General features: G+C 51.6%; 17 protein-coding genes across 17 annotated transcripts; 9 read left to right on the forward strand and 8 right to left on the reverse strand.

Annotated features, from left to right (window-relative positions):
- Positions 1 to 14,112: 14,112 nt before the first annotated feature.
- MIND_00193700 (uncharacterized protein) lies at positions 14,113 to 16,055 on the forward strand (the record flags this gene model as incomplete). Its single annotated transcript, XM_037358844.1, has 7 exons — positions 14,113 to 14,404; positions 14,463 to 14,577; positions 14,633 to 14,808; positions 14,866 to 14,928; positions 14,978 to 15,076; positions 15,124 to 15,340; positions 15,395 to 16,055. 7 exons carry the CDS (start codon positions 14,113 to 14,115, stop codon positions 16,053 to 16,055), a joined length of 1,623 nt encoding a protein of 540 aa, XP_037223939.1.
- Positions 16,056 to 21,358: 5,303 nt separating this feature from the next.
- Positions 21,359 to 23,290, forward strand: MIND_00193800 (HTH APSES-type domain-containing protein; the record flags this gene model as incomplete). The annotated part of the gene is made up of 5 exons (XM_037358845.1): positions 21,359 to 21,394; positions 21,445 to 21,584; positions 21,632 to 21,717; positions 21,767 to 21,953; positions 22,000 to 23,290. 5 exons carry the CDS (start codon positions 21,359 to 21,361, stop codon positions 23,288 to 23,290), a joined length of 1,740 nt encoding a protein of 579 aa, XP_037223940.1.
- Positions 23,291 to 24,693: 1,403 nt separating this feature from the next.
- MIND_00193900 (SPX domain-containing protein) lies at positions 24,694 to 28,012 on the reverse strand (the record flags this gene model as incomplete). The annotated part of the gene is made up of 13 exons (XM_037358846.1): positions 27,882 to 28,012; positions 27,362 to 27,831; positions 26,991 to 27,300; positions 26,920 to 26,944; positions 26,378 to 26,872; positions 26,221 to 26,327; positions 25,884 to 26,166; positions 25,434 to 25,835; positions 25,211 to 25,384; positions 24,987 to 25,159; positions 24,846 to 24,936; positions 24,751 to 24,791; positions 24,694 to 24,700 (listed from the first exon to the last, which is right to left on the reverse strand). The coding sequence occupies exons 1-13, from the start codon at positions 27,890 to 27,892 to the stop codon at positions 24,694 to 24,696; spliced, it is 2,589 nt and encodes an 862-aa protein (XP_037223941.1). The 5' UTR covers positions 27,893 to 28,012.
- A 534-nt stretch (positions 28,013 to 28,546) lies between these two features.
- Positions 28,547 to 29,462, forward strand: MIND_00194000 (Nitroreductase; the record flags this gene model as incomplete). Its single annotated transcript, XM_037358847.1, has 5 exons — positions 28,547 to 28,704; positions 28,761 to 28,991; positions 29,039 to 29,116; positions 29,171 to 29,231; positions 29,286 to 29,462. 5 exons carry the CDS (start codon positions 28,547 to 28,549, stop codon positions 29,460 to 29,462), a joined length of 705 nt encoding a protein of 234 aa, XP_037223942.1.
- A 308-nt stretch (positions 29,463 to 29,770) lies between these two features.
- Positions 29,771 to 30,446, forward strand: MIND_00194100 (Guanyl-specific ribonuclease C2; the record flags this gene model as incomplete). The annotated part of the gene is made up of 5 exons (XM_037358848.1): positions 29,771 to 29,795; positions 29,837 to 30,037; positions 30,097 to 30,167; positions 30,240 to 30,325; positions 30,386 to 30,446. The coding sequence occupies 5 exons, from the start codon at positions 29,771 to 29,773 to the stop codon at positions 30,444 to 30,446; spliced, it is 444 nt and encodes a 147-aa protein (XP_037223943.1).
- A 319-nt stretch (positions 30,447 to 30,765) lies between these two features.
- On the forward strand, positions 30,766 to 32,177 carry MIND_00194200 (Protein phosphatase methylesterase 1; the record flags this gene model as incomplete). Its single annotated transcript, XM_037358849.1, has 6 exons — positions 30,766 to 30,920; positions 30,968 to 31,248; positions 31,294 to 31,615; positions 31,663 to 31,808; positions 31,856 to 32,022; positions 32,073 to 32,177. The coding sequence occupies 6 exons, from the start codon at positions 30,766 to 30,768 to the stop codon at positions 32,175 to 32,177; spliced, it is 1,176 nt and encodes a 391-aa protein (XP_037223944.1).
- A 626-nt stretch (positions 32,178 to 32,803) lies between these two features.
- Positions 32,804 to 34,378, reverse strand: MIND_00194300 (F-box domain-containing protein; the record flags this gene model as incomplete). Its single annotated transcript, XM_037358850.1, has 2 exons — positions 32,804 to 33,499; positions 33,545 to 34,378. The coding sequence occupies 2 exons, from the start codon at positions 34,376 to 34,378 to the stop codon at positions 32,804 to 32,806; spliced, it is 1,530 nt and encodes a 509-aa protein (XP_037223945.1).
- Positions 34,379 to 34,461: 83 nt separating this feature from the next.
- On the forward strand, positions 34,462 to 35,620 carry MIND_00194400 (uncharacterized protein; the record flags this gene model as incomplete). Its single annotated transcript, XM_037358851.1, has 3 exons — positions 34,462 to 34,580; positions 34,645 to 34,797; positions 34,849 to 35,620. The coding sequence occupies 3 exons, from the start codon at positions 34,462 to 34,464 to the stop codon at positions 35,618 to 35,620; spliced, it is 1,044 nt and encodes a 347-aa protein (XP_037223946.1).
- A 1,550-nt stretch (positions 35,621 to 37,170) lies between these two features.
- MIND_00194600 (uncharacterized protein) lies at positions 37,171 to 38,132 on the forward strand (the record flags this gene model as incomplete). The annotated part of the gene is made up of 2 exons (XM_037358852.1): positions 37,171 to 37,283; positions 37,328 to 38,132. The coding sequence occupies 2 exons, from the start codon at positions 37,171 to 37,173 to the stop codon at positions 38,130 to 38,132; spliced, it is 918 nt and encodes a 305-aa protein (XP_037223947.1).
- Positions 38,133 to 38,605: 473 nt separating this feature from the next.
- On the reverse strand, positions 38,606 to 40,460 carry MIND_00194700 (uncharacterized protein; the record flags this gene model as incomplete). The annotated part of the gene is made up of 9 exons (XM_037358853.1): positions 38,606 to 38,875; positions 38,933 to 39,189; positions 39,244 to 39,301; positions 39,536 to 39,563; positions 39,615 to 39,674; positions 39,722 to 39,890; positions 39,938 to 40,089; positions 40,138 to 40,287; positions 40,378 to 40,460. The coding sequence occupies 9 exons, from the start codon at positions 40,458 to 40,460 to the stop codon at positions 38,606 to 38,608; spliced, it is 1,227 nt and encodes a 408-aa protein (XP_037223948.1).
- A 1,249-nt stretch (positions 40,461 to 41,709) lies between these two features.
- Positions 41,710 to 42,663, reverse strand: MIND_00194800 (O-methyltransferase family 3 protein; the record flags this gene model as incomplete). Its single annotated transcript, XM_037358854.1, has 4 exons — positions 41,710 to 41,889; positions 41,938 to 42,214; positions 42,348 to 42,579; positions 42,633 to 42,663. 4 exons carry the CDS (start codon positions 42,661 to 42,663, stop codon positions 41,710 to 41,712), a joined length of 720 nt encoding a protein of 239 aa, XP_037223949.1.
- A 70-nt stretch (positions 42,664 to 42,733) lies between these two features.
- MIND_00194900 (uncharacterized protein) lies at positions 42,734 to 43,066 on the reverse strand (the record flags this gene model as incomplete). Its single annotated transcript, XM_037358855.1, has 2 exons — positions 42,734 to 42,866; positions 42,957 to 43,066. 2 exons carry the CDS (start codon positions 43,064 to 43,066, stop codon positions 42,734 to 42,736), a joined length of 243 nt encoding a protein of 80 aa, XP_037223950.1.
- Positions 43,067 to 43,152: 86 nt separating this feature from the next.
- MIND_00195000 (uncharacterized protein) lies at positions 43,153 to 44,027 on the reverse strand (the record flags this gene model as incomplete). The annotated part of the gene is made up of 2 exons (XM_037358856.1): positions 43,153 to 43,951; positions 43,996 to 44,027. The coding sequence occupies 2 exons, from the start codon at positions 44,025 to 44,027 to the stop codon at positions 43,153 to 43,155; spliced, it is 831 nt and encodes a 276-aa protein (XP_037223951.1).
- Positions 44,028 to 61,054: 17,027 nt separating this feature from the next.
- MIND_00195100 (uncharacterized protein) lies at positions 61,055 to 62,125 on the reverse strand (the record flags this gene model as incomplete). Its single annotated transcript, XM_037358857.1, has 4 exons — positions 61,055 to 61,058; positions 61,111 to 61,217; positions 61,280 to 61,964; positions 62,010 to 62,125. 4 exons carry the CDS (start codon positions 62,123 to 62,125, stop codon positions 61,055 to 61,057), a joined length of 912 nt encoding a protein of 303 aa, XP_037223952.1.
- A 49,403-nt stretch (positions 62,126 to 111,528) lies between these two features.
- MIND_00195200 (Carboxypeptidase) lies at positions 111,529 to 112,136 on the forward strand (the record flags this gene model as incomplete). The annotated part of the gene is made up of 2 exons (XM_037358858.1): positions 111,529 to 111,915; positions 111,963 to 112,136. 2 exons carry the CDS (start codon positions 111,529 to 111,531, stop codon positions 112,134 to 112,136), a joined length of 561 nt encoding a protein of 186 aa, XP_037223953.1.
- Positions 112,137 to 112,549: 413 nt separating this feature from the next.
- On the forward strand, positions 112,550 to 112,837 carry MIND_00195300 (Carboxypeptidase; the record flags this gene model as incomplete). The annotated part of the gene is made up of 1 exon (XM_037358859.1): positions 112,550 to 112,837. One exon carries the CDS (start codon positions 112,550 to 112,552, stop codon positions 112,835 to 112,837), a length of 288 nt encoding a protein of 95 aa, XP_037223954.1.
- A 20,157-nt stretch (positions 112,838 to 132,994) lies between these two features.
- MIND_00195400 (uncharacterized protein) lies at positions 132,995 to 133,607 on the reverse strand (the record flags this gene model as incomplete). Its single annotated transcript, XM_037358860.1, has 4 exons — positions 132,995 to 133,030; positions 133,080 to 133,302; positions 133,353 to 133,495; positions 133,539 to 133,607. The coding sequence occupies 4 exons, from the start codon at positions 133,605 to 133,607 to the stop codon at positions 132,995 to 132,997; spliced, it is 471 nt and encodes a 156-aa protein (XP_037223955.1).
- Between the last annotated feature and the right edge of the window lie 8,226 nt (positions 133,608 to 141,833).

The raw sequence follows: 141,833 nt of genomic DNA on the forward strand, positions 1-141,833 counted from the left end.
TCCGATGCAGGGAGTGCCATATAGGCTGTATACCGACGCGTCAGACGTCGCAATTGGAGCAAGTCTGCAGCAGATACAGCCAATTCAGGTCCGGGATCTGAAGGGGACTTCAGCCTACGAGCGCCTGGAGCGGGCGTGGAGAGAGGGGGAGGAGGTCCCGAAATTGTATACTACGTTAGTAAAGGAGACGGAGGAAGCGAAGGCAGATAAGTGGGGGGAGTCTCTAGAGGAGTCAACAGTACACGTGGAGCGTGTTATTAGCTATTGGAGCAGGACTCTGAAACCGCCGGAGCGTAACTACAGCGCTACTGAGCGAGAAGCACTGGGGGCAAAGGAAGCGCTGGTGCGTTTCCAACCGTTCATCGAGGGCGAGAATGTGGTTCTGGTTACAGACCATGCCGCTCTGCAATGGGCCCGTGTCTACGAGAACGCCAATCGACGGCTTGCTGCCTGGGGGGCAGTTTTCGCAGCTTATCCGGGGTTAAGGATAGTCCATCGTCCAGGTAGAATCCATTCTAACGTGGATCCCCTTTCAAGGCTCCCGAGAGTGCCTCCGCATGACTCTCCAAAGGCCGATTCGGAACCAACTATTGTCCCTAGCGAGGCAACACAAGCTCAGGCGCAGAAATGGGAGGATAAGAGCTCATTCGCCAAAGCTCAGAAAGCAGCCTTCTCTGCCGTCTGGTGGGAAGAAGTACTGGAGAGGAGTGCCCAAGTTGTCACTCGGAGCCAAGCAAAAGCGGCTAGCCAGGAACGGACGGGTGATGTGGTTCCGCCTACCATGCCGAGACAAGAGTCCAAGGCGGAACATTCTCCTCCCGTGGAAGAGGAGTCCCTTCCCTTCCCAGAGGATGACCACTGGACCTACCCAGTAGGGATAAAGCAGCGCGCAATAGAGCATGCCGAGGACTGGAACAATCGAGCTCATCTCCTAATATCCATTGATCCAAAATTTAGTGAGGAGTTTGTCGCGGGGTACCGCGCTGATCCTTACTTCAAGCTTCGATATGTGGAGGAAGTTACAAACCCGGAATTGGAACTAACCCCTTCCCACTTTCGTATGGGAAGAGATGGGCTGCTCTACTTCATAGATGCGGACTGGAAAACTCGGTTGTGTGTACCTCGGAATAAGGTCCCCTTTGTTCTGAAATGGATACATGAGTCTCCTCATGAGACGGCGCATGCCGGCCCGGCTAAATTAATCAAAAGGCTCAGGGAACTTTTCTTCTGGCCCGCCATGCGATCGGAGGCTGAAGCGTTCGCCAAGACTTGCGATATCTGTCAGAAAATCAAAACAGATCATCGGCGTAAAATGGGGGGACTTCGACCAGCCCATATTCCTGCACGGCCATTCTCGACAGTTTCATTGGACTTGATAACGGGGTTACCCTCCTCAGGTCCGGAGAAATTTAACGCGATTCTTGTCATGGTGGACAAACTGACCAAATACGCCATTTTTGTGCCGACACACACCAATCTATCACAGGAAGGGTTTGCCAAGCTCTTCATAGACCATGTTGTTACCCGATTCGGTATGCCTGAGCGTATCATTGCCGACCGAGACAAGCGCTGGGCAACCGCGTTTTGGAAATCGGTCTGCCTCCAATACGGGGCGGTTATGGCCTTGTCTTCGGCCCACCATCCGCAGACAGATGGTCAAACGGAGGTTCTCAACTCCCATCTTGAACAGATGCTCCGGGCCTACGTAGCCAAGGATCGCTCATCGTGGTCGCGTTGGTTGGGCAAGCTAAACTTCGCATACAATACCAATGTGCATGGCTCAACAGGGTTCTCCCCTAGCTTCCTCTTGATGGGTTACCATCCTCGATCCTATGCTGGCCTTCTAGTCCCGGGCGAAGACCCCGTGGTGCGCCCTTTCATGCCAAGTCAGAAGGGTGAGGACTTCATTGAAACGCTGGAGGAGTATAGACAAGCCGCCAGAGACGCCTTGGTTCTAGCCCAAGAGAGACAAGCCAAGTCCTATAACAAAGACCGTCGCCCAGTTGATCCTATTGAAGAGGGTGATTTAGTGCTGGTGAATCCGCACTCGCTCGAGCTGGTCGACGTCGAAGGCACCGGTCGCAAACTTATACAACGGACCATAGGGCCCTTCGAAGTCTTGGAGAAAATTAACCCCGTTGTCTAGCGGTTACGGCTGCCTGATACCTATAATATGCATCCAGTCTTCAACATTGAACATCTTCGAAAGTACCATGCACCCCCTGATGATGGGTCGGAAGAACGAACATGGCTGCCGGACACTCGGGAGTACCTGCAAGCTTCTCCCGAGTATGTGGTTGAAGCTATCCTAGGACACCGCACCAAGGCTCGGAAGAGCGGCAGCCAAAGGATGTTCTTGATTCGATGGGAAGGACTTGGGCCCGCGGATGACTCATGGGTTTCGGAGTATGATCTCCGTAACGCTCCCGCCTTGAAATGGGAGTACCTGCGAGCCCACGACTTGAGGTGACGGATCAACGGCGTCGATCCCGTTCAGAATCAAGTTGCCACGTCAAGACTGCGGACACGGATCAAATTGCCACGTCAAGACTGCGGACATCATTTCTGATGAAAAAACTTCGTCGTTCTTCCCTCGACATGACTTCCACCAACATCCACATTTCCGCCAAATACCCGGTGCCTCGTCTTGCGCTGGCGTCAGGATTCCACCCCACGTCGGCTCTCAACGTCAACTTAAGCCATCCCGTGAATAAGTGCGTGGTTTCACGCCGCTATGTCCGGGAAGGCGAGGGTCTTCTGGAATTATGGTCGCCAAACTCGTCGATTAAAGTCTTCCTCCCTGGTCTACCCAATCCCGCGCGCAAGCTGGAGATTCCTCGACTCCTCATCCATCGACGTTACGACGGCTCTCTGGGCCGCTTCGATCCAACTGTCTGCCCGCAGTTTGTCGGCACCACCCCCGCTTACGCGCCTTTCATTCGCCGAGCCTCCTCTGTCCACCAGTCGGACGATTACTACGTGGCGTATATGCCGCTGACGTCCTGCTGGATCGGGGTCAATGAAGAGACGGGGAAAGTCCATTCAACCGTCATTGCAAAGTTCCGGGCAATGTATGGCACGATGGACAAGATTAGGGAGGGGCTGTTGAGCTTGGCGGCCGAAATTCCTGGGGTGCGGGACTGTGTCCCGCTGGACCATGTCGAGCAGCTTATTCACAGCCTTTCGAGGGCGAAGACGTGGCCCGAATCAATCGACAACTATACGGAGCTGCAACGCCGCCTGCGTCACCGGGAAGCCTGGATCGCCTGGGTTCGCGCTATACTGGCGTACAACCCGAAGGAGCACGAGTGGAAAGGAGAAGATTACGGAATGGCGAATGAATCGTTCATGGGGTGCTGGATAAACGAAGCAGCCCCAGAGACCATCAAGACTCTTATGAGGTTGAAAGTCCCCTGCTACGTCGTGGGGCGGGTTCCCGCCGCTGACGCTGCAGACATCAAGAAGGGCAATTTCATCGCGGAAGATGCTTTTGAGCATACGCAAACAAGAGACGATTTATTCAACAACGCGTATGTACGGCTGGCCAAGTACGACTTCTCCTCCCCCTCTTACCCCGTGCTGGTTCTGGATGCGAAAATGTTCGGCGAAGCTCCCAGGACAGACTACTTCGACGGAGCTAGAGCTTTATCAAACTTCCAGTCCTCAATACCCTCATTTGTGGCGCGATACCCCGACCCAATACCTCGTCGTAAACCCGAGCAGCCCGCGGGTACCCGCTCAGGCCCGAAGGAACGATACGTGGAGTCGCAGGTTTACAATGACGATTCCGGGGATGACTATGGCGACCAGGACATGCACCCAATTTTGCAAGCAAAACCTGGGCCACTGCCCACCGTGCGTTGCGCGCAAAAACTGGGGGAGACTATAGCAGGATTGTGACATCCTCTGTGACAATTGATATATCTTGTATATCTTTTTGAAGTTGAAAGATATGACTAATCTAACTACATAAATAAATCAACAAATCACTATTTTTTCAGGCCGAAGACCCGGATAAACATCAGGGTGGCTATGTGACCCATAAAAGGGATATTGATTGAAATAGAGGTCAAATTGATAGTTCATCATATAATAGATATAATTATTGATCTCCATCAAAAATCGTTCCACATTGATCAATTTATCTTGATGCCATCAGCAGACATTAGATAACCTACCAAAACAATGAAATACTAATAAAATAATCTTTTTGTTTAATGTAACACGAGTGACAAAATGACCTCCATGCTTTGTCATGGGGGACTGCCCAATTTTGCGCGCAATGCCCGTAAGCAACTGCCCAGGTTTTGCGAGCAAATTTGAGTGAATGGGCTGTGGCGACGACTCGGACTTGTCTGAAGCTGAGAAATATGGGAACGGGACGCCGGCGGCGCCAACTGACCCCAAGCTTCAACCAGTCCAGCCAGAGATGAAGGTGGTGTACAAGGACCGAGTGCCCTGGGTTGTCCCGCCATATATCCATCAAATGCGCATTAGGGCGCGTGCGGGGAAACCAGATAAGTTCGTAGCAAGGCGTTACAATGGCGGACAAGCCATGTTTCGGGTGGGGCGCGGGGTCAAGGACCAGTCCCACCCCCGATATACCTTCTACGACAGGGATCTCGGGCGCACTCTAGTCATCCCCAAGTTTAAAGCACCGGAGGGCGTGGTTCGCGCGGGAGGTATACGGGTTCCCGGTACCGCCGATGTTCTTCTTCGACTTGGACAAGCATGGAGATTGGTTTGCGGTGGTGCCTTCGGATTGGATGTACTTAGCAGCTCAGCCGGCACCGAATCATGGTATTGGGCGCTACGCCGTTACTCCTTCGCGGGACGAATTGCCGATGCGGGAAATGACGCCAGAACCGCCGACTTTGCCAACAGTGGCCAGTCAAAGCTTCAAGGGAAAAGGAAAGGCGAGGGATTCCTCGGCCGCCCCCGAAGATCGCGCTCGCCATGAGTCCATACCTGGCTGTGACAGTGTGGAAGTTGACTTTGTGGAGGAATTCTCGTCGGCTCGCGCGGCTTGGAACTCCTAGACTCGAAGGACCTGAGGCGCAAACACCTGTCGCCGCGTGAAATCTTGATGCTCGAGAGCTGCTTGTATTTCCAATTCTACAGCGACGCAGATGCTGCAGGTGCTTTGCCTGAACTCGTGGCGGAGTGGCCGGACTCCATAGTCTCGTTGGTACACAAGGCCACTTATGCGCTAGCCAGCGTCGGGGGCGCGGCAGTCCTGGGATAGTCTTCGGGAATCCGAAGCGGCCAAACATGACGCTAAGCTAGCTGAACGCAGCTCGGGAGCTAACGCGGCGAGGGCTGCATCTGCTGAGGCCTCCAAATCGGAAGCTGCTGCGCCCAAGGAGCCGAGTACTCAAGTCGCTGGAGCATCATCTGCACCCCCCGATGGCAACCCTGAATCGGGCGAGGCGAGTACCGCGCCGGAACACAAAAAAAGCTGTCGCTGGCAGAAAGGCTTGGTCAAACGATCGAAGATGACGAGCCGGTGCTATTGAAGAGAATGAGGACGAGCGAGGCTGAACTTCCGTTGCTTCTACAGCGCATGCAGGGGCCCTCGGGATTGAAACCGTCTCTGTTGAAAAGAATGCGTGGTCAGGACGAGGACTCGGACGCTGAGGAACCTACCAGCCGGGACAGGGGCCGTAAGAAACAGAAGAGGCGCCGAGTCAAGACGAATGCCCGGTGGCAGCGAGACTTGCGTCGCAAGCTGGCAAAGGACGCGATTATGGATGAGCGGCACAGGAAGCAGGACCAGCTGGAGGAGGACACCAACAAAGTATTCGCGTTGGATTCAATGCGTCTGGACGACGACGATTCGGTCTCCCTAGGCGATCCCTTCTCAGACAATGAGTAGCCTACGCTGGTACGTTGGGGGGCTCTGTGACGGACCATTATAGTAGTAAAGTACAAGCGCAGGCGTAGATATATATTTTTGTAGATAATCGCAACGCGCGTGACTGTGACAGCACGCTAATATTACTTGAATCTTGCCTCTATCTCGTTCCGCTCGCGAACCGCCTGTGTCAATATCTGTACGACAAACCTTGTATCCACGCGCTCTCTCGCGCAACAACCTCGACCCTCAACTCCTCTCCTCCCATCGTGTCGAGTAGCTGCGGGTATCCGCGGCTCTCGGCTCTCTCACCTGTTCCCGTTCCCCGCGAGCAGCGAGAACCCTCAAAGTTCTCGTGTTGCATCACATCAGGCCTCCGGGGTTGCCCTTACAGCAGAAGAAACTCTCTACGGGATCAACCGGACAAGATTGCCAGGTTCGGCGCTGACTCAGGCTCGGAGTACGAGTCCGTTCCGCCCTCGTCACCGCCCCTGCCACTTGTCCCCTCCTCCTCTACTCCTGTGGTCCCCGCACCCGTCATGCCGTCCGGAGTCACTCCTACCGCAGACGCCCGGCTGGACTCACTCGAGGCGAAAATCGATAGCCTAACTGAGGCCCTTGCTTTACTCACCAACCAGGCTTCCGCTGCCGCTGCCGCCGCTAATAATGCTGGCGGACCCCAAACACCATCGCCGGAGACGTCGATTCCGACTCCGACTCCGGTCCAGGGCGACTCCGAAGCCCTTTTTGGCGACATCAACCTCGCCTCAAAATTGGTCTTGCGACCAAACCCCCCGTTCACCTTCAACGGCGACCGGAAACGCGGCCGCGTTCCTCTACGCGGTCCGCACCTACGCCCGCCTTGCCCCTGAGGCCTTCGTGGTCAACGGAGAGGCGAGTGAGGAAAAGGCTGTCCGCTATGCCATGTCGTTTATGGCAGAAGGACCCGCTCAGCAATGGGCGGAGCGCCATGGAAGCAAAGCCCCGTTTCCGTTTCCGTCCTGGGGCTCGTTCGTTTCGAGTTTCGACTCCGGTTCGTCGAGGAGAATGAGCAAGATCACGCTCTCTCCAAGCTGGAGACTTCCGCCTATCACATGGGTACAAAGGATGTCTACCAGTACACCGACGACTTCGAGGACCTGATGGACCTCGCCGGATTCGAAGACGCGCTGGTCAAGGTGACCAAGTTCCGCCACGGAGTTGACCCCTTGATCAACAACGGAATCACGTCCTCGAACGACCCCCCGGACCTCCGGGATTACCTTAGCTGGCGCACCCGGGCCTTCTGTCAATACGAGGCCCTGGTCCGGGCCAAGCTGATCAAGTCAGCCGCCCCCAAGACGCCTGGCGGTTTGATTCGGACTCCGTTTCCGGTCAACCGCATCCCGGCTCCGGCCCCTTTCCGCCCGGTGGCTCCGGTCGTGCCACCCGCGGCCCGCGCCCCCGCTCCGGCGCCTCCAGCTCCCGTCCCTATGGAGTTGGATCGCACCAGGGCTCGGGGTGCCCCTCGTCGCGCCTGCTTCAGGTGCGGCGACCCAAACCATCTCGCCCGGGATTGCCCCCTCCCTGCCGATGTCCGCTCGATGGACATCCTCGACGAGGTGATCCAACAACTCGGTGACGAGATGTTAGCGGAGTTGATCGCCCGCTACACGGACACAGCTGCCCTGCTGGAGACGGCAGCGGAGTCGATGGCCGGAGAGGATTTTGTCCCCCGCGACGAGTGACTGGTATGCCCTCGTTCGCGTCTATAAATCGTTTTGCCTCTTTGTATGATGAATGCAGTTCCTTGCCCTACAACGAGCCCGAAACGAAAGACACCCTCTCCTGCCCCCCGCCTCGACTCCGTCTCCGACTCCGCCCGCGACTCCGGTCATCGTCCTCCGCCGCCTCACTGCCTGGGAAAAGAAACTGCCCAAGCAGTACACCGTTGCCGCTGCCCCTGGGGCGAACTCCCTCCACCTCCCGTTAGAGCTCGAGTCCACCACCAGGCGCTGAAGCTCTCACTCTCTGGGCTTGTCGACTGTGGTGCCACCTCCGACTTCATTGACACGAACTATGTTGCTCGGAATGGCATTCCGGTCCGCACCCTCGATCAGCCGATTCCGGTTTTCAATGTCGATGGCACCCCCAACGACGCTGGCTCCATCAAACAGATCGCGGACTTGGTCCTGCGCTACAAAGGGCCATGCCGAACGAGTTCAGCTGGCCGTCACCCATCTTGGCAAGCAAGACCTCATCCTGGGGTATTCCTGGTTGCGGAAACATAACCCAGAGATCAATTGGGAGACCAAGGAGGTCAAGATGACACGGTGCCCCCGCAATTGCTCGACCTGCCGTGAGGAAGAGCGGGTCGAACGGACCGAGTTGCGGCGACTCCGGTCGCATCAGAAGCGTCTCCGCTCCGGCCCGTTCCCCTCGGCCTGCGCCATGGACCTTTCTGGGTCTGATGACGACTCCGGCCTGCCTGATCTGACGCCGGACTCCGACGACGACGACGACGATGGTCAGCTTGAAGATGGTGACCGCATCTTCTACACCTCGTTCCGCCCCTCGGAGGAGATACGCGCTGGCAGTACTGTCTCGCAACGCCTGGCCGAAGCCTTCGCCAGGAACTCCGCCCCTCCGCCCTCCGAGATCCCGGACTGGGCTAAGGAGTTCCAGGACGTCTTCAACAAGGAGTCCTTCGACACGCTACCGGAGCGGAGAGCCTGGGACCACGCCATTGAACTCGTCCCCGACGCTAAGCCCACCAACTGCAAGGTGTACCCCATCTCGCCCCTCGAGCAACGCGAGCTCGACGCGTTCATCGAGGAAGGGCTTTCGACGGGCCGGATTTGCCCCTCCAAGTCTCCGATGGCGTCTCCGGTCTTCTTCGTCAAGAAGAAGGACGGCGGACTCCGCTTCGTCCAGGACTACCGTGCTCTCAACGCGATGACTGTCAAAAACCGGTACCCCCTTCCGCTGATCAACGACCTCATCAACCGGCTCAAAGGCGCTCGTTACTTCACCAAACTCGACGTCCGTTGGGGCTTCAACAACGTCCGGATCAAGGAAGGTGACGAGTGGAAAGCGGCTTTCCGGACTAACCGAGGCCTGTTCGAGCCCTTGGTGATGTATTTCGGCCTGACAAACTCTCCCGCGACGTTCCAAACGATGATGAATGACATTTTCCAGGATCTCATCCTCTCCGGAGACGTCATGATCTACCTTGACGACATCCTGATCGCCCATTCCGACCTCCGGAAACACCGGCAGATTGTCCAGGAGGTCTTACGGCGACTCCGGGAGCACAAGTTGTACCTTCGAGCGGAGAAGTGCGACTTTGAAAAATCGTCAATCGAGTACCTCGGAGTCATCATCTCCCACAACCATGTCGAAATGGACCCCGTCAAGGTCGCAGGCGTCTCCGCTTGGCCGACTCCGGAAAACAAGAAGGACATTCAGCAGTTCCTTAGGTTCGCTAATTTCTACCGCAGGTTCATTCGGGACTTCTCGACCCTTGCGCGCCCTCTTTTCGTGCTCACCAAGAAGGACCAGCAATGGACTTGGGGCGACGCGGAGGCCTCTGCGTTCCAAGCGATCAAGGACGCGGTCACCTCGGAACCGGTCCTGGCGATTCCGGACGACACACGGCCTTTCCGACTCGAGGCGGACAGCTCTGATTATGCGACGGGGCGGTCCTTTCACAATCCGCCCCGGACGGGAAGTGGCACCCTGTAGCATTCTATTCCAAAAGCTTAAATGATGTCCAGCGCAACTCACGAAATCCACGACAAGGAGATGCTCGCGATCATCCGCGCACTCGAGGAGTATAGACACTTCCTCGAGGGCGCCACGCACCCTGTCGAGATTTGGACTGACCATAAGAATTTGGAGTACTTCAGGAAGACGCAGCACCTCAACCGGAGACAGGCCCGGTGGTCTCTGTACCTCTCCCGGTTCGACTTCACGCTGCACCACAAGCCTGGCCGCGATATGGGTCGGCCTGACGCCCTCTCCCGGAGACCCGACCACGGAGTCGATTCCGACAACTCCGATGTCGTCCTTCTGCGGCCTGAACTCTTCCACGTCCGCGCACTCGAGGGCGTTTCCGTTCCGGTCCCGGCTCTGAACTCCTCCGTGACATCCGTGATGCCCTCTCCGGTGAGCCTGACCTGGAGGAGCCCGTCGCACTAGCGGCCCGGCAACTTCTTAAGGTTCAAGGTCAAGCTCGAGGCCCCCGCCTCCTCACGTTCTGACGAATGGGCCGTCTCCGGCGGTCTTCTCCATTTCCGAGGAAAGATCGTCGTACCAAAGGACAAGGACCTCCGGAGACGCATCATCGAGCTCTGCCATGACACCCGAGTCGCCGGACACGCAGGTCGTTTCAAGACCCTGGAGTTGGTCTCCCGGAACTACTGGTGGCCTCAGATGTCCCGCCATATCGGCCGGTATGTTGCGACCTGTGACTTGTGCTGTCACACCAAGGCACTCCGGAGACTGCCCCACGGAGAACTGCACCCCACGGAAACGCCCCCGGAATGCTGGCATACCGTCTCCGTCGACTTCATCGTAGAGCTTCCCGAAGCCCATGGGTACGACGCGATCATGGTCGTCGTTGACACCCTCGGAAAGCGCGCCCACTTCTCAGAGTGTCATACGACGGTCGATGCAGTAGGGGCAGCCCGCCTCTACTACCGGAATGTCTGGCGGCACCATGGGACTCCGGAGAAGTACGTCTCCGACCGCGGCTCGCAGTTCATCGCGGACTTCACCCGAGAACTTTGGCGTCTAATCGGCATCAAGCCCGCCACGTCCACCGCGTACCACCCGCAGACAGACGGTCAGACAGAGCGCGTCAACCAGGAGCTGGAGCAGTACTTGCGGATCTTCACCAACTACCAGCAGGACGACTGGGATGAGCTGATTCCGGCCGCGGAGTTCGCCTACAACAACCACGTTCACTCCTCCACGCAGCAGGTCCCCTTCATGACGGACACGGGACGGCTCCCGCGCATGGGCTTCAAACCCGGAGTCCGTTCCGCCATGGAGTCAGTGAACGAGTTCCGCGACCGGATTGCCACTGGTGTTGCTGAAGCCAAAGCTGCGCTCACAAAGGCCAAAGAGGAGTACAAACGCTACTACGACCGGAGACGCACTCTGCTCCGGAGTTTAAGGTTGGCGACCGTGTTTGGCTGGATGCCTCTGACATCAGGACGACTCGCCCCTCGGAAAAGTTCTCCCATCGCCGCCTCGGACCGTTCAAGATAGTCGCGGAGATCAGCAAAGGTGCCTACAAGCTCGACCTCCCTCCGCGCTACTCGAAGCTCCACCCGGTCTTCCCCGTCGTCAAGCTCGAGCTCGCCCAGGACGACCCCTTCGACGGACGCCCCGGCTACGACCAGCCCCCTCCGGACCTCGAGGACTGAGTCCCGGAGTGGGAAGTAGAGGAAATCCTGGACGCAAGGGTGAGGTATAAACGGCTGAACTACTTCGTCAGATGGAAAGGCTACGACGCATCGCACGACCAGTGGGTCCGCTTCGACCGCGTCTTCGCCCCGGAGAAAATTGCGGAGTTCTATCGTAAGTACCCTGGCAAGCCACGACACATCGCCTCCGCGACCTTCGACTCGATTCCGTTCCGGTCTATGCGTCGAGACGCCGCATTCAAAGGGGGGGGGGTGATGTCAGGGGAACCTCCCTTTCGGCCCGGAGACGCGCCCGACTCCGGTCCGATTCCGGTTCCGACTCCGGTCCGGCCCTCCATCTCACCCGCACAATCACCGATCCGTCAACGCCCTCCCGACGGTCGCCCTGGGACCTCGCCTGCGACGCTGCCCAAGCCTTCTGTGCCCGACAGCGGCAGCTACGGACAAGCAGTATATAGTCAGCTACCTAGCAGGCGGACCCTTAGAGTTTCTTCTCTTTGGATCCTCCCCTGCTAGGTCAGCTTCATTTGTATTCGCTTACCAATGTTCACGCCTTTGGATCCTCCCCTGCTAGGACCTTGATCTCAGGCCTCCGGGGTTGCCCTTACAGTGACACCCCAGCAGCACACTGCCGCTGCAGTACCGCTGCTGCACAACCGCTGCTGTGCCGCTGCACTGCTGCTTGACTGCCGCTGCACTGCCGCTGCAAGTCTTATGTCAGCAGCGGCAGCGGCAGTCACCATCTACCGCTGCAAAGTGCCGCTGGGGCCGCGTCGCGGCTGTTTACCATTGTTTGTACCAATTTTGATGCGGCATTTTTGTAAGGCTTTAACACAACTGTACTCTATTCTAACTGTTAATACAAGTGTAAATTGAATCATTCTCTTCAAAATGTAGCCCAGTACAAGGATGTAATGGATAGGAAAAGCAGACTTGAGTTGCCGCTCACCGTGGCTGTGCAAAGTGCCGCTGCAGCGGCCGCTGCGGCAGTGCTGCGGCCGATTCGCGTACCCCATTCCGAAACCCCTTGTTTACTTAAATCATTGATCAACGTCCTTGCTAGGGAGAGACAATGTCCTTGCTTATACTCGTGGCTGTCTCAAACCACCATAATTTCGTTTACCTATAAGAGTCCATGAAAACCTCGAGCTAGTAAAAAAGAAAGGACACACGGTGTGCCTGTCGAGCCCGTCGCCATACAGCGGCATATTCTGGAAGTCCACCTCGAGGCCATTCTGGCGCATCTCCGCGAGCCTGCCCAAAGCCTGCCCGCGGTCAAAATACGTCCTGTGCGAGTTACCATCGAGGCGGAAGGTGGCGAGCTGGCCGACGCGGCCGGGCTGGTGGCGGCGCGCGTGGAGCATGCGCGTCAGGGCGGGGAGGGCGATGGGTACCTGTTCTTCGTCTCTGAAACGGGCAGGGGCGGTGAGAAAAAGGCGGGACAAGTGAGGAAGGATGTCGCCGGAAGGAAGGGTGAGCCATTGAAACAGTTCATCAAGTCCTGCACGGGGTTCGGCGGTGGCTTCCCAGCGGGAGCAGTCGAGGTGGAGGGTGGTGAGGAAGGGCAGTATGAGAAGAAGGCTCGTGGTATGCTCGAGGCAGGTGGTTTTGCAGTGGAAGGTCGTGATGGAGCGATGTAAAAGCGAGCGCTCCATAAAAGTGTCAAGGTGGGGCATGGAGGAAGGGGTATAGTTATGAAGGATGTTGAGGGTTTCCAGAAGTGGAGGATCGAAGAGTGCAAGACACGTTGGAGAAGCGACCGCAAGTGTGCGAAGGACCGGAAAGGTGATCGCAACGCCAACATGATCTGGCAGGAGACTCTCGAATTGCAGGGACACCAGGGTTGCGGCTCCCTGAGCAATGCTCTCCAAAGACCTCATAGTTATTGGATAGATGTATAGTTGGAGAATTGCCAACTGATGGAATGGGAGCTGGATAAAGTCTGTTAGGTCTCGTGAATTGACATGAGACATCATATGTCTATTGGTGAGTGTCACTTCGCGCAAGCTCGGTGCATTTTGGAACCCGGTCAATGGACGACCAGGGAATGAACCGTCGTATACGATTTCTAGACACTTTAGCGCAGAGAATCCTTGGCCGTTATTGAAGGGCTCAAACTCCTGTTCCCGCCGGGCCCAAAACTTGAGACTCTTGATTCGGTGGGCATGGAGAACAATGATATCCTGTGCCGAGAAGTCCCAGAGATTGACGCTTATTGCGAGAGGGGCAGAGCGCTCGAGAAATAAGAGAAGCTTCTGCCGCATCGACTGCCGACTATGCGTATTCTTGGGTAACACGAGCGTGGTCCACAAACGGCGACTGGCAAGGGCTACTTCCCGCCATCTGCGGCCTACGCTGGCTAGAAGTAGTGGGCCATCGGTGGACTCGTCCTCGACGTAGTGCAAGAATATTTCTGCGAGTAGCTCGGCTGGGATGGTGGAATTTCCGAGCGACAGTCGCTCACGACTGAGAATTCCCGCGCGTTCCGCCTCGAGGGCGGTGATGCATGCAGTGATTTCAATGAGGCGCTGTGCGGAATGTTGCGAGAACTGTTGAGTGGCCATGTTTTATGTGGTTGGAAGAAGAGAAAAGATTATTTCAAGTTAGGCGATTGATCGGAAAATTTGCCGACACTACATATAAATCCTAATACTTGAAGTACTTTGACTGAGCCACAACCCTTCGCGTCTACGTCAGACCCCGGACGTCCTTCCACGCAGACCTGTTCTCCGACGCTTCCCCGACGAACCCCCCAGGAGGGGCTTACCGTTTCACGTGACGTGACACGTATCCAAGCCACCTCTACTTTTCACCTCCTCCCATTCGGCCACCTCACCATCCCCGACGATGTCGCTCGACGGGGAGACCACTACGACGCTCCTCTCCTCGCTCGACTCCGTCGTTCCCCCGGCCATGTCGCAGTTTGACGCCTTCCCCAAGGTAGCGGGCTCGTACAAGCAGCGGTCGGATTCGCGCGGTTTCCTCACCATCTTCGTCGCATTCGTCACATTCGTGCTCATGCTCAACGACGTCGGCGAGTTCCTCTTTGGCTGGCCCGACCACGAGTTCAGCGTCGATCCCGAGACCAGCAGCTTCATGAATGTCAATGTCGATTTGGTCGTCGCCATGCCCTGCTCATGTGAGCTCTACTTCCCTCTTTGACTCCCTTTTGTTCGAAGGCTTATTTTCCCGGGCAGTTATCAGTGTCGACTTGCGCGACGCCGTTGGCGACCGCCTCTTCCTCAGCAACGCCCGCAGCGGAATCCGCCGAGACGGCGTTAAGTTCGATGTCGGACAAGCCACCAAGCTCAAGTTCGTCTTCCCACACCTCTTTTCATTCCCCCTCCTCTAATTGGTGCGGTGATAGGGAACACTCGGACGCCCTTTCTGTCCGCCAAGCTGTCGCCCAGTCCCGCAAGTCGCGCGGTCTACTTGCAGGCTTGTGGCAATGGGACTCGTCGCCCTACATGCCCAGCTACAAACACGAACCGGACGGTCAAGCATGTCGCGTTTCTGGACAGTTGGAAATCAAGAAGGTTACCGGTGGGTTTTACTTTACGCCAATCCTCTTCAGTTGTCGTCTGACTTTTTTTCTTGAAGCCAATCTGCATATTACGACCCTCGGCCATGGATACGCATCGAACCAGCATGTAGACCACAACCGTATGTCTTTTTTACTATGACTGCTTGTCTGCTCATAGGTTCGTGTTAGTGATGAATCTCTCCCATGTGATCACCGAGTTTTCGTTTGGACCATTCTTCCCTGCTATAGTCCAGCCGCTGGACAACTCGTTTGAGATTACCCATGAACGTGCGTTTACATGTCATCTTAGAGGGTACTAACTGATTGTAATGCAGACTTCGTCGCATACCAATACTTCCTCCATGTCGTGCCCACAACCTATATTGCCCCGCGGTCCAGCCCATTGCGTACAAACCAGTACAGTGTTACACATTATACGCGTATCTTGGACCACCACAGCGGCACACCCGGAATCTTCTTCAAATTCGACCTAGACCCCATGAGCATAACCATCCACCAACGGACAACGTCGTTCATCCAGCTTATCATCCGGTGCGTGTGCTTCTCCGTCTTGTTCTTCACTTTTAGTTGATATAACATCCTTAGTTGTGTGGGTGTCATTGGTGGTGTCTTCACCTGCATGGGTTATGCAATCAAAGTCGGAACTGCTGCAGTCGAAGCAGTCACCGGGGGTGATTCATCCAACGACATCACCCCCGCCGCTGTCACTTCCTCGAGCTCCCTTCGCAACAAGTTCCCTGGCTCGACCTTGCGTTCCCGCCCCAAATCCGGTCGACTCATACCGCAAGGAAACGGTTGGGTCATGGAAGGCACGCCGGGCTCTCCTGGGAGTGGATATGGGAGTCCATCTGGAACGCCTGTGTCCGCCACATTTTCCACGCCAGCGTCGCCGTATATGGCGCAATCACCATACTCGCCTGTTCCACATTCTCCGTACTCCCCAGCCCCGCATTCTCCAGCGATGATGCCCGGCTCGCAGCCCGGCACACCCAATCTCGGGTTCGGACCCAACCCGCTCAGTGCAGGCCCACCAAGACGGGGTCACGCAGGCGTCGGCAGCCCCCGCCCGCTCAGCGTGTCCAGCTCAAGCTTCCCTGGCGCGGGCAGCATGCCAGGTACCCCGTCATATGGTGTCTTCCCTCCGACGCCAGGTCCAGCAACGGGTGGCTTCAATGTACCGCCCCCGCCGAGAGCAAACGGGAATGGGAGCACCAGTCCGGCAGGCAGGAAGGAAAAAGATGACTGAGGGTGTCACAGGTAGATTATTAAAATGTCAGCTGTGTTGTGGTGTTATGCGTATGGGTAGGTAGAGGACACATCGTGTTTTAGTACTTAGCATGGTCTACGTTTTCGCAATCGAAAGAAATCGCACGTGACCACGGTAGCTCCTGTATTCGCCGACTGTGATCTGTCCCTTGTTTGTCCCTCTGCCAACCCTCTGCTGTCCTACAATGGCGGTTGTCGGTTGTAACAAACACTAGAGGTATAAGGAGGAGGATGGTTTCTTTTCGGAATGGATGGCAGCCGGTGCGCCGTCAAGTTATTGCTTTTGTGGTTTTCTGGTTTTTTGACTCTTCTCTCGGTTCCAGTAACTGGCCGAAGCAGATTTCTACTTTAGGGAACGTCTGCTGTATATCGTGCTCTTTGAAGGAAAATGCATCGCACATTGGCAAGTCAACAGGTGAAACGAGTGACTCCGCAGAATGTCGATGACGTCGACTGGATGCGAGCAAGGGAGACTACACGCACCAACACCGACTTTCCGAGCCTGTCCCCGCTATTTTCCCGGCTGCCGCTGCAGTATACGCTTCCTGGTCATATCCTACGGACCAGCTGACGACGACCTGGTTATATTGCGCGTCTCTATAACAAGTCTACGTCGTACGACAGCCCGACCCAGAGTATTGCTTCGAGCCAATTGCAGCTTCCCTACGCATAATGGACATCGTACTCGAGGCAACATCGTAGAACTGATGCAAAGCAGTACGATGAGGGTTGCAACACGATTCCCCTTTTAGTGGCTTTTCCTTTGCGTCGTGGATTCGGCGCAGCTCTGCCCTTAGCAGGCAGAAAGGCCTCGAGAGTCGGGTCAAGATTGCAGGCCACATTATACTGCTAGCTCAGCCTTGCTCGAGTCTGAGGCTTGGTGTAATCGTGTCAGAGCGACAGGCCCTGGGGTCTGTGTTCGTCCGAGTCAGATGTGAGTTTGGTCCCATTAGCTGGGCCAGATGGGATCTGCATCGCTGACAACATCTTCCATGGTGCCTGAAGCGCTGCATTATTCGCTCAAACTGGCTCTCGAAGGCTCCCAGTTCAGCTGTCGCTTCAAGTTATCTGGCCTCGTTCTTCAAGTTCTCCGAGTACATTCACTAGGAGTCAGAGAGGTTTCAAATCGAATACTTCTCAACAAGCCGCTTTACGGGACTCGCCACTATTTGAAGCCCTTAGCCGGTGAATTGCACGAGAAACAACTTGAAGCTGCCATGGCCATAATGAATCATGAATCGGTCAATTTGACCGATTCAATCCGCTTGGGTCAAGCTCTGGTCATCATAAGTTTCTTCAAGTTATCCTCTACTAGTGCGTGGTCTCCATCTGCTGCAGAATTTTAGACAACTAATAGCGGGTGTCTCGTGGACTCAGCTGCGAAAACTTCCTTATTTCCTGAGGCCTATTAATAGCCTAATTCCAGGGCCGCCCCAAACTATTTGTCTCCTCCATTCATTGGTCGATTTTTTCAACTGGGCGTTTTTGAAACGGGCAATCGTGTCGGGATTTTGGTAACCAATGCAGTGAGATGAAGAACATGTTTCCCTTCGGGGAGGCTAAGAACACAATTAACATAGGTCGTTGCCCAATCTGGACCTAGTCTGCCTCGTGCGGGAGGTGCGTTGCGCTGGCCTGGTACAACATCCGCATTCTGAATGTCCTCTATTCTCGACTAGTCATGAACTGGCACGGGAAACCGGAAAGCCGTCCAATATCTCTGTCAAACTCAATGGTCTGAGCTCCTGACAGGCTCCCCCCGACTTGATACCGCAGGACGGGGATCACGCTCGACACTCGAGGTCGGTGCCGAAGCTCAGTCAACGCATATGCTCACTGTCCGAGAAGCAGCTGGAAGTAGCCACGCTGCCCCACGTCCACTTGCCAGGTGTACCATCATGAGCCTGAGCGTGTTCGGGGGCTTTAGGGTCAGCTCACCCTCGATCGTAAAAGCTGTACGCCGTCTTCGCGCCACCACCAGTGAGATAAGGCGGGTTTCTGGCGTAAATGGCGGACTCGAGATCTGATACGGTAACTTGGGTACGACTCAAGCCAGCCGCCGCCTGGCCGCGGCGAAAGTCATTCACTCCTAGTACTAGTATATGATCAGTGAGTGCCGGGATGTTGTCCGAGTCCTGCGATCGGATACTAACACTGCACTACCAGCTCGGGACTCGGGAGTGCGAACAGCGCTATTTAAACATGCACCTGGCTCGCATACCCAAGCTCGGACTTTCCGGCCATCCGGATTGGTACTCTGATGCAGTTCCTGACAATTCCTTTTCTTGTATGGGTGGCGGCGGGTATTGGAACCACACCAACCAATGAATTTCTCATCAACTCTGGTAGGACATCGAGATTCTCATCCGACCATTTCAAAGCCTGAGTGCTTGGGCCATGAAGGAAAGTGGGGACCGTGATATTCCCGCTCGACATTCCGGCGCGCTGTCTCGCTTTGGAAGTCGTGGTAAGTAATTGTAAGTAATCCGAAATCAAGTTTTGCAGCACTTACGTCTGATTGTCGAGGAGTCGGAGCACTCACGAGCAGCGGTGACGTCGAGCCCGAGGACATCATCCTTTCCGCATTTGAATGCTTTTCTGCAATTTGCAACTAAAGCGTTGCTCGAAACGATCAAACAATGCTTATCGTTTTGTTTAGATATCTATTTTTTGTGCCATGCTTCTGCGCGGTATAAATACGACATGGGCAAACATCGGGTCCGAAGAACTCCAAGGTGGATTCAATTATCGACGTCCGTGCGTACCGCAGTATGTCGAAGAACCAAGGGCTCGGTCCCGAGCTGTCTTAACTAACGCCGTAGGATGCGAAGCAGCTTCGAGCTTGGAACCAAACTCAGATATTAGAATGCAGTCACTCCCGGTATGGCCCGAGTCCGGCTTCCGGCGATGGCTCGGACGGCCAGCCGCGGCTTGCCGTCTACGTTCCCAATTCGGAAGGTGATGGCTGACATGACGATCATTGACGTGCCGATCGCCAGATCGTGTTTTTTAAGCGCTGCCAGGCGCTGCCCTGTCACTGGAAGTGGCGGGTGAGCAAGTAGGTTTCTTTTGCAATAAGCAAGAAATGAGAAATACCGCAACAGGGTGTCCTCCACCTTGGCAATTCACCGTCCTCCGATGTAAATTTGCGTCGCTTTCAAGATTTTTTTTACTTCCCTTCCCGGCTAACCAGCAGAGCCAACAAATCACCAGGGGCGACCACACATTTTCGAATGATGATTCGATAGGCGCATTTCACCTTAGCACGGACCCAATAAGGACCCACATGCAAGCTGTCCGTCGTATTTTGGGGCAAGCGGGAGCCTTCTTCGCGCTAGACGCAACACGACGTCGACGCATCCATCTTACCAATTGCTGTATTCTTCCAACGCTGGACCGAAGTGGTCGGGACAAGACAAGGGCCGATGGCTGGAGATGGCAGCCTCCGGAAAACGGGGCTTCGCGGCCATCCCTGCCAGCGGGTATCACGCCATCACTTGGCAGACGACTGCGCACACGCGACGTCATCATGGTAGGGTAATCTCGGCCCGATCGTCTGCTCGAATACATATGCTGTAGTCCTCCTGTGCTGCATATGAAGGCAATTCTAGGCCAAAGGCTCAATAGGCATCTCCATCGAATAATTTTAGGGATGATTTACCTAGGAGTGGCCGCGTTCTGGGCCCCGCGGCTAAAGCGCGTTCAATTTACGAGTTGTACCTGAGCCCGATCAGGAATGGTATGACGAGCGTCATGGTGTCATTGATTCCGCTGATTATAGTTTTTCCTAGTCTGCCGCCAAGGATGGGAGGAGAGAGGCTCAGCGGAGTGGTTTGCGCAGAGGCTGTCTGGTATTGGTTGTTGCGGGCCATCGCTCAAAATACTAAGTGTACTCACAGCCTCTCCAACACATCTCTCTTATTCAAGCCAGGATAAAGTTAGGTCGAATCTCTGAGTCGAAGCGCACTAAATTCGACACCGGGCCGGATCGAGGGTGGCATCCTGTGGCTATATTCGGCGGGAGCTACGGTCTTCTTTCTTTTGGTCTTCCTGTCTTATTTTGGACACTGCTCCACTCCAACTCCACCTCACACGTCCACTTGACTTCCACTCACTTGCTCTTCGAGTGAGATGGCCGTTGCTACGTGGGAGGACTGAGCAGAAACAGATTATCCGAGAAGTTGGGATTGGCAGCGACTGTATCCCACGCCGCCGGGACGGTTGCTCGAGCTCAATCATTCATTGTTGTGGGCTTGCTACCCTTTGCGTCTAAGCTTAGGGGGAAAGGGTTGGTAAAACTGCGATCCGACCAAGTCCGACCATAGTGCCAGCTAAATTACGCGTCGGTACTTATATTATTTTAGAAAATTAGCGACCAGCTTCGACTGGGTTTGTACGAAATCAACGGCGCTGACGAGATATATTGGCACCGGCAACGACACAAGTTCCAACTTGCTCCACCAATCCACTGACACCACGGCTGACATAGCTCTGTGGCGTCCGTATGTATACTTGATTCCAGTTCGTCACGGCCACGACTTCTATTCCCCGCAGCTGGGCGTCTGCGAATAGAAACACCCCCGAGGCTGAATTCCTTCGGTACCGAGGAACGGGCCGGAAAAGATGGATGATGCGCCGGCATGCGTTAGGTCGGACCTCGGTGCCTTCGATCACAAGATGATCGAGGATCTCTCAAGGAACACCGTGATCGAGGAGAAACACAGATGCTACCAAATATGGAAATATATGGGCAACGTGGCGTCCCCGGGGAAATCGTTGTCCCCCCACACCTGGCTGGGCCGTTCTCGCACACGTGAGGAGGCATTCCAGGCATATAGGACGAAGAAGAAGAACAGGAGAAGGGCGAATCTCGAGCACCGCAGGAGGGCAGTTCAGGGCGGGCTGAACCGGTCTTTGTAACCTAACCGGGGCCGCTGCAGTGCACACGCCACGCCATCTGCCAAATTCGGTCCACATCACGTACGGCAAAGATGGGATCTACATTGTCTCCGAGTCGCACATGCCAAATTTAGTAAAGAAACACATTTCCGCAAGAGATTCTAGGCCCTTTCGAATTGAGTACGGAGGCCGAGAGACGTATTTGACGAAGGCGCTCCGGGGAGTGTCCTTTCTTTCCTCCTTCTTTTTTGTCCCGCCCCCGCCACTTCATTGTGAGCCACCCACAGTCCGTTCCGGTGCTGTACTTCGTAGCTTTGAGCACCGCCGCTTCCGCCCCAACAAAACACCACCACTCGAGGCGGGGATCCGCGTCTGCAACGGCCAATGGCGTCTACAGCAACGACAACCACAATCTTCCAGGTGCGTCTCGCTCAATGGCTTTGCATTAGTAGTGGCTTACTTTGGAGCAGGAAACTGGCACTACCCCGGTGCCCATGCCTGCATCCCCGACTTCAGAGCAGGCTAACGGGCGCTTTCGACCATTTGCAAGCTCAACACACCAGGTCACGAAGGGCCGGTATATCACCAGCAATGACCCGCGAGGATATATGTGTGTCTTCGAAGCAACTCGCGTCTTCCATCGCTCATCATCTGCAGTCCTGTCTATGAGTACCCGCTCAACAACCAATGGATTATGATGGACATCGACGACGGATATGTTCTGTGGACGGGCATTTGGAAAGGTCCGTCATACGGAACCCTGGCGTGGGTTTAGTCTAATCGCCTTTGCAGCTCTCGGCAACTCCAAAGCTGACATTGTCAAGATGGTGGACTCTCAGCCAGAGCTTGCGCGCGTCATTCGACGTGTCCGTGGTGGTTACCTCAAGATACAAGGCACTTGGATGCCGTTCGAGGTCGCGTTGCGACTTGCAAGACGGGTTGCTTGGAATATTCGTGAGGATTTGGTGCCACTTTTTGGGTATGTGGGTGCCCTCCTGAGATAGTCTTCACTCATTCCCCTCCAGTCCAACTTTCCCCAGCACCTGTCTCTCCCCTGACCAGCCTGGCTATGGCCAGGTCGTCGCCTCTTCTGGCGCCCGACGACGAGCTCGGCGACAACAAGCCCAATCAACAGCGGGGTCATCTTCGACGAGAGCTGACTCCTCTTCCGAGCATCACGGCCATGGCCAGCCACTTGCCCTTTCGATGCCTCAGTTGCCGCCCGTCCAGCTCCACCACCCACTCCAACAACTTCCTCTCCCGCCCCATCCACAGCCAAACCCACACGGGTATGGGCAAGGCTCCCGTCTCCATCAAAACCATACTCTGCATTCACGAGCGGTCTCGCAGTCGCATTCGCAGCATTCGTGGCCCAGCCCAAGGCCCAGCGCGGCTTCAGATTGGTATCAAGATCGGGAGAAGGAGCGCGAGCGCTTGCCAGGGCCCAACTCTCCATCCCCTTTCGTCAGTCCGGGAGCAAGGTATTCGCCGTACCCGCTGTCCACCTCCTCGAGAAAGCTGTCGAGCCCAAGCTTGTGGCCGTCAGGCTCACATTCCAGTTCCGCTCGTTCGCCGCCACTGACACCAGCGCCTCCATCCCCCGCCTCAAATGCAAGCATCGCGTCGATTCATATTCCTCTGCAGCGATTGCCTCCTAGAACCAATCCCAGTGGCGCTGGATATACGCTGCCTCCAATATCTGCCTTTGAAAATATTCGAGGAGGGTTGCCTCCGCCAATCGATGATCCACGAACGGTCTTGAAACGACTCCGTGGGGAGGTAGACGACGTTGCGGACGACCATCGGACAGCGAAGCGCAGTCGAAGTCCAGAAGAAGGGCACCACGGCGTCAAACGGGTGTACTCAGTGCCCTCCCTCCAAATACCCCCCTCGTCATTGTCTTCTTCAGGAAATATTGCGGTATCGCCAGTTCATCGACGCTCTCTCGGCCAGCTCCCTCTACCACCGCATCCTGCGCCTGCAGGGTTGGCTGGTCGTGAGCGTGAGCATCAGTTTTTGCGACTGGCGGTACCTCTCAATCCGCGCTCTTCGTTGTCGGATTCAAGCGCGAGCGTGAGCTCAAGAGCACCCTCCCCGATAACTCCTCGTTCTCCCGATAGCGACGGAGAGCACCAGCAACGGCGCCCTTCCCTTGTTCCGCTAGAGGTCTTGAAAGCCCATCACCAGACAAAGTCCAATGCGGGCACCTGGCCCGGACCCGATTCGGACAAGTCAGGTGCCCGACTATCTGCCTTGCGATACTCGTGCGATGATGAAGAGGTGGATGGCCCCGCGACCACCAAGTCCGCCTGGTGAAATTTCGTTCCGCCCTTGCTCGTCCACATCCCACCGCCAACCATGCCGCTTTCGTCTTCTCTCTGCACACAAAACCATGGATCTCGATACCCCTCAATGTTTGTTCTGTCATATGACCGCATGGAGCTGCTTGTCGCCTCCTCACCCTGCATCTGTATCTTGTACCCACAATTAGCCTAGCTTATCTCCTGGACATGTAATGTGATTACCGTAGCATCGCGCGGAGGGCCGGAAAATGTAATTTGTATGCATTAGCGCCTGTCCTATTTTCCCGGACCTTGAAAAGTGTGCTAGCGAACGATCCACTGGAATTAAAAACGGACAGACCTGCTTGAGTAGTCAGATGTGAGACCTTCCAAGGAATACAACTGAATCTGCCTGATCCTCGGAAGTAAAAGGTTGCTCAGGCAATGTCAATATCGATGAGCCTGAGCACGTTTTGTTGACTTGTGTGTAGACTACCCATCGGCGTTCAGAAGCAGACAGCTTCGGTGGCCAACGGTCGCCACCCCATTTATTGACTTGAAGAGAGTTCGCAACAAATGCACGATCGAAGCAGAAGCCATTACGGGTCCGCGAACCATCGTGCGAAACAGCGAGCAATCAACGTCAGAGCATCCTGAAAGCCAGTTTGGTGTTTTGCAGTCCGATGTCAATAGGAGAAGATGTCCAAAAAAGAAGTTGGCTGGATTTGGCCAAGTATCTGTTGTGTGTGTTCCTGCGCAGGAGCGGCAATCTTTCTTGTCCACATCGATGGTTGTGCCAACGAGCCGTTTTGCCGTTGCACTTGTGCTCTGAATTCTTACGGCACAGTACGCATTGCCCATCGTTGGCCTCCTCGACAAATAGACAGTAATGGCAGCTGGTGGAGACAAAAGGATCCGAACCTGGCTAAGCTTTCCCCTTCTTGCAATAATGGGCCCATCCCGCCAAGCTTGACACCGAGTAGCTTGAGAGATGTGGGCGCGCGGTTTTCGCGGGTTCGCTTCGTCATCACCGAACGCGGGAGCCAGCAGCGCATGACATGAGGGCCGCAACTGTTATCGGCAAGCTACGCGCCCGAAAGGTGGCTCGTAAGTTGCGACACATGGACACAACATGGAGTTCATGGACACAACACGGTCATTGGACACACAAAAGTGGATGGGGCATCGGCTGATTGTGTTGGGGGCAAGTCGAAGCGGTTTCTCGTACAGTGGCTTACAACACAGCGAGTTTGGGCAGGAGGCTTGCTCAGAGCATTTCTAAGATTCCCCAGTCAACCGAAAATAGGCCATGATGATAAGGAAAGTTCAAGGTAGATCCGTCCGCGACCAAACGTTTTACCAACGTTTTCCACCTGCTTGCCCGAGGTCGATTCTATTAGTCTGTTGTAGTATCGAATGTCGTGTCAGGTACAGGTATTACAGCCTCCGAAAAATGTCAGCCAAGGTTTAACGAAAACGGAGAAAGAGACGGACCCGATGGCTTTCATAAGTAAGAAGCCGATAGTTGCGACGACCTAGACCCAGAACATAAGCGGATATGCGAGGAAAGGTCAGCAGGGCACACATACCAGAGTCGCAATCATACTCGCTGGGACTCCGTTCTTCAGAAAGTCGACATTGGTTAAGTAGAGCTGGCCCAATTCATCCTCCTGCTGGGCCCTGCAAGAAGATATGAATTCATATTCAATAGATGCGGCCACGGGACATACGCCGTCTGATTTGGGAATCCGGAAACAGGCATACCCATCCCGGCCGAGCATATGAGGCCGGTGATGAAGATGAGGAGATTGGCATGATTACCAGGCAGGTTGGTCCCGACCTCCTTGGCAATAGGCACCAACAGCACGCTTGCGATGGTATGACTGATGAATGTGGAGATGACCTAGATAGGTACAAATGAGCTCGCTGAGTAAGCCAGAAGAAGCGAACACACCAAGACGACTGGTGACAGAATCAAGACAACGTTATACAGCGACACGTCCTCGAGAAGGTCACGAATAAGCACGTCTAGAACCTCTAATAGTCCGCTCGATGTAACCCCCTTCCCAAGGGCAATACCGCCCATGGCGAGGAAAACAATGGTCCATGCGAACTGCTCGAAGTCGTCCTAAGATTTCGTCAGCTTGACTGAAAACGCAGATGAGTCGTTCGCCGACCTTTTTGAGAACACCAGTCGCAAAGAATGCTACAATGGGAATCAATGCAATGACCCCCATATCCCCCAAATAGTCCTGCACGTTCCGCGCAATGCACCATAATACTATGGTCACAATACACACAAGAACCACCCAATATTGTTTCCAGGAAAAGGACTCCTTCGTTGGCCGGATAAGTTTAATCTCGATATCAGGTCCTCCATCGGGGGCACGAGCAGGCCGGTATGAGGCGAGGAGCAAGCCCCAAATTAGGAGAATAGATACGATGGAGACCGGGAGTGCGACGATAAACCAGCCACCCCAGGAGATTGGAGGGTCCATGGCATCAAGGGCGATAAGGTTTTGTGGAGAGGAAATAGGCGAAGACTGGCCACCGATATTCGCAGCCAGGGCAATAGCGAGCTGGAAATGAAGTCAGCAAGTGTTACGAAGTATGTTAGAGACACTCACAATTAGGCAAGGCCCAAACGACGATTTCGGGGGCAAGGTCCGCAGAATCGGTCGTATTAGGGTGAAGCATAAAGTCGGTGCTGCCACATTGCTGATCCACATACTCGCGAAACACGAAACACCCATAAAAGCGAGTAAGACTGTGCTTGGACGCGTTCCTGCAAGGGAAAGAACACGCGTAATCAGAACCCGGTCTATGGCTGTCTTGGAGAGTGCAGAAGAGATGGTGAAGCCGCCAATAAGCAGCATTATGGTGGGCGAAAACATGATGGAGAAGATATATCTGCAAGAATGAAGGGTAAACGAGAGAGTAATACGAAAGGTATTGAACACGAACTTGGTCGCGTCGGGTTTCTTGAGGGGAATACCTTCGTCGTTCCGAATGACACCGAAAACGACGAGTAGGAATGGTACCATGAGGGAAGTCACGAACAGCGGTATAGCCTATGATTTTCTTTAGCTGTCGTCAAACATTTAAAAAAAGACAGGCGCACCTCGGTTGCCCACAGGACGGTACAAAACATCAGAATGGCATAGCACCTATTCGCCTCTGTACCTTCCACCGTATCGTGGTTAAGGAGGGCAATAAAAAGGGCAATCGCCCCCACCAATGCGATCTTCTTCTTCGTCACGCGTATCCTTGTCCTTGGTCCGAGCGTTACGACCCAACCAGGCTTCCCTTTTCCTACCCCCATATCCACATCTTCCATCGGTTCCTCGACAATAACAGCGCCAGCGAGACCGCCACTGCTACCCTCGCCTCTCCGTTCTCTTCCAATCATCTGTCTCCAGACCGTATCTCGCTCCCAGGCAATGTTCTCCCGCTGGTGGAGTCGAAGCTGTTGCTTCGCAAGTCCTCGGTCGCTTCGTGTAACGCATTTGGCATACAGATCGACCAGACGATTTATGAGACTGTTAAGTGTCGAACGGGCTCCAGTCGTGAAGGGCTGCGAAGGTTCGACCGAGTTGTGCATGTAGTCTTCCTTGAGCTGTAGATGTACAAATTAGAAAAGTTTTGTGAAAGATAAAAATGTACCTCATGGACGGTAACCTTGTCGTACCTAAACTGTAATGTTAGCAGGGCAAAAAGCGTCAGCTAAAGCTTACTTCTTGAGGATCTTTCGAAAGCCTGAACGATTGACCTCGACATACGACCTGAGGGAAGTGACGGAGATATAGAGGGTAGTAATGCGGCGTTTGAAGAGTAACCGTGTATCATAAGCGTAGTCGGATTTGGATGTCCAGACGTTCTCTCCTGCTGAGGATGTGATGCTGCTTCGCATGAAGTCGGGCGTAAGTTTGTTTGCGAGCCGTCCAAGAGTGGTGGTGGGTACAGTTGGACTGATAGGTGAATGAGAATGCTCATTTTGGCCCTCGGAGGATGAGGAGGAAATACTCCTGCGGTGTAAACGTGGAGCTAGGTCCGGGCGAGAAATCGTCAAATTGGGGATCAAGAGACAGAAGCGAGGGCAACACACTTGAGTCGGATAAAGCAGCTTTTCTCCCCATAGACGTTGACCCGACCCGTTTCCTTCGATTCGGTAACGGACTGTGCGACAAGCTATCGTCATCCCCTTCGTCGTCGTCATCGTCGTCATATAGCGCAGATGCCTCATCGTAATGGTCGCCCGTCATCCCGACCAAATCTTGCTGCCCAACCAACTCCTCCAGCTCCGCGACCTCCTCCACCAGATGCTTCTCCTGCATCTCATAGAAGTCACATATCTTCTTGAGCTCCTTCTCCAGCAGTGGCACGAACACGGAGTTGGTGTCGGGGCCAGTACGGTCGACAAGCAACGTCCGCTCGGTGCTCTCTTCAGCATCACGGTAGGCGCCGTGTCCCTGCTCGTGCTGCGTCTTCTCAAGCTGGTATATGTACTTCTTGAGTGCATCGTAGGCTATGTACTCGTCCCACCATTCGGCGACAGCGTTGAACTTTAGCGATGAACTGAGGTTGAATGAATCAGGGTAACCGGTTTTTCCAAGCGCTAAGCATACCTGAACTTCATGGCAACTATAGCACCCCGACACAAACAGCACTGAAGGTGGTGGGAAAGGAAGGTGTCTTCGAGACGTGGGGGTAGTTTGGCAAAGGGTACGCGAGGCAAGTGGTGGAAGGCAGGTCCAAATTTGGATGTCACACTTTCACTTTCATGAACCTTTCTTTGACCACATTTTCTTGTGTTTGTTCTCCAGTGTTCTGCGCATGCGTGAGATGCCAGGATATACTCAGTAATCAACATGCACTTTCAAGGTCCAGTGTGGATGACGGCTCCTTGTTGGATGGGTATTGTTAATCCCTTTTACCGCCCTCGCAATAATTCCAAGTTCTGTGGTGAGTATGGATTTCGAGTCGAGTATCGTTTCGGAGGCTGACCTTTGAACCATGCCCATGTGGTATTCGTAGATATTTTTGAACCATTGAGGATTACTCAGTGCTTCCACGTCTGTGGTCAAAATCATCGCCTACGTCATTGCTCATTCGACTCGAAACCGGCTTGCAAAGCACACACACACATCTTGCTCATGCATTACGATGACTTATCCTCTCAGCGCGGCTGGTAGTACGATATACCGCCCCGAACAAGGTATAAAGTCGAAGCCTCGCCAAAGCCCATGCTCAGAAAACAACTTCGGAAACAACACTAAGTACTACCTCACAAATGGATTCATCCTCCGAAAGCAACGCAGCAGCAACGGTGGATAGACTCCTTACTCAACGTTTTGCGGCACGCTACTACCTCCCGACCCCCATACCGCGCGAAGTCATCGAAGACATCGTCAACGCGGCCAACAGTGTCCCATCTGGGTTCAACCTACAGTCAGTCCCCAGTTTCGGTGCCTTTGATCTGAACCGCAACTAATCCGTTTCATCAGGCCTTGGAATGTCTATGCAATGTCTGGAACAGCTAAGGATAACCTAATCGCCGAAATGCTAGCAGCACATGCGAGCCATACTCCTTCGACAGCCCAGTTTGACAGCGCCTCACTGAACATACCACAATCTTTCGAAGACCGACGAAGGGACTTCCGAAATATCTTCTATGAAGCGCAAGGTGTGCGAAGAGGGGACACAGAAGCTAAGAATGCCGCCGAGGCCCGTAATTTGTGGGTATTCTCTTTGGATCATGAGATAGGCTTGAACTGTGACGCAGTACCTTCTTCGATGCCCCAGTAGCGCTCATATTCACGATAAACCGGCAACTTAACGCAGCTGCGTGGCTTGACCTGGGGTGTGTGTCCGCAATATCGTGGCTACAAGAATCCATTCACATTGGAGTTTATAGCGCATTCGTGCAAGGGATTACAATGGGAGTCCGAGCTCGTGGGCTTGAATGCGTCCCTATGGTATGTTACCAAGTTGCTGTCTGAAATCGATCTGACATTCAGGTTCTCCTGCAGCTCAGCATACCGCGCTACGATGCGATTATCCGAAAGCACTTTGATATCCCAGCGGACGATATCGTCGCTATTGGAATGGCTGTAGGATTTGCCGACCATGAAAAGATACAGAAGTACTATGTACGACCCGCCAAGAGGCCGCTTGACGACGTTCTACACCTAAGCGGATTTCCCTAACCAACTCCCGGCAGTCAACTTCTCTATCGATATTAATATTCTACTAGACTCGCATCAAACTCGCATTAATGGATATTTTAGTTCTTCGTGGCTATTTTTAGTCTGTGCGACGAATCAAACGTCGCTATCTCAGTCATGCGTAGCCACAACGTGCGTTATCTGGACTCCCAGTACTTGCCCGCGGCAATGGCCTGCCACACGTGGTTTTGCCCCCGCCGGCCCCGCCGAATGATCGCCAGACAAGTGCCGAGATACGGTCTGCTTCCAATCTTCTTCCCCAACGAGCACGCGGTCCTGTAGGACGCACCATGCACATGCTTGGACCGTCGTCCGGTGAGTATAAAGTGCAGTCAAGCACTACCAACTCCCTGAAGCATCCGACACAATGTACGCTTTGGGAGTCGCCGCGCTCTTGGCCACTTGCGCATTTGCGGCACCCGCCCTCAGCGGCCTTACAATCCCCCGTGCCCTTCCCTCTGGCGACGTGACTTGCGGGCGCAACGTCTACACCGTTTCCCAGGTCAGCAGCGCGACTAGCGCCGGCTTTGCCCATCGCAACAGTCCGATTGGATCTGGTATCCTTGCATTCTCGACTCCTGCCCAAAGCATTATCTTATCACCGTCGTCTTGACAGATTCTTACCCTCATCAATTTTTCAACGACGAAGGGCTGCGGCTGTTCTGTTCGGGTAGTTCCTGGCTCGAGGTGAGTCGTACTACCCACAGCCATTCTGATCGGGCGACAGCCTGAGCTCACCATGTTCTTCCCATTCATTAGTGGCCAATCATCGAAGGCGGAACCTACAGCGGGGGTTCTCCCGGTGCCGATCGAGTAGTGTTCAACACAGCTGGAACGTATTGCGCGTAGGTGGTCAGATCGGCCAGTTGATTTTGATATTGACGTTTTTGTGTTCGGGGCCACAGGGTAATTACACACACCGGTGCTTCGTCCACGAATGGGTTTGTGTCCTGTGAGAATGACTGAGATGCTTGCTCGTGTACGATACTTGACTGTTTGAATGAGAGTTATTTTGTCTTTGTCGGAGAGATTGGCAGATCGGGCTCTACTAGTAAGCAAGCTCTAATAAGTGTGTTTGTGTCACTTGAGTCAACTTGAAGAGTCTTAGTGTCATGTTTGAAGGGAAGGTAACCTTCATTCCTCACTTGCAGCAACGGAATCCGGATTCAAAGTCATGGGCGCCGTAACGACATCTTGGATTGGGATGTAAGAAGAAGCGGGAAAGTGGGCCCGTGACCGTGACTCGCTCTCTCTCTTTCCCGTTGCATCTTCAATACGCGATCCCATGTCGGATCTCCTCCGCTCGGCAATGGCTGCGCGCCTCGCCAAGCTACCCGCTGATCTGCCTCCGATGGGCGACGAAGATGAGGACAACGAGGAAACGGAAGCCCACGACTCTCTCGGCTCGCTACCAGGCAGCGGCATGGGTCCACCCGCAGCGTGTGCCTTTCAAGTTGTCAGCGCTTCCCAAACTAACACATTTCAAGACCGCGAACACGACCAAAGCCCTCCAAACGCCCGCCAAACCCGGACTTTGCGCCACTCTCGGCATCATCTTACTTCTCCGAAGCTCTACAGGTCGCGATTCCGGAACGCGGACTCGATGTGAGGGCCTACTACACGCCGCCGAAGTTTGCCGGGGGGACTGTCTTTGTTTGCCACCATGGCGCAGGCTACTCTGGGCTCAGTTTCGCATGCTTTGCGAAAGAGGTGGTGGAAATGGCCCGAGGGGAAGTGGGTGTTCTGGCATTAGATGCAAGGCGACATGGTGCGCGCCTGCAAACTTCTCGCTGGCTTAGACTGACTGGGGCAGGTAAAACGCGCTCGACAACGGACCCAGAACCGGTGGAACTTGATATCGCAACGTTGGTCGATGATTTTGTGGCAATAGTCCAGACCGTCTTTCCTCATTCCCCCAATCCGCCCCCGCCGCTCCTCCTCATTGGCCACAGCATGGGCGGCGCGGTTGTCGCACATTCTTCTCCCCGCCTACAAGCCGCTGGCTTCCATCTTCTGGGAATCGCAGTACTGGACGTGGTCGAGGGTTCTGCGGTCGAGGCGTTACCACACATGCACAATCTACTCAATGCCCGTCCGGATGGATTTGACTCTGTCGAAGATGCTATCGAGTGGCAGTATGTCATCATCTTGCTATCTTCAAGATGCTTGACGAGCCACGTAGTGTGAAAACGAAGACAATCCGGAACGATAACTCGGCCCGCGTTTCTGTCCCAGCTATCGTCGAAGCTGCTCCGTCGTCAAATCTACCCGCGCCACACGCTTGGATATGGAGGACACCCTTGCGCTCAACGGCGCCATATTGGATGTGTCCGTCATTTCCGTACAATCTCGTCCACCAGCTGATTTTGCACCAGCCTGGTTCCAAGACCTATCGATGACGTTCCTCGCAGCGCGCACAGCGCGTCTTCTCCTTCTCGCCGGGACCGACCGCCTCGATAAGCCGCTCATGATCGCGCAGATGCAGGGCAAGTTCCAGCTGCACGTTCTCGGCGGCGGCAACGTTGGGCACATGCTCCATGAGGTAGGCTGTGCTGTTTGTCTAAGATGGCCTCTCGTGACTACGTTTCATAGGACGACCCGACGCGTGTTGCCGAGGTCCTTCTGGAGTTTTGGCGGCGAAACGATACTTCGAAGCTCAAGCTGCCGGTCAAGATCAAGGGGGTTGGGGAGGCGTAGAACCGGCGTTGTTATGTGCATGATTCTAACAATAACATTCACGATGCGTAACTTTTCGAATGCCGTTCGGCCTGAATTACCTACGTGGGCGTGCATAAGTTGCTGGACATCCAAGCTTCCAGTTCTGGACCACATCATGATCAACGCTTTCGTCGATGACCCTGCTCGCGCCGCACACTCAAGTTCCCGACTATTTCTATCACAAGTAATAGTGTAGATTCACTAAAGCTTATTAATAATTAAGCTCAAGAGAGTACATAGTGGATAAATGCTTGCGGTACTGGTAAGCAATCTGCACTACTACTTATTCATCGTAATGAGGCTCGTATTCCTATAGGATCCTGACGGATCGCAAGTCGACGCTCATCTAATTATAAAAGTCGACCCGCTTGCGACGAGCACCGACAGGCCTATGCCTGTCACTAGTTGGTGCCTCTTTCAAACAAGGGTTGGATGAACAGTCAGAATCTGCTGACTAAGATCAGGCTACTACATAGTACTTAGCACGATACTTAGGTGCAACATGCAACTATGTAGTACGAATAGTACATGACTGCTCAAACGGTGGAGACGGACCAGATACGTATACCAGTAGTCCAAGTAAATAAGTTCAATCTAAGCATGAATCAATCGTCGTCGTCGTCGCTCCAATGAGGCCACATCGGGGCCCTCTCCGTCCGCTCCAACGGCGTATACACCTTCAGCTGCGCATCTCTCAGCACCTCCACCTTCAGCTGCAGCCCGCGGGCAATCTCCTTTCGCAGTTCCTCCCGCAAGTCAACTCCCAGCGGCCGCTGCAGCTGACATCGAAACTCGCGGAGGCGGCCGCGACAGCGAGCGCGGACGACGGCGAGGAGCTGCGCATCTGAGGCACGGCGGATGTCGCGCAGCACCAATTTGCGGAGGGCTGCACAAAGCGCGGGAGACGCAAGGGCATCGAAGAATCCTAGGTCACGTGTCCAGGCGCCCTGTGGCGTCGTCGGTGGATATAGCGGCTCGCCCGAGAGCGTCAGCTCTTCCAGCTGGGGAAGCGCATGCAGCGCCGCCTCTAGGGCCCCCCGCTGCATGCCCTCCGCCGTAAGCTCAAGACTTTTCAGCCCGGGACTTGCCGCGCTGAGCTGTGGCAGCCCGAGATCGCCGATGATAAGCTGCGGCCACCGCGACTGCACACTCAGGCGGTGCAAGCTGGGGAACTCGCATTTTTCCAGCGTCCGCCCGACAATGAGGCTGTCGCTGAACAAGATCCGGAACTCGGACAGCAGCGGCAAGCGAATGGGTTCAAAGTCCATGTCGGAAGGAGCATCCCTTGGCCAAGTCCAGCCCTGGATCGTCAGCTTCAAGAATTCTAGCTGGTGGCACTTGCGCACCGCGTAGAGCGAGAAGTGGATGAGGTTGCTGATGCTGGCATGGAACTCAAGATGAACGAGCCGCCCCCAGAGCACATCGTCTGGCTGAGGCAATTGAGAAATAGTCAATCGGCGTAGGGACGGGGTCCGGAGAAATGCGAATGGGATTTCTATGGAGGGAATCGATATCCCGTGTTGTATTGTAATGTCGAAGTCTTGGAGGATGGGGAGATCCGTTGCAGTGAGCTGGGTGAGGGCATCAACATCCGCTTTCTCGTACACGACTACCCGCATCTTCTGCCATCTTGGTGCATGGCCGACCAAGATGGCGAGTAGGGATGTAACTAGAGGGGAACGTGTCCTGACTGCTTTTGGAAAGCAGACAGAGACTGAAAGTGGGTCTATGGTGGACCTGCTGAGCCATAGACGAAGAGTGTCTATCATTGGCAAGAAAGCCTCTGCGCGGGGAATCACGACATGCATCGATGCCCACAAACACGGAGTATCCATGGCGAGGGCCCTCCAGCGCCTCGATACGCGGCAAAGCAGATATGGTCCCTCGTCAGATGCAAATGACGCGTTCCGGTGAGTGGGGAGGGTGGAGATAAATATGGCACGGAGAACGACGTCGGGCAACCGGCGGGCGGCGGACGTCAGTGCTTGGTGCTCGCGAATGGGGGCTTCGAGCTCGTCACGGTGCTTGCACGCGTGAGCAAGCTGGGCCGTCAGGTTGGCAAGCTCATCTTGCAGCGATTGGATATGTTGTTTGGCGGAAAATAGCGTTTGTCGGATGGCTATGGCCTGTTCTTCTGTTGGAACGGCATTTGTGCCAGCGAGTTCGTGAGGTGCCGCCATGGGTCGTTGGGTCGGGAGAAGATGTTCGGGCCGCCGACCCCATCTTGAAAATCAATTGAAGTCACCAGGCGCGGAAGCAGAACATGCCTGGCGCTTCCTTGCCTCCCTCTATACCGCCCAACCTCTACTCCCTGGTTGAGCGACTCGTCTCGTGCTTTGTGGCGGAAGAAACCAGGATGCTGAAGATGAGCGGAGAAAAAAGGTTGATGTCACAACGTTTTGGCACATTTGACTTAAGTAACCTCGTTTGCTAATGCAATCTACAGACACAATCGCCAGACCTTGCTCCTCGCCGCCAGCTCAATTCTTGACCCTCGACTGCCACCCGAGCTTGAGAGAGAAATCTTCGAAACTGCAGCCCTCCTCCACCACAAGTCCATCCCGCTCATGCTGCGTGTGGCTCGTCGTGTCCTGACATGGTGACTACTTGAATGATCATCTGCAAAGGTCTGAGAGCTGAAAGTCTTCAGGATAGAGCCGTTCCTCTACCGGAATCTCGAGCTGGGCATGTCTTCCTCCAACGATGAACCCGAAGCCCAGCGACTACAGACGGTGTTGGCGAAGACAGATGAATTCCTCTACCATGCCGTCCGCTATCTTATTCTCGGCCCATCCTTTGTGTATCATCTACTCACGATAGGTGAAAACCACAGAGAAAAGCTGGCCAGTATGCGCAACGTAGTCTACGTCGCGATTGCAGGGAAAACCGACGCGTCGGAGGCGACGACAGCTGCAGCGAGGGGATACCTATTTTCAGTTTTGGAAAATATGCCGCTTCTCCGCCTCGCCTGCTATGCGGAGGACATCATGAGCGGCGCGGCGCTCAACAAATACGATTCTAGGACGCTTTCTGCCCTGCCCATCTTCCGCCGCCTCACTCATTTCGACGTCTTCGACGAAGGCCAATCGGTGAACTATTCGGCTATCCGCACCGTTCTCATGCAGCTCCCCGCACTCACCCATCTCGCGCTATCCCACGACAACGCCCAATTCGCGCAGCAATGGCGCGTCCGGGACCTACTCGCTGGCTGCCCCAAACTGCAGGTTCTCGTGTGTCTTAGAAACCCCGACCGTCGTTTCCTCGAGCGAGATCTGGCCCGTTTTGTCGCCATCGATATTCGCCTTGTGCCATTGATTTACAATCGATGGTTTGAGGGCGCTACTCAAAGCTTGGATGGTCAGAACTACTGGGACAGGGCGGAAGAACTCGTTGCCCAGAGGCGGGCGCAAGCTCACTGGTAGAAGGACGATGTAAGTGGTACTCAGGTACTTACTTCTCCGGTCGGCTTTTCGAAAACTTGAAGCAGCGCTACTGGCCAACAAAGGACACTCAGTAACTGGATCCAAGCAGAAATTCCTTTCAGGCTCCTCGACTATTTATTCCGAGTCGTGTTTTATCTGTCTACTGGACACCACCATCGCGAAATAAGGATTTGCGCTACTTGCTGCACAATTCTTCATATATCAAGTGTTCCATTATTTAATGCCCAGTCGTCCTGTACATCATTATTTGTTTTCTGAAATTGCTCATGACGAGAATTCGCAAATGCCCAATTCAACTCACTTAATCTATTGGCAACCAACTCCTCTGCCTCCGTCCACATATTTCGCCCGCCTCGCGCATTCCGCTCCCAATCAGCCCAAAACTCGTCGTATGCATGGTCCACCAAAGAGAGTACGATCCTGGGGTCCAGTTCCTCCGGGATCTCTGGCATAATCTCGCCCCCAGGCTCGTGATATTCCACCAGGAGGACGAGTTGAATGCGGGAGTGTACCTCGTCGTCTATCCCCAGAAGGCGATCCTGGACAGTTTTGCAGGCGGAGAGTTTGGACACAGGCAGTCGGATATGCGTGAGCGCAGGCAGAAGCCGCAGCCCGTCACATACTCTGAGACAATCGAGAAGAGCGTCGTCTGCGCCGTCGCCATCGTCAATGCCATCGTGCAGGCTGATATGAGTGACGCGGGCAAACGCCGGATGGAGGCCGTCTATGGGGTTTCCCGGCCCGAAGAGCGCACCCAGGTCGACTGTGAGGTGGCGGACCCGCAGCGGTGACAGCAGCTCGAGTATCTCAGGCGTATTGAAGTTGAAGGTGGTCCCGAAAGAGTCGATGTTGGTGCAGACTTTGAGTACTGCGCTGACGTCCGCCAGTGTCCACTGCGCGCTGTTTGACTCCACGAGAAGATGCTTCACATGCTGCCTGAAGTAGGACGAGGGTTTTGACCGGAGGTTTTCCATGAACGCTGAAGCAGCGCGCTTGTTGTTGAGACGCACGACCCAGAAACGGAGAGGCGCGACCCTATTGAGAAGTTAGAACGTCAGCGTAGTCCTCTTGCGCCTTTGCTGGGAGGATCTGACCACACGTCCACGTAGCGGGAAACAAGTCGGAGAGCAGGGATAGTTGTGCTGTCTGAGCGTGCGGCTAGCTCAAAGATCTCTCGTTCCAGTTCAAGAGGCAGTGATCCAAGGGAAGAAGTGATATGAGAATCCATGTCTTGTAGTGGGTACTAGATGGAGGTCAGGTGTCGGTAAGCCTTCAGACTTCAAGTCTTCACAGGAAAACATAAGCATCCACAACCACTGGATTTGGGGTACTCAAGTACTCGCGGAAACCTATGAGTGGAAGCAGAGTGAAAAGGGCTGGATGTGACATCATCCTGTGACACTGTGACTCGGACTGATCTCTCGATCAAACTTTCAACAAACTTTCACCAGCATCTCTAAGTCAATACTGACAGCAACTGTGTCGTGGCTACCTACTATCCACAGGCAACCTTCCCAGCCTCCGGACTTATGGACGCGCGACTCCCACCCGAACTCGAAAGGGAAATTTTCGAGACGACTGCGCTCGTTCATCGCGCGTCGATCCCTGCCATGCTGCTCGTCGCTCGTCGTGTTCTCGTCTGGTAAGCTTCCCTGAACCTCATGAAGAGCGCTGAAGACCCGGCAGGATCGAGCCTTTCCTCTACTACAGTCTGAAGATAGGAATTCCCAAGCCTGCCCGGGCTGGTGTTGAAGATAGCGCCGCCGAGTCCGGCTCTCTGCATGCAGCGTTAGCAAAAACCGACGTGTTCCTCCGCGACAGCGTCCGCCATCTCGTTCTGGGCTCGCAGTTCGCACAACAGCTAGCGCAGATGCCGGATGCCGAGAAAACCAAGCTGAGCAGCATGACCAACGTGGAGTTTCTGGCCATTGCCGGCGTCAGCGAGGACCACGCCGCCGAATTCCTGCAGCTAATCTCTGCCATGCCAGTTCGGCGCCTCGCCTGCTATGTGGAGGATATCATCGGCCGGTCCGGCCTGGTCCGCGGTGACCCTCAAACCATAGCCGCCATCCCCATCTTCCGCCGAGTCACCCATTTCGATGTCTTTGACGATGACTCGAGATTCGCCGAGGCCGTCTTCGCCGTCCTCGCGCATCTCCCCGCGCTGACCCACCTTGCGATTTCGTCTGAGCACGTCGACGAGGACGACCCGCAGAGCACGGACAATATCAAGGCATTCCTTGCAGAGTGCCCGGCGCTGCAGATACTGGTGTGCCTGTCGCCGACAGGGATCCTGGGTGCCAACATAGAGCCGGTAGCCATGGACGAGGAGATTGACATCCGTTTCGTATCGCGTGGCTATACGGAGTGGTACGAAGGTGTCTCATATGACACGATAACTTTCTGGGACAAAGCGGAGGCAGTTGTTGCCCGTAGACGAGCCCTAGCTGCTAGTAAGACGCCGGATAATAATGTCATCTCTGGTGTTTGAACTGCGGTGACTGCTGCTCATGAGACCGATTGAAACAATAACATTACTAGTATTATAATGGAACGGTCAGTCAGTCAGTACAGATAAACCAACATTCAATTGGTAACGAAGTGGTATGTATAACGATAAGTAGTCGTTAACAGTTGTGGCAATGCGACGAACAAGTAGTACAAATGAGAGTATATATAATGAGGATTATCCTCGGACGAGTGAGTATGGGACGCCGCAGTATACGGCGTCACAGAAGACAATCCGCAGAAAGTATTCCAAATGCCAACGATGGGAGAGATAGGAATGAAGGCTGTCGCCGACTGTAAGAGCAGCCAAGACCGCGGGTCCGGTCCCCTCGGAAGACTGGTAAAGTCTATCCAGCATGGGGCTGGCGTGAATATCCACAAAGGCAGACCGGAAGATAGCCCATCCGTGGCCAGATTCCGGCATATAAGCAAGAACCACCTCGCCCCCAGAAAGCGCTACGGCAAGGCACTGGTCAACTGATGGTGCTCGCGCTCCCGACTGCGCCGCGCATGGACCGCGGCTCCGAACTGATTTCTCCGCCCGGCAACGCCGACATGCGCCGCGTCGGGGTACTCGTCTCGCGAGATATCGCTGACGCTGAGATCGTCCGAGGCGCGCCGGACGGTCCGCGTGACCCGCACTCCGATCTCGTTGGACGAGCCGTGGGCCCGCGCGGGCGGCGAGACGGGCACTTTGAATGCGGGCCGGTAGGCGGAGGCTGGGGTCTGGACAGGACATGAGCAACCAGATAATGGGAGCTTGATGACCAGAAAGAAACTTACCGTCATATTGACATCCCCATATCCTGTCGAGACAACTCCGTAGGCGTAAGAAGTGGTACCGGTGCTGTATGCTCCGTATCCACCGACCGGCGAAGTTACACCGACGCTACCGCTAGCCGCGCTTCCGCTGTTCCCGCCCACGATAGGCCACATGCTCGCGTGGAGAGTATTATTGCTCTCCTTGTCCCCAGCGAAGAAGTGCATGTTGCGCAGCTCTTGCCGCGTGTTGAGCGATACGAGAAGGGAGTTGGCATACACTAGTTGGCAAGGTAAGTTCGATAATTCGATAATCAAAGTTTGACCACACGTACGTTTCCCGATGACAAAGTGCAAGCCCATGAAAATCAAGTTGGTCGGCATCGTAAGCCACTGCGAACAAAATCATGCGTCAGCTCCCGGTACAGACATCCACTCGGGTGAGTCCATCATAGCGCCCATGTCGACTGTCACATTTGCCAGCTGTCTGGCGAGGACACAGGAAGCAATTTGCTATGCATACAGCATTGCTGCCGCGTCTCCGAAATAGGAACGGACGGTGGCAGACACGAGATGGATCGCGGCCCGAGGAGACAACAAGGAGACAGTGGAAAAACAAACACGCACGCATATCAGGGAGGCCGTCGCGGCGAGACTAAGGTAGACAGATGAGATGTTATCAACTAGAAGCAGACAACCGACATACCAGGTGATCAGTCCATTCTCCAGCGTGTAAAACATCATCGTTCGAACAACACGGTTTATTCTAGGCCGATAAATGAGCCGAGTTAGGCAACGCAAGGAATGACGCACAACGTGCTGCTCGTTCTTCTGCCCATGCTCCGCAGATAATAGCACAGCAGCGCCGTGATAAGGACGTCGACAGACGCGGAGAGCGTTAGCCCGGTGGTGAAGACCCAGCCGGGAAAGTGTTTGTTGAAGTTGGAGTAGTTGGGGCGCCTGATCATCTCAGACGTCGAGACTATTTGCGTTGGTCAGAGTCTGGACGCGCCGCAGCAAGACACGCACCTGATGCAGCCAACAGCCTCCCAAATGCCAGCACCACAATCGGGGCGGTTATCCACCAGTTCCGTCCGCTCGAGGTCCATATCTTGTGCGCATAATACCAGTGCACGATAAGTGTCTGCGCGGCAGTAACCACTACGCTGAGTGCTACCGACCTAGAAAACAGTCAATTCCTCTCGCAGAACGGCATACGCGCGGCGCACCAGGGAATGTGGTCGATTCTCCCTCGGTCGCCGAAGAAGGTGATGAGGTAGTTAAAGAGCGCGGCGACGATGAATACAGAGTGGAGGAGGTCGAGAATCCACACGACGAGCACCATGACCTTGCGGGAGGCGGATGTCGGAGGGGTAGAGCTTGTAGAAGATGATGGATTGGACGGCGAGGACACCGCTCAGCCTATGGCTACGTCAGCACAGAAACAATAATAGAGGAAAGCGACGCACATAAGGCCCACGCAGCCGCCGACGAGCAGCGCACCCAGTGTGGTCGCGATATGGGCATCCGGGTCCGAGCTCGGGTCCGCCATCCACAGCGGGACGGCCGCTGCTGAAGGTACCGCGCCTGGCAACGCGGAGGGCAGAGAAAGCGAGTGGGGAGAAGAAAAGAGAAAGGAGAGGTCCGTTCTCCCACCGCTGGCATCTTGAAGTACAGTCCTGGGTATGTGACGAGGCGCGGTGCTAATCCAGGGCAGGCATCAGCGTCTGAGAAGTGAAAAAAGGATAAAAATCGGCAGCCAATCAGGACGCCAAAAAGACCACGAGCGGGGCGGAGCTGTCATCCGGTATGCCGTACCGCCGCAATGCCGAGGCAGCCGAGCGCTGATCCCGAGGACCATATTGTACAGATCTTCTGTCAGCAATTAAGTTCGACAGTTGACAATGAAAGACGATGGAGTGCCTCCGCGAAATATATCTGGCGACATCTGAATCATATGCGGGGCAAGCAGTGTAGCCCGTTGGTAGCCCATCCCCTAGTTGAAATTCTTTGGTCGCTCTGACTCTTCCGCATTCACACTGTGCGTATTTTAGGCGTATTTCCACCAGTCGCCTTCCCGCGGCTGAGCTCACGTGAAATGAAAAATGAAGCGGTGTTCGTCGCTGCTTGTTCGTCTCCGTGGAAACCAAGCCGACGATGCATCTTCTATTTTGAGATTGCTCGAAGCACAGAATTGAGGAACGCGATAAGCGCATTGTCGCGGGAGTGAAGTCATCGTTGCATAGAATGCCATGCAAAACATATGACTTGACTTGGACGTGAAGCCTCTGCGCGCAACAAGCACTTACTTGGCCGCTGATCAGACGTTGATGGGATCTAAGCGCGAACGGCACAGAGCCGGGTTTCAGAATGGACGGAGATCTACGGCCATCACGAAGAAGATGTGGGGATGTCGGGGAGACGCTATAAACCAGGATGCTCGAGACGACACGCGGTTTACGAGTGGTTATGAAGATCTCTCAGTTGAGCCATGTCCTTCAGGAGCTGCGCAGAGCTCAACCGCCGCGGCGGAATCGTTTGATGACACAACTTTGATCTTACAAACCGACTTCTAGCCCTATCTCTACTCCATCCCATTTGAAATTCGACGGAAGAATCACGTCCGAGGGCTGAGCACTCCGAGAAAACTCTCACGCTGCTTAGCTCCAGAGTTGGAAGGATATGTGGGTCATCTGGGGGATCCTATCCCGAGCCTGGGCTTGCATCGGTTGCATGCACGAAGCTCACGATCGTCCGGGCCGGCGGCGTTCAAGTGCCTGAAGTTCGATCGAATCGCGCCATCATTTCCTGATAGCATACAAGAACCCGTCGTATCCCTTGTCGCCAACCGTCCCGGTGGTCGTCGCGTCAACCTCGTCATCACCCTTGAGGCCGGCAAGCAGGGTGCGAACGCCCTCCACGTTTGCGTCGCTGTATTCCGGGTCCGCGACGCGTCCATAGCGGACAACATTGTCCACAATCTGGGATGAATGCTAGCAAATATAAATTGACTGGGGCCGTGAACTCACGATGACTCCACCGGTTCTCACGAGCCGCTTCGCCTGCTTGAAGTAGTCTAGGTTGCCCTGCTTGTCGGCATCGATGAAGACGAAGTCGAACGGTACGGGCTCCGACGAGAGATGCAGGAGCGAATCGAGCGCCGGCCCGAGGATCAGCTCGACCTTGTCCGCAACATCCGCATGCGCGAGGTTCTCAGTGGCGACCGCGGCATGGTGCGCGTTGATTTCGAGGGTGATGATCTTGCCATCGGGCGGGAGCGCACGGGCGAGCCAAACAGTGGAGTACCTGGCAAGTGAATATCAGCACAGTTGTCCAAGCCTCCGCGGACTTGGACCTGAACATCAATAATGCAGATCACGATGAGGGATATCGATGATTTCGATAGTTTAGCAAAGGGTGAAGAGAGAAAGAACCTCACCCGCCAAGCGTGCCGACCTCGAGCACACGCTTCGCATTGATACTCCTCGCGAGCAGATTCAACAGCTTCCCCTGCGCGGCGCTCACGGCAATGTCGGGTAAGCCTTTCTCCTTGCTATTCTTCACGATCCAGTCAAGGACAGCATCGGGCTCGTGGAGGAAGGAATTGTGGTACGCGTCGGATCGCGTCCAGTCCTCCTCATTGGTGGGCTTTGACGCCTGTCGGGATTGGACTGGTGTCGACATGAGTGATTCGCGGCTTGACGTCACACCCGGCCCGGCGGACCGATGATAAGCCCCGGGCCGGACCTTTGCATCAGGGTCGGATTCATTGATTTGCTGGAGTACAACGCGGATAGTACATCCCGTGAATCTGTAGCACCTCGCTCAACGCTCTACGCGGTGGCCGGGCATAGTTCTGCGCAACGCGCTCTCGATCGGGATACCGGCGACCAGCTCGTCGTCGGTCGGGGGTGTGCAAATGGCAGCGTATAACGGCGTCGTACTTCGGAATTCTGAGCTATTGGTGAAGTTATGGAGGTCACCTACGCGATATCGAGTCCATGATATCGCGTGCCCGAAAAGCAATTGATATCACCGCGCCGCGCACTCAGGCTTGAGGGCCTGCATGGAATTAAGTGGGGACACCGGAGCGGGGTTCTGCACCCAGGCAAGCAGCTGCTCATTAGATACAATCCAGACTACCTCCTCGTCAGCCATCGTGATCTTTCCAAAGGAGTTATAACTGTTCACATAACAAATTATTAGCAATTGGTGTCACCACTCTAAGAAGCAGTCACCGCAGCTCAAACACCAGAGATGACATTATTATGCAGCGACTCCCTAGCAGCTTGGGCTCGTCTACGGGCAACAACTGCCTCTGCTCTGTCCCAGAAAGTGACCGTGTCATAAGAGACACCTTCGTCCCATTCCGTATAGCCACACGATACGAAACGGATGTCAATCTCCTCGTCCATGGCTACCGGCTCTATGTTGTCACCGAGGACCCCTGTCGGCGAGAGGCACACCATTATCTGCAGCGCCGGGCACCCTGCGAGGAACGCCTTGATATTGTCCATGCTCTGCGGGTCGTCCTCGTCGACGTGCTCATACGAAATCGCAAGGTGGGTCAGCGCGGGGAGATGCGCGAGCACGGCGAACATGTACGAAGTAGATTCTGAATCGTCGTCAAAGACATCGAAATGGGTGACTCGGCGGAAGATGGGGCTGGCGGCTATCGTTTGAGGGTCATCGTTGACCAGGCTGGACAGGCCGATGATGCCTTCCAAATTGCAGGCGAGGCGTCGGACGGGCATCGCGGAGATCAGCTGCAAGACGTGGTCGTCGGTTATGCCAGCAAAGGCCAAAAACACGACGTTGGTCATGTTGCCCAGCTTCTTTTTGTCGGCATCCGTCATCTGCGCGAGCTGCAGCGCGAACTGCAAGCCCAGGACGAGATGACGGACGGGGTTGCAGAGTAACACGTCGGTCTTTGCTAGCGCTGCATGCACTAGCAGAGACCTGGACTCGGCGGCACTATCTTCAACACCAGCCGCGGGCCCGGGAATTCCTATCTTCAGACTGTAGTAGAGGAAAGGCTCGATCCTGCAGGGTCTTCAGCGCTCTTCGTAAGTTTTAGCGAAGCTTACCAGACGAGAACACGACGGGCGACGCGCAGCATAGCAGGGATTGACGCGCGATGAAGGAGCGCAGTCGCACCTAATCTGCCCACTGATCTCCTCTAATTAGAGAGGGAAGGGGGGGGGTCTAGCCTCTAACTAGAGGGGTTTATTGCGATTGCCTATGATTCCTTAGAATTCCTTATAGATGTTAGTGGACAACGGTGTTTTAGAGGTGAGTTAGTGGACTGTAGGCTCATTGAGCATTGGGGAGCGTGACTGATGACAGGATGTGATCGTTGTCTGACACGCGTCGGTCACCGTCGTCCATAGTCGCATCACATCCCATCAAATGGTTGATTATTGCTGACCTCGATGTGCCCGCTTGTGCCGCTCACTGTCCCGCCATGATGGCGCATCAAAAAACGAAAGTTGCTCTGTTTGCCTTGAAATTCACATGGGTAGAAGTGCCAGGTCAATAGGTGCCATGGTTGTTGAGATATAGGCAGTTTGATTTGGTGATGAGACATTTGTCCACTAACTTACAACCCCAGGAAGTGGGTAACCACTTGCATTTAACTGAACAGGAGCATTATGTGCATGAGCTGTAACAGATATTATATATGAATTATGTTATGACACCTCCCTCTTCCCTCTCTAATTAGAGGAGATCAGTGGGCAGATTAGGTGCACCCTGCTGACGATCTGTAGGAGGGGAGTTGGGCTACATGGTTCATGTGGTATGTTGTGTCTTACTGTACTGCAGTATCCCAACTGAGTAGATGTCCACTAACTTCCCTAGGCTGGAAGTTAGTGGACATCACCCATATACAACATCATCAGTGTGACTGATATACCCTCTTATATGCTTCAGACGGTATCTACGGTGGAGTATTGGCAGGTACCATCCCTCATCATACTGTGGTATCCCAACTGAGGAGATGTCCACTAACTTCCCTAGGCTGGGAGTTAGTGGACATCACCCAATATACAACATCATCAGTGTGACTGATATACCCTCTTATATGCTTCAGACGGTATCTACGGTAAGGTATTGGCAGGTACTGTGTCTTACCGTAATGCAGTATCCCAACTAAGTCGATGTCCACTAACTTCCCCTGGCTGGAAGTTAGTGGACACCACCCAATATACAACATCATCAGTGTGGCCAGTATACCCTCTTATATGCTTCATATGGTATCTACGGTGAAGTATTGACAGGTATCATCCCTCACCATACTGTGGTATCCCAACTGAGGAGATGTCCACTAACTTCCCTAGGCTGGGAGTTAGTGGACATCACCAATATACAACATCATCAGTGTGGCCAGTATACCCTTTTATATGCTTCATATGGTATCTACGGTGAAGTATTGGCAGGTACTGTGTCTTACCGTAATGCAGTATCCCAACTAAGTCGATGTCCACTAACTTCCCTAGGCTGGGAGTTAGTGGACATCACCCAATATACAACATCATCACTGTGGCCAGTATACCCTTTTATATGCTTCAGACGGTATCTACGGTGAAGTATTGACAGGTACCATCCCTCACCCTACTGTGGTATCCCAACTTAGGAGATGTCCACTAACTTCCCTAGGCTGGGAGTTAGTGGACATCACCTCTATTCAATACTGTCAGTGTGGCCAGTATACCCTTTTATATGCTTCATATGGTATCTACGGTGAAGTATTGGCAGGTACTGTGTCTTACCGTAATGCAGTATCCCAACTAAGTCGATGTCCACTAACTTCCCGAGGCTGGAAGTTAGTGGACATCACCCAATATACAACTGAGCAGATGTCCACTAACTTCCCGGGGCTGGGAGTTAGTGGACCTTATCTCACTTGTGCTTACTATCCATGATGTTAGTGGACAATATCTCTCTACAACTTATTCTACATCTTTATCCTCTGCTACCCTTAGCAGTGCCTCAAATCTGTCCGTGGCCTCCCCCTCATCATCACTCTCATCATTAACTTCCTCTGCATCTCCATCATCACCTCCATTGGTCACCCTTTCCTCTCTTGCAGACTCTGCCAATGCCCTGTCTATATCCTGCTCCCTCTCTGGACCACTATCTTCTTCCACCACCGACCTTCGAATTGGACAAACTCCGATCCCGGGCTCAATTGAACCAGTAAACCCTGGCAGTTTACTCAACTTGAGCAGTCTTTGCTGGTGAATGCCATAGAATCTTCCCTGTAGCATCCGATACTTTGTAACCTGTAGGGCTCTTGCCAAATTTCCTTCCTTCTTCAGCCGTTCTTCATGGTGCCGGAGGAATTCCTTCTCCTCCTTCATCCAGGTTACAAACCGCTTGATCTCAGTGTCCAGCCTCCTTCGCTCTTCTTCTGCCCTGTCCAGTTTAAAGTTGAGGTCCATTGCCGTTCGAGCTCCAGGCTGAGCCCATGGTGCCTCACGAATATCTTCTCGTGCAAGCCGTAGGAGGTCGAAATCATCTAGCATCTCCATGTCGAATATTTCCAGCCATGTAAGCATTGGCCGGTCTCCCAGGTCCTGGGCAGCTGAATTGTAGGCTTCTAGAGCCCTTCGAAGCGTCTGCGATCCAGCTTGTATTGCCTGTGCAATATGCCGACGCATTTTATAACCTGTGATATAGGGTCATTAATGGAGACTTCTGACACCCGACCACTTACCAGTCTCCACCATATTTGCCTTCGATAGTTGCAGAATCCGGGACACAATTAATGCCTGCAGTCTATCCAAAGACTTTCGGTACTGATGCTCCCGAACAAGCTCCTCTATCTCCAACCACTGCACGGTGCCTGGCATCCATCGTTCACCAGCCCCAATGTCCAACCTCCGCTCTAAATCCTCCACAGATATGATGCATCTTTCCTGCCGGTCTAGTGCACGTCGACGGTCGGCTTCGTTCCTTCGGAGCCGCTTCATCACTCCCTCATAGTCGGGATCATTGACGGACGGCATGAGCACAATGTCAGCACCCATAATTTCCTTGACCTTGTCGCTTTCAATGCCTTAGTTCAATTCTTGCTTAACCAGTAATCACTCACTCGGCATCATTCATATCCACCAACCTTCTCCACAGCTCCATCTTCAATGTCTCTTCAGGTGGCTCCTTTGACAGGGATTCAAGCGCCCTGGTCTCGTCCGATAGCCACTCTGAGAATATATGTCGGTCTGAAGGATTCAGACCCAGCACCTCCATTGCCTCTCGGAGTTGGCTTTTCATTGAAAGAATCGACAGCGCAGCTCGATACTTGCTATCAATCAGGGATGCTATAACACAGACTGTCAGAATTGTTAATCAAAACTTAGCTGACGTACTGATATTTGCCAAGGCATCGAAGTTATCTGCATGTGCGAAGTATTCCACAATATCCTGTTGACGATGGAATGAGGAAGCATGACGTGTGGTCCCCGCTAGAGCATTAGACTTCGAAAAAATGCTCTCTGCATTTTCTGAGCCCTCAAGACCGCTCCCACGGGTATAAATGGGCATCTTGAGTAATTGACATAGTCGCTTGTGCCCTGTCCCATGGAATGCCCCAACAACCGCCTCAAACCCATGAAGTTGAGCAACAGGGCCACAGAGGGGGTGTGTATAGACCCATTGCTCGAACTTGCAGCCAATGTCATAGCCCAGACGGAACTTGCCGAGAATAGACAGTAGATGATAGGTTGCCGCTAAGCCGTATTTAGCTCTGAAGGGAGTTAGTGGACCAGTGGTGAAGAGCACAAATAACGGACAGCTCGCCGCTTCGTATCATATCGCAGATTGAATGGCACAGGCAGTGCCGACAAAACACCGCAAAGAGCCCAGTTTCTTGATAGATTCCCCGAGCTAGCTTGACCACATGTTCCTTCATATTGTGCCAATCCTCTCCACAGCCGCTATCCTTCAAAGCCCACTTGGGATCCGGTAGGAAGTCGCTGATCACCTCTTGCAGGCTTTCCTTCGAAAAACGATTAACCTCCGCGGCGGGCAGGTAGTAATCTCGCGGAGCAACTCGAGTGTCGATCGCCTCGATAGATGGGCCTGGCAACTTACTGCCATTGGGACCCTCATTGTATTCCCTTCTCTGCACCCTCTTGAGCGAGTTGTTGCCGTCCATTGTGAGAAAGAATGGGGGGTCAAGCGGGGCCTCGCCCTCCACTTTATAATGACAACAAGGACAGCCGTTCTTCAGTCGCCAGTTAGGCCCATCCCTACCCAGATCCCTCGCTACCCTCAGCCGGACTATCTCCTTGGTTCGGAGGAACAGGTCGTATGCAGCGGAGAACTGCGTCTGCAGGTATGGTCTCGGTGCAATGCCGTGCATGTCGTTAAGTCCGCGTAAAAAGGCCTGCTTTCCAAGCCGGGGGCAGCGCATACGGAGGGAATGGAATGCATTCAGAGTCCGTGCAGTGAAGACCACCGTAGCGAAGTATGGGGTACAAGGGAATAATCCCTGTCGAACGAGGGTCGGTGCAATTGTGCTGTCGCCCGCGCAAAAGGGTACCGCGACAAAATGCTCTTCTGGGACACAGATTCAGCGAAGGAAGGGACTGAAATGCAGGCCACCCGCACCAAATAGATCCACCACATAGGTGGTACGCTCAGCCTGAACCACCGCCCCTTCAGGCAATGTGTAGGTTGCATTTGGTCCGTGTTCTTCCGCGAAAAGTTCCCAGCGCTCGAAGGCATCCGCAATCTCCTCGATTTGCCGCTCAAAGCCGTCAACAACCAGCTGATTGCGGCCGCGCCGATTTCTTCTTGGAGTACGGAGGCTAGAAAGAAGTCAGTGGCTTTGCTGGCAGACAGACAGTAAAAGGCTCACCCATGCTTTGCCAAATAGGCCGCATATATCTCACTAACTTCGAGCGGTGTCGAGGCCATGGGCACCTCGCCCTCTGCGGAAATGTCCATCGGTATGCGGCCCTCCAGGACGGCCGAGTCATAGTCATCATCAATATCCATCCCAGACGGCTGCTGGAGTCCAGCAATGGCCCTCCGCTCCCGCCCGAGTTGCAACTGAGATACCGTGAGACAGAGGCATTGCACCCCTCGTTTGCCACACACCTAGTTGACGATGTTTTTCTGCTAAATGGTCCGCTTGCACGCGTTGAGCTGCTTGTGCCTTGTTGAGATTAGAGCGCCTTCGAGAGCCAGGGCGACCATAAATTGGAGCCCCTGCCTCTGTGATCTGCAATTTGGACGGCTTTCGGCCCTGCACTCGCCGGAGGGACATAGTTGTTGAAGGAATGATTGGTGTCACGTGTCCATCACTCTTGCAACCAACCACCACATTCGCCCGTGCAGTGCAGGTGAGCCCCATCTCTATATTCTGCTCCCAATGTGCACGGGTTGAGCTCAAATTGGGCTCCCCGATGCCGCCGCCTCCTTCGCCCTGCGTGTAGTAGCTCAAAATGGGCTCCCCAGGGCCACGGAGGCAGGCCAAGCCACACACTGCCTATCCTCCTCTGCCGTTTCTCTGGTGAATCTTCGCTAACTCTTCTGGCTCTCTAGGATGCTCTGGACCCCTGCTGCCAAGAAGGTTAGTCCCCGTGCTGCTGTCAAAAAGAGACTAACCAGAGCTAAGACGCGAAGCGGCCGCATCTTCGCTGACTTCTTCCACTCAACAGCCTTCGATGTCCGGGGGCCCCTGGCCTTAGCGGTGGCCAATGAATCCGATGAGCAAGAAGACATCGAAGCGCACGACAACCTCGCCCCCCCTCGATGAATCCCTAGAAGACGTAGGAGACGCGCTGTTGGGCGTGGACGATGTGGCCCTCCCGCCTACGAAACGTCGCAAGACGACAACGGCCCACGTCACCATTCAGAACATGGAGCCCCCACCCCGCGGTGGCCACCGCGCCCGTGCACATGTGGCACGCTCAAAGCGGAGGGCGCGTGAAATATCGGCCTCGGGTCATAAAACGAGGCCGTCCGCCTATGCCAAGCGGGCGGCTGAACCCGAGGCCATCCATACGCAGCTCGAATCCAGCGAACTGAAGGCCGAGCATGGCTCATATCGTGCCTGCCCGGAGAGCGCCGCCGATATCAAGGGTTCAAAAAAGCAACACAGTGTTGCAGACTTCTTGAAGCTGGGCTTCCAAGTGATCAAGTGGGATGGAATGTGCGGAATTTATCGACGTCACTAACACACACTGACCCCTTGCTCATTTTTAGCCAAGGACGGCCCCTAACTGACGCGTCAGGACGGGTGTTCGCAGTTCTCGCAGGCCAACCATCTACCATGGCATACAAGTCAGCAATCCGAAGGGCGCACGGCCTCTTAGTCCTGGCCACTGCTGCCAGGACTGCCGCCAACGTCCCCCAACTGCCCCATCGACGGGGCAAATTCGCCACTGTCACCATCGGCATCTCGTACGGACAGGGACAAACGACACCGCGACCACTAGAGAAACACTGCCCGGAATTAGGACAACAGCTGGCTCAAGACCCCTCATTCCAATTACTGGCCTCATTTGGCAGCGGTTCGTTCACTTCCCTCCTCTTTTTTCACATCCTGATTATTCCCCTCAGCCATGTTAGCATTTTGGGCCCCGCGGCTCTACCAATACTACCGACAGTACAACGACAAGCTCGATCCCCTGCTGCTCCCCCAAACTAGACCATTCCAACGGTCTGTATTCTCAGCGGCGACATTCAATCTCGGGCCACACGCGTGGACATACAAGCATCGGGACGTCCTCAATCTGCCATTCGGGTGGTGTTCGATCACAGCCCTTGGAAATTTCGACCCTACGAAAGGCGGGCACCTGATTCTGTGGGAACTGAAACTCATTGTCGAGTTCCCAGCAGGTGCAACCGTTCTAATTCCTTCCGCTACCCTGACCCACTCTAATATACCCGTTTCGGCCACCGAATATCGCTCGTCATTCACACAGTATTCGGCAGGCGGACTCTTCCGATATGTGGACAATGACTTCCAAACGGAGGCCCAACTGCGACAGTCAGATCCTAACCTCTACGACCAGCGACAAGAGGAGAAGGCAGCCCGATGGCAGCTTGGCCTGGGGCTATGGAGTACCTTGGACGAGTTGGCTCAACTAGCGGACGTAACAATTTCATAGTAGAATTCAGAAGTTAGTGGACAAATCAAGTGTTGTATTACAGCGGGGTTATATTCTAAAATATTCTGATACAAGAATGAGCTACTCAAGGAAAGACAAGTGGTAGAGATGCATAATCCTACGGGCCATAAATACCAGATAACGATCATGGACCACCTGCTTTCGAGTGAAGTTCTCGCAGACACTGCCTGAATATTGTAAAGCAGCCCACTCATTTATAAGTAGACCACTAATCTTGTCCCTCACAGCATCATCACGGGAAGCCTTTGACATTGCCTGCACTTCAAGCTTGTATCGTTCCTCATATTCCCTCTCACATCTCAAAAGATGGCCATCCACCATTGCACAGATCGTGTATGTGCTCATTTGGTTGGCCTCCGCTTCGTTGATTTTAGCATCATTGAACGGGGGTTGCTCCAGCCAAGGAGTATGCGGCCCAGCAGTGAACGTGGGCAGCTGTGCCCTGCGAAATATTGATTTCTTGTCGCAGAGAGGAGCGGTGGCCCATTCTTCGACGGTGTTTGGAATAAGCAGTCGAGGGAGGTGCTTCTTGGCCCATTTACGCCTTCTGCGGGTCTGGACGCGTTCTTGTCGGACCTTTTGGCCTCTGCTCAACGGCCTCAGATGGTTGTGTTCTAGGTCCTTAGCAAAATACACTTACTTAGCACTCCGCTCGTATCGTAGACGAGAAGCATGTCGGCGCTGCCCGACGCTCCACCTCAGAGTCGGTTGGGAAGGGTTGTGTGGAAGAGGCCAGGATATCGATGTAGTGACACCAAGAGAAAAGATAAGGTGAGATGAGGTGGGTGTGACCGAGAAGATCGTTGATACATCCATCTTGCAATAGTGCCAAAAACTTTCCTGGACGCCCTGAGACTTCGGTAAGGAGTCCTCGGGCATTGAATCAGAGCTGAAATCTGAAATTTTTATCCCAATCAAGCGAGAACTTGGCTTTTAAATCAACTCAGAGCGTGCACCGACATGAGGCTTGGGCAGACTAACCACGAAGATTACCCATTGCACTAATTCAAATAAACTGGGATACAAGCATTGATTTTGTTCATTGTTTATATTACATTTGTAGTCCAAGAAAATTATACTACACAACTTAAGAACGCTGGCCACGATTTGCAAGTAACGCCCCCTGGAATCTGCGAGCTTGATCAGCAGCATCCCACTCCCGTCGGTGTGCCTTGTAGTCCCGTTTGGAAATATGGACACCGACCATGAAAGGGCCCGTATACATCCAGTGTCGTCGCCAATTGCCACATTTCCAGTGGTATTCACGGTCTCGTTTCTCTTGCTCCCCCCAAGGCGTCTGTGGCACGGCCATAAGCGAGTTTGGAGGCAAATCCAGCGGGTAAGTGGACTTGTCGGCAGGACCGGGGCCAGCAGCCGGCTCTTCCTCAGCATTCAACATATTTTCCGCCATTTCCTGCTTGATCTTGAGGATGGTCTTCGGATTCATGGCCGCCATGGAATTGCTCCAATTGGTCGGGTCCCAGGGGTCGCTGTAGGTTGGGTCGGTGGCCCGGTAGAGGAGCGGATCGAGGCGAGGCTGGTAGTGGGGCATTCTGCGATATGCCTGCACCTCTATCGCTCTAATCCGGAAGGTTTCAAGGAGGGCCGTTGCTTGTGCATCTTCCAACTGGTCCTCCGTGGCGATTGCATACGGGCCCTCGTTGCTGCTGCCCGTTCTGGTGTCGTCCTCTTCGTCATCCCAGTCAGGCAAAAACAGCGGGTCCTTGCCCTTTTTGGGCTTGGACTTTGGTTTGGGCTTGGGACGGCGACCCTGTCCTTCTGGGACTTGAGGAGCGTCCTCTTCCTCGTCATCTTCTGGTATGTTGGGCAGCGTTGAGATGGCCGTGGGTAAACGGCGCTTGGCCATCTCTTGAGGGGGCGACTGGCTGAGAAGAGATGATTAGTGAACATGTATTGGCACACAATATATGATTTACCTCTCTTCTTCGGCTCTATCAGTGGGAGACGATGGTAGTGGTGTGAGGGGAGATGAGCGACCGGAGTCTTCGGTGGGGGTGGGAGTCCGAGGCTTTGCATTGGCTCGCTTCTTCCTTGCGATTTGATTCTGGGCAGCAGGCTTTGGCGGCTGCGTTCTCTGTGATCGACTAAACATTATGGTTAGTTCATTGGAGAGCAAGAGAGAAGGAGTCAAACGCGTACCGAAGTGGTACGGCGGGAGTGGCGGCAGTCTTGTTCTTCTTCAAGTTTTTGCTCCCAGATGTATTCTTTTGGCCCTTTCCCGCCTCGCCCTCGCCCTTGCGTTGTTCTTCAACGTCAGCTGCGCCCTCGCCGTCAGCCTCGCCCTCGCCATCAGCCTCGCCCTCGCCGTCAGCCTCGCCCTCGCCGTCAGCCTCGCCCTCGCCGTCAGCCTCGCCGTCAGCCCCGACGTCAGCCCCGACGTCAGCCTCGACGTCAGCCCCGACGTCAGCCTCGACGTCAGCCTCGACCCCATCCTCTTCGTCCTCGTCATCCCCATCCTCTTCGTCCTTGTCATTGCCGTCGCTGTTGTCCTCTTGCTCGCTCTCCTCTTCAGAACCGTCGTCGCTTTCTTCTAGAACCTTCTGGCGACTGCGCAGGTTGATGGTTAGAGGCGGGGGAGAGCCAATGAGTGGGCCTCCTTCTTCATCGTCTTCGTCTTCATCTGAGGCAATGAATTCCTTGCTCTTGGGAATACGTCGGTTGCGCTTGCGCGGGCTGCGAAAAGAGGAGTGAGGATGATGATGATGGAGTGACAATGATTAGATACCACTCACTTTGCTCCATCTGCCTCATCTTCTGGCACTTCAAGCTCGATGACACGTCCGCGTTTAGACGGGCCGGCCAAGTTGGCTTCACTGTAAGCGAGTGGTCAGAAGGTACAGAAGTTAGCGGAGGGACTGAGCGCGTACCGATGTGTGTGATTCTGCCTCCAGATTTTTTGCCTCTGTGCGTCTACTGTCTTCTGCGCAGGGGTGCGCTTCTCGCGCCATACTTCCATTTTCAGCCTATTATCCTCCCGGAAGTCGTCGGGTTTCTCTGCTTTTAGCTGGGCGCGCATTCGCGCCATGGACTCGCGCTTCTGCTTGCGGCGACGGGCTAGCTGTGGGCCGTCCAGCTCTGACTGACGCTGTTGTGGTGTTTTGCGCTTCTTTGGCTGTTTGCCGTTCGGGAGGGCTTTGGCCATGGTAGTTGAAGAAGAAGTTAGTGGTCACAAGGTCCTGACGTGGCGAAGTCACCGCAGGTGACCACTAACTTCTTTCGGTGACACCGTGACAATATCCAAGTCTACTCAAATGCATAGTGCGTTGGCTTTTGTACTCGCGAACGCGTTCGACGCCTGATTTGAAGCTCAGGAAGAAATATTCAGAGCCAGATGCATTGCTGTAGAGGTGTATTGTGTACTAGAAGGCAATCGACCGTGTCTGGGGAGTTAGTGGACTGCACATCACGACATCACGAGCCGGTGACTGGTGACTGTCACTTTTTTTCTTCAGTCAAGTTATGGGCAAGAAGAAAACAACCGCAGATGCGATTCAAGGCACGCAGGGCATCAGTGGCAGCACTGCAAAGCAAAACAAAGCAGCAGTCCTCCAGAAAATTGACAACTTCTACAAGTATCGCGACAAGTTCATCCAAGAAACCTTCGAGGGCCAGTTCGGACAGAACAAGATGTCCATTGAATGGATTCGACGGCAGGCGACTAGTACTGCATACACCCAGGTCAACCGCGCTCCCAACTACTACAACGCATATACGAGCAGGCTGATGCGGGAATTGAAGGAGGACAATAGCAGTATGTGGTATATAAACCAGTGCTGCGTTGTTCGTTCATATCGTGACATACTTCTAGATGTTACGCTGGAGGACGCACGCAAGGAAACCACGCGCCGCTGGAAAGCTGCCGGATGCCAAAGCTTCAGCGAGTTCCTTACGGATGCTGAAAAGGATGATCTGCGGGCTGAGCTGGGGGGAAGACCGGACGGAGAAGCACGCGTCTCCTCGAAAGACAGAGTTGGCGAATGTGGGCGATCTCCAGAAAACCTGCGACAAAATAGGAGTTGTGGTATGCCTGCTATTGTGAAGTTGTGTCCTACAATTGGCTAATGCGGTACTCAGATAGATGGCATTTGGGAGCGGGCAGCTGCCACATGTCTCTGCTTCATTGCAATGGGCGACGCTAAGGATACCATGAAGTCACAATGCCTCTATACCGGGCCTGCGGCAAACTTTTTGCAAGAGGTCTTCAACATTTCTGTGGTTGAATTTGTCTGGCGATACGAGGCCTATTGTGCATTTCGGGGTAAAGGTTAGCGATCTTGGTCTTTATTCTCAATGCTAGCTAACTGTTTGGCCTGTAGTACCAGCAGCGCCCAGGAATGCGACGACTCTACGACGAATGATTGTCAAATTGGTCAATGACGGGCTCGGTATGGGAACTGTCTATAACTGCAAGAAGATTTGCTAATGGATTCATCCAGCCCTTGTAACTAATCAAAAAGACGTCAAGATGTACTACAAGCACTATGACTACGGCATTCGGTGCCTTCTGGGGGTTGAACTAGTCGGTCTACTCGCTGGCGATACAGCTCCTGTCAATCCTACAAAAATCAGCTCCTTGGACCGGCTGCAGAAGACTTTAGATGCATTGCAGACGGGCAAAAATGCGTTGGCAGAAAATGAAACGAGCAGACCACAAGAAGCTTACTGCGGAGATGAAGGCAGCTGGGAAACAAGAACTCAGAACAAAGGACTCCTTGGGGGTGGATAAGCAGCCACTGATTTCGGATGATGGGGAGTTCAGTGAAGATGACGACGGTGAAGAAGAGATGGAAAATGGAGAGGATGACATGGATGAGGTGTCAAAGGAACTCGGAGGCCTGGAGGCCTATGATCTCAGGGCCCACGCCTCCGAAAAGCCGGCAGGGGAATTAGGAGGAGAAGAAGAAGAAGAAACAAAAGACGGCTGTAAAGGATCTGGGCAAGAAGAAATCGGTAACCAGCAAGAAGGAGGCCTCGAAGAAAGCGGCAGCTGGCCGGGCATTAAAGAAAAGAAACAAGGAGGAGAAGATCACCAAGAAAAAGGCCAAGTCAGATGAATCCATCTCAACCGGAGTAGACCAACCAGCGCGTCCTCGGCCCAAGCCAAACTTCAAACCGAAGGAGGCTTCAACTGACAAGGTATCAAAGCCAGTTGAATTAGAGCAACACTCAGGAGGCGATGGAGGGCAGGCTGGGTCGATGCCCAGGGGAAAAATGGGGGGTTTGGATTCCCCAAAGATGTCAGTGATGAATTTTGGAGAAGGGGTGGAAGAGACACTAGTCAGTGCAAGGAAGGTGGGGTTAAAGAGAGAGTGGGAGAGTGATGAGGAGGAGGAAAGTGTTGCAGTGACTAGAAGACGTCGTCAGCCAACTCAGGAGGCTTTGAGAAGGAGAGAAGAAACATTGGCAGAGTTGTTGGCAGATAGTTCTGAATAATGTGCACTAACATGGCAGTGGGATGTCCACTAACTTCAGAGACTGTGGAAGGCGGCAACTGAGTGAATGTCCACTAACTTCCAGCACCTGAGTTAGTGGACATTGCCTCAGTTGGGATACTGCAGTATGGTAAGACACAGTACCTGCTAATACCTCCCCGTACATGCCATATGAAGTATATAGGAGGGTATACTGGCCACACTAATGATGTTGTATATTGGGTGATGTCCACTAACTCCCAGCCTAGGGAAGTTAGTGGACATCTGCTTAGTTGGGATACCACAGTATGATGAGGGATGGTACCTGCCAATGCTTCACCGTAGATACCGTCTGAATCATATAAGAGAGTATATCAGTCACACTGATGATGTTGTATATTGGGTGATGTCCACTAACTCCCAGCCTAGGGAAGTTAGTGGACATCTGCTTAGTTGGGATACCACAGTATGATGACGGATGGTACCTGCCAATGCTTCACCGTAGATACCGTCTGAATCATATAAGAGAGTATATCAGTCACACTGATGATGTTGTATATTGGGTGATGTCCACTAACTCCCAGCCTAGGGAAGTTAGTGGACATCGACTTAGTTGGGATACTGCATTACGGTAAGACACAGTACCTGCCAATGCTTCACCGTAGATACCGTCGGAATCATATAAGAGAGTATATCAGTCACACTGATGATGTTGTATATTGGGTGATGTCCACTAACTCCCAGCCTAGGGAAGTTAGTGGACATCTCCTAAGTTGGGATACCACAGTAGGGTGAGGGATGATACCTGTCAATACTTCACCGTAGATACCATATGAAGCATATAAGAGGGTATACTGGCCACACTGATGATGTTGTATATTGAGTGATGTCCACTAACTCCCAGCCTAGGGAAGTTAGTGGACATCTCCTCAGTTGGGATACCACAGTATGGTGAGGGATGATACCTGTCAATACTTCACCGTAGATACCATATGAAGCATATAAGAGGGTATACTGGCCACACTGATGATGTTGTATATTGGTGATGTCCACTAACTTCCAGCCTCGGGAAGTTAGTGGACATCGACTTAGTTGGGATACTGCATTACGGTAAGACACAGTACCTGCCAATACTTCACCGTAGATACCGTCTGAAGCATATAAGAGGGTATACTGGCCACACTAATGATGTTGTATATGGGGTGATGTCCACTAACTCGCAGCCTCGGGAAGTTAGTGGACATCGACTTAGTTGGGATACTGCATTACGGTAAGACACAGTACCTGTCAATACTTCACCGTAGATACCATATGAAGCATATAAAAGGGTATACTGGCCACACTGACAGTATTGAATAGAGGTGATGTCCACTAACTCCCAGCCTAGGGAAGTTAGTGGACATCTCCTCAGTTGGGATACCACAGTATGGTGAGGGATGATACCTGTCAATACTTCACCGTAGATACCATATGAAGCATATAAGAGGGTATACTGGCCACACTGATGATGTTGTATATTGGGTGATGTCCACTAACTCCCAGCCTAGGGAAGTTAGTGGACATCGACTTAGTTGGGATACTGCATTACAGTAAGACACAGTACCTGTCAATACTTCACCGTAGATACCGTCTGAAGCATATAAGAGGGTATACTGGCCACACTAATGATGTTGTATATGGGGTGATGTCCACTAACTTCCAGCCTAGGGAAGTTAGTGGACATCTCCTCAGTTGGGATACCACAGTATGGTGAGGGATGATACCTGTCAATGCTTCACCGTACATGCCATATGAAGCATATAAAAGGGTATACTGGCCACAGTGATGATGTTGTATATTGAGTGATGTCCACTAACTCCCAGCCTAAGGAAGTTAGTGGACATCTCCTCAGTTGGGATACCACAGTATGGTGAGGGATGATACCTGTCAATACTTCACCGTAGATACCATATGAAGCATATAAGAGGGTATACTGGCCACACTGATGATGTTGTATATTGGTGATGTCCACTAACTCCCAGCCTAGGGAAGTTAGTGGACATCTCCTCAGTTGGGATACCACAGTATGGTGAGGGATGATACCTGTCAATACTTCACCGTAGATACCATATGAAGCATATAAGAGGGTATACTGGCCACACTGATGATGTTGTATATTGGGTGGTGTCCACTAACTTCCAGCCAGGGGAAGTTAGTGGACATCGACTTAGTTGGGATACTGCATTACGGTAAGACACAGTACCTGCCAATACCTTACCGTAGATACCGTCTGAAGCATATAAGAGGGTATATCAGTCACAACGATGATGTTGTATATTGGGTGATGTCCACTAACTCCCAGCCTAGGGAAGTTAGTGGACATCTCCTCAGTTGGGATACCACAGTATGATGAGGGATGGTACCTGCCAATACTCCACCGTAGATACCGTCTGAAGCATATAAGAGGGTATATCAGTCACACTGATGATGTTGTATATGGGTGATGTCCACTAACTTCCAGCCTAGGGAAGTTAGTGGACATCTACTCAGTTGGGATACTGCAGTACAGTAAGACACAACATACCACATGAACCATGTAGCCCAACTCCCCTCCTACAGATCGTCAGCAGGGTGCACCTAATCTGCCCACTGATCTCCTCTAATTAGAGAGGGAAGAGGGAGGTGTCATAACATAATTCATATATAATATCTGTTACAGCTCATGCACATAATGCTCCTGTTCAGTTAAATGCAAGTGGTTACCCACTTCCTGGGGTTGTAAGTTAGTGGACAAATGTCTCATCACCAAATCAAACTGCCTATATCTCAACAACCATGGCACCTATTGACCTGGCACTTCTACCCATGTGAATTTCAAGGCAAACAGAGCAACTTTCGTTTTTTGATGCGCCATCATGGCGGGACAGTGAGCGGCACAAGCGGGCACATCGAGGTCAGCAATAATCAACCATTTGATGGGATGTGATGCGACTATGGACGACGGTGACCGACGCGTGTCAGACAACGATCACATCCTGTCATCAGTCACGCTCCCCAATGCTCAATGAGCCTACAGTCCACTAACTCACCTCTAAAACACCGTTGTCCACTAACATCTATAAGGAATTCTAAGGAATCATAGGCAATCGCAATAAACCCCTCTAGTTAGAGGCTAGACCCCCCCCCCCCTTCCCTCTCTAATTAGAGGAGATCAGTGGGCAGATTAGGTGCGCAGTCGTCTCGAAAATTTCCCTCTCGAGTTCGGGTGGGAGTCGCGCGTCCATAAGTCAGGAAGCTGGGAACGCTGTTCTTGGATAATAGGTCGCCCCGACACAGTTGCTGTAACTATGGACTGAGAGATGCTGGTGAGAGTTGGTTGAAAGTTTGATGTCCGAGTCACGGCATCACATGATGATGTCACAAGCAGCCTTCTTCATTTGACTTCCACTGATAGGTTGACAAGAGTGCCTAAGGACCCCAAATCCATTGGTTGCGGATGCTTGTGCTCTCCGGTGAAAACTTCTGACGGCTTATCGACACCTAACCTTCATCTATGATCTGCCCACCACATTAAATTGCTGGGGTACACCGCACTACTCCAACGCGTACAGCAGATACTACATCCCGTGAATATGCAAGACCTCGCTCAACGCTCTCCGCGGTGGCCGGACATAGTTCTGCGCAACGCGTTCTCGATCGGGGTACCCGGCGGACATGCCGCAGGCGACGAGCTCGTCGTCGGGGATGCGCAAATGGCGGCGGATAACGGCGTCGTACTTTGGAATGCTGAGCTATGCGCCTTGATTCAACTTCTAAAGATTGGTGGAAGTTATCATGATGGAAGTCACCTGCGCGATAGACTCGATCTCGCGTGCCCGAAAAGCAATTGATATGCTCTGCATAAAATGTCTGAAGCCCGGGAGTAGTAGTCAGTGGAGGGATGACACAAAAAAAGCAGGGACTCGCCCTAGGTCCAGCCACGAGCCGACCTCCAGCGCCTGATGTAGTGTGAAGATGAATCCCAACGGCGCATCGAAGAATTCACTTGTGAACGTCGAAGCCAGTGCAGACCAACGTGATTGATCACATACTAGTTGCGCGCATCCGACTGGGCTCTCCCCACAGTGTCGTCATACGCGATGCCCTGTTTTCCGTAGAACAGCCGCCCAAATGCAGCGCGCCGCTCCGCATGCTCGACCGGGAGGACGGGCGGGAAGTATGAGTACCGGGCAGACGAGGGCGTCCCTGCCAAATGCTCGTTCAGCATGTCGGCGGAGAGCTTGGCCTTGACTTCGCCGGCAATGCAATGGACGGTCCAGGGTCTATAGTTCAAGTCAATCGTGAACTTAATGGAACGAGGCACGAAACTGCATGTTCACCCCCCGACGGGGCGTATCGCGCAGCATCGATGACGGTCTCGACGATCTGCTTGTCGATTGGTCTAGGGAGGAAGTATCGCGCAGAGTAGCGCTCCTTGATGAGCGAGTCAACGGCTTGCGCAAGGTCTGTGGTCATCGGGAGCTGGAGAACACTAGAAGACGGAGCGAAAGATTTCGATGACGTATGGCATGGGAGACAGTCGGCAGCAGGGCTTATCTGTGGCAAAAATAGCATCGAAAAATGGTCTGATTGAATCCAGAATGCATACTGGTAAATCGAATCAACGCAAGTCGCGCCCTTCAAACGATCTCCATGTCCGTCTGCTTTGAGGCTGTTGCCAATGCAGATCTTCGAGCGGCGACAAGCGCCTCCGCCCTGTCCCAAAAGGTTTCCGTATCAACAGCAACACCCTCGTCCGATTCCACGTAGCCACACACCACAAAACGGATGTCAAAAGTGTAGCTTATGCCCGCATTCGGCTCAGCAGAGTCGAGTAGCCCTGCCGCAAGGGGGCACGCTAAGACCCGCAGTCTCGGGCACATTGCAAGAAACTCCCGAATCACTTTCATGCGATCGGGATCGTCCTCGTCGACATGCGCGCCTGATATTGCGAGATGGGTCAGCGCGGGGAGTTGTGTGAGGACAGCAAAGAGCGCGGCGGTGCGTGTGCCGTCGTTGTCGAAAACATCGAAATGGGTGAGGCGGCGGAAAATGGGGAGGGCGGCGATTGTCTGAGGATCACTATTCCCCAGCATGGAACGGTGAACGACATCGTCCAGGGAGCAGGCGAGGCGCAGAACGGACATCTTCGAAATGAGCGGGAGTATCTGTGCGCTGTGGTCGCCGGCGGGTGATGCAGCCGCAATGGCGAGGAAGGCGACGCCGGTCATATTTGCTAGCTTATTTCTGCTGGCGCTCGTCATTTGGGAAAGTTGCTGTGGATACCGCGAGCCTATGACAAGATGCCGGACCGCGTGCTGGAGGAACTCGTCCGTCTTCTCCAAGGCTGCGCGCAGACACTGTGACGGAGAGTCGAGGTAGCCACCCAAAACTGGGACCGGCATACTATTCGGAAGCTGGCGCGTTCCTATCTTTAAACTGTGGTATAGGAAAGGCTCTATCCTGTAGAGTCGTGAGTCGAAGTCTCGAGCTCTCATGGAGGATTACCAGACAAGGACACGGCGAGCGACCCGCAGCAGGCGAGGAATGCACCGACGATAAAGTAATGCAGCAGTTTCGAAAATCTCTCTTTCAAGCTCGAATGGCAGTCGTGACTCGGGCATTGACAGCAGCGGTATCAGCTAGTCAGACAGAGCCGTGTTGACCAAAATGAATGTCCGTAGAAGTCAAGAGCGAAAGTTGCGCCAATCCGTCACAGAGTGACGACTGTGCCTCTCTTTCGCCCGAGCCACTACTACTGAGCCAGTACCACCCCAAAGAAGTCGTCAGAGATACTCTTGCACTCTTCCGGTAGCGCCACTTAACCTACAGTAGGCTTTTAACAGCCGCTCAGGACTTTCCTGCCCAGTGACATACCCTAGGCTGGAAATGGAATCGACAATGAAGACTCGAAGAGGCTTTGCCATCGGTTCAAAGTGCGTCCCATCCAGTCAGACTTCCTGAATACCTCAGTCTGACCTGAATCATCACAGACAGAGAGGCCTCAGCCCGGACATTTTTTTTCGCGGTCTTCAATCATGAGCGTGGCCATTTCCCCGCAACTTGGATTCAGTCACGACCGCCACCGGCACCGACTCTGCTCGTCCTTCAGCGATGCAAACTTGAAGGTCATACCAAGAGGATCGTAGTATGCAACTGAAGGCTAAGCTCATGAACGCCACCAAGGAGCCACTCCGGTCTACATACGTCTACATGGGAGCGCAAATGAAAACGAAGGAGAAGCAACGAACTGGTTCAAGGTGCGTCGTATTCAGTGAGGCTTTTTGACGAACTATTTATCTATTCTGGAAAATGACAGGGAATCGGCGATCCTATACGAACTCGATTCGGCTTCGACTAGATACTATACTGCGAGATCTCCTTCGAGCCTTGTCAGAATCGTACCTCAAAACTTTTAACTCCTCTCATCCTTCGACCCACCACAGAGTCTGCCTTGCGGCCAGATCTCGCGAAGCGTATTGTGGGGGGTAGGGTCGACACTATATTTGCAATTGGAAGCGAGAGTCAGTCAAGTAAGTTGGTATACCTCTTGTTGGATACAGTGCTGTAATCTGAAAAGTTGCAGTCCTTCGAACCCGCGACCAGAGAAAGTTGGGCATTCTAGCGCAGTCGAATATCTGGAGGAAACGTCAGATAGGCAGCATGTAGAACTGTTGCAACTTGCCTGTGTGGTTAAGACTTTATGGCTCCTCCTCAGGCTGCGAGCCTCCTGGGAAATTTACGAGAAGGGTAGCACAAGCGCCGGCCACATGCCCAGTTTCCCTTGGCGGACCCCGCTGAACGTGCCAGTGAGCGTGGTAATCATGGACGAGATGAGTTTCTTGACGCATTGCAACACTGCCAGATGTCCTCTGTTGTTGTTTCCAAGTTGGCCCAGGCATCAACCGTTGTAGTGGGCAGCAAAAATGGTGAGCCAATTAGAAGGAAAGTTCTGCACACGTGGTTTCAGACCCGGCGTCCGGGCCGCCGGTAACCAATAAAAAGCTCAAGTACCACCGTTCTACCACGGCACCATGCGGCCATGTACACACTCAGAGCATCTCCACGAGTACAGACTCGGAGGCAGGCTCGAGTCCCACTGTCCCAGTCCTTCGAGTTGCGAACCTGAGTTCGCCGAGCTGAACAAGGAGCCGAATCCGAGTCAGCCAAGAATCGGCGTGTTGAAGGCTTGGTTGGAGGCCACAGCCGAACTTGTCTTAAAAGCTCATTGATTTAGTACTGGCACACGATTAGCAACCACTCAGGCTATAAGACCCGTGGCAGCAAGAACTTGATGTTGGCAGGCATGGCCAGGAAATCCACGAGCACTACTACAAGCCCTGCCACGAGTGATGCACATGTAGTATCGAAGCATTGCCTCATGTTCCAGTTAAATAACAAGGTCTACATCGGCCTATGTCTCACTTCTCTTACCTCCACAGAAGTGAGGAAAGATGAACTCTGGCCCCCAGTCAACGTATGCAAATGCTATCCCAAGCGCTAGCCCAAGAGCTCACAATATGACTGTCCATATGCATGGTATGTCAGGGCATCTGGTCTAATCTCAATGAGCTCAAGCCATACTCTATATTCTAGGAGGTAGAGGGGGAGGAGGTGGCCTCGGAGGAGTGATAGGAGGAAATGGTGGGCTTGGGCAAGGTCCAATGATGCCAATCACAATCACGACACATTCTGTTGCAATTCAAAGGTAGGAAGAGTTATAGTTCTGGGAGCAGCTAAAATACTGACTTCCCATTGTAATGTTACTAGTCAGGCGGCAAGCCCATCGAATTATCATGGATGCCCTCCACCATGTCAATTTTTCACAGGGCGTGACCTGACATTATACCAATTGACAGAATTTTTTGGTGCAAGTAGTCAGCAACATCGTCGTGTGGTTTTGCTGCATGGCTTGGGCGGCTCTGGCAAGACAGAGATAGCTCTGAAATTTATTTCCATGCAAAAAAACAGGTAAGCAGATAATTGATCTACTAAAACTATTTGTTGAATTAAACATCATGGGAAGATTTAAATACCAATTTCGAATTGATGCAACAGATGAGAATACAATACAGACAGGCTTTCTGGACATTGCTCGGATACAACACCTCGAAGTTTCAAGGACTGCTGCACAGTTTTGGCTTATTGGAAACACAGATGAATGGCTTATCCTTTTTGACAATGCAGACAATGTAGAAATCAATCTAAGAGACCACTTTCCCAAGTGTAACCATGGGAATATTCTCATTACTTCCCGCAATCCAGAACTGCGTATCCATGCACAAATGTCAATTCCGATTGGTCAATTTAGTGTAGATGATGGTGTTCAAGCATTTATCAACATTGCACAAATCCATGATACAGCAGCTGCAGAAAAAATTTGTGAAGTAAGTAACATGATATATCATATTTGTGGTATTTAAAACTATATACTAGAGACTATACTGGTTTCCATTGGCAATTGCCCAGGCAGCAGCATTCATCCAGCAGTCTCATATTCTTCAGAACAAGCCTTTGGACTATTTGAATCTTTATGAGAAAAATAGATTAAAGCACTGGACAAAGAGATTTGGGCAAACTTCATGGGACAGTCAAGCTACAGTGTATACTACATGGAAGGTTAGCTTTGACAGTCTTCCAGTACCAGCACAGCAGCTGATGCAGGTGTGCTGCCTCTTACACTATCATGGCATTACTGCAGACATATTTGAGATGGCTGTAAAATATAAACCTGAGCTAGCATATTCCCCTGACATGAAAGACCAATCAAACAGCTTACAGCCTGCCTGGACCTTCCTTTGCCATTTTAGAGATGAGAATGATGAATGGGATCCATATCGTTTTGAAGAGGTTATAAAAATGATACAAAGATACTCTTTGATTTCTAGACAGGGGACCAAGTATTCTATACATCCTCTGGTTCATGAATGGATAAGAGAAACTCTGACTGACATATCAAGCCAACGGAAATTAGTATTAAATATTCTGGGAATGGCTGCTTGTACTAGTGATGAAATTGAAGACCAATTAGTACTGGCAAATCATGCAAAGGAGCTGATTCAACTTGGAGTCAAAACAGTTTCAGTGTTTCAAGTACATCTTGGAGATGCATTCATGAATGCAGGACTGTATAATCATGCTCAGCAAATGAGAGAAGCAGTTTTACATACATATGAAACAAATCTAGGTCCATACCATTACTCAATAATTGATATACAAGCCTCCTTAGCCAGTACATACCATTGTGTAGGCAAGTCTGTTGATGCTGTCAATTTGGAGAAAAAAGTTCTGGATCTTCATATAGAGCTGCAAGGGCCTGATCATTCTGCAACTTTAGCAGCCCAGCATACCCTCGCTATGGGATTATATGAACTAGGAAGATATGCCGAGGCTCAGAAACTAGAGGAAAGGACTTTGAAGCAAAGGATTCAATTGTTTGGTGCAGATGATGCAGAAATCATAATACTACAGTCGTCTCTGGCCATTATATATCTAGCTCAAGGCCAATATGCAGATGCTCAGATACTTCAAAAAATCATTCTTGAAAAAGCTATAAACATGACAAGTCCTGACTTGTATATGAACATGATGGTTGGATTATCTGATCTATGTGGTGCCTACTGTGCTTTGGAAAGATATTCTGAGGCTCTATTGCTACAAATACAAATACTGAACCTCTGCATTAAGATGCTTGGTCCAAACCATTGGGGCACAGTAAAAGCACGTGCCACAATAGCAAAAAACTACTTCAATCAGGGAAGAGCCTCTGAAGCCATGAAGCTCCAGAAGGAGGTAGTAGAACAACATACATATTTGTTTGGATCAGAACATCCTGATACTCTCAATGCAACAGCTTGGCTAGCGGAAATCTACTATAAGCTTGGGAAGTATGAAGAAGCCCAGATGCTGGATGAAACAGTGTTAAAGCACCAGGCATATGGTCTTGAAGCTATGTTACTACATGCATTGGCAAATCGTTGTCGTTCCTCTGGAAAATATGCTGAGGCAAAAGCATTGGAGAATAGGGGAACAGATTATGATAAATGTCTTTTAGAATAGTTAACTTATGACTGTAAGCCAGAAATGGTGTGCTCAACTAAGTCAACTCATACTGATATTATATGTTTGTTTGTTTGTTTGTTTAATCCCCTTATTTGGCCATTAAATTAAGTGTATGCTAGCTATAATTGTACACTCTCTCCTCTAATTTCTACTCCCTGATCATTTTTGCTTGCCCTTGGTACACCTGTTTAGCCCACAAAGCACTGTACATTATCAGTGGTATGGTGCTGGGGTGGCAAGGCTCAGTTTTTTTAGAATGCCCAGAGGGCTGAATAATTCTTGGTACTTAGAGGGTTGAATAATGTTGAGTTTCGAATGTAGGGGTGAGTAAAGCTGAATAATATCACACAGGCCATGCACACCAAGTCCCTGAAGTTAAGCTATGTGACATGTGTATCCTCTAAAACCATCACGGCCTGTTGTCAATATATACACCTACTAGTTTCACTACTTTTGCTGTCTTTATGGTGTTCCGCCCAAGCTGTAGGTCTGGTTGATCCACTTGCCTTGTGCCTGTCTGTCCAGCTGGCCATGGGTTCTTTGTCCTCTTCCTCGTCACGTCCACCAGCTGGTACTTTTCCAGTCTAAAGATGGCATTATGCTCCAGCGAGCAAGGAAAAGGCTGTCTGCTATGCCATGTCATTCATGGCAGAAGGACCCATTTAGCAATGGGTAGAGCGCCACAGAAGCAAAGCCCCATTTCCGTTTTGCAGGGGATGATCCAAAGGGTGAACATTGGTAGGCAAATACTAATAAAGCTGACCTAGGAGGGGAGGATCCAAAGAGAAGAAACTGGAAGCGTCTGCCTGCTAGGTAGCTGGCTATATACTGCTGGTCCATACCTGCCGCTGTTGGGCATAGAAGGCCACAGCGGCGTCACAGGCGAGGTCCCAGGGCCACCGTCAGGAGGGCATTGACAGATCGGTGATTGTGTGGGCAAGATGAAGGGCCGGACTGGAGACGCCATTGGAATCGGACCGGAATCAGACGCGTCTCCGAGGGGCCGAAAGGGAGGTTCCCCTGACACTACTAGTAAAATAATCATCTGAATCTATGAAGAACTGGTGGAGATATCGCTAGATCAATATACCTGATGGACAATCATTAGATAGTGTGGATATATAAATAAGATGGAATTGACAAGAATATAGACCCTACCATTTAGGCATCCTTAGTAGTACTTCAATCAGCTGTGTAGCCTGTCTAGTTATTAAGATATTATCTCATTAGTTATATATCAGCTAGTGATTGGCTTATGCTGGCATAACCATGCAGCTATGATTATAGGTTACTCACCTGTGTGTCCCATTCCCCACTGTAAGTTATCGGGTCCATGGCAGCGCATCGGACCCGATAAGTTCACAGTGTTTCTATCATTTACCATAATGATGAATAATTTCTGGAGAAAAGGATGAATAATGTGTAGTTCCAACACTTGTTTTTTTGTCTAAGTCCATTCTAGTATGAATAATGATGAATAATTCAAGTAGTATAAGACTCGGACTTGACAACTAACACTGGTATGTGACGTCACAAAGGGGTTTTTTCAAACTTGTAATATAAGTGTATCGTGCTATGAATAATAATGAATAATTGAACCTTCTATTGACTTGTACTCATTTCAGCGCCTGTGTCACGGTGTCACATGGGGTGACAAATTTCCAAAAAAGGAAATTTTCGCCATTTGACAGTACAATCATCAGAGAATGTCACAGATCGTCACAAAACCAAAGTTGTATGTTTTATCTATATAAACAACTTTCATTATGATTAAGTGACTTATAGTGCGAGTTGAATAGTTGTGCCAATACTATCCAATCACTAACTGATCTACAACTGATGAGCCTCTATCTCTACAACTACTTAAGATAAATACATGATTCAAGTACTACCAGGAAGATTCTCAGAAGTACTATGAATTTACTTCGGTAGTTGATCACCACCTCATGATATCATCACTGTATTTGAAATCGTATTAAAGGGAATATCTGGTATTTAAATAATGTAAGATATGTGACTTATATACTTAGACACTTCAAGCCAAGTCTCTAGTATGTCCTTTTCCAATCTCAAGTGAATATGACCCTGAGAAGGCCATGTATTCACTTATCAGTAGTATTTGATTTCCATCAAACCTCAAAGGCTCAAAGATTACCATGAATCTCTGGCTAACCTTAGTGGATAAAGCTGTGGGAGAGCCCATTTGAGATGGATACCATCCTACTATCAATTAGTCTATTTAGTCCTTTCATCTGTTCCCATTACCTTGATCTATTAACTGCCAAGTATAGGTGATTCCTAAGGTGAGGAGTATTTTGCTGATATCTCTAGGCCCTATGCATGGAATCTTATGATCTAAGTTGATATACGACCATAATATGGTCTATTACAATCCCAAAGATTTGTGATCATGCAGCAAGTGGTAGGGTCAGTCAATTCCTGGAGACCTTTGGTGCTATATAACCCAGGATAGAGATATGCTGGAGAGAAGGGGGGACCATTTTCTGGACGGTGGTAGATACCCCTGCTAGTAGATATACTCAGATTTATTAGACTCACAAAGGCCATGCCATAGTGGGTTCATCAACTTTGGCATAGATAACACTGATAACTGTACTGTAAGAGATCCAAAATAGCTATGAGGTTGATTCAAGTGCTGAACAGGTTCATTTGATAGTCTATACAAGCCTAGGTTCAAGTCTTGTATCATATTTGAAATTATTTTCTGACCAGTTGTAAGAGCAAAGGCACTCTCTTTTGCTCTATGGGTACCTACCCTGTCTTCAGGTACCTATAGTGACACATGCCAGAACCACAACTGATTATGTTACAGGGTCCTATTAAATACCCAAATACCCTTATACACCCCCCTCCATGCCCAGCACTCAGTCTACAGACCTCACTATTCCTGTAAACCAATTCTACACTTAACCTATCTTGGAGTGTTCGCCCCAATTCAGCCTTCAAGAACATCTAGAGATCCATCAGAGCATATAGGCATGTGTATATACCTTATTGACTGAACTTTAGACATTTTGATCTCCAATCAACTGGCAGACCATAGCTTTAATGTCAGTATGATGTGTAATAGCATTAATGTGTATAATAGAGAATAACGAGAGGTTCTATTGATATAATGTGGTGTGACCAATATCATTTCATAGGGGGACCATTCTTTATACTTCCTACCTTTAGCCTATTGAGAACTTCTTACTTCTGAGTGAGTTATTAAGAGATTGGAGTAATAGAATATATGATACATATATGGCAGATGGGATAGATAAAAATATGAGTGTCTTACAAAGCAATGATGGGCATCTATTCAGGTAAAATACAACTTGAATCATGATTATCCATGCATTACTTCCTTAGATATCAAGTTATCATTGTACTTGATCAAATTTGAAGCTGAAAAACTCTAGAAAAGTGGTATAACAGTAAAGTCTATAAGGATAACACTATACTCATATCAGAACATATTAGGACAATGGAACTACCTACCTACTAATAAAACAAGCAGCAGAATTTATGAAGAATTGGTGGAGATATTACAGAATCAATATGTCTGATGCACAATCATTAGGTGGTATGAATACACTGATAAGATTGTACTGGTGGGTATATTTACTTCACTACTTAGATATTATTAGTAGTCCTTCAATCACCTCTGTAGATAGTCTAGTTGTAGAGAAATCATCTTATCAGTTGTAAATTGGCTAATGAGTGGCTAGTGCTGAAACAACTATTCAGCTAGCACTATAGGTTACTTAATGAAAGTTGTTTGTATAGATAAAACATACAACTTTGGCTTTGTGACGATCTGTGACATTCTCTGATGATTGGCATGTTACATCATAAAGAAGTGTATTCTCCTATAAATAATGATAAATGATGATGTTGTCATGTAAGTGTATTCTGCTAATGATTGATTTAGAGCTGTAGGACTCAACACCTTGGCTATGATATGTGTCACCAAGTGTGACAAATTTCCCAAAAGAGAAATTTTTACCATTTGCCTGTATGATCATCAGAGGATGTCACAAATTGTCACAAGATCACAGTTGTGCATTTTGACTATGTAAACAACTTTCATTATGTGACCTATAGTGATAACTGAACAATTGTGTCAGCACTGGCTAATTATTTGCTAATGTACACCTGATGTAGTGATATCTCAGTAAGTAGATAACTTACATAGATGATTTAAGCACTTTAAAGGGTACCTGTATAATGAGATGAATACCCTTGACAACACAATATCATTAACATATATTTATCACCTTATGATTATTCATCACACACATCAATGCAGCAATATCCCCATCAATTCTGCATCAAATTAGATGACTGTCATACTGGTAGGTACATAATAACCTAATGTAGACATGCTCTGATGTGAGTCTAGTCTAATACCCTTAGGTTATACTGGTATCCCACTTTTCTGTAGTTTTCCTTCTTTGAATTTAATCAAGCACAATGATCACTTGATATCTTGCTGAGGAATCCATGGATAATCATAATTCTAGTTGTATTACACCCCGTGCAAATGTAAGGGCAGTTTATTGATGGGAGTATGTATGGGAGACCCAACGGCAGTTTCAATGTCGTCATGAATGGCAGACAAAGATGCAGTACTTTCCTCTTTGTGCATTTTGCCTCATGTAAAATCATGAAAGAGAAAATATCGATTCTATCTTCACACAACTGTCATCTTTGTTCAGCCTGAGTTGCGTGTCTGCAGTGCGTGTCTGCAGTTAAAAGGGAATTGTCATTTCATTCTGAGCCTATCACTGGCATATCCATGGCTCCCACTACCTACCGCAAGAAGCGAAAGACGACCGACACTCCGACTTATGCCAGCCAAGGTCGTGAAAAACGTACTCGCCAGCCGACAGCCGGTCCGAGCACTGCCTCCCAGCCTTCTTCTACTTCCCATACTTCCATGACGACAACTCCCTCTGGTCCTCCGACTACCCTCATGCATCCAGCTGCCCGTTGATAAGCCGCAGTCTGGGACAGGCCAGGAAACGACTATTTTTGTCAATTTTGTTGCTCAGCGCACATCTCAGAGTTGACATGAGTCCCGAATGGTCAACTAGGGAGTTATCTGCACAAGGACCAGTCAAAATCCAGTCAAAATCTATCAAATCACTCTCAGTGATTCCAAAATCTTGACTAGGAAAAGTTTGTAGAGCCCGTTTCTCGCTAGAATCTATCCAATTCTATGCAAAATACCCAAAGGGAGTGTATTCTAAAAGGCATATTCGGTTTGGTGCTTAGTGGAGACTCGAAGTCGACTTCTCCTAGATAAGGGACACCCCTATCTCTGTTGGTATCGACAACTGACATCATTGGAACGTGGTTTCGGATCATGCTGGAGCATCGAGAGTGCCAAGGGACGGTTAAACGGTGAAAACCTACTCAATTGATTGGGGCCTGGACCTGCGATCAACGGCGACTCTAAAACACTGTCGAGGAACTGATCATCTGAACATTGGAAATGCACCAGGAGAGTTGGGACAACCACCGCTGAGGCCATACGCACAAGATACGAGTTATGGGTGTCAATCGAAAGCTGGGAAGCAGAGCTATCCACTTATCCTACTCAAGATCGAGGGATTCTTCACAAGGCAAACTAGATGGTCGCGAACACGGAAGATTTACACTGGTCATTGACACCAATACACGCGATACCAGTCATCTGGACCTGGATTTTCGACTCTGGGCCGTATGGCGAAACGATACCTATACAATTATGCACATGGACTACTTTTCTTACTCATGATTTTCCCTGATTCTATCAATTTCGTTTTAGTATTTATATCACTGTCTTGTCATGCACATGGACGACTTTTCTTACTCGAGATTTTCCCCTGATTCTATCAATTTCGTTTTAGTATTTATATCACTGTCTTGTATTTGGGAAATTCATGGATTGCCCCGCTCTACTAGGTGCATCTGGAGATCTAGCTTGTCAATCTATCTTGCTAGCTCTTTCGAAATAGTATCAACGCGTCGGAAGGATTATTGGTTGAGGGTTTCGGTTGCTGAATACAAGAGTTCCGGTTGCTGTTTATTGGGTTTCGGTTGCTGGTCAAGAGTTTAAGGCAGTGAGTTTCTGACTTGAGACAACTCAGAGGGTTTAAGGCAGTTAGTCCTGATCCAACGAGTATAAACTCTCCGGGCATCGTATTGGTGCTTCTCTATGGCTGAGTTTTCGTCGATAGTACGCTTTGGGGCACAACAAATCAATGTTTTTCGCAAGAAACTCGTATCAACCCTACAACCTTACACATTTGTGCCAAGGCTCTGTTCACAGGGGTCTGTTCTCGCACAAGGAGTCGACGATATTTTGGGTTTTGTGACTTTTTCTACTCAACATTATACATCTTTCTCTCTACATCAAGTGGAGTTTTGGTTGTTTTTGTTGGTTTGGTTAGTTAGAGAGCTCATTTTGCAGTCCCCACTCCGCACTCATCACCGTAGCCAACCCAAGGCCAAGGATTCAAAAGATATTGAAGAGGCTACTGCAGTGTGTGGTTCTTACTCGGTACAAAGCCTATTGCTCACTTGCTTCAGACAGGGTTCCGGCGCTGGGTGCGTGCGCTCTGCGGGGCAATCACCCAGTCCTCAGCGCTTGGTCGTGCAACAGATGAGATGGAGTGGTTCGAACGGCGGCATATACATGTGGATAATATGCAGGCGCATGTGGACCAGCTTGTTGTCCAGAGTAAACAGCCAATTGCCGCCACTATTCACCATGCAACACGGGTTCTGGCGCAAATTCAGGAGGGGAGTCAGGAGAGCTCTGTGTGCCAGGCTAAAGGCACAAATGCATTGGCACCGGGCCAAATTCCGCATGCGTGGCTTGCTTACGCCTTCACGGTCATTGCCGCTGCTGGCTTACGCACTTTTCTCCCTGATGTCTTTGGCCCACTCCGTTCCCCATACAATGAACTCCATTGTATTCTCACCATTTTCACATTCCAAGCAGCTACACACGCTATGGTCTTCACCCAGCAATTCATGTCTTCGGTACTTGCGATGGATGGTGTCTTCTTGGGCGATGTATTCTGGAAGTTCCTCCAGTGTACCCTGGGCCCCGACAGCCACAGCATTGAAAACAATCCAGATAGTCTACGCCTGCAAAAAGAGTTGGAGGCAATTAAGAAACGAAGGGATGGGGTGCGTCAACATCTTCTTGCCAGTCATTTTGTCCTGACCTAGCTCCTTACAGTTATGTGCACGTCGTCTGGCAACAGCTGCGCAGAAAAACTTCTGCCGGCCTGTTCTTCGTATTGTCGCCCAGCCGGCCTGTCATTCAGACGACGAGGAAATCCCACTTGATCAGGGCGACCGGCAGGAAAGGAATGCGCCTACTCGGGCTGCACGCAAGAAACCTGGTCGAAGTCCTTGTGTCGAGAGGCTGTTCTGCTACCTTGACCAAGAAAGCAAGGCTGAGTGGGAGAAGAATCCCTCAGGAAAACCATATGACTCCTCGTGTTTTAGCACACAACTTTACTCACACGTATATTTAGGCCGCCGAATCGCAGAGTTGTTGATATACTAGAGCCCAGCCGCCTCTCCCGTATTCTTCCTCCCGCCATATACTATGCCAAGGGCCCAGAGAATGACGAGCAAGAGCTCATTTTTCCAATCGACTACTTCGAACCCACCTTCTTTAATGCGATGGATCTGCAAGACCGTGCTTATTACTCGGACAACACAACAGTTGCGTTGCCTGACGTTGCGTACTGCCTCAGTGCAGAAGGTTTCAAGATGTGGCAAAACGAGAAGAACAAGAGCTTTATGCAGCGGTTCGGCAATACGGTGCGGGCACGTTACAACGTCCCGACAGATGAAGAGATGGCAGAAGAGAGATATTGTAGGGACCGGGAGGCGGCGGGAGAGGAGGAGATCGTGAATATAGAGGACTCCGAGAGTGAGGATGACGACACTACATCCACTGCACCTCCTCTGCCACCACCCCCACCACCTCCACCGGCATAATAGATGATATTCTCCATGTATTCATCACCGTGTTTACAATACATCTCTGTAATAGCCAGAATGCGGACCTTTGTGAGATCAGGGTTAGTCATGGACAGTGCAGAGAGTCTTCAACACGCACTCCAACTCTCATTGCCTCCGCCGGCACCTTCCTACTTTTCTGCCCTAGGAGCGCCGCTGGAAGGTGGCGGCGGCCGCACTCCCCTGTACCGCTCCCGCTCGCACTAGATACCACACAGATCGCCGACGGATCATCTGTGAACGTGTGTCGTTGAAGAGCATGGCGAAGGGGGAAGAAGCAGGTGAGAGTTGAGGGAGAACGCTGCGACCCAGAGTTCTGGCCCACACCGTGTGTCATGTGGACACATCCGTGATTCTCGCACGCTAAGAGTGCCCAGTCGATGACGCACATCGCGGTCGAGATGATTCTCTCGACCGCGATGTGCGTCATCAACTGGTTTAGCCCATTCCAAGGATGACCTCAAATTTGCGCCAGATCTGCGCCGTCAGGTGATTGACGATGACACGGAACAAATTCGGGACAACGGGCTGGCATCGCCCGTTCCTGGCCAGTGCACCGGGCGTTCATCGCAGCAGAGTGGAGTCAGAACCTGTCAGCAGTTCTGACACATCAGGCGGATCTCTCCCGATATCACCCAATGGGGCCATACTTCGCTGGCAGCCTGGAAGTATAGCTTCGGGGCGCAGAGTGCTGTCCGCCGCCAATTGAGAACCGGCTTGCCATGTTCGGCGGCCAGGGGGCCTTACACAGTCGAGATGGAAAATGGCATTATCGAGAGTTTTCAAGGAAGGGATTGGCATGGGAGTCTCGGATGGCCGATCCGGGTCGCCAGGTCAGGTGCCCGAGATCCATGAAAGTATGGCGCGTTGCGGACTCGAAGCGCAGATAACATGCGGCTGCTTGCGGCGCAGCTCGCGTGGCAGGTGGTGGTGGAGGACTTAGGCTGGGGGGTGGCTGCAGGCGCCCCGCAGCCGTTCAACAGGTAGCACTAAGCAACTCTGCCAGCGGCAGTGCATAGCTATAAGTACTTCGCGCTTTTAGCGGCGAAGAATGCATGCAGCCGGTGGGCCATAATCCTACATTTTGACATGATTGATTCATTCCTATCTAAGATTCAGAAGCACTATGTTCTATATAACTGAGCACATTCATTATCACAGCTTGAGCACTATGGGCAAGAACACCCCCCGACTCTATCCCTGTGTCTGCACTGCCTATGGCTGCAACCGATCTATCATTGTGATAGATGGTATCACAGCAGGGAAAATGGCTCTCCTGGCAAAAGTGGAAGCAACATCGAACACCTGTTCAGCCCAAGGGTCCTGCCAGAAAGCGTATTTCTAAACATTCTGTCTGTCAAATAATAGCAGGATTGAATTTGGTGGACTCTGATGATGAAGGTGAGCCATTGTCACACTTGGTGAAGAGAATATACTTGAGATTTGTGTAGATGATACCCCAGACCCTCCTGACCCAGAACCTCCTCAGGTTTCAGTAGATGGTGACAGTCAGATTATGATGACTTTTTCTCTCAAATAATATTTTTATTAGAAGCAGAAGATAAGGAGCCTAACAAATTGATTGTTGAGTTATGCTCAATGCTTGCTATCTAGCTGCACACAAAGAAGAATGTCCCAGCCTCTGTGGTCAATACAACACTGAAAGGCATCGAACTGATTCTAGAAACTGCTCTAGAGATCTTCAAGACAACTCTTGCTCAACAAGCTCCTACAGTGACTGTAAATCTACCTAGTCTAGATATTCCTGTTGATATACGCACACTGCATGCTCGCTTTGAACTGGAACCAACCATCAAGCGCACAATTATCTGTCGTAGCTGCTATACAGAATACTCTGGTTCTGCAGAGGAATTACCTGATCACTGCCCATTCAAACACTCGAGCAGATCTAGAGAATGTGGTGCAGAGCTTGTCAAAAAACGCCGTACCCCCACAGGTCTCAAGCTTGTTGCTCATACAACATTCAATACTCTAGATTTTGATAAATGGCTTGGATTTTTCCTCTCACAGAAATATATTGAAGAGCATCTGGGAGCTGCTGTAAATCGTCCAACTCCAGAGGATGGGAGCTCAATCAGTGATCTTCAGGATAGCCGTGCTTGGAGAGATATGCAAGACTACCTAACTTCCAAATATAATTTGGTCTTTGGCTTGTATATTGACTGGTTCAATCCTCTAATGAACAAGACAGCAGGTGAGCTTAAATATCAATTGTTTATAGAATATTTAATTTTTGCTGTGTCTTAGGAAAAGTAATATCCTGTGGAACACTCTGCCTCTGTTGCTTGAACCTACCTCCTAAAATATGTTATAAGCTGCAAAATCTTTTTCCAATTGGGCTTGTCCCATCACCTTCCAAGCCTGACTCTACCACCTTACCTCATGTGATAGATCCTATTGTCAAGAAAGTTCTAGAGTATGAACCACCTGGGAAGTGTCACGGATAAGACCTGGCCCGTCCGCTCCGGCGCTGGTGTCGGGCCATCGCGGGCCCATAGCACGCAGCACGTGACGACGGGGAACATGCGCCCTAGTAGGAGGAACGCACACGTGGGAAGCACGTGACCGAGAACGACGCGTCGAGCCGTCGCCGAGCCCAACTCGACACAAGGGGACTGGGGAGGAGTGCTAGGAGGTTAGGAGTAGCGCCTGGCCCGCAAGGGATGTACGATCGTCCCCTCTGCGGCCAGGACCGGGAGCGAGGAGGAAGAGGAGAGGCCAGGGTGTCTGATCACCCTCTTTGCGGGCCCGCATATATAAGGCGCGATAGTGTAACCCTGTACTCTATCACTTAGATCATCTGAAGAACTACCTTACTCCGTGCAAGGAGACGTTATCGACTCATCGGGCCCAACAGGACCCGATTCGAACCTTTGACCACCGACCACAACAAGGGACCGAGTTCACGGGCCCTTTTGGTTTCGATCTACCCCGCCCCGCCGTACTTGCGGGCCCGACTATCCGTCTGTTCTGTTCCGGGCGCGCGTTCTTAGGAGAGGTTCTTGCACGGCCCGACCCGCAGTCTGACAGAATCTAAGCGATCCCCCTACACCCGCAACAGAATGGACACTAGCACCGTCATTGCGCTCCCGGCTTGGGCTACGATAGTGGCTATCGTCATCGCGTCCCTGGCCTACTTATACGGGCGCACCCTTGAATCCCAACCCGTGGTCTTCAACCGCGTCCTCTACGGAAGAAAGGAGCCCACTCTGAAGTGGGGCACCCCTCGGCGGGTCTCCCTGGACAAACACCATCAACACATGGAGCACGCTTGCCCGGCCCACGGTGCCGGGGCCCGCCGCGAAGCGCCGACACCTCAACAACTCACCGCCCCTCCCGTGTACGGCCGGACCCCGATTCGGATAGTTTCGGACCGCCCCGCGCCATCGGCACACTCCGCTTGAGGAGGCAGCGTACACCCCACTCAGCACAAAAGCCCTGGAGGCTACCTTTATTCCTCTCATAATCCTCTCTATTTTAACTCCTAGACGGGGTCTTTATTCCCCTAATAATAAATCTCTTTTCATCACACAACGAACAAACGCAAAGAAAACGATTGATTGGCTGCAGGAGGAAATAATACAAAAAGAAGAAAAAGAATCGCAGTGGAGAAGTCCGATGGGAAAGGGCCGGCCCGACCAGACGCCACGAACGACGACGGCAGAAGAGTGAAGTAATACCCGAACGCCGAGACCCGAGTAGACGGGGTAACTCCGGCCGGCTTCACCGAAGAGACGGCCAACGACCCGTCGAGCCTAGTCCAAATCCATCATCTCGAAGCTCAGGCCGTCCCGATGACACACGTCAGCATATACCTCCCGCTCGGCGGCCCGACACTCCAAACCCTCTGGCGTCTCCCAGAATCCCAACTTCTCGCCTTCAGACTGGTGAATGGCCAAAAGGATGGCGCCCAGGTAGCGGCACACGTCGGCAACCTCCCACGATGTTGTCAGGGAGTCCAACGAGTTCACCAGCCGGAGATCGGCGTCCAGAGAGCGCATCGACGACAATTCCGCCAGCGCGCGGGGTCCGAGCATCCGGAAAACCCCCGTCGGCCGAATGGACAGCCGATTGCTGCAGCAACAGCACGCCCAACGGTGAAAAGCGCTGATCAGCGGGCACGGACGGATCTCCATGCAACCGGCGAGACTCGGCGATAGCCCGATCCAAGTCCCACTCTCCCCCGAACCACAGGGAGACTCGAGGAAACGACGGCACCTGTGTCACGGATAAGACCCGGCCCGTCCGCTCCGGCGCTGGTGTCGGGCCATTGCGGGCCCGTAACACGCAGCACGTGACGACGGGGAACATGCGCCCCAGTAGGAGGAACGCACACGTGGGAAGCACGTGACCGAGAACGACGCGTCGAGCCGTCGCCGAGCCCAACTCGACACCAGGGGACTGGGGAGGAGTGCTAGGAGGTCAGGAGTAGCGCCTGGCCCGCAAGGGATGTGCGATCGTCCCCTCTGCGGCCAGGAACGGGAGCGAGGAGGAAGAGGAGAGGCCAGGGTGTCCGATCACCCCCTTTGCGGGCCCGCGTATATAAGGCACGATAGTGTACCCTGTACTCTATCGCTTAGATCGTCTGAAGAACTACCTTACTCCGTGCGAGGAGACGCTATCGACTCATCGGGCCCGACACGACCCGATTCGAACCATCGACCACCGACTACGACAAGGGACCGAGTTCACGGGCCCTTTCGGTTTCGATCTACACCGCCCGCCGTACTTGCGGGCCCGACTATTCGTCTGTTCTGTTCCGGGCGCGCGTTCTTAGGAGAAGTCCTTGCACGGCCCGACCCGCAGTCTGACAACCTGGAAACCCATGGTGGGATAAGAAGGAGGGCGGGTCTTACCCGCAGGAACGTACGGCCGGGACGACGTCTCTCCTAACGGGCGATCGGCGACGGGAGAGGTCGGCCGGCGGAAGTTGGGGCGAGGTTTTGGCCGAGACCAACCTGACGATGGGAGAGGAGACGGCGAGCGAGTGCGGATCCGCTTCCGCACGGGAGATGGGGAAGAATCCCGAGAAGAACCTGACGACGGGATGATCGGGGCGGCGACGACGGCCCAAAGAAGGGCCGACCACTGGGGTAGTGCTTCGCCTGAACAAATCCTCGTTGGAACGAGGACAGTAGGAGAACAAGAACGATCGGTAAGGAACCAATGAGGATAACCCGACCAAGTCGGCGAAGCGTGGGTCCGGGCGCAACAACGCAAACTTCGCCATCCTCGACTTGACGCTCCCAGAACTCAAAGGAGAAATCACGCAAGTCTGCAGAGTGGGCCTTGTATGCATCCGCGAATGACCGCCAACACACGCAGGCACGATGGAGGGGGCTACAGGCGTCACAGGCCCGACGTACGGGGCCGGGAAGCTTCTGAGGAGAGCCCTCCGGAACGTCCCCACACGGTGCATAGACGATCGTGAGCGACGCAATAGTCGCAGCGAGGGGAGAGGGACCGGATTACCGTCCCGGGTCGACGAGGAGGCTCCCACGGAACAGCGCCAGTTGACCGGTGGACTCAAGACGGGGGGCCAGGGGAGTGCCAAGATCCCGTTGCAACAGGGCAGGCGACGCGACTGGAGAGAAAGGGGGATCCAGGTCATCCGTGGCCAACTCGTGTTCCGAGGCGTCGATGCCCACCGAGGACAAACGACGAGGGCCGGCGATCACCTCCACATCCGAATCCGAACCCAAGTCGGAGGGTAGGAAAAGCAGGGTCGAAACCGGTGGGGCACCATCCCGCTCCACGTCGACCTTGATCGAAGGTGAAGACCGCGCCCGAACCACCGGAGCAGGAGAAATGCGCTTCACGATCGAGGCCGCAGACTCCGAACCCTCCGGATCACTCTCGGGGCTCGGGAATTGATCATCCAACCAGGCCGCCAACGGGAGGAAGCTGAACGAAACACCCGCTTCCGCCTCATCCAGCGACGGGCCACCCGAGAAGACGAACTCTTCCCGAGGATCAGGCAAGGAAACTACCCGGACGAATGAAGACCACCTGTCGGCCTGGAGGAACGGCGGCACGAGGGAAGGAGGAAGGGGGCCCAGCAGATGGGTCAACACACCGGGGACCGATACGTTCTCTCGCGGGAACACACAAAAGGCGGCTGCGTGGGCCAGGATGAGGAACCGATCCAAAACAAATGCGGGAAGGCCGACAGAGGACGCGCAAGACAAGGCGTGCAGGATAAGGCGCTAACGAAGGACCGTAAGCACGTGCCTAGAAGCAGGAGAGGAGGGGGACGTACCACCCAGCGCCACAGGCGGGGAAAGAACGAATCATTGGAGAAGGGAGTGTTGGCAGAGAGGAGGTGGGCGAGAAGGCCATGACCCAACTGCCCGAACAAGGGGCGAACATCCTGGAGGGAGCCGTCCTCGTGACGCTAGATGAAAGAAGAGGGGAACGCATCGAATAAGACGCCGAAGAAGAGGTGCTGGGGCCCGAAGACAATTGGCTGCCATAGGCCGGCTTTCATCATGCGGTCGAACTTGCCTTGCTACAACATCCGTCGAGAGGACGACAATGGAGGAGGAACCACAGACAAGGCTACAGGAGCGGGAGCTCGATGCGAGCGGACTAAGGGGGCCAGACGGGGGAGGAGCTTGGAAGAGTGTTCAGCGGCGAGCAACGGAGGCAAGTCATCCAATGAACGAAGGGGCTCAAACGACTCCCGGTACAACGGGTCTCGCCCCTGCGCAACAGGCCAAAACGAAGGGAACTCGACGAGCGACATCGAAGCAAAACGCACAAACAAGCGACCAGGCTCTGAAGACGGGGGAACCATCTGAGAACCAAGAGGGGGCAATAGCCCTGAGCGGTATAAGTTGGGGGACGCCATGAGGAAGAGAGGGAAGGAGGAGTCCAGCCCTTATATGGAAGAACGACCACGTTCTATATCGAACTTCGACAGAGGCGCGCAGCACAGCCTACTTGCAGCCAATACGAACAAAGGACGTGTAACTGAATTGAGAAACACGAAACGCAGCACCGCACGTGACCGCGGTGAAACACTTGATGGACAGGAAGAATCGATCTGCGGGCGCCACGAGGCAACAGAAGCCGCGGGAGATTAAAATGCGCAGCCGAAGCTTAGCTTAAGCTTATGGGCTGGATGGAATTTGCGATTGGAAGGATGAGCTAAAGTCAAATTAACCCGAGAAACCGGGGCGACCGAGCCACGCCGACTCGAGACGAGTCGTTCCTAGGGAGGGGGTGATATCACGGATAAGACCCGGCCCGTCCGCTCCGGCGCTGGTGTCGGGCCATCGCGGGCCCGTAGCACGCAGCACGTGACGACGGGGAACATGCGCCCTAGTAGGAGGAACGCACACGTGGGAAGCACGTGACCGAGAACGACGCGTCGAGCCGTCGCCGAGCCCAACTCGACACAAGGGGACTGGGGAGGAGTGCTAGGAGGTTAGGAGTAGCGCCTGGCCCGCAAGGGATGTACGATCGTCCCCTCTGCGGCCAGGAACGGGAGCGAGGAGGAGGAGGAGACACCAGGGGCAAAGCTTGCGGCAGTTGGGAAATGGCAGTCTAATGGCAGTTGAGATGGAAATTTTTTTGCTTTGTTCAAAACAAAGAAACCTTTGTTTCTTTCCAACTGCCATTTCCAAACTGCCGCAACCTTTGCTCCCTGTGAGAGGCCAGGGTGTCCGATCACCCTCTTTGCGGGCCCGCATATATAAGGCGCGATAGTGTAACCCTGTACTCTATCGCTTAGATCGTCTGAAGAACTACCTTACTCCGTGCAAGGAGACGTTATCGACTCATCGGGCCTAACAGGACCCGATTCGAACCTTCGACCACCGACCACAACAAGGGACCGAGTTCACGGGCCCTTTTGGCTTCGATCTACCCCGCCCGCCGTACTTGCGGGCCCGACTATCCGTCTGTTCTGTTCCGGGCGCGCGTTCTTAGGAGAGGTTCTTGCACGGCCCGACCCGCAGTCTGACAGGAAGAAGATGGCTACCTATTTTTTACCTAGATGGTATCTTTGTACAGGCAAGAATCAAGGCACTGATTGCAGACTTACTTACCTCAAGAGAGGCCAGTGGCTTCTTATCACATGCAGCTACCTGCTATTGCTGGTATTGCCTTCTATAAAGACCAGAGAATGCTCGTCTAGATTATCAAAACTGGGAACTGCGTACTGCGGAGAAGGTTTTAGAGCAGGCTGCTACTTGGAAAGCTAAGACAACTATCAAGGCAAAAAAATCAACAGGCTACAGATACAGGTGTTAGACACTGCTCGCTTCACTTGCTTCCATATAGGGATCCTATCAAAGATACAATCTTAGGCTTTGTGCATAACTGGCTAGAAGGAATTTTGAAGTTCCATCTTCGTACAGTCTAGGGTATTGGCCGTACAAATGAGAAGGATCTAGAGCTTCTAAACAAGATTCAAGATCTAGACTCAACTGAGGAAGAGCTTAACCCAGATGATGATATCTTGGAAGATTCTGCCACTTATAGAGATCTCAGACGTGCAAGCTCTACAGACTCTGTAGCATCAAATGCTACTATTAGACCAATTGGTCAAACTATTCTAGACCAGGATATTGAAATGGAAGATATTCATGACTCAGTTTCTGCAGTTTCAACACCTAGGCCTTCAAGTGATAGTGATTCCTCCTCTTCAGATAGTGAAGAGGAAGAGGATAGTGATATAGATGATGATAACTTTACTGGAGCTGCTGTCTTTGGCAACTGGAAGCTCTCAAAAGCTGTGGTACAGAAGTTTCAGACTTGCATCCAGGAGATTGACATGCCCTCATATGCAACTCGCCTTCCTCATAATCTGGGGGAAAAGAAACATGGAAAGCTTAAAGCTGCTCAGTATCTGAATTTGTTTACTGTTATCTTGCCTTTAGTTGTTCCAGAAACTCAGCTGTCAGAGGATGACAATATCAATCAACAAATGCAACAGGAGTTTTATGATCTAGTATCAGCCACCAACATCAATGCCTCCTTCCAGTGTTCTGATAATGATGCTAGTGTATTTACAGAAAAGTTTGTGGCTTATAGGAAATATATCCAGAATACACATCCAGATGTTAATGAGCCCCCAAATGCTCACTATGCTATACATGTTGAAGATCAGATGCGATGGTGGGGTCCTGGTGCTGGTATTGCTGGGAAGGGATAGGGGAAAAGCTTAATGGGGAATTGCAAGAAATTCCCACCAACAAGCAATTATGTCTGTTATTATTTTTATTTGGAATATTACATCTGATAATTTTAGCTGATATGGATCTTACAATAATACGCCAAATAGCTCGGCGAATCCGCTTTACAGCACGGCTATACCACTCAGACTTTGGAAAGACACCCAAACTAGAAGCCCTGACAAAGATTTTGGAGCCTGATACTGCAAGATTGAAAGCACCTACAGAGTTGACAGATGTTGAACTTACAAACTATCTGAGATCTTGCTGGCAGCTCTCAACAGATCTATATAAGCTTCTCCTATCACTTTTGAACAGGAATGGTGCTGGATATCTGAACAATAGTGCTGGAAATGCAGATCTCGATCATTTTCAGATGATTGTTCCTCCAGTGGCTAAACACTTGCACAAATATAGGGTTGGAGAAGTCACATTCAGCTCTTGCAAGTCACATTACAGTAACAGTCTTATTCAATACTGGGACCCTGTGGACTATGAGGAATGCACTGGTATCATTCAAACAATTCTTGGACTTCCTTTGCATGGTTTTCTTAGGAAATTCATTGTTGTCCAAAGAGATCATCCACTTGATGTCACAAACACACCTTATGCACACTCTCCACATCTTCTATCAACCCTTGTTTCTTTTGAGCCAGGCCAGAAGCTAGAAATCATTGAGCCAGAACATGTTATAACACACCTTACCTCTTGGACACGGCCAGCTGGAACATATAGGATCCCAGAAAAGTTCAGAGTTATATGTTGGGCTCTCAATCGTGGGAGGAAGCACAGAGGAAATTAGTAGTTATGATGCACTACAAATGTTATTTCTCATAAATATGATACAACAATTTAGCCACCATTTTACAAAAAATGTCAGTGTGTGTCCTCTATTATAGTGGAACTTCTTTCAAATGAATGCTGGGAGTTGTCCTGTGGGATAGAGTGATCAGATCGTCATGATGCCTCTTGCAGCCGTGGGGGACATGTAGAATGTGCTGTGTGCGTAGTTTCACGCCGATTGCGCTGCTCTGCGGCGCTGTTATATCCCGTGCATCTTCGGACGCTCCGAGGGTTATCCTTGGAGCGCAACAGGGTTTTTATGCGATAAAGGTATCTGAGCGTTTCCCTTCAAACAGTTAATCTGCACGCAGACTCTCTCGGACCTGTTCGGACTCTCCGCCCATCAACTCGGATCTTTACCCATTTGGACTTTGGTTTGTTTACTTATATCCGTTAGGCGTTCGCCTTGTTTCCCTTGCCTCATGTATGTCTTCTCGTTCCCCTTACTTACTATGCCTTTGTACTTAACCCCGCAGGGAGATCCTGTGGACCACATCGGATCTCCCGGTGAGGTCATATGCCTTATGTTTACCACTTAGTATAAATACTCATACTCTATAATCCTGTACTGCAGTTTCGTTATTAACGTTTCTTGCCTCGCTCTCCGCTCTCATCCGACTCCCTCCGCGTTCTAAGCCTTTATCACCTTCGGCTTCTCCGAACGTATCCGTTGGAGTTCACATATTTGTTCAGACTTGCTTTCGGCCTGCAAAACGTGTAGTTGCTCACTCCGATATAGTGTTGGGATAGCCACTCGGTTTTGCTTCGGACTTTCCGCTACTTCCTTTCGGTTCTTGCACGGCACTTAACAGGCGCGCCATTTCCAGACGACATTGTGCAGCCGTCAAAACGCCAAGAGATCTTCAGGACCGCGGAAGGATTGTGCTAGGCCAACCACTGGCCTGTTCCGGTTGAGATTCTCAGCAAGCAGAGGGACATATTGCTCCTTTGCCTCCTGAGAGTTTCAGGCAGAACGTGAAAGAACTCGGCCCGCCAGCCTCCAGTTTCGCGCAACGGACGTCAGCAAACACTGTGCTAACCACTAATCCATTCGCCTCGGTAGTTGACGGAATCTGCGCGCCACAATGGCGCTATCTGTGCTCAAGATGTTAGCTGAAATAATCCAGAATTAGACCTAGCATTTCCCAGCGATCTCGTGGTGAACACGGCCAACGGCGACGCCGGCCGACACAGTGTGCCAATACATGTTCAAACAGTCGGTAGTCTTCGCAGATGTGGCCGATGCACACCTTGGCCAATCCGGGCCAAAGAACGGCCAATATTAAGCCAAACTGAGCTCTGCGCTGGCCCGGATTGAACCGGCAGATCGCTGCCAAACTCCACTGTACTGACCGGGAAGTCGCGCCGCCCTGTGATTGTGGATTTACATGCCGATCGACCGTCGTAATTGCACTGGGCCATGCGGTGTCAAGTTTTAGCCCCCGTTGCCTGCCACCCGGCGCGGCACGGTGATCTTTGCAGCCGTAAGTATGGCGTGGTCGTGTCCTCCGGCCCGGCGCACGTGTGCAATGGACGCCACGTGTCAATCACAGGTGCATCTCTGTCAGTTTTGAATTTAAGGGAACAAAGAATTTCTCTTTGTTCCACTGGCTCCCAACCAGACCGCCGTTGGGTCTGCCAGTCACGCTGCCAGTAGACCTGCCAGCCGGCCGCCATCTTCCGGCCGCCCTTACCATTGCCACCGGTGTTATGCTCTACTAGATGTCCATCAGAGCTATAAGCACCACCTATATTTTCAGGAATTAAATCTACCTGCATATCTGCTGTATATCCTCTCACTCCAATCTTCCAATAACTCACTCAGAGGTGAGAGTTCCCCAATGAGATAAAGGTAAGAAGCATACAGAAAGGTCTCCCTGAAAGATGATATCCTTCCTTCCATATTGTATGCATGTAGTCCCTTGTTATTCTCCATTATACACAGGACTGCTATCAAATATCATATAGGCAATACCACTATGATCTGCTAGTTGATTATGGATCAAAATATGTAGAATTCAGTTCATGAGGTATATATACCTAGCTACATCCTCTGATCGATCTCTGTATGTGCTTGAAGGATGAATTGGAGCGCATATGCAACTGCAGTTTATATGTGAAACTGGTTTACATGAATAGTGAGATCTACAGACTGAGTATTGAATATTGAGGTGGGTGTATGATGATATTTGGATGTTCACTAGGACCCTGTACTGTAATCAGTTGTGGTTCTGGCATGTGTTGCTGAAGGTAGCTGAAGAGAGGGTAGGTATCCATAGAGCCAAAGTGTCTTTGCTATTACAACTGGTCAGAAATTAATTTCAAGTATGATTCACGACTTGGACATAGGATAGTATAGACCTTCAAATGAACCTGTCCAGCACTTGAATCCACCCCATAGCTATTCTGGATCTCTTACAGTACCATTATCAGTGTTATCTATTTCAAAGATGATGAGTTCACCATGGCATGACCTTTGTGATTCTGAGTAATCTGAGTATACCTATTGGTAGGGGTATGGTCCACCTCCCAGAAAGCGGTGCCCCTACCCCTATAGCATATCCCTATCCTGGGCTATATAGCACCTAAGGTCTCTAGGAATTGAATGACCCTAGCACTGACTGTGTGGTCAAAGGTGAGTGGAGGTGTCATGGAGTATCCTATAAAACTATATCAACTTGGATCAAGATATTCTGAGCATGGGGTCTCAAGATATCAACAGAATACCTCTCAACTCACCATTCAGGCATGTTTATCAGTAGATAGATTGAGGTCATGGTGACACATAGTATCACTGAGCAGGCTAGGAGATGGTAACATGATATACCTTTCAAATGAGCTTTTTCCCAGCTTTATCCTCCAAGGATAGCTGAAGATCAACACTTATCTTTCAGGGTGGATAGAGATCAAATACCACTGATGAGCAAATGCATTGTATCCTCACCATCATATCTATGGGGGGTTAGGAATTTGAGCACTAGAGCGTTAGTCTAGAGTATTTAAGCCTCCAATCCAGCCACTTTACATATTTTAATTCTGAGATATTCTCTTCTTTATGAATGAATGGTGAATATGGTAGTCATATTAAATAATGATGAGCAAAATACCTCATTTATGAATGATACCTTTGAGATGTCAGGGAACCCCCGCTTCGGCCTCCTTTGGACCCTCCGAGCGCATCCAAGGCGCATCTGACTGGCGCCCCCTCGGACGCTCCGACCCATCCCGACCATCGTCCACGGCCTCCTTCACCCGCACAATCACCAATCCATCAAGACCCTCCCAACGATCACCTTGGGACAGAGCCTGCGACGCCGCTCAGGCCTTCTGCGCTCTACATCGGCAGTTACGGATGACCAGTATATAGTTGGCGCCCTAGCAGGCGGACCTTAGAGTTTCTTCTCTTTGGATCCTCCCCTGCTAGGTCGGTCCCTCCATGTATTTCCTGTAGCCTTTATTCACGCTTTGGATCCTCCCCTGCTAGGCTTTCGTCAGAGTCTCCAGGGTTGCCCTTACATGAGATCCTTCTATCTGGTACTTGATTCATGTGTGCAGCTCAAGTAGCTATGGGGATAGAGGCTCATTGGTAACATATTAGTCAGTGATTGAACAGTTTGAACACAGTTATTGAGCTATGACCATAGGTCTTAATAAAAGTTGTGTATATAGTCAAAATGCACAACTTTCATTTGTGACAATCTGTGACATTCTCTAATTATTCTGCTGTTGAACTGCAAAATTTCCTTTTTGGAAACTATGTCACACTTGTGACCTCATGTTACACAACACACTATGTAACAGAGTGTGTAGACTTGGCAGAATATGTGGGAACTACAGGTAATAGATTATCATCAAGTTACTAGGCTGTAGTATTCAGTGTGACATTCAGTGTGTCACAAATGTCACACTAACCTTGTGCAATAGCACAAGAAATGACTTAGAGCCTGGGGTCTCAGAAATATTGCAGTTTTATTGCCCCCTTTATTGCAGCATAGGGAGTTTTGAGACATCTCTTCTAATTAGAATAGGCACCCAAGCGTGCTGTCCATTTTAATTAGAAGAGATAATTGGGATTAACAGGTGGTACGACAAGAGAGAGACAGTAAAGGGGCTCTCTCATCGTCTAGGTTCTAGATATAAGACTTGATCAGTCATAGCAACAGATTGGATTAGCCAGATTGTCTGGAATGTACATCAGTCTCTGACAGAATTGGTTACATTTTACAGCTTTCCCTACCAATTTAGGGCTTTAACAGCAGTGATCCTGAAAATGGAAGTGTGGAGCAAATCAATTGTTAAAGCCAGTGCCAAACATGTGCATACATTCACACGACATCTGCTTAATATAGGAGTAATATATTATAATATAAATATTATATATATATGTATATATATGTATATATATATATATATAGGAGGTTGTATCAAACACAATCTTTGCGACAATTACATCGATGTAAGTCTGACACCCCATGCCGATCAAGTGTTAGATTTGGCCAAAATGTGTGACAGTGTAAGATCTTTCCGACTGCTTGGGTTGCGGTGCTGTGGGCTGCCGTTTGCCACGGGCGGAGCTTGCCATCCTAATTTATGATCTGCTGTATGTCACATTTCCTTGTGAATCCCCCAAATGGGAGTGTCAGACTTGGCCATCAGTGCCTTTAAGTGTTGCAGTTGGACAAATTTTCATCATTTTCTATCCATCAATTACTGAAAATGGTATGTGTCATAAGGTATTGTGTGTAAGGGCAACCCCGGAGGCCTGAGATCAAGGTCCTAGCAGGGGAGGATCCAAAGGCGTGAACATTGGTAAGCAAATACAAATGAGGCTGACCTAGCAGGGGAGGATCCAAAGAGAAGAAACTCTAAGGGTCCGCCTGCTAGGGAGCTGCCTATATACTGCTCATCCGTAGCTGCCGCTGTCGGGCACAGAAGGCCTGGGCAGTGTCGCAGGCAAGGTCCCAGGGCGACTGTTGGGAGGGTGTTGAGGATCGGTGATTGTGCGCACGAGATGGAGGGCTGGACCAAAGTCGGAACCAGAATCGGAATCGTCTCCGAGGGGCCGAAAGGGAGGTTCCCCTGACATTGTGAGTGTCAAAGATGAATTATCCCGGCAAAAATTGGCACTTTGGGATAAATTTTTGGAGTCAGAATTCGATCATCAAGTAACATTATGGAGCAACCTCAGACCTCAGAGCTGGCAGCTCAAACCTCAAACCTCACCAACCTTGCACTGCAACCTCAAATACAAGCCCCACTAACCACAAAATTTGGTGAATATACCTCACTCCTCATCTTAACAAGCACTAAATACAAGCTCATATTTTCCAATGAAAAAAAAGGTCATACTACTCACCTAGGGCCGCCGCTGTCCGGTCACCAGGCGTAGATGGCGTTCTTTTAAAAAAAAGAGATTCCTTGTAATTATAGCATATTAACATTTTTGAAAAACATCGGTGATTTACAAGTTTTCCCCTCATTTTAATAAAATCCACGCTGTCAAACTCCATATCTTTCTGGGCACCTTGGCATCAACACTTTTTCTCATCTTTTTTGGCCTTTCCCCTACTCAGTAATTTCCCCCTAAGGACTTGTCCACATGTCAGTAGGGCTGTAGGCCGTACCGTATAGGCTACGGCCAGCCATGTACGGTACGGCCTCTTACGGCTCCCTGCTGTACCATAAGACCTTGTGCAGGAGGCGCATACGGTACGGTATGGCGCCGTCACGCCGTATTACGGTGACGGGACGGCATCCTGGTCACATCCCTGTGACCCCGGCCAAATTCTACCCTGGAGAGACTGGGCCGGGTCGGGTGGTGGTGCCAAGCACCTGCCTAGAGTGCGGGGTGCGCGGAGAGGCCTGTCAGGCTATGTGGGTTGACCACTGATGACGGCTGGGCCCTAGCAACAGGTGTCCGGAGGTCCAATACCTCACGGATCAGGCCTGTCCGGATCAAATTCAGCGCTAGCCGACGTACGCTGTATATATAGCTACCGTCCCCATATACAGGACGGTCCTTACGGTGTCACTGATGTCCCGTCGCCGTACCGTCAACCCGGTCCCCAGGGGGCCTTACGGTACGGTTACGGCGCCGTATTACGGCCAGCCGTACGCCGCAAGGGGGGGGGTTCAAGATCCTTATCAGGCACATAGGGTGGGGGGAGGGGGGGTCCCCAGGGGTAGCAAAAAAACTTTTTGTATAAGGATTCCTGGAAACGAATATAGGTCCACATCCATTAAAAATATATAATACTCACTGCATATCACACTATTGCTCAAGTTATGCCCCTGACGCACCTTCAACGCGTAGGGTGGCGCAAACACCACAAACAGTCGACGAGAGCCAGTTGGGATGGGGGAAAAGAAGGCGCGAGGTCGCGAGAGAGGCCGTAGAAGGAGGACGGCTGTGCTTCGGGCTCGAGTCAGCACACAGCCAGCGCATAGCCCGGTCCGAGTCAGGCTCGGAACGGAACGGGTGATGACGGAGCCGGCGTGACTCATCGCGAGTCAGCGCGAGTCAGCGAGGCGCTAAGCAACGCAGAGGCGGTGGTGGAGACGGAGGGCACTGCGGAGGCTGTCCGCGACGACGGGAGAGGTATATATTGGGCGCCGCTGTAGTATATAGACATTGAACTCTTACCCAGAGTTGCAGTCAGGCCTGCGTCCAAAGGGGCGGGGTTTTCTATTGCCGTCTACGTCTACGATCGATCGAACGACCCCGTGTGGGGTACTATATTGAGAAGCTATCTAAGTTGTTTGTTCCGTTGCCGTTAACGCCGTCGCCCGTCGAGCACGTTGTTTGTTTGAAGCCCGAGACCGGACCGACGCCGGCCGAAACGTTCCCACGACCTTTGCCGCTGCGCGGAAAGGCTTTTCAACCACAAATACATCAGCTACCTACGTCGTACATATATACCTGGGTTGCCACACTCGTATACTTCGAGTGGAACCCCCGAACACGCGCGCGATTAGTCATCGAACATCTGTATTGGCTGGACTACTACGGTACATTAGTTGGATTTGGTTTGGTTTAGTGTGTGTGTAAGTGAGGGTTAGCAGCAGTTCCTTCCCATCCCTCCCATCCATTGTCCCCTTTTTGTCCATTCCTTTCCCCTCCCCTTCCGATTTCACGCGTTTCATCTGGAGCCCACCGCGAGGGGGTTCATCCAGAATATATTCGACAATTATATTGTGTTGATCACATATAATCACGGGTTCAAGATTATCTGCGGCTGATATCGCGCGACAACAAGAACAAACAAAGACACGTGACCGCGCTGAGCGTTGGGCACAACTACAACAAGCAACAACAAGTCATACATTATTGGACACTACTACTACTGTCACACCTGTTGAACAACCTGTCACAGGCACTACTACTGCTGAACCTGAGGTAGTTGAGGAAGATACTACCTTTGATCTTGAAGAAGCCATACTGTCTAAGCTACCTGTCATTGTTGAATTCCCTTTGGAAGAGGAGGCTGCAGAACAAGGAGAAGACTTCAGCACTAGAGATTATCACTACTGGGAACCATTGACTGGTTATACAGCACCTGATCCACCATCAGCTAGTCCATCACCAGTATCTTCATCTGATACATCTCAAGTAGTAGGACATTTGGAGGAAGTTTCTAGTTGGATTGATCAATTGACATCTGCATCTAAACCAGATCCAGAAGTAACAATACCTGAGCAGGAGCCAGAGCAACCAGAGCAACCAGAGGACCCAGAGCAGGAAGAAGAGCTTGAGTACCTTGACCTTGAGCAGGCTTTAGGTCTGGACTATAGCAACCCAGACGAATATAATAACTGGGAAGATCAACCAGCTTATTCTGTTCCTTTACCTGAATCACCTAGTTCATCTTCATCTTCCTCTGAACCTTCCAAACCAGCTTCACCCTCACCTCCAGTTCCTTCAGCTCCATCTTCATCTAGTTCCAGCTCTAGTTCATCTAGTCCAAGAATAGGTTCAGGACCCAGTTCATCATCCAGACCACCCTCCAGTTCTGGTTCCAGTTACAGACCTAGGGACTCTTCTTCTAGTTCTTCTTCCAGTTCAAGTTCAAGTTCTAGTAGTTCTTCATCATCTAGTTCTTCTAATAACCCAGCACCAATGGCTACACACCAGGCTAGTAATGGAACATCTGCTGCTCCATTTAAGATACCAAGACCATGGGAGTCAGGGGTTCCAAAGTTCACAACTGAAGACAAGAATGACTTGATTGATTTCTTTGATCAAGTTGATGATATCATTGATCTGGCCAAAGTCAACACAGACCAACAGAAGAAGACATTGTTGACCAGTTACCTGTCTAATAAGAGAAGAGAAGAGTGGAGACTATTGCCAGAGTATACTGATGTGGGCAAAACCTATGAAGCTTTCAAGAAAGCTGTCAAGAAGATCTATCCTGAAGTGGAGGAGGATAGGTTGGGTACCTTGACTGATTTGGAAGAGCTCTGTGACGAGTATCAGGGTATACGTCACACACAAGAAGGAAAACTTACCCGTTTTGGGTTGAAGTACAAGGCCTTGATCAAGAAGCTTCAGGTTGATCCTGCTATTATTCTGAACAAGGAGGCTTGTACCAGATACCTGGAAACTCTAGAGAGAAGCTTTGCTAGGGCATTGAAGACTGCTATGCATACCAGAAACATACTGAAGGAGGACACACCTCCAGTAGCAGGTGCAGCAGCAGCAGCCACTGATAGGAAGGAGGACCCTATTAAGCTTGATGAGTTGATCAAGTTGGCTGAGAGATATGCCAAGACCAATGGAGGAGACACCACCTATGAATCCAGTTTACCTGAAGTTAGGAGATCAGAAAAATTCCCGCGGGTCAAACTTGAAGAGCGTGACGTCCATCTTGATGATCTTGAAGGCCAAGTCTCTGGTTTGAGAGATATGGTTGATGCTGGTCAGAAGCAGACCAAGTCTTCTATAGACGAGTTGGTTAAGGCTTTCCAGAATCAAAGGAACAATAGTCCACCACGTGACCGTGACGATCAAGATCAGCGTGATAGAGCTCAGAACTCTTATGGTCAGCAAGACAGGGGCTATAATAGCAATAGAGGTTATGCTTATGGTGGAGGTATGAACAGAGGTGGAGGTGGAGGAGGTGGCAACACAAGCTCCAGCTGCTACTACTGTGGAGACCCTGACCACTTTGCAAGAGATTGTCACAAGAAGCATCAACACTTGACCAAGGGTTGGATTGTTGTTGAAGATGGCAGACAAAGGTTGTCTGATGGGAACCTTATCCCACCAGGTCCAACACCAGCTGCAATCAGAGTAGAAGAGTATTGGCAGAGAAAGGGAGCTGCAGGGCAACACTACTATGGAGATGGGTCTGGCATCAATGAAGATGAGTTTGACTTGCTGAGAGATGAAGTCAGAACTATCCATGTCAAGCTTAGTCAACTAGCTGACAAGGGACCCACCACCAATCAAGGAAGATATGCTGCTCAGCCCACCTACATGATGACACAGAATGGACCTGCACCTATTGGTTCACAACCATCTACACCTGCCATAGACATGGAGTCACTTGGGAGAGCTGTGTTCAACATGATGAATACTCAGAATGGGACCTCTGATCAGTTTGCTCAGCGCAAAGGGCCTAAAGGTAATAATTCTCAAGGTTCGGGTTTTTAGAGACCTCGATGAAGGAAGGCCATCATCAGGAAAGGCCACCTGAGAGGGAAGACATTGATGAATTAGAGGATGATGAAGAGCAGGAGGTACACAGACCTCAAGCTAAGAAGGTAAGAGTTAACAAGGAGATGAAGAACCTTCCATACAAGTTTGTTCAAGTTGGAGGTGGGGCTCGAACTCAGCCACCCAAGCCTAAACAACCTGAGAGGGAGGAGGATCATGACAACACTGGCCGTTCATACAGACTCAAGGCACCCATTCAGAGGGAAGGTCTTACTGAGGAGATACTGAGCAGGATCAATGATACTGAGGTTACCATCAGACTTGGTGATCTATTCGGGCTTAGCAAGGACCTACGTGACTGTGAGAGACTTCGTCTCACCAGAGTTAGGCAACCTGTGGATGCAACACAAGACATTCCTGGGTTATCCTTGGCTTCCAATGCAGCACAATTGGTACCTGAAGAACAATTTCAACTGGACAGTGATGCTTTGGAAATGAGCAATTTACCTAGAGTTGCAGGTTGTTTTATAGTCAAGACTGAGGTGGATGGTATACCAGCTGGATCTATGATTGCACAGGACCCATATCTTCAATATCTAGATGGTCTTGAGGAGGATGAAACACCCAGACAGATTTATGTGGCAAGAGACTCTGAACCACTCAAGGTCACTTACCCTCATATTCACTCTTCTGGACCTGTAGAATGTGTCTTGGACTCTGGATCTCAGATTGTCTCTATGTCATTGGAAACAGCTCAAGCATGTGGTCTAATGTGGGACCCATCCATCAATATTTATATGCAGTCAGCAAATGGACAGTTGGAGAAATCTATGGGACTGGCCAGAAATGTGATGTTCAGATGGGGTGAATTCAAGATTTTCCTTCAGGTTCATGTTATAAAGGGACCAGCCTACAAGGTTCTGTTGGGCAGACCCTTTGATGTTTTGACCAAGAGTAGAATGGCACATGAAGGGGAACATCAGATTTTGACTGTGACAGATCCAAACTCTGGCAGAAATTGGACTGTACCCACTTTTGACAGAAGCAAGGGAGGTGCTAGAGGACCTAAGGACAAGGAGCCGGCACCACCCATTTCTGTAGAGACCAACATGCGCAAGGGTTTTCACCAACCTTCGATGAATTGGCAGAACTATGTCAAGGAGAAGAAGTTGCTGTTATAATTGGTTTCAACGAGCTAGGAGAAGCAAGCATAGACCAGTTGTATAGACCTAAGGGTGGCATTATGACTTCAGAGAAGGTTGTGGAATCTTATCTGGCTGCATCTAAGTCAACGGCATCTTGCTTCAAGGAAGACTCAACTGCAAGGAAGCTATTTGAAAGTTATCAACAACAGGAAGTGGAGAATGTGGAGGGAGTACCACATAAAATCTTTGCCAACATACTGGTGGATCCAGTTGGAAAGCATTCAGCTAGAACAAGTCAAGTCCAAGATGGGGAAACTATGCATGCAACCCATATGATGAAGGAAGGACAGAGATGTGTCTGCTGTCAATCAATTGATTTCATCAAACCAATCATCGATAATGGATCATCAGCGCCATCAGATCAGGACGATGTGACATCAGTGTTCGTGGGAAAGAAGTACAAGCCAGTTGGACTCAAAGTCAGGCCTGTCTACACAGAACTCCCAGACAGATATAGGATCAAGAGAGAGATCAAGGGTGATCCCCTGGCTGGAATGCCAAAGTTGAACCCAAGGCCTAAGGATTACACAGAGGGCAAGAGATACACCAAGGAAAGAGCAGAGGACATGGAGAAGAGACATGCAGATTTCCTTCAGCCTGAAGAGCTCAAGTTGATGCACGAGCTTGTTAGGAATCATGAAGATGGGTTTGCCTGGGTGGAGAACGAGCGTGGAGATTTCCGTCATGATTTCTTCCCACCAGTGGAATTCCCAGTCATTGAGCATGAAACTTGGGTAGAAAGGACTATTCCAATTCCAAGAGGTCAACTAGAGGAATTCTGCAAGGTCATCAAGAAAAAGTTGGATGCTGGAGTCTATGAACCATCCAATGCCTCATATAGGAGCAAATTCTTTGGAGTCTTGAAGAAGGATGGCAAGAGTATCAGATTGGTACATGCCTTGGAACCCCTAAATGCTGTCACAATTGCACATTCAGGTATTCCACCAGCAACAGAAGAGTTAGCCAACCATTTTGCAGGAAGAGCATGTGGAGGTTGTTTAGACCTCTATTCTGGTTATGATGCTAGGGATATTGCTGAGAGTTCTAGGGACTTCACAACTTTCCAGACACCCTTTGGAGCTATGAGACTAGTCAAACTGCCTATGGGTTGGACCAACAGTGTTCCAATCTTCCACGATGATGTAACCTATATTCTTCAAGATGAAATTCCGCATGTCACGCAACCCTACATTGATGATGTACCACTACGAGGACCAGGGTCACGGTATGAATTACCAGATGGAACGCCTGAACCTATCCCAGAAAACCCAGGCATTAGGAGATTTGTTTGGGAGCACTTTGAAAATCTGAACAGAGTAGTGCAGAGGATGAAATATTGTGGAGGAACATTCTCAGGCACCAAGTCAATTCTATGTGCAGAAAAGTTCTATGTGGTTGGACACTTGTGCTCATTTGAAGGTAGAACTGCTGATACTGATAGAGTTGGAGTCATTGCCAGATAGGGACCATTGAAGGATGTCTCTGATGTCAGAAGATTTCTTGGAACTGTTGGAGTCCTGAGGATGTTCATCAAAGACTATGCCTTATTGGCACGCCCAATTCAGAAACTGGTTAGGCAAGATGTGGAGTTTGTTTGGGGTGAAGAACAGGAGAAAGCAATGACTAGGTTGAAGGAAGCACTAATCAATGCACCAAGCCTCAAGCCACTGAACTATGAGTGGGACTCAGATATTGTCATGGCAGTGGACACATCTTGGATGGCTGTTGGCATACAGATCTATCAGTGTGACCCCAAGGGCCCAAAGAAGCGTTACTATGCCAAGTTTGCTTCAATACCTTTGAACAGGAGGGAGGCGGAGTTCTCTCAGCCTAAGAGGGAGCTTTATGGTCTCAAGAGATCTTTGGAAGCCATGAAGTACTGGTTGTTAGGTTGTAGGAGACTGGTCATTGAAACAGACGCCAAGTATATTCAGGGCATGTTGAACAATCCAGGCATGGGCCCGAATGCGACCATCAACAGGTGGATCGAGCAGATTTTGATGTTCAAGTTCAAACTCAAGCATGTCAAGGGAGCTGCATTCCCACCAGATGGACTGTCTAGGAGAGAACCTCAACCAGGAGATGAGGTTTGGCCACCAGATCTAGATGGCTTTGAACCTAGCAACCCACCTGAGGTACATGATGACTGGGACTATTTTGCAGAACAACCACTGGACTTTGAAGACTTTAAAGCTGATATTGACACAAGAGGTGGATATGTTCAGGAAGTTTCAAATCTGGCAACATCTGTCAAGGACCTTAGGTTGGAGATTGAACAAGCTCAGGAGGATGATAAGGCATATAGGATCTGTGTTCAGCAAGCTTATCAAGCAGAAGGGTTGGAGATGCCAGCCTATCTACAGGCAGATCTACATGAAGACAAGCTCTTACCAGATGAAATTCTCAAGGAAGATGAATCAGAGAGGGAGCCATATGATGAGGAGCATAGGAGCAAGAGTGTGAAAGTTTTGGATGATAGGATACCTCTGGTGAAGGAATGGCTACAGGACACCTTGAAGAGACCCTCTGGAATGAATGACAACCTCAAGTACAAGAGATTTATCAAGCTAGCTTCAAAGTTCTTCCTGACTAAGGAGGGAAAACTCTATAAACGTGGAGAAGAATCTATGCATCAGTTGGTGGTGGAGAAACCATACAGGATGTATATGATGAGAGCTGCTCATGATGCTCTAGGTCACAGGGGAGCATTTGCAACAAAGTCTCTTTTAGAGTTGAGGTTTTGGTGGCCTGATTTAGAGGGAGATGTTAGGTGGTATATCAAGACCTGCACCCTCTGCCAGAAGAGAAGACTCAATTTAATCAGAGCACCACCAGTGGTAGCTGCCATTCCAGGAATATTTCAGAAGATTCACACAGATGTGATGTACATGTCTGAAAAGTCACATGGTTGTCATTTTGTGGTAAATGCCAGATGTGCTCTTTCCAGATATGTAGAGGGAAGGGCTATAAGGGAGCAAAATGCTAGGACTATTGGGCTGTTCTTGCTGGAAGATGTTATCTGCAGATGGGGCTGTCCTAAAGAAATTGTCTCTGACAATGGAACTCCATTTGTAGCAGCCATCAAATGGTTGGAGTCCAAATATGGCATCAAAGGAGTTAAGATTGCACCATACAATTCACAAGCCAATGGAATCATAGAAAGAGGACACTTGGATCTGAGACAGTCTCTATACAAGGCTACAGGTGGAAATTTGCATAAATGGTACTGGTTCTTCCATCAAGTTCTATGGGCAGACAGGATCACCAACAGGAGAGGAATGGGCTGCTCTCCATACTTTGCTGTCTGTGGTGCACACCCAACTTTACCTCTGGATTTAACAGAGATCACCTGGTTGTCTGAATTTCCTGATGCCATCATTTCTACTGATGATCTGATTGGTCTGAGAGCAAGAGCTTTGGCAAAACATGTCACTCATGTGGAGGATATGAAAATCAGGATGTTCAAGGAGAGAGCTTTATCTGCTCAGGAATATGCAGAAAAGTACAAGAAGAGCATCAAGGACTACAAATTTGAACCTGGAGACATTGTTCTAGTCAGGAACTCTGAAGATGAAGATTCTCCTAGCGCACGCAACAGAGGCCGTTGGGCTGGACCGGTTGTGGTCATCAGAAGGACCAAGGGTGGAGCCTACATTGTCTGTGATATGAATGGAGCAGTATGGCAGAAGAAGATAGGGAAATTCAGAGTAATTCCCTTCCATCAACGGAGAAAACTGACCGTGGGAACACGAATTGAGGAGTTGGTTGATGCATCAAAACAAGTTCTGGATGATTTAGAGGCAGAATCTGAGAAAGAGCTGGAGTATCATGGTCCAGATATCCAATTTGATGGAATCAAGGTTCGCATCAGCGATGCCGAGGATGCCGGAGATGCCGAGGAGCTGGGATCACCGTTAACACCTCTATCAGACTCAGATGATGAGGAACAAAGGCTGGATCACTACGATCACGAGCCGGAAGAGCCGGAAGAGGAGCGGCCCGAAGATGGCCTACGACGCTCTCGAAGGCCTCCGAAGCCGCGAGAAAGGCAATGGTTTCATCAGTTGCATCAACTTGGATCATTGGACATGTGCAGTCGATGTGCGAAACGTCTGAAACAGGCTATCAATGGGTAGCGAGTGGTACAAACAATTGGACTTGGAACATTCAGAGAACATTGGACCGGAAACTTACAAATCAAGCGAAGAAAACGGTAAAAGTACGGTTTGATTGGGCCATCCCGGCCATATATGGGTACGATACAAGCAAGGACACGAAGATACACTAGATGCGGACTAATTGGGCACAAATGCGGACTAAGGTTACAAGCGGGCACATTCGGGGCACCGCGGATGATATGCAAAGCAATAAGCAGTATGAGATGCGCGATATGGATGAGCGATACGAGATGCAAGCAGTCGATGATGATATAACGTCAAAAAGCGATGGTGATTATCGAAGATTAACGGGGCGGCGCCGGGCGAGGGAGACGGAACCAATAGCTGCCGTTGACAGTGGTGAAGTAGCCATGGCAGCCTTCGGGACGCTATAAGATATCGTCAGCATCGAGCCGAAAAAAGAAGAAGAACGACGTACCATTTCAAGAGGCACTGTCGAATACAACGGAATAGGAGCAACACGTCCCACGACACCCTGGAACTCGGAGGAAAGCTGAGCACGTTCCATGAGGATGTCGCGATAGGCGAGGTCAAGCGTGCAGATACGCGACATATAATATAGAGCCAAGCGTTCTTGTTCGGGAGTGAGGATGCGAGCCAAGTTGTGGTAGTCGGGCGGCATAGGAAGATTTTCGTGAGCGGCTATAAAAGAAATCAGCACGGCAAGCAATAATAACGCAAAGCACAAACCAGAATCAGGAACGCTGGAGCCTGAAACGCTAGGACCGCGAGGAGAAGGGTCTCGGAGAGGAGGACCGCGAATGCGAGGAGAAGGACCCGCCGCTGGTTCAGTAACATGGCGAATGGTCCGCTTGCCGTGATCATTGTGCTCGGGAGAGGGACGGTCTTCGCCGCGGGTCCAAGACACCCGTCCCTCGTTGGTATTGACGTTGCTGACGTTGTCGGAAGGATGAGCACTATAACGAGCCTCGGAAATCCGGATCCGCCTGGCATGTCCGGCGACACGCGTGTCGTGGCAGAGCTCTATAATGCGCCTCCTCAGGTCTTTGTCTTTGGGGACTACGACCTTGCCGCGGAAGTACAGGAGGTCGCCTGAGACGGCCCACTCGTCCGAACGCGATGAGCGGGGGCCCCGAGCTTGACCTCGGACCTTCAAGAGTTGCCGAGCCGCAAGTGCGACGGGTTCCTCTAGGTCAGGCTCACCGGATAGCGCTTCCTTGATGTCGCGGACAAGTTCGGAGCCAGGCCCAGAGACAGTGACGGCCTCAAGCGCGAACGTGGAACAGTTCGGGGCGTAAGAGGGTGACATCCGAGTTGTCGTCGGAGATACCGTGGTCAGGCCGGCGGGGGAGAGCATCGGGACGGCCCATCTGGCGACCTGGGGACGTGGTGCAGCGTAAAGTCAAACCTGGAAAGGTACAGCGACCATCGGGCTTGCCGACGATTAAGGTGTTGCGCCTTTCGGAAGTATTCCAAGTTCTTATGGTCAGTCCAGATCTCAACCGGATGCGCGGCGCCCTCGAGGAAATGCCGATACTCCTCGAGTGCGCGGATGATCGCGAGCATCTCCTTGTCGTGAATCTCGTAGTTGCGCTGGACATCATTTAAGCTTTTGGAATAGAACGCTACAGGGTGCCACTTCCCGTCCGGGGCGGATTGTTGTGAAAGAACCGCCCCCGTCGCATAATCTGAGCTGTCTGCTTCAAGTCGGAAAGGCCGAGAGTCGTCCGGGATCGCTAAGACAGGTTCTGATACGACCGCGTCCTTGATGGCTTGAAAGGCGGCGGCCAGGCGTCTCCCCAGGTCCATTTCTGGTCTTTCTTGGTGAGCGCAAAGAGAGGTTGCGCCAGGGCCAAGAAATCCCGAATGAACCTGCGGTAGAAATTAGCAAACCCCAGGAACTGCTGAACGTCCTTCTTGTTTTCGGGCGGAGGCCATGCGGAGACTCCGGCGACCTTAACGGGGTCCATTTCGACATGGTTGTGCGAGATAATGACCCCCAAGTACTCGATTGACGATTTCTCAAGTCGCACTTTTCCTTGCGAAGGTACAACTTGTGCATTCGAGCCGCCGAAGGACCTCCCGGACGATCTCGCGGTGCTTGCGGAGGTCCGAATGTGCGATAAGGATGTCGTCGAGGTAGATCATAACGTCGCCTGAAAGAATGAGATCCTGGAAAATGTCATTCATCATCGTTTGGAACGTCCGGGGGAGTTTGTCAGGCCGAAATACATCACCAAAGGTTCGAACAACCCTCGGTTAGTCCGAAAGGCCGCCTTCCACTCGTCTCCTTCTTTAATCCGGACGTTATTAAAACCCCAGCGAACGTCGAGTTTGGTGAAGTAACGAGCGCCCTTGAGCCTGTTGATAAGGTCGTTAATCAACGGAAGGGGGTACCGGTTCTTAATCGTCATTGCGTTGAGGGCGCGGTAGTCCTGGACAAACCGAAGCCCTCCGTCCTTTTTCTTAACGAAGAAGACGGGGGAGGCCATCGGAGATTTCGAAGGGCGAATACGGCCTGTGGCAAGTCCTTCCTCGATGAACTCGTCAAGTTCGCGCTGTTCGAGGGGGGAGATCGGATACACCTTGCAGTTAGCGGGCTTCGCGTCGGGGACGAGTTCGATAGCTTGGTCCCAAGCCCTTCGTTCTGGTAACGTGTCAAAGGACTCCTTGTCGAAGACGTCTTGGAACTCCTTGGCCCAGTCCGGGATCTCCGAAGGCGGAGGGGCCGAGTTACGGGCGAAGGCCTCTGCAAGGCGTTGGGACACTGTACTGCCAGCGCGGATCTCCTCAACTGGGCGAAAGGAGGTGTAGAAGATGCGGTCGCCGTCTTCAAGATGCTCGTCGCCGTCGAGATCTGGTGAGGGCTCCGGAGGGTCCGAAGCAGCTCCGAGCTCGTCGTCAGCATCATCTGGGCCAGCGATATCGATAGCGCAAACAGTGGGGAAGGCGCCCGCAAGTAGTCGTGATTTAAGGAGTCGGAGCCGCCGAACCTCAGCGCGTTCGGTCCGCTCTTCGTCACGGCAGGTAGAGCAGCTGCGGGGGCAACGACTCATTTTCACCTCCTTTGTTTCCCAGTTGATCTCGGGGTTATGCTTTTTGAGCCAGGAGTATCCGAGTATCAGGTCCTGTTTCCCAAGGTGGGTTACAGCCAGCTGAACGCGTTCGGAGTGTCCGTTGTACCGTAGAACGAGGTCCGCGATTTGGCGAATAGACCCAGCATCATTGGGGGTGCCGTCGACGTTGTAGACCGGGATGGGTACTGAGAGATTTCGGACTGGCACATTATTCCGGTTGACATATTCTGTGTCGATAAAGTCCGAAGTAGCTCCGCAGTCGACCAGACCCGAGAGGGAGAGCTTGAGCGTTCGCAGTGGACTCAAGTTCAAGGGGGAGGTGCAGCGAGTTAACGCCAGGAGCGGCAGAGATGGTATAACTGCCAGGTAGCTTTTTCTCCCAGGCAAGTTGGCGAATCCGAACGGGGGCTTCGGAGGGGGCAGAGGGTGCGTCTTTCGTTTCGGGCTCGTTGTAGGGCAAGGGAGTTGATTCATCATACAAACAAGTGAAACGATTTATGGACGCGAACGAGGGCACACCAGTCACTCGTCGCGGGGGACAAAATCCTCTGCCGGAGCCTCCGAATGCGCCTCCGCTAAGGCCGCAGTATCGGACAACCGCGCAAGCAGCTCTCCCAGCATCTCATCGCCAAGTTGCTGGATTACCTCGTCGAGGATGTCCACATGGCGGACGTCGGCGGGGAGCGGACAGTCCCGAGCCAAATGGTTGGGGTCGCCGCATCTGAAGCAGGCTCGACGAGGGGCACCCCGAGCCCTAGTACGATCCAGCTCCATAGGGACGGGAGCCGGAGGTACCGGGACGGGGGCGCGGGCCGCGGGTGGTACAGGCGGGGCCACCGGGCGGATGGGGAACGGAGTTGCCGAACGAGTGATGGGGAAGGCGCCGCGCGGGGCTCCCGAAGCGGTCCGCGGGGTAGCCGTTCCCTTAATGAGCTTCGCTCGCACCAGGGCTTCATATTGTCGGAAAGCCCGAGTGCGCCAGCCCAGATAGTCACGGAGGTCTGGGGGTCGTTCGAAGAGGTGATGCCGTTGTTGATCAAGGGGTCAAGTCCGTGGCGGTACTTGGTTACCTTAACCAACGCGTCTTGAAGCCAGCGAGGTCCATCAAGTCCTCGAAGTCGTCGGTGTATCCGTAGACATCCCGCGTTCCCATGTGATAACCCGCTTTCCAACTTAGCGAGCGCGAGGTCCTGTTCGTTCTCCTCGACGAACCGAAGGCGGAACTCGGAGAGGAACTGGCTCCACCGAGGGAAGGGGAAGGGGTTTTTGCTCCCATGACGCTCTGCCCATTGTTGAGCAGGTCCCTCCGCCATATAGGACATGGCGTAGCGGACGGCCTTTTCTTCGCTCGGCTCTCCGTTAACTACGAAGGCCTCCGGGGCAAGCCGAGCGTAGGTTTTGACCACGTATAGGAAGGCGCGGCCGCGTTTGCGATCTCCGTTAAACGCAAACGGGGGGTTTGGTCGTAAGACCAGTTTTGAGGCGACAGTAATGTCACCAAATAACGCATCCCGTCGGGGCATTCGGAGATGCCGGGGCGGTTCGGGAGCTGCCGGAGGTGGTGCGGCAGCGGAAGCCTGGGAAGCAAGGTGGGTGAGGAGATTGGTGAGGTTGTCTAGTTTCGCCTCAAGTGCGTCCATGCGCGTCAGCGTCCGGAGCAGCTCCGGTAGACATAGCGGGCGTAAAGACGACAAGAGCAGAGGAGGAGGGGTCAAGTGGCAGGGGCGGTGACGAGGGGGGTACGGACTCGTACTCCGAGCCTGAGTCAGCACCAAACCTGGCAATCTTGACCGGTTAATCCCGTAGAGAGTTTCTTCTGCTGTAAGGGCAACCCTGGAGACTCCGACGAAAGCCTAGCAGGGGAGGATCCAAAGCGTGAATAAGACTACAGGAAATACACGGAGGGACCGACCTAGCAGGGGAGGATCCAAAGAGAAGAAACTCTAAGGGTCCGCCTGCTAGGGCGCCAACTATATACTGGTCGTCCGTAACTGCCGACGTAGAGCGCAGAAGGCCTGACACACGGTAAATTCAAATCTTTCTTTTCCCTCAGAAACATGAACACAAATATCACCTTTTAATATATATTTCCTTTGGAAAGAAATAAGATATTTTATCTGAATAAAAATAGACACCAAAATGATTTCTTTTTATCCATCTTTAAGTACCATAGAAAGACTCTCTTTTCATCACAATGAAAGAGCAATTAAAAGACTGCCATTTTGTCCAACTTTCTGTCTACAACAAATTGTGATCTTTGTGTTTTTGCAAAAAGGCCAAGTGAAAATCAGGGCTTTTGATGTGCCTTTTTGTGTTGCACAAAGAACAACTTTCATTGACACACAAAGACATTCAGAAAGATCGTCTTTCTGTGCCTCTTTTGGACTATCACAAAGAACATCTTTGTGATTGCCCAAAAGGGGAAAGGAAAGGGCATCTTTCTGTACACCTTTCAGTGTGACTAAAAGATTAGCTTTTTGTCAGGACTAATAGGCGTGAAGAAATATGATATTTCTGTGCTACCCTAGGGTATACCTTGGGGTATACCCTAGGGTACACCTTGCAGCTCAGGTAGGGGTACCTTGGATGATATTGTGACAGAATGCTTATGTGATTGCCTACAATGCCCACTAATCACATCATCATGAGGCACATGCCCAGCTCCGCTTTGAAACAAAATCCTTGAAGCCGCCGCTGGTCCAAAATTCAAGTCAAACAGTCAAAGTGATTGCTTATTACAAACAATATATACATGAACAGTGTATCAAACTACTCTACACTACATTATACGGAGCACTTCAGCCTCAGACTTGATAAAAAGGATCAGTTGTTCAATACCTCGGACGATTCCGTTGCGCCCACCACAGAGACGGAGCATGGAGTTCAATATGGTTGTGACCACATACGGAACAGGGCACCCTCCCGAGCCAGGCGGGCCTGAACCATTCGTGGCAGACCTTTTCTGCGCCGCGTTAGTACGACAACGCGGGCACTAAAAGGAGTGCTACCCATTCGCTTGCGATCCCGGACATGCCACATTGCAGCCCAGTAGCGAGTGGTGCACTTGTTGAGCTGTCGGAGGCGATTCTTGGGTAAAGACGTGTGTCCGATCTTGAAAACGCGCTGCCCATTTCGCAATTTGAGGTCCAAGGCGTAGATTACGCCAGGACCGTCTTTGGGCGGAGAGTGGTGATGGTTGGAGATCAGTAGCGCTCGCACTTGAATGGCGAGACGGAATTGTTGAGGGGATGGGAATTTGAGAGCGAGGGTTAACGCGCGGGTGCGAAGCGTCCATGGTGCGCGTACGACGCACGTCATGGGGAAAGAGGGAGAGAGGCATCGAGGGCGGGAGCGGGCCGACACGGACTGGGCCGGGGCGGGGCAAGCAGGGGAGGGTGGCGGGACCAAGCGTCCGGCGGGCGAGCACGACAGAGGGCGCGGTAGGAGCGAGCAGGCGCGAAAACGGCGCGGCGAGCGTGAAAGGCGCGGGAAATCGGCAAAACTCAGCGGGCACGCGCGAGACTGGGCGCGAGAGAGGTCGGGCGGGCGCGAGAGAGCGCGAGAGAGCGCGAGACTGGGCGGGGGAGGGCGCTGGACGGCGCTGGATGGGCCGATTTGGGCGGCAGAGACCGGATTTGGGCGGGAAACGGCGGGAAACGACGGGAGGGCGGTGGATGGGGCCAGATATGGGCGGGAAACGGCGGGGGAGGCTACGGGATGGGTGAATATGGGCTGGATAGCACTGGATGGGCCAGATCTGAGCAGATCTGAGCAGATCTGGGCGGATTTAGGCGGGAAACGGCGGGAGAGCGTGTGGATGGGCCAGATATGGGTGGGAGAGGGAAAGAGGGCGCTGGATGGGCCGAATATGGGCAAGAAGGCGCTGGATGGGCCAGAGATGGGCCAGAGATGGACCAGAGATGGCGGTAGAGGGCACGGGCGGGCGCGAGAGAGGCGGCGGGCGTGAGAGAGGGCGCGGCGGGCGTGGACCGCGTGCGTCGGGCAAACGGGCGGCGCAAGCAAAGGTTGGGTGGGTAGGGGCGTTTGGCTGGCGGCAAGGGTCAGCCGTCACCTCAGCCGTCACCCTAACGACATTGATCGGCGATCGGCGCCGATCATACGCAGGTGACGGCACATGACCGGCGACCATCGGATGGTGAACCCGCGCCATTTGCCGCTTAAAACACCAGCATGCCGAGCAGCGGCATGGGCCCGTGCCGCAATTGTGGTTTAAGCACCATATATTCACCATTTTAGCATGTATTTTTTCTGTCCCGTCCTATCTACGCGTTGTTCCGTAGATTTTTAGCACTGACTCAAGTGAAATTAAGAGAGGTACGAACCTACGGCCCGTAGGCGTACGAACCAGCACCAGCATATTAAATTTGGAAAATTTTAAACTTGCAGCCACTGAAATGCTCAAGTCGGGTCAGTCATCGTTACCCTTGCTCTACTGATAACATGAGCACTTACAATCAAGGAGTGGTGTGTTTTTGGGGAATCGCCGAAACTTGCTATTCAGGCTGGAGAAGAGCATTGAGGCTTGAGGATGAGCAGCGCTGAGCAGTGTACGACGCTGCACAGCGGTGGCAAGACCGGAAGGGCCCTCCACAGCGTAGTTGTGAATTTGACGGCCGGCTATCTGTCCAAGAATTTAATTTCAAGTATCGGGTGGATTACATAATTGGAGGCGTTGTAGCCAATCACGTAAGCAACTGGTCACAGCCAAATTTTTGGGCCTTCCGTTCTTCACATTTTAACTTGCCATTCAAACCTCAAACCACACTTTCCTACTATGCGGGCTCAATGGCTGCTTGTAGGACTCAAGAACCGGTGCTAAAACTCGAGTATGCCAATATACAGAAAGGCTGGCTGATATGCTCTGTTTTCCTTTTGCTGTGAAGGCTGAGCAGCATATAGCGGGCAGCATATATCTACCTATCCATTGCCTCAGATTGCTGCCAGCCCCGAATTTGAGCTCAACGTCGCGTCGCCAGTGGGCCCGACACGTACTCGGACAATCCTCGGCGACGATCCGTGCTATCCCATCAAATTTCTCCTTCCGTTCCAGTCTTGCCACACCACTACGGCTAATCAACACCCGCCTCACATGCGTCTTGCGTGCGCTTGAAGGCAAGGTGGGGGCAAAGATCCCTTGCGAGTCGATTGCAAAATCGCGGTTCATTGGGCGGCGAATGAAGATCTGTATCTTCCCAGCCTGAGATAAAGACCCTCTACCTGGCAGTCCACCGCCCGCAGTCGTTGGAGGCGGGTTTGGGCTTTCGCGTGCCTCTGTGCGCTCGTTGGCACGTTGACGACCGGCGAGGAAGTCTACAATGGTTTCTCCCTGGCGTTGACCGCCACCGGGATCAACAAGGGCAGAGATCGGTGAAAGCACTGGATTCGTGGTAGCTTGCCTAGATGCACTGGTGAGACAATCTGGGAGATAGCAGGTTGTCGGATACTCACTTGTTGTCGCTCACGTTCGTCTAGTGAGCTGAGCGGGACGAGCCGTAATGACGGAGCCATGATTTCGACGGTCGGAGGCGTTGGCGGTAAACACCCCGTGAGATCGGTGAAGCAGTGCGGCAAACAACCTGTGAGCTTGATGAAGCAGCAGCCTGACGTATGCGTCTAGGTCTGCAGAGTTCTTGGTCGCTATTCTGTTGGAGTTGAAGTCTGGATGTTCGTTAGCGCAGGCCAGCCGACAACAAGGTGAACGGACGTTGAGAGGTGGGCGGTACGGATCGTTTGCTGTCAGAGGCTCAACGTATGCGTTTGAGAACTCCGGTGTGGTGGATGCAAGAGTGCTTGAAGTTTGGGAAAAGAATGTCGGCGTGTGACATGGCCGTGACACGCCTCGTGACGCCGATACCTAAACTTGACCTGAACCTTCAAGATCCATAAGACTGGAGCCAGCTGCATACAGCGGTTCAGCCTAAGGCCTAAGGACCAGCTCATTTCCGCGGCCGGCTATCTGTCCAAAAATTTCAAGTATCGACGACGGCGGATTACATGATTGGAGACGTTGTAGCCAATCACGTAAGCAGCCGACAATATACCACGCTCTGACAACTCTTTCGGTTCACTTGACGTCGTTGGCGTTGACCGGGTCGCCTGAAATTACAATCGCTCGCAACATGGTCGCACCCTTTTCAACGCGCGAAACATATCCCGCTCCATGTCAACCGCGACAGTCCATCTTCTGAGCCTCTCACGGACGGCAACAGCCCCACCAAGCCTCTTCCCGGCGCATCTCCCGGACTGGGATCGCTGGCTCCTCCCGCCCGCTGCAACCTATGACGTCCCAGCGGTTGAGTCACCAGTCCAGTCTATCTCCGCTGTCTGACCGATGATGCTGTAGGGATATTTCCTTGGCAAATTGATGCGGCGGCTCGACAAGCATCCCAACTGAAAACTGCCTCCAACAACCACCACATCGACGCCGCGGCTATATATATCCGTCGTCTGAGTACAAATTTTCCCCAATCCTTGCAATTGTTCACCCTACTGTGAGTTCGTTTCTGCTCTCAGGGCCTTTTCTAATCATCCTTGTAGCGCCAGTTGGGCAAGTCCTGGTGCCGCTCGCGACTGTCTTGACGCGCTTGTAGACCAGTTCCTAACCTTGTGAGCTCGTTTTTCACTCTGTGTCGACAGCGACTTGTACTGATAATCTTTGCAGCGCTGGGTGCCGTCCAGTCATGGAACGCGTAACACTGGCTCAAGCAACCACGACTCACGAGACATATCATTAGACTACCTCTTGCCTCCATCTCCATGCTAGCGGACAACCACGCTAGCATGCTGTCCAGGCTTTTCCGAGCGCTCACCAGCTGTTTTAGACAATGGCTGCGCGTTCACAGTCCGAGTCCGAGTCTTCCCCCCGCGTTTCTGCTCGCCGCAGTCACTCAGGTCTTGGCGCTCTCAGTTAACGACGCGCTCGCTCGCTCGTCGCCCTGCATGATTAGATTCGGCCAGTCAACGCGTCTGTGTGGCGCCGAGCTCGGGGACGCTCTCGTTGGAGACATTTACATGCTCTCGTTCACGCACCATGGTCTTCACTCCCCCCGACCCGACATATTCTTTCACCCCGCCATCTTGGGCTAGGCAAATGCACTGTCACCAGGCCCTGGCTGCCGTTGCCCGCTTGCGCCAACCGTCCCACGCTCAACGTGAAGCTCTGCACCCATGCCGATGCTGACGACGAGCGCGTGATGGCAATTTGTCACCCCCGACTATCTGTCACGGCCCCACCTTTTTGCCGCCGCCATTTCCTCCTCCCCTCGACCTCGTCTTCCCACCTGATACGCGTGCCGCTATCATCTCTCGGCGCGATTACTCCCCGCGTCTTCGACCAAAGCACAACGTCGCCATTATGGCCAACTTCGAGTTAGCCTCACGTTGACATCGCAATCAGTTGCGCACAACGCTTGCCCGCCCATCATCCCACATCAAAGCGCCTCAGCCATCCTGGCGTGACATTCACCGCCGTTGTATTGTCGGCTATCTCCACCAACCCGAGCTCAAGTTTCGCTCGCATTGCACCGGGCGCCATCATCTCCACATTTCCGAGGACACCACCACCATCTGCGTCAACCCACTCGGCGGTCAAGCTGTGGTGGTAAACACATTCCCCGATGCCCACCCTCATTCGTCCTGTCTCTCGCCGCGGCCAACGTTCCCGTCCCAATCTGCATCTCGGCGTCAAAGGCGGGCGGCGACCAAGTCCAGCTGCGTGATGCCCACTTGAATTGAAGTAAGACTCGAGTTTATATTATGATTGTGCTCTTGCTGATACCTTTCCAGAAGCGCCGCAAGCTGTTCCCTGCCATCCCCTCCCCTCGTTACTCGACATCACGGTCGCACCCCAACGCGCTTTTGCCCGCCAACCACCTTCATATTGCCGCACGTCTTCGACATTCTTGAAATGGCCAAGCCCAACTCGGACATGGGTCTTTGAAGGCTATACGGATTGTGGCCAAGTCCGCCGAGTCGACGAGCGCTCCAGTGCATCCTCCAGCTTTTTCACGCCCAAGTCTCGGAAGCGGCGCTGGACTGTACATCCCGTGGGGTCTTCACCTCCGTCTTTTGTTTTTTGTTACCTTTGCTGTGAAGGGGGAACCACACACGGACACTGCAATAACTGCAGAATGGGAATGGCTACCCAGGACACGCGTTGGAATCCCTTAATTAGCGTTTAAGCCCTGAACCAGACACTGACCATTTTCAGCGGCAAAATAAGAATCTAAGAAGGGAACGCTAAGTGCGAATCTGTGAGATTTAGCGTCACGTGACCGCGTCTGGGTGCCGGGAGCCGTGGAGTCCAGTGGGAGCCTGCGGCCGAGGAACAGGAGCGTGTGCGGATGCGGCGCGGGGAGGAGGAGATCCGGCGGGGATGTATATACAAGAGCTACGCGAATTCCACAGGCTGTCTCCACGAGGCTGAGACGCCGAGTTTGTTCGCCGTTGATCGCTTACTCGACACTGTGCCGAATAGTCTCCCCTGGACTCAATGCTGGATTGTACAAAAATTAATTGTACTTCGTATGACGCGCCTCCGAATCACATTGTCGAGTGATCGCAACCTCTAACCATGAGGGTCCTCCCACTCCCTCTCTCCCTTTCGCTCTCTTCAGCGTCTCCAACTGGAGAGCAGGTTGTTCTGGGCCTCTACCGCGCCCGTTTATCATCCAATAACACAGTCAGCACACTGCTCAACGACGCTACCAAGGCCATTCTCCGCGGCAAGAAGAACCTACAGAAGTGGATTCACGACGGCAGAGAGTAAGTATTTCAAGCAGAACGAGCTCTTATGTGCATAGTCCTCTCTTATCTCCACGATACGGAACTTGAATTCGCCCTTGCAGACGAGCTTGTTTCGCACCCCGTGTTCGAGGAGCACCAATTGAGGGTCACAAAGCCAACCGCTCTGTGCGACCCCAGTGTGAACCAAATATCCGGCTACCTGATCATGAGCCTACCTCGATATCGGCGCGCTGAAGACAAGCATTTGTTCTTCTGGTTTTTCGAGTCACGCAACTCTCCCTCTACGGATCCTCTCGTTCTCTGGCTCAATGGCGGACCCGGCTGCTCCAGCTCGACTGGCTTGCTGTTTGAACTGGGCCCATGCTCTATTGCTGACGACGGCAAGAACACGACTTTCAACCCTCACAGCTGGAATTCCAACGCCAACATGATTGTGAGTTCCAAATGCAGCCTCTTCTGGCTGTTTGACAACACATTCAGTTCCTCGACCAGCCTGTCAACGTCGGGTTCTCGTATGCTGAGGACGGCACGACTGTCAACAACAGCCCTCTTGCCGGCAAGGATGTCTATGCATTCCTTGAGCTCTTCCTCCAGCGATTCCCCGAGTACTCCAAGCAACCCTTTCATATCAGTGGCGAGAGCTATGCAGGTTGAACTTACGCAAGTCTTTCGTCTTTTTCTGAAGGTATTATTAACATTGATTCCAGATTCCCAATATCATCATTGCTAGCGTTATCTGGCAAGCCAACAACTTACAGCAGCCCCGAACCCAAGTCTCAAGAAGATCAATCTCGAATCTCTGCTCATTGGCAATGGACAAACCGATCCTTATACTCAGATGGGCACTGTGGCTGAGTATGCCTGTTCCGGGCCTTTCCCCGTCTATGACGACCCTGAAGGACCCCAGTGCACAGCTCTACAGACTACGAAGCAAAGTTCCAACTTGCCAACGGATGCTCCAGTCGTGCTACAACTTGAAGTATAACAAAAATTTACCTGTGTTCCTGCGATGCTTTACTGCAACTCCCAGTTGTATGGCCCGATCATGCAAACGGGTGTCAACGTCTATGACGTACGCAAGAAATGCGACCGCTCCCAAGGACGGCGACCTCTGTTACCGGGAGGTCAACTGGATTGAATCATGGATGAACGAGCCAGCCAACAAAGTCGCGCTTGGCGTCGACCCGAGCCGCAACTTTGCCTCGTGCAACATGGAAATCAACCAAGCCTTCCTTTTCCAGGGCGACGGCGGACACAACAGCGCGGAGCTCCTGACGGACCTCGTCAACGGTGGCGTCAGGCTGCTCATATATGCAGGCAACGCGCACATGATGTGCAACCTGTACCATGGATAACCCACTCCACGGGCCAGCTTGCGGGCTCGGTCCGGTCGGCCGGCGGTACGGCCGGAAATGTTACTTTCGTTACTGTGTTTGATGCCGGGTATGTCTCGATTCTTTTCAAGTGTAAACCTAATCATTCCCAAGACATATGGTTCCGTTGGACCAGCCCGAGGCTGCGCTTGACCTCTTCAGCCGCTGGATCTCCAATTCCCCCTTGTCAGTAACTCACACATAGCATATCATATCTTATTGCAAACTCTTGTACTCCTCACATTTCCAACGACAGACGTGTTCATGTCCAGTTTTGCTTCGTGTCTGAACTGAATCTTGAGTGGCAGCTTTGGGCAACACTCGGCCGGCCACTGCAGCATGGCTACCGACGATGTCGGGAACTTAATGCTAAAGTCGGCGTGATTTCCCTTCTGGAGGATATTTCACTTGGCTGATGCAATTTAAGACCTACTACATTCTCGTCAAATATCCTTCACCACCGTGACAAAACTGTAAAGTAGTTAGCATGAATAACGAGACACGATTGCCTGAAAACTCACTTTCGAGAAAACAGCATCCAGACACAGCTCTAACTCCGACGCCTGCTTGTGCGCCTCGCGTTCCCGCGTCAACGTCGTCGCCCAACAAGAAGGTGATACAGGAACAACTGCAGGTCAATCAGGTATAGTACTCGCAAACATCAAAAGCGACTTACGCGTCGTTGTTCTCCTCGACTCGCAGGCGTGGCGCGCTGCACAGTAAGACAGTTCGTCCGCAAATAGGTCTGACGCAAGGTAAACAAATGCAGCATCAAGTCAGGAACGGAAAACTTACCTTGGACAGTGGCGCCGACCATTCCGCGCTAAAACGCGCAAACTCAACGCAATAGTCTAAAGTTCACAACTGTAAAGTTGGTGGAATTGCATAACAAGACATCATGTCCCGGAAACTCACCTTCGCGATATTTTGAGCAATTGCCCCGAATCGAGTCGCTGCAGACTAGCAAACACAGTCAGCATCCACAGCAAGTAGTGACAAGCTCCAGACTCACATGTGCTGGTTCGTTGGGTGAAGCGGGGATGGCGCGGACGAAATGCCTGATGGACGCTGGTCGGCTCACAGTCAACGACGAGAGATGGCGTTAACGAACGGAGTTGGTGGCAGCCATATTGATTCTGGGCGCCTGACGGGCGCACCCTTTGCGCTCCCCGACGATGTCGGCAATATTGCCTTGCAGTGGCTCGCGCTCCATATCTGTCAAAGCTCTTTAGATGACAGACTCAGATAGTGAATAGCTCACTCACTTCCGCCATGTTTTCGATGCGCCTTACGGCGCATTGCTCATGGTCGCAATCAATGGAGGCCGCCAGAGGAAGAGAGTCGTTGCCGGGAGCTCGTGAAGTTCAAGTCCAGGCCGGCTTCTTCGTCTCCGGCGGCAAAATCCTGCCAAAAATTGAGTCTTAAAAATGAAGCAGAAAATGCTTACGTAATGGGTAGCTATCCAAACAAATTTAGCGTTGTTTTCACCCATTTGGGCGTGTCTGCCGCGCAAAATGAGCCAGAAAATGGACAGGTCCAAGCCGGAGACCGACCTTGGCGCGAAAAGAAAGAATGTGAGGCGCCTAACGGGCGCATGGGTCGCGTCCGCAAACCACAACAGCCTCCAGAGGACGCGGTATGTTGCCACGAGTGCGTGACCTTCAGTCCAGGGCGTTATTCACGCCCGGCGGCAAAATCCTGCAAAAAAAGTGACGTTTAAAACGCAAAAAAAGTGTCGCAGAAAGTGCTTACGTAAGCGTAGCAATGCAAGCAAATTCACCATCCATTTGGGGGTGTCTGCCGCGAGAAATGAGCCAGAATTGCAACATAATCAAGGCAGAGACTGACCTTGTTGGCTTGGCAGAAGGATTTCGAGGCCTATGGGGGAGGGCGGGTTCGTTCAGTAAAGGCTCGTGTGTGCTGCCTAATCGGAGCAAGACTGCGTTGAGCTTTCAAAAATGTCATGGATAGCATGAACGAGCAACGCACACCTTATGACAGCAGCGACTATGAGTCCCCAACCAGCCGTCACCCCCTCTAATTGGAACGTGGTGGTGGTGAAGGATGCTGGAAGAAGGGTAAGCACACTCCGTCGTTGTCAATATGTTTTGGCCACGTACCTGGAACCGAAAAGAAAACCGCCACTCGTTGCTCCACAGTCCCATTCCCACCCGTGCCCATCGACAGCGTTGCCCAGTTCGAAGTTGAAGAACGCTGCAGAAGAATTGAGTCAACAAAACAGAGAGGGTATGACTTGAAATCCACACCTCTCAGCCCGATTCGCGTGCGATGAGGCGAGTGCTGGGCTGCAGGAGCGTAAGCAAGCAGGTGTGAGTGCATAGCCGAAAGACGGACTGTGTGTCGTAAGCCCAAGGAAAGATTGTCGACAAGTCACGAATTTTGTGTGACCAATCTCGATTGACTTCCTCCTTGACGCCCAGGCTATATCTGGCAAGCCGGCAAGCACTCAGGCACCATCTCAAACTCACTCGGCCACTCAGTGCCGTCTTCAACTAAGTCTACAGCTACGACAACAACAATCCCGCTTCTTATGTGCCGATTCAAGCCGGAGACGATGCGAGTCTTGCGGTAGCTTGCAGAAACAGGTGAGTTTTAGGCAAGTCATAGCGGACCAACATACTCAATTATCCCCAAAACTGACTGCAATGACGAACTCGGCCCGCAATTTAAATACAGACCAACGCCGACTCCAACAACAACCGCGGTCCACCCGAGCGCGGATTCAACCCGGACAAGACGGCATTGACGGCGACCAAGGTCTCTTCTAGGCGCGGTCAGCAGCGCAAGAATGCATGACAGCAGCGACAACTTAACAACCTCGACGACTACCCCAGCCAGAAGAGTCTTTAAAAAAGTCGTCAGCACTGTTTGATTCAAATGGAGAGACTTGCCAGAGTCGGAGGAGAGGGCGGGCGACTTTGGAGGTGAAGAAGGACATTCGGAGCTCACTACCGATATGTATGAGAGAGTAGCGCAAAGGACAAAAGATGGATCATGCACACACCTCATCCCTGACTCCCAAGATTTGGCTATATATGTAGGTTTCGAAGACCAAAAACGGCAGAAGCATCACACCACGTGCACATGGTCACTGTCGTGTCGCTTGAGTTTGTACTCAAGGCTCGAGTACAAAAGTCAAGACTTAAGCATCTAAAGCAAGACGCCTATATATCGATAAATCCAAACCCAAAACATCGCCACCTTATTTTCCTCTTGTCAGCATAACTGCCTAAATGGCCTCTTTCGATAACACAATCCGCCCGGAAACGCTACTTCACTCGTTCTCAAACAGACTTCGCTTTTAAACGCGATCTTCCTGCTCCTCCAATCTATCCCGAAGACTCGGCGAGTTTATTCGCCGATGGGCTTCGTCGCCAACACCGAATCTACAAGTACTTGGAAGATTACGACGACTATTTTCGAGCTACAGTCCGTCTTTTCTTGCCATTTATTGCAGAAATAACCAGATTCAAGGTCAAACCTCCCTCGAATTATAATCCGCTGACTCCTTCGAATGAAGATAATATCATCCAAGCTCTTTCCCAAGAGGACGAGGACTCCGATATCGAAGACACGGCTCAGAGTAGCCCAGTCCCATCTTACACTCAGCCTCTCGACACACCTGAGTGGCGGTCTTCCACAGCAACCCCTTTATCTCATATCACACAAAAAACCTACGCAAGTCCCCGTCGTTCTGGTCCCCGGACAATGGTGTCGACAACTGCTCTTGCGACAAGTGAAGGTGGCTCAGCAAACGTGTCCATATCAACTGGTGGGAGTGTTCTGCAAGCTGAGGCGTCGGGGTCTGGGACCTCTAATGCCTCAGTAAGCATCCCTAGTTCGACACTCGTTCGCCGAGCTCGCCGACCACCTCTTTCTTCTCCTCCAAGAAACATTCTGCCCATTATGGAATATCTGTATCAGTGTTGCAGAGCCGAAATCGACGAGTCAGTGGTGATTTGCCTTCTTTCTGTTTCCTTATGAACTTCCAGCTCCCGTCCTACCCCACTCCTTGACGACAAGGGATTTGTCATTGCGCTTATCACCCAAGGGCCAAATTGCCTTGCTGAGGAGTGGGAAGCTACCTCGGGTCAATTTTCACGCGTCCTGAATCTGCTTGCTCGTTGTTCTGCTTGGGCCAACGGAACTTTACGCTGGGGTATTGGCTTTGCCTGTTTGGAAGGATCAGCCGAACTCTTTCCCGTATGCAGCTTTTCATTTTTTGCCGTTTTCCGGATCACAACTGACTTTATTACCAGCATCCGGTCACCATAGAACCCAGCCCATTATTGACGACAAGGGTCTGCGATATCACAAACCACGACACTCTGAAGCTAGCCTCCGCTTATCAGAATGGTAAGTGTGGCTTGCCCTCAACGTTCATATCCGGAGGGACACTCATCCTTGTCTCTTAGATATCCTTGCGCAATACTTTCCAGATATCTATGCCGTTCTTCGGAGTGCGTTCGATGACCTTGTGGTTTATCAAAAGCAATACGAGCTACAATTCCCGTTCAATTCTACGGTCCTTCCGACATGCGAGCTTCGGTTGGTTGGAGATGGCTCAGACAGGGCTACCAAGGACTGGTTCATTCGTCCTGGGGAGCCGAGTGTTTGCACCGTATACGGTGACTGGAACTCGGAACTGGGGGGACATCTTATTCTTCACGACGACCAACGGCTTATTCCCCTAAAATGCGGAAGCACCTTCGTCATACCCAGTGGTACCCGAGCTTACGGATTTGTACCTGTCCAGAAGGGAGAGCAACAATATCTCTTCTGTCAATACTTCAACGCGTCCGTCCTCCGATGGGTCGAGAAGGGTGGGATGTCGGATATGGAGCTGGAGGATATGGCCATCGTGTATAAGGATGAAGAAGCAATCGAAAAACTGCGGGCATGGAAAAGGAGCCGGAAGCATCGTGCTCATCAGAGTATGAAGCGCTTCACAAAGCTTGAAAACATTCCAGGTGCTTGACTTGAATTCAAGTTGTACATAGTCAATAAACTATTGCTGCCCATATGCTGGAAACGATTCAGTCAACCTTGACATCGGTTTACGGGGAGTATCCGGATGTACAAAGATATTTACAAAGAGTTGTCGATAACAGAAACAAGTTCAAAATTAGGGCAGTCGAAAGAAATTGGATTGAGACACTAAAAGCTACATGCAGAACTCTATTGTACGAGAAAGATTACAGGTATAGAAGTAACTAAGAGACTGGGAAACCGTTGGGAGGGAGAGGGGATGGGAGCCATTGGTTTGGACATGCGCCGGTGCATAGAGGACATCAACATCCTCCCGGTAGACTTCTTCTTCGACCTTTCTCATGACAGCATCTGGGACCCGCTCATCATGGTAGCTCCGCTGGACAGAAGTTTGGACAAGCTTGTTGGTGAAGAGCAGTGGTGCGAACGCCACTCGAAGACCGGATTTGGGGCATCCATTTTTAGTCGCTCGCTGTACTTGAAGTGTTATTTGTTCCTCCGACAGCCAGGCCTTGCCAAATAATCGAATGAGACTTGTCGCTTGGAGTCCCGTTGCCCCAATTGGCTCTCCACAACCCAATTTTCTCCAGTAGCCCCAACATCTCCTCCGCCGCCTTTCGTGTCGACTTCGGGTGCTTCAGGTACTGCTTGACGACGCAGATAAGCGAAAGCAGACCGCCAAGACGCTTGTGCGAGCCCAGCTCAAGCCATAGCTTGAGAGTCCAGAGAGGAAAACGGTCTTGACCGTTGTTGCATCGAGGGTCAACGATGGACCGATATCCGTCAAGCCAGAACTGGCCCAACACTTCCAGTAGGCGTTGAATGACTTCCCTCGATGGAAGAGTATGCTGCTGATGGAGGTACATGGGGTGTCGCGGCTGAACCAGTTTGATGCTGACCCAGTGACGATGTCAGATGAGCGAGCTAGGAGGCCATCGGGTGGTTTGTCGGGCTATGGCTTGCCCATCCAAGACTGCAGGTCGATTGATGCCAATCCTGCATCTATGTCAATGAGCTCGTTGGACATTTTAGGTCTGCCGGATGAGCGTGCGAGTCGATGGCCAGCGAGACGAGACGACAAAAATGAAGGGAAAAAAGGCTGAAAAAGCCCCTATGCGTGACCTACGATCGGTCGTCCTGATGCGACGGCAGCGCCCCATCAGCGAGAGGCAACCTGAGAGGCTTAGAAGTGCAGAAAGAGTCCAAGCTGCAAGGAATGCGTTGAGAAATCTGGCAAAAAGCATACTGAAAAAAAAAAAAGCATACACGAGTTTTAGCACCGGGTCATAGCGGTTCTTGAGTCCGACAATCAGCCATTGAGCCCGCATAGGAGGAAAGTGTGGTTTGGAGTTTGAATGGCATATGTATCGGAAAGCCAAAAAAATTGGCTGTGGCAGTTAAGCGCAGTTGGATTGGACGCAGCGGTTGCTTACGTGATTGGCTACATCACCGTGAATCATGTAATCTGTCGATGCTTGAGATTGTTGGAGTCGGAGTCCAGTTGGACAGATAGCCGGCCGCGGAAATGAGCTGGTCCTTAGGCCTTAGGCTGGACCGCTGTATGCAGCTGGCACCATCACCGTATGGGAGATCGAAGCAGAAGGGAGCGTGCTGAGAGGGTCACGAAATCACGACCGTGACCCTCTCTCATTTCTCTCCCCGCCCGCCATTCCAGACAGCAACCACATGAGGTCTCAGGCGCATACGCCGAGCCTCTCACCGACCGCAATAGCCCCAACCCAACAAGCTCGGGCTTCTCCTGCGCCAGCAGTTGAGTTACCAGTCCGGTCCATCTCCGTTGTCTGACCAATAGTGCTGCAGGAATATCCTCTATCTCTCCCCTTGGTAAATTCCACCACGACGACAATCTGGACGAAAGACTTCGCTGTCGTCTTCCCCACTCTCAAACCAAGGATCGACAACGCTTTTCTACCTGGCGAACTTCTCTTGCGTCATGTTTGGCGGCGCTTCAGTAGACAACCACAACCCTCTACATTCCAATCACAAATACGGGAGTCACCCAAGCTCTAGCTCCTTCAAAAACTTCTCTACGAAATCTCAGAGTGTTAGCAGTGAGCGGACACAGAAGCCCGACCCCGAGTTCTTGACGATGCAAATTTGAGTCTCTGACTTACTTGACGCCACCTTCACCTGGCCCTCGGCCAATGTCACCTCTGGGCCCCGCTAATTGCTACATTTCCGCCTACAAGGCCCATCACATTCGTTCTGTCTACAAGCACCATCGCCTTCTTCACCAACAAACTCATCTCCTCGAACGTGGAAATTCATCAGGCCATTCTTCCTCATCCAATGTTCATCGGGAGCCATCGCTGGTGGGGTAATCGGAGGGCTTGCGGTCATTTCGGCAGTCATCGCAGCTTTCTTTTGCTTCCGGGTAGGCCGTAAGCAAGAAACGCTCGCGCAAATTAGCTCCACCGACTCCGAGGCCCAGTCGTTGTGCGACAACGTTAGTAGTCGGAGTCGCCGCTCAATTCAAGTTCTGGACTTGAACGCGACAATAATGTCTACGTTATTGGCGGAGTCGAATTTGTGATCAAGCGTCAACTTGCACTGAACAACATCCCAACTTGAAGTCGGAATCTATCGTGGTCGAAAATGCGCCTGGAATCTCCGCGGCGTTATGTAAGCACTTTCTGCGTCAATTTTCTTGTCTTGTCAAAACTCATTCTTCTCGCAGGTGTTTGCGCCAGACGCGGCGCGTTTTCAACTACTGAGATGGGGTCGTCCTGATTCCTTCTGTCGCGTGCGCTAGCGATACGCTGGAGGTGAGTTTTCAACACCATTGTTCTATTCCCGTCTCTCAACACTTACTTTCAGTATCAACAATCAAGCTGCTTATGCTCGGGCTCACTTCTCCTTCTGGCCTGCAGGAATTTACAACTCTACCGCCGCGTTATCAACTAGAGGAATAAAATAGTCGCGCTACTTGTTCGACCGTGGAAACCATGACCTATGATCAGGTCAGTGCATCCTTTGCTCTGCAATGACACTCGCTGACCTTTCTCAGTTCCACCCTCGAGGGTAAGATTTGATGGGTAACCCGCAACCCGCAACCCGCTACCCGCTAGCCTGGATTAGTACCCGTGGTGTGATTTCATCAAACCACGCCTTCGTCTTCTTCCCCACCGTCATGTGTCGTACACAGCGGCCAAGGTTCTCCCTGTCGTGCAACCACTGCGCAGCGTCGTACACTACACAGTCATCTCAATCTGTGTCTCTCGTCTTCACCCGTCGTCACCACCCTCGCAACCTATAGGACACATGCATCGTGTTTTTTTTCTATCTGTGACAGTACCCTGCATGATCCCTTTGTCTGTCTGCCTTCGGGCGTTGGCAGGGTTCTCGCTGCCCGCACAAAGAAGACAGTTGGGAGACAGTCTCTTTGTGCAAAACATTCTTAAACTCCCAGCGCACTCTATCGCTCCCTAACCAACCACTATCATCCCAACCACCCCCGAACCAACCCAAGCGCTTTTGTGTCTCCTCTCACCGGATTACCGGATACTATGCTCGTTGTACATGTACACCGTGAGTCTTTGACTTGCTCATTGTTCCTTGCTCATCACTGCTGTTAGATCTGGACGTACCCTTTGACCCCATGGAAGACTTGATCTATTTCATTGGCTACATAGGCTTTCTGGCCTTCCTGTTCACCGACAATTATCTCCGTGGCTTTGCAGTCATCGTTGTGGGACGCTTTTTCTATCTCACGTACCATGTTGTCCACTTCTCTTGCATTCTGCTTGTATCACTTCCACTTGGACAATCTATGCCTTTCTTTCCAATCAATGCTACCTGGCGGCGCTCTTACTGATTGTCCGACGCGTTTTTGGCGTGGAGACTGGCTGTAGAGGCTTTGCGATCTTGCAACCGCTGCAGCGTTATACGGTGCTCAGCTCTGTCCGTCCTTCAGCCTCAAATCTCAATGCTCGTCGCTCATCGGCCATTCCAAAAAAAGGTGGCGTGTTCGTTGGATTCATGGTCACGGTTGGTGCGGATATCTTTCTCGAGCTCTCCGCTGATGTAGGTTGACGATCCGAGTAACCCCGAGATCCGTACAGACAAGATTTTCGAGTCATTTTATGAACGTTCGTGGAGGGGGACACTGTCGTCTGCGGCGATAAAGTGACTCACGACCTTTACCCAGACTTCCTCATTGAATCGTTAGATTTTGAAGAGGCATGGAACTTCACCTGTTGCCGCGCATGGCCGCCCAATTATATGTGTCCTCGATGCCTCCAGTTTCTTGACAAAACATGATATTCCGAAGGAGTATGGGCTTCATGATGTTACGGTATGCTTTCTTTAGGTGGACCAATGGTTGACTTTGAGGTAGAGCATTTCATGTGGAAATTTCGCTTTTCGGACTCGGACCCCTACCAAGGGACTTTTCTCCTGGATATGCAAGTACTTTCACTTTAGTGTTAAGACCTACTAACTTGAAGACGAGTTTCTTACACCAGATATAATCTAGCAAGAGGTATCTCAGACTCGTTGGTCGATATTGAGGAATGGGTGTGTGTGGCTGAGCACATCTGGCTATTCGATGACATATCGCTTCGGATCCTTGGTATCGTTGGCGACAACGCCTGGAACAACGCATGTCACATGGAATCTTTGGTGGAGCTCATGCTGACTGGTGCTCGCAGACGTTCTCAATCTGATTGTAAAGGTGCGTGTTCGGGGGACCAGAAACTTGCGAAGACCGGGCGTCGCAAGGTAGCATCACCACTAATTGCTCATAGCTTAACGAGGATAAATTATCGACTCGGATGCAGAGTAAAATTTGGCAACTTAGCCTCACAACATAGTACTACCAGCTAGCAATTCTTCTGATACGTATGTCCATAATCAGCAAACAGAGCGCAATACAGCCCACAAACTCCCAATAATGGTCCGCACAGTTGACATTCCTTGTTGACGCCGACCCTCGACAGAGTTGGTCGAGCTTAACATTCCATGGACGTTTCCATCTGGGTCGCCAGCACGGAGGCCGGAATCAATCCAAGACTGTTCTTGATCTGCCATGGGGACTTGGTCAGAGTTGTCCGAGTCTGATTCTGGGGACGGGGCTGAGTCTGTTTTTGCAATGAAACGACGGTTTTTGGCGATCAAGTGACCCCTCTTGGGCATTGAGCTACGCTGAGCTGCGAAATCTGTCGCAGGCGTTTCCTCGGATTCAGATTCTGGGTCCAGAGGCATTGTACGCTGAACTTTGTCTTTTTTTGCAGAGCGACCCGCTGAAGGTTTGTGTTTTTGTTCCTCTGGGCTCTCTTCTGTGATTCAGATATGAGCCGTGCCAAAGGCTGAACTTGAAACTAAAATCACGCACGAGTATTTCATCGTAAAGGGCTATATTACCCTGCAGAATGGGGAGTCGTGGCAAAGATTGTCGACTGCCTTTTGATACTTTGCTTTGGACGCAGGTCGCACCGATTTCTAAGGGCTCTCCGTACTGTAATCAGAGGCCTGCCCACCGCTATCGCAATTTCCCCTTGAGTGAATTGGTGGAGGGAATGTAGTTTTGCGACAAATAACCCGTTGGCGGTATGTCAAGCCCTGGTCTTTTTTCCTGAACAGAATTCAGTCATAGTGAGAGCATACTGGACCGTTTACTTAGGTGAGGCAGCCTAGCGAAAGAGAGCAGTTGAGTATGGGGCAAACATGAGATTATAGGCCATACCTTGGCTCCTCTAGACGTCCGAGCCATCCAATCGAAGGAGTCGTAGTGGAAGAAAAGAATGAAGAGTGGTGCGCAGCTCGTGACTGTGGCTTGTATTGCGAGCTAAAAGGTTGGGCATGTTCTGCCTTGGTTCTGCCACTGTTCTGGAAGAAGGTGTTTTTGTTAAGAATACTTATTGTCGAATCGTCACGCCAGGTCATTACATAATTAATATTCACGCCCATGTGATTGCACGAGCGACTACTTAGTATTTTTATTGACCCAAACTGACTACGTAGACTAGCAGAAAGCAGCCAGAACAGTCCCCACATCTACTTTTCCCCGATAAACTGCATAGGCCGTACCTTCCAGCATCCAACCCACGTCTAGATCTGCAAAAACCCGGTAAGTTTCGAGGGCGTTAGCTTTCTTGACTTGGAACGGAGCCATTCTTGCACTGGAGGATAGAGTTCTGGCAAGATGTCGAGTTAAGAGACCACCCCGTCCGACGCAGCGTCCATTGGGTCCAACAATTCGGCATGCCGTTGAATTGGGGTCCGAGGAGACTCATTTGTGAAAGTAAGCAAACCAGGCGGGGGGGAGTGCATCGGCTGGGCAGGGTCATCGAAGTAAAGCTTCCACCGCTTCTGTCCACCGAGAGCTCCCACGGGGTTCTATCTGCGTCCCTCTTTTTGCTTTGCTCGCTCGTTGTCCGTCTTGTCCTGGCCATGTTAATCTCCATTGATGCAATGGGAGTGATAGGGAGGGAAGGTGGCAGGGAAACGTCTAGTGTTACGGCTATATGATTATCGGAGCCTGGTCCTGTTGATGCAGTGAAGAATTGATACATAGCACGTGTTCGCCGCTGATGATGGTCAAGTAAATATTTATCGGACCCGTTGGGGACGCGACATGAAACTCATTTTCGACGCGGGACGTGATACCAGTGGACTAGCAGGCAGAGATATGAGGCCCGCTTTACCCAGCTGAGAATATACACAACAAACGCGTCGAGTGACTTGTGTCGCCTGGCGGTAAACACCCGGCGATATCGGTGAAGCAGCGGCGGAAAACAACCTGTGAGCTGGATGAAGGAGCAGCCTGACGTATGCGTCTAGGTCTGCAGAGTTCTTGGTCGCTATGTATTCTGTTGGAGTTGAAGTCTGGATGTTCGTTAGCGCAGGTCAGCCTACAACAAGGTGAACGGACGTTTGTTTGTTTGTAATGCGGTAATACTGCCTCCTCAGAGAGCTAAGTACCTCGTCGAGGATTGTGAGCGGAGTGTTGATTAGCCGTGGTCAGGAGGTAGGGAGTAGTTTGAGGATAGTACTTGCTGGCCGATCGTCGCCCGAGGATTGTCCGAGTACATGTCGGACCCGCTGGCAACGCGACGCCGAGCTTAAGTTCGGAGCTGGCAGCAATATGGTGCAAGGGACAGGTAGATATATGCAGCCCGCTATATACTGCCCAGTCTCCACGCCCAAGACGCGTCGGGCAATCAGTAAGAGCGACAACGGGCCAACATACTCGAGTTTTAGCACCGGGTCTAGCGGTTCTTGAGTTCGACAAGCAGCCATCGAGTCGGCATAGAAAAGTCTGGTTGGAGGTTTGAATAGCAAGTTAAAATGAACGGAAGGCCAAAAAAAATTAATTGCCTTTGGTCGTCTGCCTTGGACGGAGCTTGGTTGCTTACGTGATTGGCTACAACGCCTCCAATCATGTAATCCGCCGTCGATACTTGAAATTGTTGGACAGATAGCCGACCGCGGTGATGAGCTGGTGGGTCCTTAGGCCTTAGGCTGGACCGCTGTATGCAGCTGGCACCATCACCGTATGGGAGATCGAAGCAGAAGGGAGCGTGCTGAGAGGGTCACGAAATCACGACCGTGACCTCTCTCATTTCTCTCCCCGCCCGCCATTCCAGACAGCAACCACATGAGGTCTCAGGCGCATACGCCGAGCCTCTCACCGACCGCAATAGCCCCAACCCAACAAGCTCGGGCTTCTCCTGCGCCAGCAGTTGAGTTACCAGTCCGGTCCATCTCCGTTGTCTGACCAATAGTGCTGCAGGAATATCCTCTATCTCTCCCCTTGGTAAATTCCACCACGACGACAATCTAGACGAAAGACTTCGCTGTCGTCTTCCCCACTCTCAAACCAAGGATCGACAACGCTTTTCTACCTGGCGAACTTCTCTTGCGTCATGTTTGGCGGCGCTTCAGTAGACAACCACAACCCTCTACATTCCAATCACAAATACGGGAGTCACCCAAGCTCTAGCTCCTTCAAAAACTTCTACGAAATCTCAGAGTGTTAGCAGTGAGCGGACACAGAAGCCCGACCCCGAGTTCTTGACGATGCAAATTTGAGTCTCTGACTTACTTGACGCCACCTTCACCTGGCCCTCGGCCAATGTCACCTCTGGGCCCCGCTAATTGCTACATTTCCGCCTACAAGGCCCATCACATTCGTTCTGTCTACAAGCACCATCGCCTTCTTCACCAACAAACTCATCTCCTCGAACGTGGAAATTCATCAGGCCATTCTTCCTCATCCAATGTTCATCGGGAGCCATCGCTGGTGGGGTAATCGGAGGGCTTGCGGTCATTTCGGCAGTCATCGCAGCTTTCTTTTGCTTCCGGGTAGGCCGTAAGCAAGAAACGCTCGCGCAAATTAGCTCCACCGACTCCGAGGCCCAGTCGTTGTGCGACAACGTTAGTAGTCGGAGTCGCCGCTCAATTCAAGTTCTGGACTTGAACGCGACAATAATGTCTACGTTATTGGCGGAGTCGAATTTGTGATCAAGCGTCAACTTGCACTGAACAACATCCCAACTTGAAGTCGGAATCTATCGTGGTCGAAAATGCGCCTGGAATCTCCGCGCGTGCTTATGTAAGCACTTTCTGCGTCAATTTTCTTGTCTTGTCAAAACTCATTCTTCTCGCAGGTGTTTGCGCCAGACGCGCGGCGCGTTTTTCAACTACTGAGATGGGGTCGTCCTGATTCCTTCTGTCGCGTGCGCTAGCGATACGCTGGAGGTGAGTTTTCAACACCATTGTTCTATTCCCGTCTCTCAACACTTACTTTCAGTATCAACAATCAAGCTGCTTATGCTCGGGCTCACTTCTCCTTCTGGCCTGCAGGAATTTACAACTCTACCGCCGCGTTATCAACTAGAGGAATAAAATAGTCGCGCTACTTGTTCGACCGTGGAAACCATGACCTATGATCAGGTCAGTGCATCCTTTGCTCTGCAATGACACTCGCTGACCTTTCTCAGTTCCACCCTCGAGGGTAAGATTTGATGGGTAACCCGCAACCCGCAACCCGCTACCCGCTAGCCTGGATTAGTACCCGTGGTGTGATTTCATCAAACCACGCCTTCGTCTTCTTCCCCACCGTCAAGTGTCGTACACAGCGGCCAAGGTTCTCCCTGTCGTGCAACCACTGCGCAGCGTCGTACACTACACAGTCATCTCAATCTGTGTCTCTCGTCTTCACCCGTCGTCACCACCCTCGCAACCTATAGGACACATGCATCGTGGTGTTTTTTTCTATCTGTGACAGTACCCTGCATGATCCCTTTGTCTGTCTGCCTTCGGGCGTTGGCAGGGTTCTCGCTGCCCGCACAAAGAAGACAGTTGGGAGACAGTCTCTTTGTGCAAAACATTCTTAAACTCCCAGCGCACTCTATCGCTCCCTAACCAACCACTATCATCCCAACCACCCCCGAACCAACCCAACGCGTTTTGTGTCTCCTCTCACCGGATTACCGGATACTATGCTCGTTGTACATGTACACCGTGAGTCTTTGACTTGCTCATTGTTCCTTGCTCATCACTGCTGCCAGGTCTAGATGTAGCCTTTGACCCCAGGGTTGGCCTGCTCTATTTTATTGGCTACATGGGCTTTCTGGCCTTCCTTTTCACCGACAATTACTTCCGTGGCTCTGCAGTTATGGTTGCGGCACGCTTTTTCTATCTCAGGTACCATGGTGCATTCGATTCATACGAGTAATCATAATTCTTGTCCACTATTCTTACATTCTGCTTGTATCACTTCCACTCGGACAATCTATGCCTTTCTTTCTTTCGCACGTGCTATATCCATCACCAAATTGAGCGGAGACTTGTGCCTCCGACAACGCTTCCCGAAGCCCCGCCAATTGGTCGATCGCTCGACTCTGGCAAAGTGAATATGGTGTCCTGTGGTGTCGGTAATCGCTGAGAGGCTGCGCGTCGTCGAGTCTGGGTCACTCATCGCTAACTTCATCGTCCTCCGATTTGTCACCAAAAACGCGCCTAGACTTGTTGATTAGAGGTTAATAAACTACGAATCACGCACTCTGTGAGCCAGTCAAGAGCATCTGAACCCCAGTCCGGCAGATCCGGATTCGAATTGTCGTCAAAAGCGCGAAGAACCTTCTTGTAGAGGTCGGTAAACTTGTTCCTGCACCACAACATTGGAGAACGGGCAAAACTTCAAAGCGGCAGGATGGTAGAAAAGACTTGAGCATGGTGCTCAGCAAATTTACTAGATGCAAATGGTCAACTCTTTGCCAATAAACGGTCAACTCCGCACCTGGCTGGAACAGCGTTTAGACGTTCCACCCCTGCGTCTTCAAAGGATTGAAGACAGCCATATTCCAGCACCCGTCGCATGTCCCAAAAGGCATCCGCCCCACGCGGAGTAAACTTTCCAGCGTCAACAATTTGTTGGTAGGCGCCACGATTGGCTCTGAAAGCTCCTTTGAGTACCAGTTCTGAAAGGTGGACGAAGACGTGCGAATTGCGAGGCGGACCACTCCTTCGCTTTCCCAGAGAGACCGGTGGCGTCGGGGTAGCCTGTAAGAAGCCCAAATTACTTAGGATATCTTGAAAGAATCGTTCAAGTTCAGCCGAAAGCGGAAGAGAGTGGCCAGACAAGTTGTCTTCACTGGGATTCATGGCTGGCGAGAGAGAGAGAGAGAGCGTTGAGAGCGAAGATGGGGGGAGAGGCTCATTTCAATGCACTGTAGTAAGTAGCGGGAAGACATGCAATCAGTGCGACCTCAACTTGGCGGGCCTTTGACAGGTCTGAAAAGAGGAAGTTATGCGGGTTTGTGTTCCGATGCAGCTCACGCGCATTATACCCCTTCGCCTGGGCGTCCTACACAGTCGCTGCAGCCTATATAACATTGAAGTCCGTCGTCAAAGTCCTCGCACAAGAGTCACCTGGAATCTGCAGCAAGGATGAGGGTAGAGAGCAACACACACAATCATGATTGTCAGACGTCATCGAATTTCACACTTGTTATCAATGACACATTCTGGAAAACTATCGCAACGCGTTCGAGATGCCAGAAAGTAGAGTCCTTGACCATTTCAAAATCCACGCACTCGACGCAAACGGTGAAAACCTCCACCAGGGTTGGGAAAATCACCGGCCTGGGCTACCGTGCCCAGTTGCATGGGGCTCGACTCAAGCCGCTTGAGGCTGAAGCAAGGGACATGCTGCCGGTTGTCGTCGCCAGCGGGGTCTTGTGGAAGATGGATTCAAGAATGGGCATGATAGTTGAATGCCACGAACAACCATCAAACAACCTTTCATCTATGGCTTGAATCTCGAAGGTAGCGCATGAGGACTCACATACCAGACGGTGTTTGTTCAGTTGATACGGCGATACCGTACTCAACATACGCAAAAATTGAGATCGTGGCCTCGACAATTCTCCCGAATGAGTTGCAAGCATTGATGAAGAACGTGTCCTGCGAAATCGGCATCAAAATGTATTTGGTCAGTCCAGAGCGTCCCAAACGGCCAAGTTCTGCCTCCTCAGCCAGAGTTACATATTGACTCTCAGCACCTTAGAAGATGGACTTGGCCGCAAGAACTAGGAGGTCGATGGTCTGGGAGGAAGGTTAATATAAGCTCGCAGAGTCAATTAACAACGACGAACGAGGCCTTGTCGCATGAGAGCTGCGATGTCATGGATAGATTCCCCCCTGTGTCGCGCATAGGCATTCTCGTTGGGTTGTCTGTAACCGATACCGGTCATGTCACCTATATGTACCCAGCGTGCAAGTGACTCCCTGCGCCGCAGGCCTTGGACTTTGACAAGCCGATGGGAATCTAACAAGATCTCGAGTATTTCTTGAGAAAAAGCTTGGGATCTGACACCGCCAACCTGACATGACAGATTCAAGGATAAATCGGCATAAAATGAGGAAAAACTACCAGCCGTTTCAAGCCAGGCTCCACCTCGCAGCAGAATCGGACGATATCGCGACCACAGCGCACTTGAACGTCTGGTCGTGATGTAACGAAACGGAGGCCGAGCTCTCTGTAATGGATGGTCACCAAGCTGCCTTTCGGACTCGTGACGGTGAGCTTGATCCAGCCACATATTGCCTGACGGCAAGATTAGTACAAGGTCTCAACGAAGAAGAACAACACTAACCCAGGGACAGGCTGAGTGATCTTTATTGGCAGAAGTTTTCCGACGAGCTTGGTTGGGGGTTGTATCGCATTGACCAGAACACCCTTCGGAGCAGTCCCTCCATTTACTGTCGTCGAATGCGGGTGTATTCCAGCCAAAAATTTCGTAGCTCGCTAGATTCATGGTCAAAACACATGAAATGGCCAAGGCCAACATGCACCATCGTAGTTTTCGATCAGTACTAAGCACCATATGCCTCTGCGTAATGCCATATCGCGACCGACCTCGTTCAACCCCAAAAGCATTGGCGTCTAAAAATGTTCACGACCAAGATTTGACTCGATCTAGAAAAGCTACGCACTGCTTGAAGCTTCCTGTGTTAAGAAGGTTCCTCACATCGACCGCGACATATTGTAGTCGGGTGTTGTATTTGGTGAAAGCAGGCTTCAAGATATGGTCAGATATGGGGTTTCCGTTGAGCTGAATGGCAGCAAATCCACCTGCGGCGTAGAAAACACAGGCTTGAGATAGTATCCGAGTATACGATGAGGCCCGTTAACAAGAATCCTGCCGGATTGCTGTTAGTTCCACCATTTGTCGCTGTCGCAGCGAGGACGCAGTACATTCGTCCCATTGACAATAACAGGGGCCGTGGTCGTACTAGTACCAGGTGGCACAGAAATGGTCGCAGCACTCTTCCAGACGTCTGCTGCACTCCCCGAGGTTCCAACTTGGACACCATTAGTCCAAAGTGTGAACTGGTCGTCGCCTGTTGTGACGATCTGCGCAGAGACCGCCGGCGGAGTTTTCGAGGAAATTGGGAATGCTCGTCGGAAAGCAGCAGTTCCAGGTGCAGTCCCACTGGCCGCGCCAAGAGGCGGCAGAAAGAGGGGTAAGTGGTCGTTGTGGAAGGGCAGGCGCATTTTCCCCGATCCAAGTACTGGACCCCAGTCATTTTGCGAAAGGAAACCTGTTGTGAACGTCGATTGAGCAGAGGCAGAGCCTGCAGACGAGACAACTGCAACACTCCAAAAATATTGAGTGTCGGAGGAAAGAGCGGGGCCACTGGCAGCGTATGGAGCGAGGTATGGAGTGGAAGAAGTAACAACCCCAGAGTCCCAAACATCGGATTTCCCGGCGCCGGTGGCAGAGACAGTGAGGCGCTGGGAGGTTTGTGTTGCTAGTATGGCACTGCGAGCATTTGAAGCCACTTTCCACAAAAAGCGAGGAGTAACGTCGATGCCAATGGGCATTACTTGATTGTCGACTTGCAACGAGTTGATAGTGACTAGAGCAGAGTGAGTTGACAGGGAGAAAGGGAGGAAGACGACATACTTTGTGCTTCAGTCCTTTGCACCATTGCGGCAAAGATACCAAGTAGCCAACGAGCCGCATGTTAATGCGGATGGAATCGTGGTTTGCGCGCATTGTCAACGTTCACCGCTCAGATACAAGAGGCCACCCCAATGCCAAAAGGCGGCTTCAAGTTCATGTCCTTCTCGCGTCAGACGGCGACTGACTCGGATTTCGTTTGGCTTCGAGCGAGCTTCCTTGTGGCTTGCAATCCGATTTGGCTGCCAACATGGACGGAAACGCCAAGTGATCGGCCATCGGTCTGTCGCGTGAGCTGTGCCGTGTTCGCCGCCGACACGGCATCTGGCCGGGATCCACGCGATTCGATCGTTTGATTTCGTCTTCGTCTTCCACCCCACCTCGTCCTCGAACAAATTCGGTATGTCATCGTCACTCGGCATATAACCACTACGCTCAAGCACCGCGGCCCTTTGTTAGCAAGTCTTCACCTGAAAACATCATTTTGTGATCCTAAAGATGGACTCGGACGAGGCGGAATCTGACCGCGACGTTGACGGCAGCGAGGGTAAAATCGAGGGAGCCAAGAGAAAAAAGCAAACAAGGGCGTCCCCGTCCAACAAGCGGCAGCGGCCGTTGACTCGAAAATCTGCAACTTCAGTGGTAGCTGGCGCTCGTACCCGACCATTGCCGATGTTCTTGCTCGTAAAGCCGGAAAATCCAACAAAGTCCGGTCCAAAAGTAACGAAGGCAAGCGGTGAGTCCACAGGGTTCGCCCCAGCAAGCAAATCACCTCTGAGATTCCCGTGAGCACACCATGGCTCGATCGCCAGCACCGTGCCATCATCCGGATTGTCTACCGGAGCGATCCCGAGACATACACCCACCAAAAACTTGCAAGCATCATGGGTGTTAACTCCAATCAAATTTTCAAAGCCGTCCATAATAACTACACAACTCGCGACGAGGACGACGATTATGCATGCCTAGGCGCTGCCGGTGAAGACTGGAAGAAAGCTTTTCCTCCAGCAGTGCGTATGAACATTAGGCCAGTGACAACACAAAATCACGTTCTATGTAGACAAACTCTGAGGGAGATGGAGATCGCTCAACTCACAGAGTGCCTGTTAAGTCGCGCGTCCAAGTTGGTCACGGCGGTACTGGTAATCGGAATGACATCGAGCCGGAGGCATCGGCAGGTGGAAGCGGCGTGAACAGTCTTACTGCTGCCAAAATTCCTGCCAGCAGCGTCGCTAGAAATCAACAAACCCGCGTCATCGAACGGTTCAACCCAATTCGTCATATTGTCCGTGAGCGACCCGTGCTCGCCCGTACCGCCCCATGAACTTGCGCGCTCTGGAGCATCCCAGATTGTCCCGGCTTCGCAATCAGTCTCAACATCCAATGCTCAAAGTCTCGACGCTGTTGACGAAGAAGTCCGATCATTCCTGGCCAACATCGTTGGCTTCGATTTCACCCACCACATTCCGCTCCTCCAAGCACAAGGCTTCACTGAGATGAAGTATTTTCAAGGCATGGCTGGTTGGAAGAATCGGGAACGTGTCAAGATTGCGGTGGAAAACTCATTCGGTGGGGAAGGCAAAATGAAGGGTGTGGAGTTGAACTTTTTGAGCATAGCAATCACAGAATTGTTGCCATAGAGTTGCTATAGAGGGTTATGGATTGAAAAAATTACAACAACTTATTTTTGCTGCTGCTACACTTGCCCCATCTTGACCCACATATCTACCACCTACATTCATGTCAACAGAAAAATCCTACCCCAAAAGAACTAAGCATACCTTTGCATGGAGGGTCAAGTTTGATTCAGATATAAACAGCTCAATGCCTTTCCTCCCAGGCTGGCCCTTCCAACTTTCTGGTACACACGCAGCCGGTGGTGCTGCCTCAGGATCCAGTTTGATGGATGAGGAATGTTGCAGGAGGCGAACGAGCACGTAGGACATCTCGTTGTAGGCAAATTGTTGACCAAGACAGATCTGTGGTACCGTGACAGCGTTGAAGCTATACATGAGGTTTATAAGCTTGGGCTGGCAACAGCGTCGACAACATACGGGAGAAACTGGAATGGATTGGGGACCAGATGCTTCTGAAGTCGTTCATCGATAAAACGGTCGGGGTCAAACTCCTCCGCTGAAGCCAGCGATATTGAGTGATTTGATTTTATTTGAAAGGTATCGTACCGTCTTCTTAACTGCTGGGACTTGTTACGGTCTGCGAATGTCTAGCACAATATTCACCAGAAAATTGGACAGATTGGGCCTTGTCGAGCCCTTGCTGGCCAACTCATGTTGCGTCCAAAACTGCATCGGTGGCGCGAAGCACAGTATTGCAGGAGTCGCATTGGAACAATGGGTCATCTATCGAATACTGAAAAGTTGTCGTAGACGAAAACAGCAAAATTACCTTCAGTCGGCATGGGACACACAACCTACCACATGCTTGGAGCACCAAACAGACTCTCTTGGATCTGCCCGCTTCCCTTCCTGTCCGCAGAGCACGCAGACACAATTGTATGTTTCGTTTAGTGCACGTTGACGTTGGATTAGGGGCAGAGTAATGTCAATATAGGCCATTGACATCTAGACAAGTTGATCAGATTATGGAAAGAAGGAAATCACGCTGACTTTTGGCAGCCTCGACCCCCTCGCAAATCGCGTCGTAACGACATGCAAAATTGGTTCTTTGCCTCTATTGCTCCTCAAAAACGGGTTGACAGGAATGGTTGGTCAGGGAAACCGGCGGAGAGATGCAGGCACCAAGGGGGGTCATATACTACCCTTGGCTGAACTTGTCGTGTTTTTTGCAGAGCGACCGCGCTGAAGGTTTGTGTTTTTGTTCCTCTGGGCTCTCTTCTGTGATTCAGATATGAGCCGTGCCAAAGGCTGAACTTGAAACTAAAATCACGCACGAGTATTTCATCGTAAAGGGCTATATTACCCTGCAGAATGCGGGAGTCGTGGCAAAGATTGTCGACTGCCTTTTGATACTTTGCTTTCGGACGCAGGTCGCACCGATTTCTAAGGGCTCTCCGTACTGTAATTAGAGGCCTGCCCACCGCTATCGCAATTTCCTCTTGAGTGAATTGATGGAGCGAATGTAGTTTGCGACAAATAACCCGTTGGCGGTATGTCAAGCCCTGGTCTTTTTTCCTGAACAGAATTCAGTCATAGTGAGAGCATACTGGACCGTTTACTTAGGTGAGGCAGCCTAGCGAAAGAGAGCAGTTGAGTATGGGGCAAACATGAGATTATAGGCCATACCTTGGCTCCTCTAGACGTCCGAGCCATCCAATCGAAGGAGTCGTAGTGGAATAAAAGAATGAAGAGTGGTGCGCAGCCCGTGGCTGTGGCTTGTATGAGCTAAAAGGTTGGGCATGTTCTGCCACTGTTCTGGAAGAAGGGTGTTTTTGTTAAGAATATTGTCGAATCGTCACGCCGGGTCATTACATAATCAATATTCACGCCCATGTGATTGCACGAGCGACTACTTAGTATTTTATTGACCCAAACTGACTACGTAGACTAGCAGAAAGCAGCCAGAACAGTCCCCACATCTACTTTCTCCCGATAAACTGCATAGCCGTACCTTCCAGCATCCAACCCACGTCTAGATCTGCAAAAACCCGGTAAGGTTCGAGGGCGTTAGCTTTCTTGACTTGGAACGGAGCCATTCTTGCACTGGAGGATAGAGTGCTGACAAGATGTCGAGTTAAGAGACCACCCCGTCCCGACGCAGCGTCCATTGGGTCCAACAATCCGGCATGCCGTTGAATTGGGGTCCGAGGAGACTCATTTGTGAAAGTAAGCAAACCAGGCGGGGGGGAGTGCATCGGCTGGGCAGGGTCGTCAGTAAAGCTTCCACCGCTTCTGTCCACCGAGAGCTCCCACGGGGTTCTATCTGCGTCCCTCTTTTTGCTTTGCTCGCTCGTTGTCCGTCTTGTCCTGGCCATGTTAATCTCCATTGATGCAATGGGAGTGATAGGGAGGGAAGGTGGCAGGGAAACGTCTAGTGTTACGGCTATATGATTATCGGAGCCTGGTCCTGTTGATGCAGTGAAGAATTGATACATAGCACGTGTTCGCCGCTGATGATGGTCAAGTAAATATTTATCGGACCCGTTGGGGACGCGACATGAAACTCATTTTCGACGCGGGACGTGATACCAGTGGACTAGCAGGCAGAGATATGAGGCCCGCTTTACCCAGCTGAGAATATACACAACAAACGCGTCGAGTGACTTGTGTCGCCTGGCGGTAAACACCCGGCGATATCGGTGAAGCAGCGGCGGAAAACAACCTGTGAGCTGGATGAAGGAGCAGCCTGACGTATGCGTCTAGGTCTGCAGAGTTCTTGGTCGCTATGTATTCTGTTGGAGTTGAAGTCTGGATGTTCGTTAGCGCAGGTCAGCCGACAACAAGGTGAACGGACGTTGAGAGGTGGGCAGTACGGATCGTTTGCTGTCAGAGGCTCAACGTATGCGTCTGAGAACTCCGGTGTGGTGGCTGCGAAAGTGAGTCGGCGTCCTTGAAGTTTGGGAAAAGAATGTCGGCGCGTGTCACATCATGGCCGTGACACGCTGATAGTAGTGACGCCGACGGCGATACCTGAACTTGACTTGAACCTTCAAGATCCATAAGACTGGAGCCAGCTGCATACAGCGGCACAGTCTTATCTGCGATGGCCTGGAACTGGAGTCAACCGTGACACAATCGTCTTCGCTGCTGAGCTCTTACTGCCTCAAACCATTTTTGGAGCTCAGTCACTCGCTCTCACTCACTACCCGCTATCCGTAAATCACTTCGTTTATCTTACAAGAGCATCAAGTAACTGATAATTCAAGTCATACGATCAGTTGCCGCGACAAACAACGGGAAACTTCAAGCTCTCTTAATTGCTTGACAGTGCGAGACTGAAGCCAACGCTGGTCATACAGACACTTCGGTAGTCCCTTGGTTGCCACGTCCCGTAATTCCTGCTGCGAGCGCGTGGACGCGTGGAAGTCCCTGCATGAATATCTTCAATTCGAGACGTCTCGTTGTCGATAATCTGCATCAAATTAGCCACGGAGGGCTCACGCCAAATCCAGAGTTTGATGACGAATATCTTCGTCGACTCACCAAGTATCGACATTCTGCTCACCTCTGCCAAGCGTCGTATGCTGCAGAGGTCCAACTTGGGAGGACTGTGAAATGTCGTCCATTCCAGGCCCAGCCCATCATCCATCGACGTCATCACCTTTCGTGTCACAGATAGCTGCGTGTCGCGACCTCGTGTCAGAACCCTGCGTGCAGGTCGTTCAAAGGACAAAGAAAGGACAAAAAGCTATGAATCATTTGACAACCTCACCTTCTCTTTCTAACCACCAGTATCCTCTATCGCTATGGCTTCCCCCCTCGACGATGACGTCGTTATGCAAAGCGAAGAGGAGATCGCGCGACGGATGGAAGATTCTGAAGCAGCACTTCAGGCGATTTGGGATGTACGTTCATGTCACATCCTTGGATTACCGCTAACTCTGTTTCAAGGGTGTTACTCAGCACAAGGAGCAGATCAGTGCCGAACAAGCTGTAGGTTCTCCGTTCTTGAACTGAGTTCTTGGGTCTCATACATATAACTCAGCAATTGGATGCGCAACAGCTGCTATTGACTCAGCGTATGAAGGAGGTGGAGGAACAGGTCCGAAAGAATAGCGAGGAACAGGCAGCCTTTCAAGCCCGAAAGGCAGACGCCGCTCGACAGGCAGTAAGCAGGATTACAGCCTTGGGACGTAAACTCACTGAGTCATTGGCGCTATAGGTGCAGGCTTCTCAACGAGGCATTATGATGTCCCTGATGTATGGGCCGCGAGGCCAACAGAACTCAACGGTGTACGAGATAGACCCTAGTATGCCGGGTTTCGTTTCCCGCGACACCAGAATACGACGTCAAAACAATGCCATTCAAAGCACGCCGGCGCAGGGAATCTCCATTCCAGTTGGTCCGTCGATACCGACCAATCCAGCGCCAGTCAATCAGCAGCCTCCAACAACTATGACGCGAGCCGACCTCGATGCACCTCGCTGATGTTCTCATAACGCGGGGCTTTGTCGCTCGCATTACCGATGGCCATGGAGACCCAAACATGATGACAAGAAGAGTCGCGCCCCACCGCTTCAATATTAAATCAACTCTGAATTCGATCTCTCAACGGGAACACAACGCTTGGATGGTACGCAACCATTTGCTTGACATCCTGGCCACTGATGGGCTGCAGGCGACTGCTCGATTGCGCTGGAAGGACAACATAGGTCCGTTTAGCGGCGAGGAAACCCACACCATTGAAGATTTGCCGATCCATCACCCTTCATGGTTCACGACAGTTGAGCCCACCGGCACGCCACCTCCTGGGGAGTTTAAGTGGTATATCGGCCGTCGTTTCGAGAAGTCCATCTGGAATAATATCCTCCTCAATACGGCTGCGGCCCAGTTACAAACCGAAAGGAGCGAAAGCCCCAAGCTCCAAATGTTCCTTCCTCAGGTCGAAGTTTCGTACATCAAAGCTCTTTTCGTCAACATTCTCAGAAGCACCGTCACTGCCTCCAATAGTCGCGCAGCCTCGTTCCGGCGAGACCGAGGCAGCAGCAACGGCCCGTCACGACGAAAAGACGCGTGCTAGTAAAGCGAAAAACAAATTGAGATCGCGTCGGGCCTCGAAGTGGAGCAGGCGCTTGAAAATCGCGTTGCGCCTATATTATTCGGAAGTAAACGCGGGACGAACCGACACTCAGGCGTTCTGCGCGTTTTACCAGAAGCTCGTGGAACTTTTGGGCGTCGGCGGCATGTCGGACGACGAGGATGGTAACCGGCCCAATGGTAATCAGCAAAAAAACGTTTTTCTCACCACGGTTCTCCGCTGGCGCCATCCCGAAATTGCGAAGCATCTTCATTGGCTTGATGACCAAGGCGAAAAAGTCTTGCCGCCGGGGCACAATCTTGAATACGAGCGGTACTTGACTGAACAGGTATCAGACAGAGAGCCACCAACGAAACTTCCGCGTAGCTTGTTCAATGAAGAGTGGCTTAAACAACAAATCGAGTTCAACCCCATGTTCGAAGCTCAGCTCCTGTTGTCCAACAAAACCTTCGAGCTGCGCGAGTTTGTCTCCGACACATCTAGTTAGATCAGAAACGCCGCGCTCCCTTACTAGTATGCAATGTGTTGCCTGAATAGAATATATTATAAACATTCGTCCAATACAATACATGTGAAATGACGATACGATCCAAAGAACAGGTTAAGGAGATATTAAGATCTGGTGGTTGAGCGAAGAACCAGAGGAATTCTACTAAAGGAAACCTGCATTGGCAGTCAGTCAATGCGAAATCAGCCTGCCTCAGCTCATTTGAGTTGAGCTCGGTCGAAGTTGTTGAGTGTAGCCCAAATCTTGAATGACATTCTACCAATTACTGGCACATGCACATCTCGCCTGCTGAGTCGGTCTGGAGGTTCAAGTTGGTGGGACGCCTGTTTGGTGGTCGTCGACATGTACAGGGGGTGATAACTCAGTTCAGGTTACTTACGTGATTGGCGGCAACGCCCCCAATTGTGTAATCTGCGTCGATGTCAAGTCGATGCTAGAAATTGTTGGACGGATCGTCGGCCGCGGCGACAAAGTTGCGAAAATGAGTCCTGATTTGTGACAGCACGAGTCTCTAGATATCTCATTTCTCTTCCAGACAGCAACCACATGAGGTCTCAGGCGCATACGCCGAGCCTCTCACCGACCGCAACATCGCTGGCTCCTCCCGCCACCCGCCCACTGCAACCCTATAACTTCCCCCCGCGGTGAGTCTGCAGTCCAGATATATATTCGCCAGGTTGTCGTTTGACGCACTGTGCCGTAGGAATATTCTCTGTCTCTCTTTCCTCTTCAAGTTGGCAAATCGAACCACCACCATCACCGTGACGCGAACGACCCTACACATTGCACACAATGCACAGGCTATTTCTAAATGCTACCACTTCAGTTCAGCCGCCATCATTCGAAGAAGAGAAGGGATGCTAAGTACATTCAACATTGAGGTTAAACACACAGCCACTGGTACACCGCAGTCGCCGCAGCTCTTGCTTTTTGACTACCACCACCAATGGCTCGCGCAAAACCCAAGGTGTGTTTCACTCCTCCGAGCCCGGTGTCAGTCATGCTCATCGCGATCATGTTTAGGCCACCAAGCCTCCTCCGTTTCGCAACAAGTCCACTGGCAACGCCAAAGTCCATAAAGCAAAGGGAAAGAGGTGTGTACGTATCCGTTATCAGGCAAGGCTCATTTCTCCTCCCCTCCGAATAATAGCCTCTCCCATATAGACCGTGTTATATGTCGTGAATTTGCGGCTATCGGATATAGTCAACGACATCTCACTGCCGTTTTCCCGCCGCGTGATCGCTCTGCAATACGCAGAGCGCTGAAAAATCGTCGCAACTTTGATCCCAAAGCCGTCAATGCTGAACCAATTGATGACCTCGATGACGACCTCGTATTCTGGAGAAGCCAGAAACTGTGAAGCGGTATAAGGAAATCTATGTATGTGATTCTTGTTCAGCTTTTTCTGCTACTGATGGCACACCCAGCGCTTGTTGAAAGAAACCCGTCCCGTCAGCGACAAACCAACTCTCAAGAAGAAGCAAATGCTTGATAACTCTGCAAATGGTGGCAGCGATTCTACTAAGAACGACCAATTCACCGACGAGGGTGTCATGCACACGCGCCCGGCGGTTGTTGTGGTTCGGCGGGCTGGCGCATCTAGAACATTCAATCCTTCGATGTCCCCCCCCTCTCCAAAGTCCACCAAATTACCAACGTTATTTCTCCCCACCAAGACTGGCTAAGTCATACGGCCACTGCGGGTTTATGGATGACTGTGCTGGGGACTATCCCCCGGGGGCCATTCTTCATCGTATCATTGACAACAAGATGAGCTACGATGAATGCCCCAGGGTCTGCCATTATTGCTGTTTCGAATTCCTTCAAGAGAAGTTAGAGGTGGTCGGAAGATAACACAGCTGCAGTCGGCCACACAACGCGCAGCAGCCAGAGAAAGCGGTTTCTGTGAAGATGGAGGCTTCGGACAATTAGATTGACATTAACTGGTGTGAGATGCTATGGCGGGGTCTTGTTGTTGCGAATGGTCTTGTTGTTACGAATACTTAGCTAAAATGTGCACAAATACTGTAACATAAGTACGAGCAGTGTAGCCTAACTGAATCGATTGCCCACTTGATACTATGTGTCACCAATATGTGCTTCGTTCTTAAACTCCCATTGTCTCATCGTCTTTCGTTCACCCAGAGATCGTTTGATCCGCGGGGTTCTCGGGCACAAAGAATATGCTCGAATTTTCGCAAACAACGTTCCCCTTTGTGTCGCAAAATATAGCCTTTGTTGTTTTGATGACTCGATTGGACTCAGCGTATAAAGTGCGCCTGCTTGAACCCGAACGCTTCATGTCGTCCCAACTCCGTAGTCTGCGACCCGCTCCTAAACCTGCTCTGGTGCCCAGGATGTTAACTAACATTCCCATGGACCGTATTTTAGAGCCATTCATTGCGACTGGCTACCCTAGGTCACTCCGCTCTCGCTCTCGCTCTCGCTCCCCTCCTCCTCGCCGCACGGATAGGCCGGCGCCACGGGAACGTTCACCCCCTCCTGATCGACAACCGCTTCCTCCCGTTTCGTCAATCCAGTCCGACACGTCATATGACAAAGAGCTCTATCAAAAGCCCAAAGGGACGCTCACCATTGGCGCGGTGGAAGCCTTCTGGGCCAAATTGCACCGTCACGTCGACGACAACGAACGGAAGGAGAAGCTCGTTGCATTCAAGGTATGTTCCCATCCTTGTCAGTTCCAAATTGTTCATTTGGGTGGATAGGAGTTTGTGCTTGAAACATCACGACAGTTCTTGGACCCGAAGAAAGCCTTTGGTAATCAGGCTGCTACCGCCGTCGAAAAACTCTGGCCTGTGTTGGAGAAGCAGTATCCAATGCTGCGCCGCACGCCCGACCGTTGGCCAGCGAAAGCGGTACTACAGAACGCGTATCATAACTCGACGGCGCGCCATAAGGGACGAAGTAAACCGAAATGCGATCGGCGCGTTTAAAGAACATATTGCGGGGCAGTGAGTATACACAGTATGGCAAATTCAACAAGTATGTAGAATCTAGAACTATATAGCGATGTGAGAAGCTTGTATCGGATTAATGCAGAGGACCTTACTCGAGATAGGCTCAACATCACAACTCGCCCCCCACTGAACTTGAAACTCGCGACATGGTCAATGACGTCGCTAGGCAGGACGCTTTGTAGTTCTGGTAGCGTTTGAGTAGAATACGTGTTTGCAGGGAAGTCGGGGAATGGCTGGAAGGGGTCGTTCCTGCCCTCTTTGAGAGGCAGGTTCTGGCGAACAAGAAAGCGAGTTCCCGATGGCCCTTGCTCGATTTCCTGGATGCTGCCAACGTGAACAGCACCCCTCCAGTCAATATACTCAATCATACTA

Source organism: Mycena indigotica, assembly GCF_014461135.1.
Source record: "Mycena indigotica strain 171206Taipei chromosome Unknown Mind.scaff0002, whole genome shotgun sequence".
Lineage (NCBI taxonomy): Eukaryota > Fungi > Basidiomycota > Agaricomycetes > Agaricales > Mycenaceae > Mycena > Mycena indigotica.